Source organism: Rhineura floridana, chromosome 11 (genome assembly GCF_030035675.1).
Source record: "Rhineura floridana isolate rRhiFlo1 chromosome 11, rRhiFlo1.hap2, whole genome shotgun sequence".
Lineage (NCBI taxonomy): Eukaryota > Metazoa > Chordata > Lepidosauria > Squamata > Rhineuridae > Rhineura > Rhineura floridana.
In genome coordinates, this window is record NC_084490.1 from 9758195 (window position 1) to 9902373 (window position 144179).

General features: G+C 41.3%; 7 protein-coding genes and 1 pseudogene across 7 annotated transcripts; all 8 read right to left on the reverse strand.

Moving 5' to 3' along the window:
- Nucleotides 1–12309: 12309 nt before the first annotated feature.
- LOC133366987 (vomeronasal type-2 receptor 26-like) lies at nt 12310–22811 on the reverse strand. The gene is made up of 6 exons (XM_061590550.1): nt 22540–22811; nt 19738–20029; nt 18654–19514; nt 16724–16951; nt 13697–13823; nt 12310–13256 (listed from the first exon to the last, which is right to left on the reverse strand). Exons 1-6 carry the CDS (start codon nt 22809–22811, stop codon nt 12310–12312), a joined length of 2727 nt encoding a protein of 908 aa, XP_061446534.1.
- Nucleotides 22812–24614: 1803 nt separating this feature from the next.
- LOC133366988 (vomeronasal type-2 receptor 26-like) lies at nt 24615–33137 on the reverse strand. Its single transcript, XM_061590551.1, has 5 exons — nt 33012–33137; nt 30562–31407; nt 29654–29881; nt 26303–26429; nt 24615–25516 (listed from the first exon to the last, which is right to left on the reverse strand). The coding sequence occupies exons 1-5, from the start codon at nt 33135–33137 to the stop codon at nt 24615–24617; spliced, it is 2229 nt and encodes a 742-aa protein (XP_061446535.1).
- A 7205-nt stretch (nt 33138–40342) lies between these two features.
- Nucleotides 40343–57229, reverse strand: LOC133366989 (vomeronasal type-2 receptor 26-like). Its single transcript, XM_061590553.1, has 6 exons — nt 57087–57229; nt 55472–55763; nt 52134–52988; nt 43593–43817; nt 42635–42761; nt 40343–41244 (listed from the first exon to the last, which is right to left on the reverse strand). Exons 1-6 carry the CDS (start codon nt 57227–57229, stop codon nt 40343–40345), a joined length of 2544 nt encoding a protein of 847 aa, XP_061446537.1.
- A 9155-nt stretch (nt 57230–66384) lies between these two features.
- On the reverse strand, nt 66385–68536 carry LOC133367297 (vomeronasal type-2 receptor 26-like; annotated as a pseudogene).
- A 66-nt stretch (nt 68537–68602) lies between these two features.
- Nucleotides 68603–74527, reverse strand: LOC133367298 (vomeronasal type-2 receptor 26-like). Its single transcript, XM_061591398.1, has 5 exons — nt 74313–74527; nt 72327–72618; nt 69192–70046; nt 68861–69088; nt 68603–68671 (listed from the first exon to the last, which is right to left on the reverse strand). The coding sequence occupies exons 1-5, from the start codon at nt 74525–74527 to the stop codon at nt 68603–68605; spliced, it is 1659 nt and encodes a 552-aa protein (XP_061447382.1).
- A 9676-nt stretch (nt 74528–84203) lies between these two features.
- On the reverse strand, nt 84204–93367 carry LOC133367299 (vomeronasal type-2 receptor 26-like). The gene is made up of 4 exons (XM_061591399.1): nt 93080–93367; nt 90352–91206; nt 87936–88062; nt 84204–85105 (listed from the first exon to the last, which is right to left on the reverse strand). The coding sequence occupies exons 1-4, from the start codon at nt 93365–93367 to the stop codon at nt 84204–84206; spliced, it is 2172 nt and encodes a 723-aa protein (XP_061447383.1).
- A 4821-nt stretch (nt 93368–98188) lies between these two features.
- LOC133367300 (vomeronasal type-2 receptor 26-like) lies at nt 98189–112428 on the reverse strand. The gene is made up of 6 exons (XM_061591400.1): nt 112265–112428; nt 110352–110643; nt 108776–109630; nt 107618–107845; nt 102079–102205; nt 98189–99090 (listed from the first exon to the last, which is right to left on the reverse strand). Exons 1-6 carry the CDS (start codon nt 112426–112428, stop codon nt 98189–98191), a joined length of 2568 nt encoding a protein of 855 aa, XP_061447384.1.
- Nucleotides 112429–116908: 4480 nt separating this feature from the next.
- On the reverse strand, nt 116909–133809 carry LOC133367301 (vomeronasal type-2 receptor 26-like). The gene is made up of 6 exons (XM_061591401.1): nt 133682–133809; nt 130721–131012; nt 123998–124852; nt 120677–120904; nt 119669–119795; nt 116909–117810 (listed from the first exon to the last, which is right to left on the reverse strand). Coding segments are annotated over exons 1-6 (2406 nt in total). The 5' UTR covers nt 133684–133809.
- Between the last annotated feature and the right edge of the window lie 10370 nt (nt 133810–144179).

Sequence of the window (144179 nt, forward strand, 5' to 3'; positions counted from 1 at the left end):
CTGCTTTCCTAGGCCTGATTCATCTAGTGCTATTTTTCACATAGCCAATTAGCAAACATGGCCCTCCCAGGGAATTTTTAGGCCTTCCCACCATCACATATGTGGCTATGGGGCTGAAGAGGATCCATACACAAAGGGTACAACATACAATGTGGACAGTTTTTGAATCCTAGAGAACTGTATAGCATCTCTGAGATGTCTGAATATTGCTGCAGTTGTACATTCTAGGGTTGTGCACTAGATTCTGCCAAAGGCTTGAGCCAAATCAGGCACATCTGGACTTTTTCAGGCCTTGGCCAAATTGGGTTCTGAGAGCCAGATTGGATGTTGTATTGGGTGACCCAGAGCAACCTGGAGCTTTCATGGGGCATGGTATTGTTGGAAGGTATTTCCTGTGACAGAATAGCACCTCCCTGAGGGTTATTGTTCTTATGACTTAGCACCTCCATGTTTACAACGGATGTCCTGTATCCACCATCTCAGCAATCTAAGCCAGTCACGTACTCAGGGAGTGATCAGTGAATGACCGGAAGTATGCCAGGACTGCTGTATTGTTGCAAGCTGGATGTTAGCCAACCAGAGTGTGGAAACTGTAGTATTAACTTATATGGAGTTCTTCCTGTAACTTGTTTACCGAGGGGTATAAAAGGCAGCAGACAAAAGGCAGTCGTGGTCGACCGCGCCCACACTGCATGCTGTTCATGTGAGTGCCTTTTTAATAAACTGTTTTTAGCTTTATTTCTAAACTGCTGTCCTTCAACTTATTTGACCAGAGTGAGTCACAAACATATTTCTTATAACAATATGAAGCAGGGAGAAGAGGTGGCCATGGCTGTCCTTCCTGCCTGAGCACAGCCACCCCAAAGGATCACTGAAGGTGTTAGTTCGCATGGCACTTTACTTCAGAAAGCATCTTGCAAACCTCCATCATGCAGGTTTTCACCCTTAACTCATTGGCTGGTGAGCCCAGGGACCAATCCTGGGGAGGTGGTTTGCAAGCCTGCAGGTGTGATAAGAGCCAAAGTTACCCCATATTTCTGAGACCATGTGATCGACAAACATAGGCTCCAGGCGAGCAAGAGACATACACACAGTTAAATCTGCCCAGTGACTTCAGGAGAAACAAAGCACCACATCCTGTTCTTTCAGCTTATTTTATGTAGCATCCTAGGGTTGCCAGGTCTTCGGCTTTCTGCCGGAGTCTCTGGCAAAAGGGGGCCATCTCCGGCCTCTGGCAATACTTGTTTTAAAAAGGTGGATCTCCGGTTTTTCATTGGCCCCCTCAGCCACGCATGCGTGATTGATGCACGCATACGTTGGGCTGTGGAGGGCCGCCTTCCTGGCGTTCCCGCCCTTGTCAGTCAGACAGGTTGCCGCCGCAAGGACTGCATGAGGACTTCCGACTTGAGCAGCCGCCGCCCCAGGGATGCCCCCAGCAGCAGCCCCTGCCCGCTAGCGAGCGGTACACAGGCAGGCCAGCCGGAGCTGCAGCAACAGCCACACCGCCCACCAGCCAGTGCCCACACACAACTACAGGTGAGGGGTGCTGGACGTGGAGCCCCCGCCCACAGCCGCCTGGCTGAGCATCATGAGGGCAGCCTCCTGGCCCGTGTCTGCTGCTGCGTCCTGATGTGGGCTCCATCCAGCCGCTGCCCCTGGGACCCCCCCCAACAGCAGCCCCCGCGGGAGTCGGGAGTCTCGGGATGGAGCGGTTGCTAGAAGACGGCATCTGAGCCGGCCAGCCTGGCATCCCCTGAGCCGTGAAGAGGCGGTGGCAGTGAGGCTGGGCCGGCTCCTTCTTAGGTGCCTGGCCCCAGAGCCAGTTCCCCTGCTCCGGAAAGGGCGGCCGGCGTCTTCACCCCTCCTGCTGTGGTCGCCGCGGCAGGCCAGCAGCGGCCACGAATGGGGCCCCCAGCCTGAGCCCCATCATGGCTTCTGCCACCCAGTGGCACCCACAGCAGGAGGGGTGAAGACGCCGGCCACCCTTTCTGGAGCAGGGGAACCGGCTCCGGGCCTAAGAAGGAGCCGGCCCTGGCTGGCCTCCACTCCTGCTGAGGCTGGCAGGCGCATGCCATCTCCTAGCAACCGTGGCTGGCCCTGAGCAGGAGAGAGAGAGAGAAAGAGAGAGAGGCTGGAGAGAAAGAGAGAGAGGCTGGCTGGAGAGAGAGAGAAAGAGAGGCTGGACTCTGGAGGGAGAGAGAGAAAGAGAGAGGCTAGAGAGAGAGAGAGAGAGGGATGCTATACAGTGAAGAATTAAAAATTTAAAAATAAATTATTTTATAGACTGGCTGCATCTGTGGTGGTTAAGATTTTCAGGGTCCCACACAGAGCAGAGTGCAGAAGTTTCAGACTTTACAGAGAAGGAATCTGAGAGAACTTAATTTTCTTGAAAGTTAAAGAAAAAGCCGATTTTAACATCTACTATCAATGTGATAACTCAAGGAGTTTATTATGGAAGCAAAACCAAGAGTGTTTATTTTATTCATTCATTCATTCGATTTATTTACAGTTTTGTCTATAAACTGTCCTGAATTCATTCATGATGAAGTTTATACACAAAACCTTTCCTTGAAACAATAAAGCACAGCACAGCAAAGTGAAACCAAAACTGAAATCCAGGCCAAACTTATAGCAGAAGGCAGTACTCAATTACAAACAGGTGGCACTAGTCAACCATTCCCTTGGTGAAGACATGTATCTTCAGCTGACATTGACATCCATACAATGTAGGCACTGCTGTATTTCTAGTAGATGGGAGTTTCATAGCTGGAGTGTCACAACAGAAAAGGCCCAACCCTAAGTCACCATCTCATGTACCAGTCACTTGCAGGACCTCCAGAAGAGCCTTTCCTGCAGGTCACAGGGAGTGGGCAGACTGTTAAAGGCTTTACATGTCAAGAATACCTTGAATGGGGCTCGTTAACATACAATCAGTTCAGATCTCATTATAATTGTGTTATAAGGCTATAATAAAGTCATATTGCTCAGCATTCTGGCAGCTACATTCACTCTGGCAGACCTTCTTCAAGGGTAGCCCCACTACAACACATTACAATTGGGAGGCTACCAGTGCATGTGTTACTGTCTGTGACCAAGTTACTGAGGCCAGGAACAGCTATAGCTGAAACCCATGTGGCCCTCCAAATGTTGTTGGACTCTAACTCCCATCAGCCTCAGCCAGCATGATGGGAGCTGTAGTACAGCATTATATGGATGACCAAACATTAGTCACATTGCATCAGTATTATTACTTTATTGTCATGACTATTGATAATACACAAAGCAGTTCTTGCAAGTTTGATATGTGTTAAGGATTCTCAGAACACTTGCATCATTTGGGGAGATTTCAGCTGCAATAAGCCATAGTTGTTATTTGCAACTTACTGCTTGTTTTGTAAGCCTTCTAATGTGTATGTTAGAAATGTAACATTGGTTTTTGAAACAATAGGCTTTAAGTGTGTTGCATTAAGCCAGCTTCCACAACCTGATACTACAACTCCCATTATTGCTGACCATTGGCTATGCTGGCTGGAGCTGATGGAATTGCAGTCTAAAACATATGGAGGGCATCAAGCTGGGGAAGCCTGCACTAAGAACTGTGTCTGAAATTTTAGATCACAACAGCAATACTGCTCCAGAATTCAAGGTTCCTTCTGTTACACAGTACCGTCTCCACTTCCAAGGATTACGTAAGTGACTAAAATACCTTTATCTTGCAATAGAATAATAATAATAATTTAATTTTTGTGTCACCTATCTGGCCAAAGCCACTCTAGGCGACGTACACAATTAAATTCCAGTAAAATACAATTTAAAATACAATTTAAAATACATAGCAATACAATACAGTCGACAATAAAGGATTAAATTACAGCATAAAACAGTATGTAAACAATGGGCATTCAGTAATAGTGATAAGAGCTTAGCCCACCCCGGAGGTCCTGAAGGCCTGTCCAAAGAGCCAGGTTTTTAATGCTCGGCGAAATGCATCCAGGGAAGGGGCATGTCGAAGATCGAACGGGAGGGAGTTCCAGAGAGTGGGGCCGCCACTGAAAATGAGAATTGCTCCATCTATTGTGATCTTTATACCCAGTCTGGTGGTAAAGCAGAGGCTTTCTATAAATGATCACACAGGATTATTTTTTACAATTCTCACCATTAAGAGCAAAGCAAAGGTTGGGTGTTCCATGGATTCCCAACTTTTAACAGGGCTTTAGGTAACCGGGACGAGGTCCAGAACATCCAAGAGCCCGCTCCGGGGCTAAGAAGGAGCCGGCCCTGGCCGGCCTCCACTCCTGCTGAGGCTGGCAGGCTGCTCGGACGCCGTCTCCTAGCTACCGCTGCCGAGACGGGGCCCACGCGGCCTGGCAGCCTGAGCAGGAGCCTTGAAGAGGACGGTGGCAGTGGAGGCCAGGCTGGGCCGACTCCTTCTTAGCTCCTCCCCCCGCCTGCCCTCCTAAATGGTTTAAAAGTAAAATTTGTGTGAACCTTTCCATTGGAGTCTCTGGCTTTCCTTGCTTCCCTGCCAACTCACCTCCTGACTTGTCCACTTTTCTGTTTCCTATTATGTTCATTGAGTATGTTTCACTTGATCCTTTTGAGACCTCCCTCTGTGGCTCCTGTTATTCTGTTTGTGCCCTGGCTTGCTGTGTCAAGAAGTACATTTGCCAGATATCCTTTGTTTTAAGGAACATACATGTTTTAAGAAACATTGCCTTCCCCCCCCCTTCTCCTAGTAGCTACTATGATTTTTTTTCATAACAAACCAGTGGGGATATACTTTGATACAAGAAGCTCTTGAAGCCACAGACCCACGGTTTCCGTTACTTTAAGTCTGATCTTGCAAGCCTATTTGTGCTTATAACAGGGGTAGCCAACTTGATGCCTTCAGATGGTGGTGGACTACAGCTCTTGTCACCCCTGTCTTTTGACCATAATGGCTGAAGCTGATGGGAGTTGTAGTGCACCAGTAAGTTTCTGTGGGACCCATTAAAATGGATGAAGTATCCCTTGTTTCAGCATACCTAGTTTTGTGTTTTTTCCTTGCCACACAGATGCTGTTTGACAACTATTCAGTCTGATTAATGTGTACTCCAGATAATAGCTCTTTTGTGTCTGATTGATTCATTTTGCCAGTCTAATTCAGCGTTGCTATTGTGTAAATAATGAAAGAGTAATTTAATGAAAGCACCTCATCCCTTCTCCCCCTGCCTTCCAAATTTATTTGAAACTTTGCATCTTGATTTAAGTGAGCTTTTAATGAAGCTTAAGCACTTACCAAGTACATTACAGAAAATTTACTCAACAACCTACCGCTTCCATACATTCAGATTAAGTCATTATTTCAGCATGTTTTTAATTTTTCCTATGTGAATCTCCTAGAGAGAGGGCTGCATAACCAAAGAGGGGGGGCAGAGAGAGTGATGGGCTGCATAACCTCAGAGAGAGGGGGGGCGTCTGTGTGCTGAACAATTCTCAGCGCTGATGTGCCTGTCCCTCCACCTTTATCTTGCTGTAGATAGCCGGGACGAGGACCAGAACATCCAAGAAGCACGCACAGCAGGATCTTGGTAGGCATGCCTTTATGGAATCATATGGCTTCCTTTATGGAATCAATCCATGTCTTGTTTGGCCTTCCTCTTTTTCTACTCCCTTCTGTTTTTCCCAGCATTATTGCCTTTTCTAGTCAATCATGTCTTCTCATTATGTGTCCAAAGTATGATAACCTCAGTTTCATCATTTTAGCTTCTAGTGATAGTTCTGGTTTAATTTGTTCTGAGACCCAATTATTTGTCTGTTTTGCCTAGAATGCCCTCCCTTGTCCTTAACACGGCTGCAACCATATCTACTCAAAAGTAAGTCCTATTGAGTTCTATGGGGCTTAGTTCCTTAATAAGCATGTTTACAGTTACTGCCTTCAGGGGCATCCATCTGTGCTCCCATCTAACATCTCTGCAACAATAAGCTCCTTTCTTCCAATAATGGCCTGGCCTGAGGGCACGTAAACCCTTCTTGCCAGAAGCAAGTAAGCTAGATTAAATGTTCCCTAAAGGTGTTGAACTGTGACCTGGGAGACCAGGGTTTGAATCCCCACACAGCCATGAAGCTCCCTGGGTGACCTTGGGCCAGTCACTGCCTCTCAGACTCAGAGGAAGGCAATAGTAAACCACCTCTGTCTGAATACTGCTTACCATGAAGACCCTATCTGGGATCAACTTGAAGGCAGTCCATTTCCATTTTGCATCACCCTAAGCTTGTGAGAAAGAATGACCTTGTCACTTCAGATGGACCTGGAACACCCTATTTTAGGAAAGATTTCTATTTTAATCTCCAATCAGAGAATTTTTTTTGAATGGTATGCTCCAAGCAACTGTGGTTGATACAATGTATCATGTTTAATGACATCACTAGGGCCCGCCCCGTGACATCACTAGGGCCCACCCCGTGATGTCACTAGGGCCCGCCCCATGACATCACTAGGGCCCGCCCCCATTTTCTCAGGTTTTTGAATGGTTCCGACCTGGCAACCCTATAGCATCCTGTTATTAATCACAAACTTTGTTCCAGTAGCCTGCTTTGTCCTAGACAGAGTGCATCTGTGGTTATGCAGAGTATATTTGCCATGCTTGTTTGTACCATATAGCCTGTGTGGTTAGCAAAGTGCTAACTTCTTATCTATGTAAAAACTGTTTCCATGGATACCATGTAACATGTCTACGATGCAGAAACTGCTATGCAAATGTATAAAAGTAACTTGTACCCTTTGTTCGGGGCTTCAGTCTCTTTTGCGACTGGGGTCTTAGTTCTGAACTAATAAACTGCTGCTACTTTACTCCCTGTCAAATGGCTGTTATTTGTAGTACCTAGAAAGGATCCCAAAGGGAATATTTTCTCTTATGTCACAGGAAAGCTTCTTGCAAGCCTACATCACAAGGTTGGTTCCCATGGCTCATCAGCTGGTGACCAGAGGAAGTGATCCTGTGGGGGTGGTTGCAAGGTGATTTCAGGCAGGAGTCAAAAGATTGAACCTGTGCAGAATTGACCCTGCTCTCATTGGTGGTGAGGGAGGAAACAAAATGTCTCCCCCCCCTCAACATTGTATGTTTAATTGTTGTTGTTATGTGCCTTCAAGTTGATTATGACTTATGGCGACTCTATGAATCAGTGACCTCCAATAGCATCTGTTACAAACCACCCTGTTCAGATCTTGTAAGTTCAGGTCTGTGGCTTCCTGTATGGAATCAATCCATCTCTTGTTTGGCCTTCCTCTTTTTCTACTCCCTTCTGTTTTCCTCAGCATTATTGTCTTTTCTAGTGAATTATATGTTCTCATTATATATCCAGAATATGGTAACCTCTGTTTCATCATTTTAGCTTCTAATGATAGTTCTGGTTTAATTTGTTCTAACACCCAATTATTTGTCTTTTTCGCAGTCCATGGTATGTTCAAAGCTCTCCTCCAACACCACATTTCAAATGAGTTGATTTTTCTCTTACCCGCTTTTTTCACTGTCCAACTTTCATATCTATACATAGAGATCAGGAATACCATGCTCTGAATGATCCTGACTTTAGTGTTCATACATCTTTGCATTTGAGGACCTTTTCTAGTTCTCTCATAGCTGCACTCCCCAGTCCTAGCCTTCTTCTGATTTCTTAACTATTGTCTCCATTTTGGTTAATGATTGTGTTAAGATATTGATAATCCTTGAAAAGTTAAATTGTCAACTTTAAAGTTACATAAATCTTCTGTTGTCATTACTTGTCTTTTTGACTTTCGAGTGTAGTCCTGCTTTTGTGCTTTCCTCTTTAGCTTTTATCAGCATTCGTTTCAAATCATTGCTGGTTTCCGCCAAGCGTATGGTATCGTCTGCATATCTTAAATGATATTTCTCCCTCCAATTTTCACCCCTCCTTCATCTTGGTCCAATCCTGCTTTCCGTATGATATCTTCTGCATATAGATTAAACAAATAGGGTGATAAAATACACCCATCTCACACCCTTCCCAATTGGAAACAAATTGGTTTCTCCATATTCTGTCCTTACAGTAGCCTCCTGTCCAGAATATAGGTTGCACATCAGAACAAGCAGATGCTGTGGCACCCCCATTTCTTTTAAGGCATTCCATAATTTCCCATGAACTACACAATCAAAGGCTTTGCTGTAATCTATAAAGCATAGGGTGATTATCTTCTGAAATTCCTTGGTCCATTCCATTATCCAATGTATGTTTGCAATATGATCTCTGGTGCCTCTTCCCTTTCTAAATCCAGCTTGGATGTCTGGCATTTCTCACTCCATGTATGGTAAGAGTCTTTGTTGTAGAATCTTGGGCATTACTTTACTTGCATGGGATATTAAGGCAATGGTTCGATAATTACTGCATTCCCTGGGATCTCCTTTCTTTGGAATTGGGATGTATATGGAACGGTTCCAGTCTGCGGGCTATTGTTTAGTTTTCCATATTTCTTGACAGATTTTTGTCAAAATTTGGACAGATTCAGTCTCAGTAGCTTGTAGCAACTCTATTGGTATGCCATCTGTTCTTGGTAATTTGTTTCTTCCAAGTATTTTAAGAGCAGCTTTCACCTCACATTCTAAAATTTCTGTTTCTTCATCATACGGTTTCTCCATGAATGAATCTGTCATCCTGGCATCTCTTTTACAGAGTTCTTTGGTGTATTGTTTCCATCTTCCTTTTATTTCATTTTGGTCAGTCAGTGTGTTCTCCTGTTGATTATTCTACATCCCTACTTTTGGTTTAAGTTTCCCTTTCATTTCTCTAATCTTTTGGTATAGGGCTCTTGTTCTTCCCCTTTTGTTGTCCTCTCCTATTTCTATACATTAACTATTGTAATAGTTCTCTTTGTCCCTATGTACTAGTTGGTGTATTGTTGCATTTAGGGTTCTAACCATGTTTCTATCTACTTTTGCTTTCCTTCTGTCTGTAACCATTTAAAGAGTTTCTTCACTCATCCAATGAGGTCTTTCTCTGTTTTTAACTAGAGATATTGTCTTTTTTCATTCTTCCCTGATAACGTCTCTGACTTCACTCCATATTTCTTCTGGCTCTCTGTCAACTAAGTTTATAGCCTCAAATCTCTTCCTTATTTGATCTTCATATTCTTCTGGAATATTATTTAAATTATATTTTGGCATTATGATTGCTTTGTTCTTCTTTAGCTTTACTCTGATTTTCGATAGAACCAGTTCATGCTCTGTACTGCATTCTGCTCCTGGTCTTGTTTTTGCAGAAAGTATGGAACTTCTCACTCTTCTGCTACCAATTATATAATCAATTTGATTCCTATATTGACCATTTGGTGATGTCCATGTGTACAGTCGTCTTATAGGTTTCTCAAAAATGTGTTTGCAAGGAATAAATTATTGGCTTCACAGAATTTGATGTCTCCTGCTTCATTTCTATCCCCTAACCCCCATTTTCCCACAATTCCTAGTTCTTCTCTGTTCCCTACTTTTGCATTCCAGTCCCCCATGATTATGAAAACATCTTGTTTGGGTGTGTGATCAATTTCTTCCTGTACTTCTGCATAAAATCTCTCCAATTCCTCTTCTTCTGCATTTGCCATTGGAGCATAGACTTGGATGATGGTTAGGTTAATAAGTTTCCTGTTAAATCTCAGTGATATAACTCACTCAGACCTTGCATTATAGCTCTTAACTGTTTTTGCTACATCACTTCTCAGTATTAAAGCAGCCCTGTTTCTTCTTAAGTTCTCATTTCCTGCATAAAATATTTTGTAGTTGCCTGATTGAAAATCTCCCATTCCCAGTCCATAATGTATGATCTCTAGGGCTCACAAATATGGAAATTATAAAAAATAGGATTGTAAATAGAAAAGAAATCAATACAATTTGTATCAAAATCTGCTACTTCTGTAAAACCAAGGCTATGACACTGAGAAGTCCAGATTATTAAAAACAAACAAACACATTCTTTAAAAGGCATAGCTGAATGAAAAGGTAATTTACCTGGTGCTGGAAAACAAACAACAAAAAAGGATGGTGCCTAGTGAGATACTTTGGAGAGGCTGTTCCTGTACTTGGATGCCACCACCAAGAAAACCTCTCCCCCCCCACTACATGTGGTGATGGAACTTAGAACAGGCCTCCAACAAGGATCTTTGGGATCAGCTAGGGATATGCAGGGCAAGGAATCTTTTAAATAGCTTGGTTCCTAAATGTTATGTACTTTAAAGGTAAGTAGGAGAACGATAAAGTGCATCATGCAGTGAAGCTGTCCTGAAGTTCACCAAGCAAGATCTGGTGAGCTAGAGGCTTAATTGAATCTCTAGGATATCACAATATTCAATGGAATCTAAATTCATGAAGAATTATTACTTTTATTATTATTTATATTTATTAGTCTTTTTTTCCAGAAAGGTGAACTCAAAGAGACTTACAAAAACAAACATTAAAAACAACTGCAAAAACAAGAGTAAAAACAACCTAAAAGGCATCAGATATATATAAAAGAGCAAATTCGACTCAACCCCATCCACTAAAAAGATAAGCAGAAAATCAAGGTCCATAGGGCTGGGTGCATAAGAAGGTTTTTGCTTGGCATCTAAGAACAGAGAATAAAGGGACCAGTCATGCCTCCTGGGGGGGGGCATTCTATAAATGAGGAGCCATCATTGAGAAGGCCAGTTCTTGTGTCCTCACCCTCTGTATTTCCATCTGAGGGGGCACATGGAGAAGGGCCCCAGATTATGAATGCAGAGTCCAGGTTGGTTCATGTGGCATTATTGCAGTTCTGGGCCACTTAAGGAGTTATAGGTCAAAATCATCACTTTGAAGTGACCCACGATGATGTTATGCACTCAGACCATCATGCCCTGTTCAACAATCTGGCTAGTTGCAGTTTCAATGGCAGCCCCATATACAATGCATTGCAACAATGTAACCTTGAGCTTAACCGAGTGCAGACAACAGACATTAGGCTCCTTATCAAGATAGGGGTATAGCTAGGCCACTAGCCAAACTGATGGAAAGCACATGGTGCCACCGCTGCTTTTATTTTTTTTAAAAAAAATAGGTGCCAGTACTCATACTTTGATAAAGGTGCTGTAGGTACCAGCACAAAATGGCTGCTATGAGCAGCAGGGAGGGAAATCATTAATAGTAAGTAGGGCTGCGACTTGCTAGATTTAAGTTTGTAGTAATAATGATTCCTGCAAGCCATTCATATTTTTGAAATTTAATTTCTTTGAGTGTGAGCTTTAACACCCTTCAGGGATATCTCTCTCTCTCCGATATTTAGAGGATATCCAGGGAAAGGGAAACAGTTACATATGCCACAAGAGCCAAAGGTGGTATAGTGGTTAGTGTCAGTCTGGGTCCTGGGAGACCAGAGTTTGAATCCCCACTCAGCCATGAAACTCACTTGGTGACCTTGGGCCAGTCACTGTCTCTCAGTCTCACAGGGTGGAAGTGAGTATAAAATTGAGAGGGGGAGAACCAAGTGTGTCTACTACTTTAAGGTCCTTGGAGGAAAGGTGGGATATAAAAGTGACATATAAATAAGTAAGTAAATAAGGCTAAAATCACTGCGCTCTGCAGGTGAGCGCCTTCTGCAGATACCATCTTATCAGAAGGTCCATTCTGCACAACATAGGAAGTGGACCATTGGTACTGAGGCACCTCCCATTTGGAATTTCCTCCCCTGAAATATTAGACAGGCACCATCTCTATTATCTTTTCGGCGCCCATTGAAGACCTTCCTCTTTAAACAAGCCTTTTAAATTGAGACCTTATCCCAGGCTGCGTTTGTGTTGGAATTGCTTTTTACTATGTTTTTAAACCTTTTTTTAAATGTTTATAATATTTTTTAAAAGATGTCTTGAAAGCTTTTAAAAATGCTTTTAAAGATGTTTTGTTTTAATGTATTTTAAAGTCTATTTTTTTATAATGCTTCAAAGTATTTTTAGTGCTTTTGTGTGCTGCCCTGGGCTCCTGCTGGGAGGATGGGCAGGATATAAATAAAATAATAAATAAATAAATAAATAAAATGGGTCCATGATACATTTGTTCTAGTGACAGCCTTGGGAAAAGTGTAGCGAATAAAACTTCTTTACCACATGAAACTACTTAATAAGCAAAATAAATATATAGAATTAACTGAACAAACCCCCAATAGGAAAGGGTAGAAGTTGGTGGGGACTGGTGATGTATCCCTAAATATGCCCCCTCTGATTGAGGCTAAACGTCATGTCTCCATAATATCATGAGGTATAATTTGAAATGTTTTATCTGCACACCAAAATGGAAATAAAGCCAGTTACAGTCAGTTCTGCCTGTTTCCTAGCATTGTGGCTTCAGTCGTTAAATTTTTACTTATTTCTATTTTTTGCTGCTCTTTACTGTTCAGTTCAGGCCTCATGACAATTATATAGCATTTGGGGGAAAATATACAACCCAGTATCCCAGCACTGGAGGCCAAGATGGAGAAGATCTCCACAGCCACCATGTATTTCCCTTTGGTGCTCAGATAAGTTGGAACAAAAGACAGCCACACACTGCAAAACACCAACATGCTGAAAGTGATACATTTGGCTTCATTAAATGTGTCTGGCAGCTTCCGAGCAAAGAAAGCCACAATGAAGCTGACAAGAGCCAGCAATCCCATGTAACCAAGAATATAATAGAGCATGTTGGCTGATCCTTCATTGCATTCCACTACAATTTCTGTAGACAAAGAATTCATGTCTAAATACGGGAATGGAGGGTCAGTACACAGCCAAACAATGCAAATACCTGCTTGAATAAATGAGCAAGAGAGAATAAAAGAGTTTGAAAACTTTTTCCCTACCCATTTTCTCATCTTGGATCCTGGTTTGGTAGCCCTGAAAGCCAGAACCACAGTGAGGGTTTTTGCCAAGACCGAAGAAACAGCCACTGAGAAGATGATACCAAAAGCAGTTTGTCGCAAATGACAAGTCAGAAACTGGGGCCGGCCAATGAATAGCAAGGAGCAGAGGAAGCAGAGCAGGAGGGAGATGAGCAGAGCATAGCTGAGGTTCCGGTTGTTGGCTTTGACAATGGGAGTGTTCCGGTGCTTGATGAAGATTCCAAGAACTAAAGCTGTTGCTGCAGAAAGAGCCAGAGCCAAAACAGTCATACTGATTCCCAAAGGTTCATCATAAGACAGGAAATTTAGGTCTTTGGGAAGGCACTGGTTTCTCTTCTTGTTAGGATACTGATCTTTTGGGCATTTGATGCAATCATCCATATCTTTTAAAATAAAATAAAAATCAGTCTCTCAGAGATATACAACACTGCAGAGATATTTCTTTATTGGAGATGATCCACTTGCTTGCACATCATAATAACAGCATATAGTTCTAATGCATTTTTTGTTCCACTGTGGCTGGCATGAGCCTAAATGTAAGTTGCACACCCCATAATTTAATTTGTTTCACTCGTGTGTGAAATCTGTAGGTTCCCCCTCAAAATACAGACCACAAGCCAAGAATGTGCAGGAGCTCCACATGTTATTTCATAGAATGTTAATTCTTGTAGAAATAAAGCATTTCCTTCTTTCACACAACTTAACATTAATATTGACAAAATTCCAGGGACATACTATATCTATCTGTCTTAGTAAGGCAACGGTGGGTTAGCTCTGATGACATGATTGCTCTTGATGTGCTTTACAGTATGATGTTCCCTACCTCTCTCATTTGAAATCTTCCCTTCTGGACATGGAGCACAATTGTAGCAACAAAATAGTTCTCCTTCCTTCTTTTTTCTGCTGGAGCCTGGGTAGCAGGGGTCATTACACAAGGCAAGAGGCACAGCCTAGTCATAAAAAAGGAAGATATAACATTCATAAACTGTCTTGTAATCCAGAGGTCACTGAAGTCATCAAAGATCATCTTATGCCTCTGTGAGGATTTTGGATGCTGCTGAGACTAGAGCTGATTAGAAAGGAGGTGCTCAAAACTGGGATGCTGTTGCTTCCTTTTGTCAGTGTCTTTGGCGGGTGAATGGATAACTTGCCACAAAATAGGATTCGTTGTTTGTGTAATTCAGGAATCCTTGCCCTCACTCTGAATAGTCGACATCCCATTGACCCTTGAATCAAGTAGGGAGGAAGTTTATTTATTATTGAATTTATATCCCTCCTTTCCTCCCAGATGGAGCCCAGGGCAGCAAACAAAAATACTAAAATCACTTTAAACATCTTAAAAACAAAAGACTTTAAAACATATTAAAACAAAACATAATTACAACATATTAAAAATATCTTTAAACATATTTAAAATAATTCTAAAAATCTAAAAAAGCAATTCTAGCACAGATGCACACTGGGATAAGTTCTCTACTTAAAAGGCATGATAAAAGAGGAAGGTCTTCAGCAGGCAACAAAAAGAAAACACATATGGTGCCTTTCCAATATTTAAGAGGAGAGAGCTCCTAAGCCATAGCACTAAAGGTCTGCTTCCTATGTTGTGCGGAAAGAATGTCCTGATAAGATGGTATCTACAGAATGCCCTCAACTGCAGAGAGCAGTGATCGACTTGGTATATAAGAGGTAAAACAATCTTTCAGGTATTCTGGTCCCAAGCTGTATAGGGCTTTGTACACTAAAACCAGAACTTTGAACTTGGCCAGGTAACTAATGGGCACCCACAGTGTCTCTATCTTGCTAGGATTCAGACTCAGTTTTTGGCCCTCATCCAGCCCACCACCAAGCCCAGGCACAGGTCCAGGGCTTGCATGGCCTCTCCCAATTCAGATGTTCCAGAAAAATAGAGCTGGGTATCCATCAGCTTACTGATACCTCGCCTTAAATCTCCTGATCGCTGCTCTCAAGGACTTCATGTTAAACAGCATTGGGAACAAGATAGTATCCTGTGGCACACCATAGCACAATTGCCAGGAGGATGAAAGACAATCACTCAAAGCTTTTCTCTGAAAATGACCCTGGAGATAGAATCAGAACCACTGTAAAACAGTGCTGCCACTACCCAATTCACCAGGTCAGCTCATAACAGTACCATGGTCAATTGTATCAAATGCCATTGAGAGACCATGTAAGAATAACTAGGTGGCATTCCACCTGTCCTTCTGCCAATAAAGGTAATCCATCAGGGCCACCAAGGCCAATTCAGTCCCATAACCAGGCCTGAACTCAGACAGGAATGGGTCAAGATAATCTGTTTCATCCAAGAGTATTTCAAATTGCTGTGCCACAATTCTCTCAATCATCTTCCCTGAAAAGGGACTATTTGTAAAAGGATGGCAGTTGCCACAAATCAATAGGTCCAAGGTGGGCTTTTTCAGGAGCGATCAGATCACCGCCTCTTTCAGGGCAGCTGGGACCACTCCCTCTCTCAAAGAAGCATTGACCACACCCTGGATCCACTTGGTCATACCCCTTCAGCGAACTTTAGTAAGCCAAGAAGGGCAAGAGTTGAGAGGACACGTTGCTGACCACATCATCCCAAGCACCTTGTCCACATTATCAGGCTGCATCCACAGATACTGTTCCCAAGAAGTTGCATCAGATGTTGCACTGGACACCTCACTGGGGACTACAGTAGATATAGAAGGGGCATCAAGATTGCTATGGAGGTGAGCAGGTTTATCCTCGAAGTGCCTTGCAAACAATTCACAGTGGGCTTCTGAATGATCTAAAACTCAATTTCCTGGAGCTGGTATGAACAGACACCTGGCAATATGAAAAAGTTCCACCCGGCATAGCTATACCTACCTCTACCCATGATCACTGAAACTGGGGTGGCATCACTCATGTCCCTCCTTCCCAAGACTCCTCCTAATGATATAAACAACAATAACAGCCCACCAATAAAACCTGAACAGAAAAGCAGAACAGTTTTCCCAGTATACTTCTGAGAGAATAGGGAGTTGGTCCATCTCCAACACTGTTAGGGTTTAAAGTTATTGATTATTTAAAAGCAGCAAAGGGGTCACAGCTTCACAATCAAGCAACAACTCCCAACTCTGTAGGTGAGATAGGTAAATTTATATCCCACCCTTCCTCCTAGAAGGTTCAGCAAATACACCAGCTGGACCAACACAGAGACAGCCAAAGGCTGATTGAAGAAGTAGAAAGAAAGATTGATAAATACCTTCTCACACCCTTCTCACACAGCCTGAGTTTAGATACTCACAAGATTAAGAGTAGAAGATGACATTTTATTGCCCAGGAGGTGGGACCTCTTATCGGGATTCTGAAGATAAGACCCTGATTGTTATCCCTGCACCTAATTAAATATCCTGGTTTCACTTACCTTTTCTTTCCATAGCAAGTAATATGAAGAACACGAAAGTCCTTTTTTCTTGTGTCTGTACTCCACCATAGGGTTTGATGCATGTTCTTTGACCACAACATGTTGCAGCAGCTACTTGCTCCACCTGGGCATAACCTGCTGCACTTGTATGCAACCACAATTCTTTGAATCTTTGTAATGTTGGATCCATCGTAGATGGTATCTCCTGTACCCTCATGTCCTATCACATATGTCTGAAAACATTTATCTGTTTTTTCTCTTACAAACACTTAGCCAGTTCTACCCATAATCCTTTGAACAAATGAACACTTCAGTACCAAAAGCACAAAACTGAATTCCAAAATTCTCTAACAGCACACATGCTGCTGAGCAAAATTAACTCTTTAGGGTGTGATGACCCTTATTTAACTTTGTGTCCTAGAAGCACAGGACTGCTCCTACCTGTTTAAATTGGCTGCGCCATGTAATACTTGTCTTATTAACAGAGAACAGTCTGCTCAGCGGTGACTGAGGATCCATTCTTCCTACTTTCACTTTTAAAAATGATTTGTTTGGGAAAGTAACCCAGTTGAGAATATCAAATCCAGCTAACAATTCACCCTTCTCATCAAAAGAGATCTTGTCTCCAGCACTGTTGTTAAACGAGATGCTCCTCAGAAAAGAATGAAGCTAGAATTATAGAAGTTTAAGTTTTACATAAGGGATGGGGAAAATAATATTTGACTTCTGAACCATGTTATTATCTCTAGGAAAACCATATGCCTAGTCTCTTTGGACTTACTAAGTACAGTACATATACATCTTCACTGTGGGTCCTTACACTTATAATCTGAATAATATAAGGAAAGTGTAAGTTACTGAGTTGCCGTGTCTTAAAATATTTTAAGTATTTTAATAAACAACATTATTTCAAGGCAAGTTCTTGAATTTTACTATAATATTTAAACCATACTAAAGTTGCAGTCTTATACCCCATTTCTTTAGTGTAAGCCCTATTTTGTTCAATGCCCTTGTGTACACCCTAGATGCACTGTAGATTCTTGCTGCAAATTACCTCTGCATGAGAGGTGCTTTATGTAGAACTCAGCCATGTGCAGAGTACTGCTCACTTCCAAGTTCTGCTTGTTCCCCTTTTTTGCATTTTACATCAGCCCTACTGCAAGCCTATTCACAAGCTATATTTCGTGTCATGGAAGAGCTAGCACCTCTCTATCCCCCCCTCATTTCTACCTTCAGGTGTCTAAGCTTTCAAGATCATGCAGTTGGAAGAAGTTTATGGGTATAAATTTACCCAACAGCATTCATCAGAACACACTTAGAAACTCTCTTCAAACTTTCAAAATAAATGCATGAAAGTCTGAAGAGGAGCCCTTATCAACCCAGGTACCCTAGAGTTAGGCTTAGATGCATGCCTCTGTCCCCACCCATGGTTTAACCCTTCACTGTTCACTTGTGCATGTGCTTGGGGATATTGGGCCGGGGCTTCTCTTCATTGCTGTATGACCCTTTATAGGTTCAGTCTGTTGGGGAGTGTTGGCGGTGGTGTTTCCATATGTGTCCCTGCACCCACCATTTGCGGTTTTACTGTTTTATCAATTTATCTCAAAGGAATTTATTAACTAATTGCTTCTGTATTTGGAAGTGAACAGGATCTGAAAGGAGAGTTAAAGTGCGCAGGATCTACTAGATTTCATCCACATACCCTCTGTCGATGTTTTAAAGAAGAAGCTGTGATGTGGGTGGCAGGAAAAATGGAAGTACAGTACATATGGCTGGATATTATTTTAAATAAATAAGGCAAACAAGGAAAGTTTCCTTAGTATCTAGAGAACAAAGGAAAATGATGGGATTCCTGCTTGCTACATTCATGTCATGGCCAGCTCACATTACCAATGGCTGCACTAGATAAGGGAACCAGAGAAATGGTAGGCATTGATTTTCAAATACAACCTGTACCAATTAGGATTTGGTACAAGGATTCTGTGGATTTGTAACGGTAAGTGAGCCTAAATAAATATGACTAAAATATTCCCATATTCATCCCTGGTTTACTCATAACTCTGTTGACTCATAAGTTGAATGTTAGGTTGCAAGGCCCATGGGCATGGATAGGGAACATGTGGCCCTCTAGATGTTACTGGACTCCATTATTCTCAGACAGCAAAGCAAACGTTCAGGAATGATGAGAATTGAATGCAACAAATACTGGACAGCCACATGTTTCCTGTTCCAGTTACTGGGGGAGCCTGTGTTCTTCAACATTTTTAAGATCCATGTAGATTAATGGCAAAAGATACACACATAAATAAAACCAATTGCGATAGCCTCCTCTTCTTCTTCTTTTAAATATGCCTTCCATGTGAAAAATTACCTTAAACTGTTTTCCCTTAAAAATCTCCAGATGATCTCCACCCACCATTGTTCCATGTCTGTTTCTGGATAAATGCAGGGCATTCAATGAATATGCCACAGCATAGACAGCATTGTAGATGCTATAGCTTTGGCTAGTCATACCCATTTCAAAAAAAGCTCCAGGAAGGCTCTCAAGCTTCTCCTTCCTCGTGCAGGCCCCCTTGGTCTCGTTACCCATGTTGGTATCTGGAAATAATAAGCAGCTGAATGCTTGCTCCCAGAAGGCCCCAATAAAGCCATCTCCACCAGAAGTAGAAGGATTCCAGATCTGAAGGAAATCTTGGAACTCCTGTATCTCAACAAACTGAACTGCAAAGGACAAGGCACCATGGAAAACATTTATATCCAGTTTTTTGAAATATGGTTCCACTGAAAAATCCCAATGGGCTGTCATAATCCAAACCTTGTTTATTGGCATCATAACATCTGCTTCAATTAGATTGAGCACTACTTGCAAAACTAATGTCATTTGAGCATCAGCACTTGCAACACATACATTGACACTTGTCTTCCTTAGGGAAGCTATTATATCCATGTGAAGGTCATAAAAATTAATAATACCTAAAATATTTCTCTGTTTTGGCATTCTTTCAATGAAGGCAGTACAAATGTCATTGTGGGAAAACATGCATTCCATGGTCTGGACAAATTTCTCTCCTTTATCATCATCCATGGCCAGCATCCCGACCCACTTCCATTGAAAATGGAGAAGGAGCTTAACAATTCCAGTGTATTGATGTTGTTCATTGGGGACCATGCGGTATAAGGAAGAGCGCTGAGTTACATCACTCACCCCTGGTGCATATAAACAATAGGTGACCTATGCAAGAAAGAGAGAGAAAAACTCACTTGGGCAAACAATTGCATGATTATAATACTAATTCTGTATTTTCCCCATTTTAAGCTTAAACAAGCTTAACTCTTTCCCCATTTTAAGCTTAAACAAGCTTTGCTTGTGTGTATGTGTGTGTGTGTGTAGTTTTCACAAGAAGACCACAACTGCTCCTTATGAACAAGAATAGTTGCTGGATATGTTGTCTTACCTGTGGAATCTTGTAGAGGCTTAAGATAGTGGCTGTGTAGACAGAGGTTTCAGAGTCAAGGCCTCCAATAACAGCGACTAGATTTTTCTTCATGTCACAATTGTAGTTGGGGACAGTTCTCTGCTGACTAAAGAGAAGATTTAAAGTGTTCTGATAAGTTATCTGTGCATCAAAGTGACTGTCATAGACATGGAACCCCAGGGTGATGTTAGGTAAGATCTTGTGGTTCTCATTTATCTCTTTCACAGCAAATGCCAGTGACAAGACATGCTGGTATTTTTTCACCATTACACTGAAGAAGAAGAAGAAGAAGAAACAAAACAGAAAAGATTAACACTGAACCTTATGAAGTCCTTCTTATTCTTGAGTGCTCTTTCAGGATCAATTTATTTATAATCACATCATTTAACCATTTTGAATAATAAGACATCAGTGAATTTGACCACCTCAGTGCTTATCCCTAAATATTAGCTATTCATGAACAAGTTCAAAATCGCCTATACCAGTACAAGTCACTAGAGGACCCTACTTCTTACATAAGAAATGTTCATTATTCCTACTCTCTGCTTCCTATTTTTTTAACCAGTTACTGATGCATAAGAGCCCCATTATTTTATCCCTTGATGGCTTGGTAAACAAAAATTGGTAAACAAAAATGCTTGGTAAACAAAAATTAAAAATCTGAGTATGCAACACCTACTGGTCACTCTTATCCACATACTTAGTAATATTCTCAAAGGACTCTAAAAGGTTAGAGAGACAGGACTTAAATTTTCAGAACCCATATTGATTCTTCTTCAGCAACACATATTTTATACACCTGGTAATTTATTTGTATTTAAGAGCATATGATGAGCCTGCTGGATCAGACCAGTGGCCCATCTAGTCCAGCATCCTGTGGTCAACCAGATGACTATGGAAAGCTCAAAAACAGGAGCTGATCACATCAGGACTACCTGCTAGGATTCCCAGAGTGTGTCATTCAGTGGCATACTGGCCCTTTTCAAGCTATCCAAGTTGGTGGGCATTGCTACATCTGGCAGGAGTGTATTATATCGTTCAATAATGTGTTGTGTGAAGAAGTACATTCTTTTGTCTCTCCTGAATCTTCCAACATTCAGTTGCACTGGATGTCTATGAGTTCTACCATTATGAGAGAGGAAGAAAAACTTTATCTACATTCTTCATGCCAATTTTCTACTATGTTGCCTCTTACTCACCTTTTCTCTAAACTAAAAAGCCCCAAATGCTGCAGCCTTTCCTCATAGGGGAAGTTACTTCATTCCCTCGGTCATTTTGGTTGTCCTTTTCTGAACCTTTTCAATTTCACAATATCTTTCCTGAGATGAGGCGACCAGAACTGTACACTTTATTCCAAGTTTGGATGCTCCCTAGATTGGTAATGGTATAATGATGTTGGCAGTTTTATTTTCAGATCTTTTCCTGTTACTTACCTATAAAGCGTCAAACAACTTTGGACCAAGTTACCTGAAAGACTATTGTCCAGTAGGGACATTAAGTTCAACACATGGGGTCACTTAGTTTTGTCCCTTGGCTTGATTTTATCAGCTTGTGGAGATGGGCCTTTTCACTACTGGAACCAGTGTTCTGAAGTGCTCCCTCTGCTCAGGTATGAGAGGGCCCATCAGTCTTGGCATTCTACTGGCTCTTGAAGACTCATATGTTTAGATAAGCATTCTCCTGACCTGAAGCTCCTGTTTTAATTGGTTTTTGAACTGTTTTAATAGTTATGTTGTTTTAATGAATGTGTTTTATTTAAGTTTTAATTGTGGATGTTTATTTTAATGTTTTGATTAAATTGTTTTTATGTACTATGTATGTCTGTATTTTATAATTGGTTTATACATGTATACCACTTACAAGCCACTTTGGAAATTAAGCAGTGTATAAAATCATCATCATCATCATTTGAGTAAGGAGCTAGTTACAGTTCTCCCCAGTCCAAGCCTAACAATTTAATCCAGTGCATCTTTTTGAGTGATCAGATCCTATCTAACTAATAAGATAGACGTATATGTATGGGGATATAGAGAAATGATGATGAGATAGGAGAGTTGAGTTTAAACTCTAAAAGTATATGATATGATAGAAATGGTAGAAATAGTTCTACTAAGAAGAAAAATGCATGCACATTTCCCCTTGAAAATCTAAACATTATTCCATTTCCCCTTTAGAAATAAATGTGCTTTATTTTCTTAAAAAGGATTGTCTAAAGTAGGGATGTACACATATCACAGAATGTGGTTTGGACCATGAGTCAGCAGTTTTTAAAACAGCTTGATTCAGTCCAAAGTGATTTGAAGGCTGCTCAGCTTTTGAATCTGAATCCCAATTTGAGGGGGAAGGCAAAGCTTTGTGCCTCCCACATTCACTATGTTCCAACAATAGCTACAACAGCAATAATAAATGGTTAGAACACTGTTCACTTTTTGACACAAAATGATGAAATTGGCAAGCTTGGGAGAAAGTTTCACTTACAGCAAAGCAGCCTTTTGAAACATCTTACCATCTAAAGAAGAAAGCATTGTTTCAGTAGTTCCCACTTCAGTTTGGGACACTTTGGAGATACTCAATTTCCGCTCAGACAAGCCTCAATTTGAAACCCCCCACTTTGGACCAGCATTTGTATGAATCCAATGTGCACTCCTAGCCTGTACAATCTATTTAGACAATACATAGAGCAAAAGACTGTTAATGACTGCTAGTCTTGATGGCACCGTTTAGAGGCAGATTTTAAAATAGTCAAGTATATTCTATGGAGAAAATACATTATTTTCTTACAGTGGTTCAGTGTCAGACTTTGGTTTGGGGTATGTGTTGAAGTCTGCACCTTCATAAAAGGAGACAAGATGAGAAGTGATCCCGCCAATGATGAGGTCCCCTGGCTGATAATATTGATATTGCACCTGGAGGAGATCATTCATGGTACAAACAGCAGGATTCTTCTTGCAGTCAGTTTGAAGCAGTAGCAGCAACACCACGAGTCTCAAGGACAAAAAGTTCTCTGTCATCCAAAAGGCAAAGCCATCTTCTCTTGACACAGAATCACCCATTCCTCTCTTACCAATATCACCTAACATCAGCCTGATTACAACATCTTGGAGCCTTCCGTAATCTTATTTGAAGCTGCTCTCTAAACATAAATGGAAAAATACTTCTCTCCAAGAGTGACACATTACTTTGTGTACCCCCAACCCTTCTCTGAGTAGTTCAGGGACTATTTATATAAGCACTTCAAAACAATATGTGGTCTCTGGTAGTGAGGAGGGTGAATAATTGGGATATTAGATAATTATAAAGGGTGAGCAATCCTATTCCCCAAAGTATTGTGTGAGGTAAGGCACCAGGTGCAGCAAGACTGTAAAGAAAACATGGGCATGATCCAGCCAAAGGTAAGCACTTTCAATCCTTAATTTTTGGTGGTGCAAAATTACCTTCTCCATATTTCTTGCAAGACAATTGATTCACTGTGAAACTGGGGGTCAGTTGTTTGCTTTTAGGGGCTTGGAGAAATTGAAGGTAGATGAGGTGCAGGATGAAGACTGTCAGTTGAGATTCTGATTGATATCTTCCGGGTTGTAAAAATCCTTAGTTACTACCCTTTCACACATTTGTTCTGTACCTTTGATCTGTTACAGCTTTAGAACATTTTTATCTGAATAAAATAAATGTTAGCGTATAAAATAGTGAGTAATAATGCAGGCAGTGTTTCTGTTTCCAAGGACCTGAATTTTCTAGTTCAATTATGTCATAGTTAATTAGGGAGTAGGGCCCTCCTGGACATAGCTTAAGTTGCCTCCTCATGAACGTTATGGCAATGGGCCTGGAGAGAAACCATATCCTGTACACAGGGAAAGACAAGAAGTTGGAGAAGATTTGAATCCCCTGGAACATGATGTGGTTTGGCATTATAGAAGCTTTAGATTCCATGAGACCTAGTCCAAGGATCTCCTGGCAAGGATATGCTTGTCTAGAGCCAATCACTACCCCACTACTGAGCTCCCATATCAACTCCCATTCCAAGATCTCTCTCTCCCTCTCACCCACCAACAACCCTCCAAATCCCCTCCCAATGAACATCAAAACAAGCTCACAAAGGTTAATCTTAGAATTACTATTTTATGTTACTAGTTTTATCATTTTCTGACTTTACTTTTGTGTTGATTTTTAAGTGTTTTATAGTTTTATTCCTTCTGTACACTGTTGAGATAATGTACTGAAATATACTGTAAATAAATATATAATTTGAAAAGAATTCTCTTCGTTATATATGTTATGACCCTTCAAATGTGTGATGTCCCAGAGGACTCCACTCCCATGTATACGGTGGGACCAGGGACTTAGGACTATACCCACTGGCATTATGTTGCTTCCTGGAAGGGATTCACAAAAAATGTGTTCAAGTTTGATTAGTGTTATGATTTGCTAGATGCAACATTCTACTAAAATGATTTCTTTAATAAATTGATATTTATGAAATTTAATTTCACTGAATGTGAATGTGGGGGTGTTATTTATGATACAGGTCTAAAATAGATCCACTTTAAATTTGTTATAATGGCAGCCCTGTGTAGAGAAGAACCCTCCTTTAAAATTGGAAAATAAGCAGTTAACCAATCATTAAGTGTTTACTGAACAATTCAACAAGACATTAAGAAACTACTTTGTTTTTCATTTAAAGGAGTGTGTTGGTAGTGGAGATGTATCCCTAAATATGCCCCTTCTGATTCAAGGTAGACATCATCTCTCCAGAATATCATTGGAGAAAATTGTAATATTTGATCTTAAATGGGAGTAATGCTTATTAAAATTGGTTGTGTTTACTTGTGAATATAATGGTTTCTACTGTTAGATTTTCATTTATTTCTCTTTTTTAGCTGATTTTTACTGTTCAGTTCAGGCCTCAGGACAATTATATAACATTTAGGGAAGAATATGCAACCCAGTATCCCAGCACTGGAGGCCAAGATGGAGAAGATCTCCACAGCCACCATGTATTTCCCTTTGGTGCTCAGATAAGTTGGTACAAAAGACATCCACACACTGCAAAACACCAACATGCTGAAAGTGATAAATTTGGCTTCATTAAATGTGTCTGGCAATTTCCGAGCAAAGAAAGCCACAATGAAGCTGACAAGAGCCAAAAATCCCATGTAACCAAGAACATAGTAGAGCATATTGGCTGATCCTTCATTGCATTCCACTACGATTTCTTCAGGCAGAGAGTGCATGTCCAAATCTGGGAATGGAGGGTCTGTACATAACCAGACCATGCAAATGCTTGCTTGGATAAAAGAACAACAGAAGATTACAGAGTTTGAAACCCTTTTCCCCACCCATTTCCTCATCTTGGACCCTGGCTTAGTGGCTATGAAAGCCAGAACCACAGTGAGGGTTTTTGCCAAGACCGAAGAAACAGCCACTGAGAAGATGATACCAAAAGCAGTTTGTCGCAAATGACAAGTCAGAAACTGGGGCCGGCCAATGAATAGCAAGGAGCAGAGGAAGCAGAGCAGGAGGGAGATGAGCAGAGCATAGCTGAGGTTCCGGTTGTTGGCTTTGACAATGGGAGTGTTCCGGTGCTTGATGAAGATTCCAAGAACTAAAGCTGTTGCTGCAGAAAGAGCCAGAGCCAAAACAGTCATACTGATTCCCAAAGGTTCATCATAAGACAGGAAGTTTTGACCCTTCAGAAGGCACTGGTTTCTCTCCTTGTTGGCATACCCATCTTCTGGACAGTGGAAGCAATCATTCATATCTTTTTAAAATAAAATAAAATTATTTCAGTCTCTGAGATATACAGTCTACATTACTGCAGTCCACTGAGAGTTACTTCATTCTTTAAAGATTATGCATGTTCTTGCATATCACCATATTGTTCAACTATGCTTTTGTTCTACTGTGGTTAGCAATGTGGTTAGTATTGTTCATGTGTGCTTGTGTGTAATTTGTAGGTTCTTCCTTCAAAGAAACACATTCAGGGATATGGATGGAGTAGAATCATATAGGAATATCATGTGTAATCATCCTTATCTTTATAACAAATAAAAACACTGTAGTCTCTCAGAGATGGACAGTACTGTGATAGGTCTGAGATACAGCATTTTTAACATTTGGTATACATCTCACATGCTTGCACATGACTATACTGGAAATATTAATGATCCACATTCTTGCACATCAACATAGGACTTTACAGTTCTGTGGCTTTTGTTTCACTGTGGCTAGCATGAGTGCAAATGTAAGTTGCAAATGGCAAAAATTTGTTTCACATAACTGTTTATGTATGCTTATTTGTAATTTTGTAGGTTCTCTCTTGAAAAACAGGGATGTAAAAGGAATTCAGTCATGCATGAATTTCATGTGTTCTTTAGCATAATTTTAAATCTCGTATAAGTAAAGTGCTTTCTTCTTTCCCTCAGCTAATACTCAATACTGGGAAATTTCCTCGGACATATCTTCCTTAGTAAAACAACTGTATATTATCTCTGATGACAGTATACAGAATTGCTCTTAGTATGCTTTACAGTATGATGTTCCCTACCTCTCTCATTTGAAATCTTCCCTTCTGGACATGGAGCACAATCATAGCAACAAAATGGCTCCCCTTCCTTCCTTTTTCTGCTGGAGCCTGGGTAGCAGGGGTCATTACACAAGGCAAGAGGCACAGCCTAGTCATGAAAAAGGAAGATACAACTTTGTTACAATCTCTTGTCATCAAGAACTTATTGAAGTCAACAAAGATCATCTTACACCTAAGAGAAGATTTTTCACACTGGTAATACAAGACCTGATTTGAAGGGGGAGGGGTCGGCTTCATTTTGGTATTCTATCTTTTCTGGTAGGGATAGTGACGGATGAATTGCTACAGAATAGGGTTCATGGTTTCAGTCATTCAGGAATCTTTGCCCTTACTTTGAATTAGGGATGAGATCCATTGATTGGTGCTGCTTTGAAAGCATTCCGTCCATTTTGAATTATTATTATTATTATTATTATTATTATTATTATTATTATTATTATTATTATTATTATTATTATTATTATTATTATTATTATCCCGCCCTTTTTCCAAAACTGGGACTCAAGATGGCTTCCAGATAAGATAGATACATATAGTTACAAATGTACAAAACTACCTTAAAAATCAGACTATTTGCAATATTAAAACCATTTAAACATACAGTTAAAATGAATCATAGTTCAACAGTAAAAAACCAACACATGATCAATAAATGATCAATATTGTGAAATGAATTATCAATATTTTGAAAGGAAAGTAGCTTTGCCTCCTCCTCCTCTGCTATTATAAACTATTATAGGCTTGGCTTGCTTCCTCCCCACTTGGACCTTGGATTATTCGAGTAGAGGGGGGGGAGAGAGAGAGAGTTGTACTGCTGTGTGGTGCTGTGAGTAAAATCAACACAAGAACAATATATTTGAGGGAATATTTGAAGGGGAAATATCCAGTATCTAGGGAAAGCCATTGAAGTTCAGAGCAAATGGGATCACTCTGCAAAGATGGAGAATATGCAGACCATGCAGGGAAAAACAGTGCTAAATCTGAATTCAGGTGAATTCTCACTCACCTGTACTCCGAATAGGCTGTGTTTTCCCTCATTTACCCCTAATTCTTTCCTGCATTGAACAGGGGGTTGGACTCGATGGCCTTATAGGCCCCTTCCAACTCTACTATTCTACAATTCTAAGGTGTGCTTTTTTTGTCTTCAGTCATCTGAGCTTTGTAGTGTTGTAATGTCAGCTTGTGTACTGTTTAATCCTTGATGGGCTGGGATCACTTTTGGGAAGAGAAACTCGAATAACAAAAATGATACTCATGCAACAACAGAGAGAATGGTCAGGAATGTCTTGTTCTTTATTAAAAAATGAACATTTGAAAACATTTGAAATTACTCCCACCCATTAAAGTGCTACTTTTGGTTTTAAATTCAAAGTGGGTGAATATTCAAGAACTGCTGAAGGTTGCTGAGCTCCATCATGTTCCAAATGTCAAATGGTGCCACCTGCATAAAGGCCTTTATTTTTGTTGGGTATTTTGTGTGTGTGTATATATATATATATATATATACACACACACAAGAAACATCACCTGTCATGATTGTACCTATGCAGAATTAATTCCCAATGAAGTTTGTGTCCTCTGGCTGCCACCCTCCATCTCTTTCCTTTGTCTAGGGCAGGAAGGGTGGAACCTCAGACTTGTGCTGAATGCAGCCCTCCAGGCATTTCTATCAGGGCCTCAAGACTCTCCCCATACCATATCTCCTCCTCGGCTACCTCCACTATTCCCAGGCCACACCACAAATTACAATTTCCACCTTCCTTAAGTGTTTTTACCTGGATGGAATGTCTCCTTGAACTCTGATAGTACCTCATGGTTGCTTGGATTGAGGACAGAGAGGGGTATGCGAGTGTGAGAAGAAACTAGCATACTGTACAACACTTGAACCTGGCTGGGACATATGTTAGTTTGCTGCTCAATTTCAATGAATACAGTTTATTTTATTTTATTTATTTATCGTTTGATCTATATCCCGCCTTTCCTCCCAGTAGGGGCCCAGGGCGGCAGTTGTTTTTATGACTTCACTCCTGATCCCTAACTTAAATGGGAATACTGCAATAAGCTGTGTCTTCCCCACTAAAATAAAATAAAAATGTCAAAATCAAACGTTCTCTCCCAATTCAACTGAATATGGTATTTACACAATGGAAGTTCTTCATTTTGTTGCCCAGAAAACTGTGAATATGCAAAGATGGGCTGCCCTTTGGATGCCCCTACCCATCCCTCATGCCAGCTTTCCTCCTTAACCATCCATTGCAATGTTGGTTTCAGGAAATGTGTATGGTGAAACAGGGGGACAGCATCAGGAGACACTGGGCAACTAGGGGATCATCTGAATAGGGCCAGAAAGACCAAGTCCATTCCAAATCAGGTAGGGAGGGATTATGTCCATTCTTAACATACAACCATAAATATAATACTTAATGCTGCAGACTAGCATTAATTAGGCTGGGAGGACTGTGATGACCCTGTATTTATAATACTGTAAATATGGTAAGTGCGGGTTTATTAGAGTATATATGGTTAGTAGACTGAGTGAGAGGGGGGAGTACATGGGCTGGAATGCTGGAGAATGTTGTATTATGATTGGCTGAGTGTTTGAGTGTCTGAAGGTATAAATGAGAGGATGTCAGTTGTGGAGGGAGTTCTGTTGGTGGGAGTTCTGAGGGAGATTGGAGTTGGTTTTGTGGGTTGGATTGGATTAGGCTGGTAGTGAGGCAGGTTGTTGATGACTAGAAACAAAGAGAAATGCATCTGATGAAACCATACGCTTGTTAACTATACCTTTAAGTAATCTTGTTATTCCTGTGTATATAAATAAATATTCCTTGGTTTACCTAACGCCTGATCCTTGGCTGGGTTTACACAGACCAGAAGGGTGGACATATACCAAGGTGGGGAAACAGTATCAATGGTGGCAGCAGTGAAGAGATAGTGTAACATCATCAAGTATCCAGATCAACCCAGGGCTGTATTCTTTATAGGCACAAAGATACAGGGAGGTTGTGGCCTGCAAGTGCACCAAGACACAAAGTAGCAATAAGCCAGGAGGAGACTAAGGCACAGTCTCAAGGCAATATTGTTTTACAGGAAGGTCTGGTGGTGCTGCCTAGCCATGGGATCTTGAGAGATCTTTGCTAGAGCCAGTGAGAGAACTGTTTAAAGACCAGGACCCTGAAGTGGGACTGTGACAGGTGGAGACCACAGGTGGGATCCTAGCAGGTGGTGCCTGAGGTGGGATCCTGACAGGAAGGGTCCTGACAAGGACCACCCATTTAATTGTGTGTCCTAGGAGCACAATCCTGGTCCTACCTGTTTAAATTGGCTGTGCCATGAAATGGTTCCTTTATTAATGAAGAACTGTTTGCCCAGCGGCGACTGAGGGTCCATTCTCCCTACGTTCACTTTTAGGAAGGACTGGTTTGAGAAAGTTACCCAATTGATAATATCAAATCCAGCTAACAATCCACCCTTCTCATCAAAAGAGACCTTGTCTCCAGCACTGTTGTTAAATGAGACACTCCTCAAAAAAGGATAAAGCTGGAATGAAAGAAGTTTAAATTAGATTTTACAAAAGGGGTGGAAAGAGACAACAGTATGTGGCTTCTGAAGGCATTAGTTATTTCCTTCACTTCACCCTTAAGAGGCAACATCAGTTACAGGTACGAACCGGTTCTGCATGTATCACAAATTATGCTGCAAACCAAGGTGATTTGGGGAAGGTTCTCACATTTCTAAGTCAAACTGTGCTATTAACACAGCATCTCAAGTCAGATCAGGGACTCCCTAGCGAGTCACCACCAACCTCAGGACACGTGAATACTAATCAGAGTGCTTTAGCCATGATTGGGAATGGAGGAAGAACACCACAATAGTTCTGCTGGATCAGACTAAACAAATCTCCATTTCATTCTTCATCCTGCAGTTGTTAGTGTTCAGAACACAGATTTTGTGGAGCTATGTCCTGCTTGTGGGCTTCTTATAGGCATCTGTTTAGGCTAGTGTGAGAGTCAGATACTGAACAAGATGGAACTTTGATCTAATCATGCAAGGCTATTCCAATGTACTCATGTGGAATTTTACTGGGCAAGTCAGCCCAAGTTTATCCCACTGTAGGTATGAAACAAATAGGGAAGTAAACACAGAAAGGACAGCAGGGGCAAGCATACTGACTCCTCACCCTTCCCCAATGATTATATATTTTCAGTGTAGGAGATTACCTTGAAATGTTGTGACTTAGAAGCCTCCAGATGATCTCCACCCACCATTGTTCCATGTCTCTTTCTGGATGAATAAAGAGCATGCAAAGCGTGTGCCACAACATAGACAGTATTATAGATGCTGTAGCTTTGACTTGTCATACTCATTTCAAAGAAAGGTCCAGGAAGGCTCTCTAACTTCTCCTTTCCATTGCAACTTTCACTGGTCTCCTCACCGATATCAGCACCTGGAAATAAGCAGCTGAATGCTTGTTCCCAGAAGATCCTGATAAAGCCATCACTATCAGAGTCATGTCTCCGAAGGAAATTCTGGAACCCCTGCACCTCATTGGAGTGAACCTCAAAGGATAAGGTGCCATGGAAGACCTGAATGTCCAGTTTTTTAAGGAATGGGTGGACTGAAAAATCCCAGTGAGCTGTCATTATCCACACCTTGTTAATAGGCAACATGTTCTCAACACCCAGGTTCAGGACCACCTGTAAATCTAGTATCATATGAGTGTCAGCGCTTACGATGCATACATTGACACTTGTCTTGCTTAGCAATGTTGTCATATTTATAAACATGTCGTGGAAGTTAAGAACACCTAAAATGTTGCTCTGGATTGGCATTCTTTCAGTGAAGCCTGTACAGATACCATTCTGAGCAAACATGTGTTTCATCATCTGGACAAACTTTTCTCCTTTATCATCATCCATGGCCATGATCCCAACCCACTTCCACTGAAAATGAAGAAGCACCTTGACAATTCCAGTGTACTGATGTTCTTCATTGGGGACCATGCGATATAGGGGGAAATGATGAGTTACATCATTCACTGCTGGAGCATATATGCAGTAGGTAACCTAATCAAGAAAAAAAATGTTTTCCTGTGGAAAATATGTAATTCACTTTTGCTTAATTATAATATTGATTCTGTCCAAGGGTATATTAGTGGGCTTTCTCCCCATTTTCACTTTACAAGCATCCAGTGACCAAGAACAGACTGAGAGCAGAAGTTTGCTGAAGAAAACCCAGTGAGTTTCACGTCTGCAGTGAATCTGGATCTTTTGGTTTTTTCACCTTCAACACACTCATCACAATATCATATTGCACTGCATTCTGAAATACCGATAAAAGTAAAATCCAGACCGATAAATTTAGGAAGAGCAAACCTCATGTTTTATCATGGGAAGAATGTGAAGCAGTGACTAGGAGATGTTGCGGGGTATGATTTGGAGGGAAATTTGGTTCAGCTCACCCCTTAATTCACACTTCCTGAAATACAACTATCCTTTAAAATTAATACTTCTCAGAATTTTGGAATGCAATTCCCCTACCAAAATGTGTACCAAAAGCACGTATTAGGGAAAGTGTGCATGAAAATGCATATATTGGGTAAAACAACATACAAAAATGCAATATACTAGAGGGAATTGTTTGCAAAAATGTTAATATTAGGCAAAGTTATATACAGAAATATGTACGTTAGGAGGAATTTGCACTAAAATGGCTACACATTTTCACTATCACTGCATATGCAGTTTTGTACACTCTACTTGGCTAGAGAACTGCATTGCAAAATTTGAAGAAATGCAAATTTCAAAGGACGGCTGAACTTTAGTTAACATATTGTTAGGAAAGTGCAAATTTAGTAAGTTCACCTCTTGGATTTCTTCCCCATCTCTACTCATAAGGTTGAACTCTGCCCATTCCAGCTTACAGAATGCTGTATCCCACAATGGATCTGGCAAAACTTACTATCAAATGACAGAAGTTACTGAGGGATGGAAAGGCAGTGGGCACTATAACCATATATACATATATACATGAATCTACACTAGTCTGGAGATGTATACCCCTGCCATCATCATTAATCTGCTATCCCTTAGATAACTTACATTTAGGTTTCAAATATTTAAACATCTGGTGGGGAAATGGATGCTACTAATCACATTAACTCACATTAACATGTTGGAAGGCATCTCCATAGGAACATGGGAAGCTACCTTATACTGAGTTAGACCACTGGTCCATCTAGTTCAGTGTTGTCTACAGTGACTGGAAGTGGCCCAGGGTTTCAGGCAGGGGGCATTCCAAGTCCCACTTGGAGATACCAGAGATAGAAATGGAGACCTTCTACTTGTAAACAAATGTTCTACCACTGAGCTATGCCCCTTTCCCAAACTCCCCCATGTGCAAACTCCCCCTCACACAAACTAGGGATAAAATAAGGACAATACTTTTCCAAGGATAGAGACCATAATGTACTTATTGCTTCTGGTAAATAGAAAAAAAGTTGAAATACCTGTGGTATCTTGTAGAGGTCTAAGATAGTGGCTATGTGGAGGGACGTTTCCGAATCAAGGCCCCCAATGACAGCGACCAGATTCATTTGCATGTCACAATTGTAGTTAAGAACAGTCCTCTTCTGATTAAAGAGAAGATTTAAAGTGTTCTGATACGTTACCTGTGCATCAAAGTGACTGTCATAGACATGGAACCCCAAGGTGATGTTGGGTAAGATCTTGTGGTTCTCATTTATCTCTTTCACAGCAAATGCCAATGACAGGACATGCTGGTATTTTTTCACCATCACACTAAGGTAAAAGATACATAATGTGTAAGAAGTGATGGTCTACATCATGAACTCCTTTTCACTTTGTCCTGCTTCTGCAGGAAAGTCTTCTTCAGAGTCTCCTGTACTGTATATCATATCAAATGTCACAGCAATTCATATTAATTATGTTTGGGGATCATAAGGGAAAATGTGGTTATGGCATTTTGAGGTATTATTTGCCTGTAACATATAATGCCAACATCTTTCTTCTCTTAGAGCAGCCACAACAGAACAGATGTGTGGCCTTTATATTAAAGGTGTGAATACATGTTATGTATTATATGTGCATTTTGAGTACAGATGGGGAAAATTCGTTTGGTTCACATTTTAATGTGATTCAACCTAAATTACACTGCCTGAATGAACACAGAAACCAAAATGTGCCTATTCTTCAAAATTGTCACTTCTCCAAATGTTGTGGAGCAGTTCTCCAGCCAAAAATGTATATATAGGAAAATATATTAAGGGAAAGTGTGCACCAAAATGCTTGTATTGGTGAAAATAATGTACAAATAATAATGAAAATGGCTTACAAAACGTGTACATTAGAAGAAATGGACACAAAAGTGTGTATGAATTTTCAGGCAGTTGTTTTTTAAAAAAATATCACGATGCAGAAATGTGATGAACTTAATTTGTGGTTGGAATAATGAGAAATTAAGAGATAATAATACTGACAGATTCATCTGTCCCTTATAAGCTCTAGTTGTCCCAATTGTGCCATGTTTCTTTAGGATAGCCTAGTTGGATCAGAACTAGTTACATATAGCCTAGCATTCTTACTACCAAACATGCAGATGTGTCTGCTCTGTTACAATAAAGACACAGAGGTGATGGCCTTCTTGGCAGATTATCCCCAGTACACCTTGTGGAGCTGATTTGTACATGGATTCTGCTCAATTTAATTACCATAGTAAATCAATATTTTTGATTTTAGAAGCCATCTAACCCAGTAGCCACCAAGACATCTTGCAGCCTTGTACCAATGCTACCAAGAAGTTCTCCCCAGTACAAGTCTAAAAATCTAATTACTGCACCTTAAGAAGTCCTTATACCAAGTCAGACAATTGGTCCATCTAGCAAAGTATTAATAAAATTGACTAGCAGTGTCTCTCCAGGATTTTTGAAACAGTCTTTCCCAGACCTACCTGGAGATGTCAGACATTGAACCTGGAACCGTTTGCATGCAAAGCATGTGAATTTCCCTTACCCTAGTGAGTGCTCAGATCCTGTCTGATAGCACATATAAAAAAAGATAGAGATAAGATCGGGCAAGGTCATAGAGCAGAGAACTGAAGATGAAATTGCATGGTACTTTTAAATCCTGGAGGTACTGATAATGAGAGAAATTGTTGAAACAAAACTAACAAGCAAACTACAAGTGCATTTTCTCCAACAAGTGTGGACACCATTCTCTCCCATGGATAAATGTAAGTGGTATATTTTCTATATAAACCATTGTTTCTACAATATGTTCAAAGAATCTTTCCTTGGAGGGTAAAACAGTTACTGTATATAGCCTCCAGGATTAGAGATAGATTATTTAATAGCTAACTATATGGTGTAGAAAACAGTATATGATTTCCTTACAAAGGTGCGGTGTCATATTTTGGTATGGGGTGTGTGTTGAAGTCTGCACCTTCAGAAAAGGAAAAGATCTGAGAGGTGATCCCACCAATGATGAGGTCCCCTGGCTGATAATATTGATATTGCACCTGTAGGGGTTCATTCATGGTACACATAACAGAATTCATCTTACAATCAGTTTGAGGCAGTAGCAGTAACACCAAGAGTCTCAAAGACAAGAAGTACCCTCTCATCCAGGAGGCAAAATGATCTTTCCTAGACAAAGAATCCCTCATTCCTATCCATTCATTATCATCTAGCATCAATCTGTTTACCACATCCTCATCTTAATGGCTTTGGAGCCTGCTGCCCTCATCATAAAAAAGGGGTTAATGCCCCACTCAAAGGGTGACACAGCACTGTGTATACCTCATCCCTTTTGTGACTACTTCAGGGCTATTTTATATTAGCACTGCGAACTGTACTGTGACAGTAAGGAGACTGAATAATTGTGACCTTAGATAATTATACAGGGTGAGCAATCATAGTCCCCAAGGTATTGTGTCCAGTAAGGCATCAGGTGTAGCAAAGCTGTGAAGTTAATATGGGTATGATCCAGCCAAAGTTCAGCATGCTTACGCTCCAATTCTATTCTCATTTACCTGCAAGTAAGCCCATTGAACTCAATGGGACTTACTTCTGGGTAGACATGTGTATGATTATACTGTTCAATTAATCCATGATGATTTTAGAGTTGTGCCATTTGGGGGAGGGTAAGTTTTGATTATCAGTGTAAAATAAACCATTTGGGGTTTATTTTCATGCATTAGCTGGCAACCTAGTTTTATGACAGGCCACAGTATGGACCAAGTCTAATGCAAACAAAAAGATGCCAAGTGGGCCAGATTTAGGAGTCACGAGCTCCATTTGGACATATGTTGTTATTATCGTTGTTATTGTTGTTGCTGTTAGAATTAGAATTTATTACCCGCCCTTCACCCAGAGGTACCACGATGGGTTACAACAATTTTAAAACATATAATTAAAACAGTTAAAAACAATCTAAACAACATTCTTGCACCCGTGTTGGCAAACACTTGAGAGGAGAAATTAGCCACATCCATCTAATCTTTGAGCAAAGAGCATGTCTGATGGAGCCTTCGTGCATTCAGCTGTGTGAGCGAAGATCAAGAATCTGTATCCTCCTCATGGCCTAGTATTCTGACCATGCAGGGTTCTGGGTGGTGTGGAAGCCTTCAAAAAGGCTCTGTCACTACAGAAAGTTAGATCTCCACACAAAAGCTAGGGGCAGGGCTATGGATGAGCTGGAGGTTTTAGTCAATTAATTAGGGAAAATGGAACTAAGGCAGGTGATGTGTCCAAAGATGGGCTCAATCTCAGATTGCAAGACAAGGCAGGGCAAAGTTTTCACAGGAAGTAAGGAACTGGAAACTAGCTGCAAGAAGTCCTGGGTTGAGACACTCATTCCTACATTGCAGTCTGCAAAATCCCATACCTTCCACTCTTTCACATAATATTTTGATCAGTGTTTTTGATCTATTACTGCTTTAGAACCACTGTATGTGAATAAAAATAAGAACATAAGAACATAAGAAGAGCCTGCTGGATCAGGCCAGTGGCCCATCTAGTCCAGCATCCTGTTTTCACAGTGGCTAACCAGGTGCCTGGGGGAAGCCCGCAAGCAGGACCTGAGTGCAAGAACACTCTCCCCTCCTGAGGCTTCCGGCAACTGGTTTCCAGAAGCATGCTGCCTCTGACTAGGGTGGCACAGCACAGCCATTATGGCTAGTAGCCATTTATAGCCCTGTCCTCCATGAATTTGTCTAATCTTCTTTGAAAGGCATCCAAGCTGGTGGCCATTACTGCGTCTTGTGGGAGCAAATTCCATAGTTTAACTATGCACTGAGTAAAGAAGTACTTCCTTTTGTCTGTCCTGAATCTTCCAACATTCAGCTTCTTTGAATGTCCACGAGTTCTAGTATTATGAGAGAGGGAGAAAAACTTTTCTCTATCCACTTTCTCAATGCCATGCATAATTTTATACACTTCTATCATGTCTCCTCTGACCTGCCTTTTCTCTAAACTAAAAAGCCCCAAATGCTGCAACCTTTCCTCATAAGGGAGTCGCTCCATCCCCTTGATCATTCTGGTTGCCTGTGACGCCCTTCCCTGGCTCTCCCTGTCAGGTTCCTACCTGCTCGGGGCTACTGCCTTTCACTAGGCACCATCAGGGACTCCACCAGTCCGGACTGTCCTTTTTTATGGTTTCTCTCTCCGCTCTAGCACAGATCTCAATAGATCCCCCTGCTAGGCAGCACCACCAGTCACGTTGACATTTTCATCATGCTGTCCACTATAACCCCGAGGTGTCTCTCCTGGTCGGTCACTGCCAGTTCAGACTCCATGAGCATATATGTGAAATTAAGATTTTTTGCTCCAATATGCATAATTTTACACTTGTTTATATTGAATTACATTTGCCATGTTCCCGCCCATTCATTCAGTTTGAAGAGGTCTTTTTGGAGCTCTTCGCAATCCTTTTTTGTTTTAACTACCTTGAACAATTTAGTATCGTCAGCAAACTTGGCCACTTCACTGTTCACTCCTAATTCTAGGTCATTAATGAACAAGTTGAAAAGTACAGATCCCAATACCGATCCTTGAGGGACTCCACTTTCTACAGCCCTCCATTGGGAGAACTGCCCATTTATTCCTACTCTCTGCTTTCTGCTTCTTAACCAATTCCTTATCCACAAGAGGACCTCTCCTCTTATTCCATGACTGCTAAGCTTCCTCAGAAGTCTTTGGTGAGGTACCTTGTCAAACGCTTTTTGAAAGTCTAAGTACACTATATCCACTGGATCACCTCTATCTATATGCTTGTTGACACTCTCAAAGAATTCTAATGGGTTACTGAGACAGGACTTTTCCTTGCAGAAGCCATGCTGGCTCTGCTTCAGCAAGGCTTGTTCTTCTATGTGCTTAGGCAATCTAGCTTTAATAATACTTTCTACCAGTTTTCCAGGGACAGAAGTTAAACTAACTGGCCTGTAATTTCCGGGACCCCCTCTGGATCCCTTTTTGAAGATTGGCGCTACATTTGCCACTTTCCAGTCCTCAGGTATGGAGGAGGACCCGAGGGACAAGTTACATATTTTAGTTAGCAGATCAGCAATTTCACATTTGAGTTCTTTGAGAACTCTCGGGTGGATGCCATCCGGGCCTGGTGATTTGTCAGTTCTTATATTGTCTATTAAGCCTAGAACTTCCTCTCTCATTACCACTGTTTGTCTCAGTTCCTCAGAATCCCTTCCTGCAAATGTTAGTTCAGGTTCAGGGATCTGCCCTATATCTTCCACTGTGAAGAAAGATGCAAAAAAGTCATTTAGCTTCTCTGCAATCTCCTTATCATTCTTTAGTACACCTTTGACTCCCTTATCATCCAAGGGTCCAATCGCCTCCCTAGATGGTCTCCTGCTTTGAATGTATTTATAGAATTTTTTGTTGTTGGTTTTTATGTTCTTACCAATGTGCTCCTCAAATTCTTTTTTAGCATCCCTTATTGTCTTCTTGCATTTCTTTTGCCAGAGTTTGTGTTCCTTTTTATTTTCTTCATTTGGACAAGACTTCCATTTTCTGAAGGAAGACTTTTTGCCTCTGAGAGCTTCCTTGACTTTGCTTGTTAACCATGCTGGCATCCTCTTGGCCCTGGTGGTACCTTTTCTGATCTGTGGTATGCACTCCAGTTGAGCTTCTAATATAGTGTTTTTAAACAACTTCCAAGCATTTTCGAGTGATCTGACACTCTGGCCTTTGTTTTTCAGCTTTCTTTTTACCAATCCCCTCATTTTTGTGAAGTTTCCTCTTTTGAAGTCAAATGTGACCGTGTTGGATTTTCTTGGCAATTGGCCATTTGCATGTATGTTTAATTTAATAGCACTGTGGTCACTGCTCCCAATCGGTTCAACAACACTTACATCTCACACCAGGTCCCGGTCCCCACTGAGGATTAAGTCCAGGATTGCCATCCCTTTGGCATGACCAACTGGTCTAGGGAATAGTCATTTAGAATATCTAGAAATTTTGCTTCTTTGTCATGACTGGAACACATATACGGCCAGTCTATATCCGGGTAGTTGAAGTCACCCATTACTACCACATTTCCTATACATATTGGAATGCAGGGGAATAGTGGCATTGCTATATATTTTTACTTCCCAGGATCTGATTCATCTGATGCTATTTTCTCAGAGCCATTTAGGAAGTATGGCCCCCCAAGCTCACCAAGAATTGTGGGGCTAGAGGTCTGAAGAGGACATATGCAAACAGGGCAAGGCATTAAGTGTGGCGGAGGCTTGGTTGCCACAGAACATTAGTAGTACTTCTAAGGTGGCTGAGCATCATAAGAGTTGTACATTTCATGAAGCCCAGTCCACTATGGACCTTATGTCAAGACTGGAACTTTCTAGTCAAGATCTACTCTACCCTGAGCCCTCACATCCCCATTCAGCTAATTTTGAAACTCCCACCTTCCCTGATAGCAACCAAGAATCCCCCAAATCCCCCCTCCCGCTAGCCTCCATCCAACCCATTTCATTCTTCAGATTAATTATATGCCTTCAGGTTGTTGAGAAATAGTTAATGATTTTGTTAATTCAGTAAGAATTGTATTGCTGTTACTTCCTTATGTCCAGTGATGCCACAGGATGCCATAGATCTGCATCCCTTCTTGGGATGATTAGACCCAGACTAACACCTACTGAAATCATGTTACTCCCACTTTCATACTGATGACAATGTGCTCCAAATCCACAGATAACAGCTCCCCAAGGTTTCATATAGATGTTGAATAGCAAGGAGACAGAATTGAACATTGTGAGACCTCACAGATAAAAAGCCATGGAACTGATCAGCAGTCCCCTACTTTCTGGTAGTAACCTTGCAGGTAGAAGGAGAACCACCAAAACACAGTGCACCATAACACAACTCCCCCCCCCCCCGAGTTAGTCCAGAAAGATACCATGGCCAATGGAGAAGTTGCTGAGGTGTTAAGGAGAACAGGGCCACACTTTCCCATTTCTCTCCTGATAAAAGTCTCCAGTCTGGGTGACCAATGCTATTTTGGTGCACAAACCAAGCATGCTCAATGGGCATGACATGCTGGCTACTGAGGAAAAGATCTGAAAGCAAGCTGATGGCGGAATGGAGCATTCTGGAAAAGGGCATGGCTGCTGGAATTCTGATCAGAAACACTTAACAATGAAACACTATGCAGCATGACCCACTAAGAATTCCAATTGCTGGGGGAGTAATTTCAACCATTCATTCATGGCCATGCATAACTCAGAGCCTGGACACACTTTTTTTTTTTTAAAATAAAAGCAGTGCACATCCTTTGGGACCAGAAAGGTAATTTCGTGTTTAAGGCAGCTCAGGAGTCAAAAGTGGATTATTCAGAAGAGAATATTTTATCAAAAAAAGGGATCGTTGGTTCAAAAGGTCAAATTTAAAATACTTGCCCTCCATCCCAAATGAATTCAATTGGAAGCAAATTTGGCTTCTCCTGAGTGACAATGTTGCAGTTGTTCAGATTTTTAATTAGTTTTCAATTTTAGGTGCTTTTTACTGTTCAGTTCAGGCCTCAAGATAATTATATAACATTTGGGACAGAAGATAAAACCCAGTATTCCAGCACTGGAGGCCAAGATGGAGAAGATCTCCACAGCCACCATGTACTTCCCTTTGGTGCTCAGATAAGCTGGAACAAAAGACAGCCACACACTGCAAAACACCAACATGCTGAAAGTGATGAATTTGGCTTCATTAAAAGTGTCTGGCAGCTTCCGAGCAAAGAAGGCCACAATAAAGCAGATGAAAGCCAGAAATCCCATGTAACCCAAAAGATAGCAGAACATATTGGATGAACCTTCATTGCATTCTACTATAATTTCTTCAGCCAAAGAGTGCATGTCCAAATCTGGGAACGGAGGATCAGTACAAAGCCATACTAGGCAAATACCGGCTTGGATAGATGAGCAGGAGAGAATAACAGAGGTTGAAAATGTTTTCCCTACCCATTTCCTCATCTTTGACCCTGGCTTTGTGGCCATGAAAGCCAGAACCACAGTAAAGGTTTTTGCCAATACAGAAGAAACCACCACTGAGAATATGACGCCAAAAGCAGTTTGTCGCAAATGGCAGGTCAGTAACTGGGGGTGACCAATGAATAGTAAGGAGCAGAGGAAACAGAGCAGGAGGGAGATGAGTAGAGTGTAGGTGAGGTTCCGGTTATTGGCTTTGACAATAGGAGTATTCCGGTGTTTAATGAAGATTCCAAGCACCAAAGCTGTGGTTGCAGAAGGAGCCAGAGCCAAAAGAGCCAAGCTGATACCCAAAGATTCATCATAAGACAGGAAGGTGATATGCTTGGGAAGGCATTGATTTCTCTCCTTGTTAGGATACTGATCATCTGGGCATTTGAAGCAGTCATCCATACCTTTTAAAAAAGGGGTGGGAAGGGAGATAGTATTTCAGTCTTTCAGCTATGCAGACATTTTTTTGATAGGAGTGATCCAAAAGTCTGGATCATTGTAGTACATCATATGCTACTTCTGCTACTTATATGGTTCATGATGACTAAGAGGTTGACAAATGGAAGTTGTCATATCCCAAAGCTGAATTTGTTTATCAGTATGGGTGTCCATATTAGGGGAACTGGTATGAGGATTTACTCTCCACAGATGTGGAGGGAGAAGGGATATCACATATATATTCCCTGGGCCCAAGATGCATTTTGGACCTATGCATTTTAAAAAATCCATACATGCTTCTGAATTGTTCTGGTTTTTTTTTTCTGCTTTAGTTCTGCTTTTGCTCTGTGTAAAACAAAACTCACTGTAATGGGGAATTTAAAAACGGGTATAACTTTTCCCCCTCATTTTGACAATAGTGGTTGAAAGTGGGAGGCACAGAAACCCCTCCAGAGTGGATTAAGCCAGTAAAATTGCAAAGAAAAAAAGATCCAGGCTGTTTGTGGGGAAGGTAAGAGGAATCCCTCCCTAATCAATTTTACGAAAATACTTTTGATAGGTCAACTAAAACTCCCAAATGCACATTAGTTTCATATTTTCAAGGGCCAGAATGGGGCCTTACCTCTTGCTCTTTCTTAAAATAATCATAAGATGGCTGAATGATCTGTATTATTGGTTGCCATTTTTTTTAAAAAATTGCAGCTTCACACCAGCCTTTATGGTGCTTGGTTGTGTCCTTCAATAGGTGTTACAAGGCTCCAAAAGACCTAACAATGTGAGGTTGTCTTTCTGTCTCAGAAGTCTTGAAATTCTCTGTTTTTTTATTATTAAAATGCAGCAATGTAGGATTTTTAATAAATAAATAAATAAAATGATATATAGCTATACTTTAACAATGACAAAAATCTAGAGCTATTCCGTGCTCTGCAGGCAACAATTGGTCAGTGCCTGCAAAACACATGGTCCTAGACAAATGTGAAGGATATAAGGAAACATAGAGCTATAAGGTATAGAAAATTCAGGAAAAAAGAATGATAGAGTGATCCCAAGCTCAGTGTGGTCCCAAATCAACCTTGTGGGGGTACTGATGTTGTATTTCAATTCAGAAAGGGGGGAAGGTCCCCATATCATCTCGCTTTAACATTTTTTTGGGGGGGGTCCCCACACAGAATTGATGCACACTCCTACATTTAAAACTCTCCCTTCTTTAATAAAGGTCGTCCTTTATATTGGGAGAGATTCCTACTCACTCAAACTCTCACTCTCTCTGTGAAATAAACTCAGTCAGGTAAAATGTAATATCTGACTCATATGCATGCATATCAACTATATGATCTATGGTGTGATGTCTCCTACCATGTTGGCTTGAAATCTTCCCTTCTGGACACGGAACACAGTCAAAACAACAAAATGGCTGCCCCTCCTTCTTTCGTTTGCTGTAACCTGGGTAGCAGTGGTCATTACACAAGGCAAGGGGCACAACCTATCCATAAAAAGGAGAACACACATTACGTTTCTCAGTTTCTCTGCATTGTATTCAGTAGGATGTTATCCTGAAGTAAAAGGTCTATAGTCATTCTACAATGGGAGTGGACATAGCTCAGTTGAAACCATCTTCACTGTGAGTCAGCTGTGAAAGCTTCTACTACCTGAAGGTGCCAGAGACTATCATGATTGTGGGGAGTTGTTTAGGGGCTTTTGTTTGGGTCAAATTTAATTCTGGAGGTCAGCTATTTTTGCAGGGATCGAATCCCCACATAGCCATGAAGCTCTCTGGGTGACCTTGGGCCAGTCACTGCCTCTCAGCCTCATGAAAACCCTATTCACAGGGTCGCCATAAGTCGGAATCGACTTGACGGCAGTACATTTACATTTATTCTGTTGCTGGGCCTTATTATGAATTATAAGAGAATTGTTTCTATTTATTGTACATTTCTTAATGAGATGTTTTCTTTATGGTTTGACTATTTGAATTTTGTTTTGTAACTCAGTGAATTATGTAACTTTATTAATGCTATAAGCTGCCTTGAGCATGCCTTGCTATGGAAAAGTGACATAAAAATAAACCATGATGATGATGATGAGTAGAACAACTGCTTTGCCTGCAGAAAGTCCCAGGTTCAATCCCCAGCATCACCAGCTAAGGCTATGAAGGACTCCTATCTGAAACCCTTTCGAGTCACTGCCAGTCAGTGTCATCAAAACTGAGCTCAGCCAAATGGAGATGCCTGGTAGGCCAAGGTTGGCCCACAAACCAGAGATTCCTCATACCTGCATTGAGCTTTGTGTCATAAACACTCCAGTGAGGCCCTACCTGGTTAAATTTTCTCGGCCATGTAATGATTGTCTCATTAATGGAGAACTGTTGACCTGGTGGTACTTGGGCATCCATTTCCCCAACTTTAACTCTTAAGAATGATTTGTTTGGGAATGTGACCCAATTGATAATGTCAAATGCAGTTATCAGTTGACCCTTTTCATTAAGAAGCTTGTTGCCAGCACTTTGGTTAAATGAGATGCTCTTCAGAAAAGGATGAAGCTAGAATGAGAAAAAAAATGTTTAGACAGATTGCATGTGCACGCATGCATACACACACACACACATTTTTAAAGAAAAAGTTAATATAACATGTTTACTTATCTTTCACATTTAGATAGACTTGTTTTATTTTCATGCAATGACCCCACTTTCTGTAGCGGTGCTTTTGCCTCCATCTCTTCCTTGTAAAGAGGACTCGAGTGGTTCCTTTCAAAGGGAGTAGGGAGGAACATGTGGGCATGAGTGGCCAATCTGATATGGGGGGATGGGGTTTATAAGCCTGCTCCACCCTAACTCTCCCTCTTCACATTTTGTTCTGTGCCCCATCCACCCTCCCATCCTTTATGCAGTATGGGCCTTGCTAATTTCCATTTAGGGGTTGAGTAGGTATATTTGAGGTGGGGACTTTGCTGTTTTTGGTCCTTTCATTTTGCCTACTCCATACTGTTGGATTTGATTCCATTGGCATTTGAAGGCATGGTTGCTTGTCTTGTGGCATGAATTTGGCTAATTTGGATTATTGGCTCTGCAGGTTCTCCCAATTTTTGTTATATTCCAATAAATATAACATTTCTCCAGCTTTGTGTCATGAGTCATCTTTATGGGTGTGGGGGCAAAATAACAATATCAATGAGACATTTTCAAAATTGGACAGCATTGACTTATAGCTTAAGGGTCACACTAGAGTCGTCCTGCAGATGTTATTTGACTACAGCTCCCACCATTCCTGAACACTGACCTTGTTGGCTAAGCATGATGGGTGCTGGAATACAACATCTACAGAGCACCATGCTGCTATCCTTGTACCAAACAATTAGCAGATAGTGGTAAAGTAATGACAATAGGAGAAATGATAATAATTTAGAACACAATTAAAAATAATAATAAATGCCCCACTGGGGGAGGGGTAAGGGAATTTGCTGGGTCATCATGGATAGGAGTTTAAAGAGTGGTCTGTAGTCCATTTTTTTTATAGCAGGGGAATTTATTATTATTATTATTATTTTGTTCAATTTCTATACCGCCCACAGCCAATGGCTCTCTGGGCGGTGAACAGCATAAATTTAAAATACAATATAATAAAATCACATATCAATACCACACACACAACAAAATTCCAAAGACTAAAAACATATTACATAATTGTTCTAGTATACTAAGATGTAATAAATATACTAAGAATATTAAAATGCCTGGGAAAAGAGGTACATTTTAACCTGGCGCTGGAAAGAGAGCAAAGTTGGCACCAGGCGCACCTCATCAGAGAAACTATTCCATAGTTCGGGGGCCACCACTGAGAAGGCCCTAGATCTTGTCGTCATCCTCTGGGCCTCTTTATGAGTCAGTACCCGGAGGAGGGCCTTTGATGTTGCACGCAGTGTATGGGTAGTTTCATATCGGGAGAGGCGTTCCATCAGGTATTGCGGGCCCGCGCCGTGTAAGGCTTTATAGGTCAAAACCAACACTTTGAATCTGGCCCGGAAACATATAGGCTGCCAGTGCAAACGGGCCAGAACAGGTGTTATATGTTCGGATCGTTTGGTCCTAGTCAACAATCGGGCCGCAACGTTTTGCACGAGCTGCAGTTTCCGAACCGTCTTCAAAGGTAGCCCCACGTAAAGCGCATTGCATTAGTCCAATCTTGAGGTTACCAGAGCATGGATAACTGAAGCAAGGTCATCGCTGTCCAGATAGGGACGTAGCTGAGCTACCAACCGAAGTTGATAGAACACACTTCGTGCCGACTTCCCAGGAGGATCGGTCCGCCTGTGCTGCCTCTGGGACGGGCTCCCGTCTTGGTGGAAACTTTTTCAGTTTTAAAAACAGTCAGAAGGGCTTTTTGACTGGGGAAAATTTCTTCCGGATAAGGAAGAAACATAGAGATTTTCCACAGAGCTTTGTTGTGTTTGTTGGAAGCTGGAATTCTGTGAAAGAAGGTCTTCCAGCAGCTCGGACGGAGCTAGGATTTCCAACCAGCTCAACTGATTAAGTGAGCCGTTTTTTTTTTCTTCAAAGAAAAACGGATTAACAGGCAAGCATTCTCCTGTCTTTTCTCATTATTTTGTTATCAATACAGCTAAAGAGATTTGTCAAAGAACCAGCAATTAAGAAACCCTGGGTGAGTCATAGCTTTCTCTTTTATTCACGGAGCTAAGGGGAAGAAAATATAAATAGTTTATCTTTATTTTTATTGCAAAAAGCTGGCATGGAATTCAGCATTATAAAGATTACAAACGGCTGAGAGGTTTCTAATTTAAAGAGAAAATTTTTTTTGATTTATAAGACTTTTGAGTAATATATGTCTGGGACTATTTTTTCCGGTTTACTTTTTTTTTTTTTTTTACGAATCTGCTCATTCTTCCTGCTACTAATTATTTGGATGCTGTGAATTAAAGTTGTTTTGGCACTTTTGGACATACAAGAGATAAGGCAGTTCGTCTTGTCTAGAGGGTGACGTCAGCTGGCTTGAAAGATTAACTCCTTTGTAACTGGATAAAGAAATAAACTGTTCTTTGCTTGGGACATTGGAAATTGAAGGGATTGTGTTTTTTTTGGTTTTAAGAATGACAATCAAGAAGGTGGTTGAGATCATGGATGTACAAGAAGGGACTTTCTCTTTAGATATGTTTCAGAAAATAATGAATGAGATTAAGCTAACAAAACAAGAACTCAGACATAACAGACAAGTGATGATAAGTGAATTTGGTGAAATGAGACAGGAGCTGAAAGAAATTCAGGATTCTATGAGAAAGGAGAACAAAGATAAATTTGGAAAATTAAAAAAGGATGAAAAAAAAATTAAAGGGAAGGTTCAAGCCCTGGAGATTGGATTAAATATGGTCTTGGAAAAAGATTTGGATTTCCTGGCTGTGATGGATCCTCGAGACAAATATTACTGTTTGGAATTCAGCGCTGTCCCTGAAGGAATTGGTGAAGAGATTGGAGATAAAAATATCATCGGTTCAAAAAAATTCATGGACTGGAAGGATTTGATGGAACTTGAAATGGAGAAAGTTTACAGAATTCCTGTTTTGTGACAATGAAAAACCCTTCAAGAGATGTGCTAGTGCATTCTGTAAAAAAGAGGAACAGGGATGCGGTTCTGCAACAATACTTCAGTGATACGTTCGGAAATGATGGCAAGAAAATATTTGTGATGAAGGAAATCCCTATCAGACTCTTATTATATGACTATGACAGCAAGATTATTGGTTGCGTAAAGATGGAAGATGGAAGATGGAATCAACACAGATAAAGGAAGAAGAGCGATTTGAAATTACTGGATTTAATAGACTTGAAGAGTTGGATTAATTGACATGTCTATCTAGAAAAAAATTGATGGACATATATCTCAAGGATTGGAAACTTCTCTTTGACTTTTTGTAGAAGAATAAAATGATATGATGTTAATGAGATTTGATACCAGCTAAGATAACTGCTGGAGGAAGGTGATTTTATAATTTATCAAGAGACAGGTTTGTTATATATTATAGACCTATAGCTGAACTACGACAAATCGGAAGTCAATAGTTTTTTTTCTTTTTTTTCCTTTTTGTTGTATTAGTTTTAATTTGTGTTTTTCTTTTTGTATTGTCTTGATTTTGAAAATTTGAATAAAAAATAATTGAATGAGAACACACTTCATGCCACTGAGGCTACCTGGGCCTCAAGTGACAATGAAGGATCTAGAAGAACTCCCAGACTATGAACCTGCTCCTTCAGGGGGAGTGTAACCCCATCCAGAACAGGTTGAATATCCACCATCTGATCAGAGAAACCGCTCACTAACAGCGTCTCAGTCTTGTCTGGATTGAGCTTCAATTTATTAGCTCTCATCCAGTCCATTATTGCGGCCAGGCAACGGTTCAGTACATTGACAGCCTCACCTGAAGAAGATGAAAAGGAGAAGTAGAGCTGTGTGTCATCAGCATACTGATTACTACGCACTCCAAAACTCCTGATGACCGCCCCCAGCGGCTTCATATAGATATTAAAGAGCATGGGGGACAGGACTGACCCCTGCGGGACCCCATACTGGAGAACCCAGGGTGTTGAGCAATGTTCCCCAAGCACTACCTTCTGGAGCCGACCTACCAAGTAGGAGCGGAGCCACTGCCAAGCAGTACCTCCCACTCCCAACTCGATAAGTCGTTCCAGAAGGATACCATGGTCGATGGTATCAAAAGCAGCTGAGAGATCAAGGAGAATCAACAGAGTTACACTCCCCCCATCCCTCTCCCGACACAGGTCATCATACAGGGCTTTTAGGGTTTTTGCGGTTTTTGGACTTCTTAGTTTTGTTCCCCTGGGCTTTTTTGCCCCGTGATTCCAAGGGGCTGATCTTTTTGGGCGCTCCTGTGGTGGTAGAGCAGCAGACAGGCATTTCCCTCCTATATCCAGAGTTGGTAGGAGCAGTCGGCTGCTTAGGGGGCGCCCCTCTATTTACTCCAGTTTTTAATCCACTTTATTTTTATTTTTTATTTATTAAATTTATATACTTGCAGTTACCGGGGTGGTTAATAGGCTGTTTGTTTCCTCCAGGTAGGATTTGATACGGTCAACTTCTTCCAGCAACAAAAAGGTCCAGCCTGCCAGGGAGGCAATCCTTACTTGTGGGGGAGTGGTAGTATTCCCTCCCCTGAGCCTTGACTACTCCAGCATTTCCCTGTCCGATAGTGTCATTTGGTATTTCTGCCACGTCACTATAGGGGAGTTCTCCAGCTGGGGTGGCAGTATGGTGCTCGGCCATCTCTATTTCCTCCGCTAGATTAGTCAGGGAGGGGCTCTCCATTTGGCCCCAGTAAGGACTCTTGTAGTCCAAAAACCAATCCCATACGGGTTCTGACATCACGAATAGGTCCTGGGGTGGCTCTCCAGACTGAGTACTGCATTGTTTAGTTAGGAAAAATTGAGTAATTTTAGCTTGAGAGGATGAGGTAAGTGTTTCCTGCGTTACTTGGATTCCAGGGTCTAGCCCTAGGTCCTTATACCTCCTCCTTGTGAGCACCATTTTACTAGGGTGTACGGTCGATGAAATGGGTGTTCTGGAGGTCGTGTCTGGAGTCAGTAAAGGCTTTAATTGATACAGGATTTAAATCTGTGGCTGCAGCAAGTCTTTATCAGAGGAGAGATGGTAAACTTTTGTTGCTCCCCCTGAGCATAAATCAAAATGTGCAAACGTGCTGGGCGGCTCAGCAGTGTAGAAAGTAAGCGCTGGAAGCGTTTAGATTGTTTTCCCATGTAGTCTGTCCTTATCACTGGGGAGGTTTTAGTGATTTTAGAGGTCGATAAAGTGCAAATCACTAAAACCTAAGGTAGTTAATCAAAGGCGTTTGGTCAAGGGAGGAGAGAGGGAGTATAAATGTTACTTGCCATGCTCGTGACCGGAACCAGAACCCCCCTCCTGTAATGTTAGTGTGCCAAGCATTTAATTATTTTTGTTATAAATTTGTTGTACATTTGATATATACATTTGAGAAGCAAACCTGGCACAAATGAGATTCTGGAAGAGAATCCTCCAAATGGAGGAATGCTCTTTGGTCCGACTATGTTGGCAGGAACAGATTTGATTAGAGAGCCGAGCGCAATGGTGCCAAGCCCTACTGTCTTCATATGAGCTTAACTGGAAGAATCTACTATCCCTCCCTCCCAATGCGCTCTGAAATAGAGTCTTTGACTTTGATGCAAACCAAAACAGTTGCCTCTCCCTTTTCCCCATGGTTCTCGAAACTTAAACCCAACCACGCCACTTCTCAATATTTCGAAACACTTACACGTGCTCCCCTCCGGAAAGCCTTTACAGAACTCCGTTTTCAAACAATGCCATCTGCTTTCTTGGAGGGGAGATATTCCCAGACACCTTATTCCCAGAGACTGTGCATTTGAGGTTGCGGGGTGGTCGAAGATGTAACCCATTATTTGTTAACTTGCCCTTTATATGATGACCCAAGGAGGAAATTTTTAGCCCCAATCACAAACTCCTACAGGGACTTGTTTCCAGAGGAGCAAATGCTTCTTCTCCTGGTGGATTTAGATAGATCTACCACGCAGGCAGCAGCCAACTTCGTTTTGGCTGCGAGGAAATTGAGAGCTACATATCTCAAGGCCCTTAAGAGATAAGTCAGGGGAAATTTTTATTATACTGAGCTATTTTACGTATTTTAACTACTTTATGCATGTTTGTATGTTTTTGTATGCTTTGCAATGGCTTATGGCCAAAATGCAATAAACTGAACTAGTACATTACAGGTTGACTCAAAATATAGCATCTCTCCCTTTCTCTGGATTATAAGAATTAGGAGAATACTAAACTGTTTTACACTTTATTAGACCATTGTTCTATCTAGCCCAGTACAATGACTGATGGCAGCTCTCCAGGACATCAGTTAGAGGGCTCTGCTAGATCCACCTGGGTATGCCATTGGATTGAAACTTTGCCATGCAAAGCATGTGCTCTTCCACTGAGCCATGCCCCCTGCCCCTTCATTTCTACTATTTATCCTGTTGCATTCCTAATTATCTGTTACAACGTGCATCTAGAACCCATTCATTTATATTCCCCATCACTTAGCATCAATTTATATTAAACTTCACTTGCCATTCTGGCCTTGAAAGATACATATGGGTCTATTAGAGGAGCACATTTAAGAAACTGTGAAGCAAAACCACTTCACAAATAACTTGCATCTATTAGAGAGCAATTCACCTTTTGTGCCATCTGTAACATATCTGACAATGAAGGTAGCTGATAGTCAGGAGTTGGGAATGTGTAAAGGGAGAGGGACACAATGATCTCTTGTGGATTTAGTGCTATTGGCATAAACCTTAGTACAGGAATACTAAGGGTCTGTTCTTGCGAAGTGAGCATACATAAACAGGGGAATGGTGCTACTGTAAATATGTCTGTACTCACGAGTGTCCATAAAGTGAAGGTCCGTATAGCAGGGTATTCTTGTATCATGATCTCACCCATGGATTCCATAGTGTAATGGTTATCATATCTGCTTTACACACAGAAGGTCCTGGGTTCAAACTCCAGTGTAACTCGTATTGCACCTTTGAAAGGGCATAGATCAGTGGTAGAACAGTCTCTGGCATCTCCATGTAGCAGGAACACAAAAGAGAAAAAGCACCAAACGAAGATCAAAAAGAGGAGAGACAAGCTCTGGTGCTAGTTCTAGATTTATTATGTTGCTAAGAATTTTCAGAATTTTATTCTTGCGGTCATAGACCAGTACACAATATCAAACATCATTCATAATGTTGCTCAAAATAATAAATCTATAACTAGCACCAGAGCTTGTCTCTCCTCTCTTTGTTCTCCGTGTAGATCTGAGAGAGACCCCTGTCTCAAACCATGAAGATGTGTTGCCAGTCCTTGTAGACTGCACTGAGCTAGGTGGACCCACGGTCTGATATAAGGCAAGCAAGTTCCTATCTTCCTATGTTCCCTTCTCAGTACCATGACCTCACCTGGCAGTCCCTCCTCAGTATGCAATAGATGGGGAGGGCAGGAAAGGGCTTTTCCAATGGTGGCTCCTCACATGCAGAACTCCCTCCCTATTGGTATGTATCTGGTTCCATCTGGTCCGGAAGCTGCAACTGGTACAGAATGCGGCGGCTCGTCTGATTAAAGGCAGCCACCGGCAAGATCACATCACTCCAGTGCTGAAGGAGTTGCACTGGCTACTGGTTGTTTACCAAGCCCAATTCAAGGTGTTGGTTTTGACCTTTAAAACCCTACACGGTTTTAGCCCAGTCTATCTGAAGGAGCGCCTCCAGCATCGTCAGGGATGCCGCTCAACAAGATCAGCCTCAGAAGACCTTCTCTCGATCCCACCGGTTAAAACAGCTAGACTGGTGAGGACTAGAGAGAGGGCTTTTTCAATAGTGGCCCCCACCCTGTGGAACTCTCTCCCAAATGATCTCCGCCATGCCCCTTCTATGATGAGCTTCCGCCGGGCCTTGAAGACCTGGCTCTTCAGGCAGGCTTTTGAGGTGGGTTAGGTTTTTACTGTTATGGTTTTAAATTTTAACATTTTAATGTATTGTTTTTTATCTTGTACGTCGTCCAGAGTGGCTGGACAACCAGCCAGATGGGCGACTAATAAATTTAATAAATAAATAAATATAGTTTTAGGCATTTAAGACACATCTTTTTCAGTGGGCATTTGGAGGAGGAGAGACCTGATCACTTCCGCTGCTATTAGTTATTCAGTTACCAGGTTTATGTGTTGTACATTTTCAAAGGTGTGCATTATGTTTATGGATTTTTTAAAAACTGTTTGCCTTGTGATGCATACCATCAGAAGTTACCTGAAAGTTTTGAGGCTTAAATGGCTTCAGACGGTTTCCTCTTATCATTGCTCCATGTTTACTTTTGAGTAAGTACATGGCATGTAATGCATATGCCACAGCATAGACAGCACTATAGATGCTGTAGCTTTGGCTTATCATGCTCATTTCAAAAAAAGGTGCAGGGAGACTCTCCAGCTTCTCCTTCCCGGTACATATTTCCTTGGTCTCTTTACTCATATTAGCATCTGGAAATACACACTTGAATGCCTGTTCCCAGAAGACCCTGATAAAGCCATCACCATCAGAGTAGGGATTTAGAATCTGAAGGAAATTTGTGAACCCTTGTACATCACTGGAATGAATCGCAAAGGATAAGGCACCATGGAAGGTTTGTATGTTCATAGCTGTAAAATATGGCTCCAATGAAAAATCCCAGTGAACTGTCATAACCCACACCATGTTTATAGGCATTGCACCATTTGATTCGGCCACATTCAGCAGTGTTTGAAAACTCAACATCATATGAGTTTCAGCATTTATGACACATACATTGACACTTGCATTGGCTAGGAAACTCGCTACAGTCAAAAAGGTGTCAAACAAAATAAGCATGTTGTGCATGTCACTCTGCATTGGCATTCTTTTGATGAAAGCTGTACAGATGCCATTCTGGGAAAACATGAGTTCCAAAGTCTGCACAAATGTTTCTCCTTTATCATCACCCTTGACAATGATCCCAACCCACTTCCATTGAAAATGAAGAAGCAACTTGACAATTCCTGTGTACTGATGCTCTTCATCAGGGACCATGCAGTATAATGTGGAGCGCTGAATTCTATCATTCACCACTGGTGCATATACGCAACAGGTGACCTAAAAAGAAAGATTTCCCCAACAATACATGGGCTGTTAAAAAAAATGAACTGCCTTCAAGTCGATTCCGATTTATGGGCACCCTATGAATAGGGTTTTCATGGTAAGCAGTATTCAGAGGTGGTTTACCATTGCTTTCCTCTGAGGCTAAGAGGTAGTGACTGGCCCAAGGTCATCCAGTGAGCTTCATGGCTGTGTGTGGTTTGAACCCTGGTCTCCCAGGTCATAGTCCAACACTCTAACCACTACACCACACTGGCTCTCTACATGGGTTGCTAATAATAATGTACTGCCTTCAAGTCGATCCCGACTTATGGTGACCCTATATTCATAGGGTATTCATGGTAAGAGGTATTCAGAGGGGGTTTACCATTGCCTTCCTCTGAGGCTGAGAGTCAGTGACTGGCCCAGGGTCACCCAGTGAACTTTATGGCTGTGTGGGGATTTGAACCCTGGTCTCCCAGGTTGTAATCCAACACTCTAACCACCACACCACACTGGCTTTCACATGGGTTGCTATACTTGCTTAATTCTAATATTAATTCTTCATTTCATATTTGTAAACAAAATTATCTGAGAGTAGTTGGGTGTATTCTCTCCTATTTATCTTCACAAAAGCCCATTAAGGAAACATAGACATGTTAAGCTCATCCAGTAAACTATGTATCAGACTTCAATTTGGCTCTCGGTTCAATCTCCAACAAGCTATCCTGTATGTCATACCAGTCCTTATTCTGAAATATCATCTAAAGTGAAATTCGTACATATATTCAGTGGAAGTACAACATTTCTATTATCGGAAGAATGACTAGGAAATGTGGAGGGGCACGAGTTTCAACAAGCGATGGGGGAGAAATTGGATTCAGTTTACATTTAAAGGCAAACTTACTTAATTCACACATTCTGAAATGATAGATGCAGTAAGTTCCAAAACAAAAAGCAGCATTACTCCAAAATTCACACTCCTACAAAGTTCTCCAACAAAGTAATCTTTATTTTTTTAAAAAATGCATGTACGTAAAGTGTGCATAAAAATGTATATAATGTTAAAATGCATTGCATTAGGGAAAATTGTTTTGCAACCATGTGTTTATGAGGCAAAATTGCATACAAACTGAGATAATCTGAAACTGACATATTCACTCATCCCTAGTTCCGACTACATAAAACTCACCATCATTTCTTTATTTGCATCATTGTTTTTGTTCTGTTCAGATGCAACATTTGTCTTTTTAGGAAACTCTCTCAGTAACAGGTGATAACTTCTCTATTATAAAATTACCTTTTGGAATGATGTGAAATGATTATTTTGCCACTTTTAAATTTGTGTTTACAGGTAAACCAAAGTGCAATATTTCACAAATGACAATAGGGACAATTGTGAATTTTAAATAAATATCTGCACATCAAACACCACTCCACCAATTTCCCTTCTACTAACTTCTCTGCCTCTTGTGTGATGTATTGGATTGTCCTAGGGATGGGCAGAGCAATCCAATTGCCAGGGAGCTGGTGCAAGAGGGACCGGAGGAGGAGGAGCTGGCAGAAACTTTGGTGGGATCCTTCTCCTGCTCAGGAGCTGCTGGCCAGACTGAATGGCGGCTCCGTTGGGAAACTATGGGAGCACCAGCTCTGGCCAACAGACCTCCCGAGGAGTTAGTGGTCTCCATAGGCCACAATTGGCATTTTTAACAGGCCGGCAGAGTTTAAAGGGAGATTGGGACCCAGGGTCTGGATGCAAGGAAGATCTCACTTAAGTCCCCCCTGAGGCTCTTCCCCTGCCACACCTCTGGAATGCTCCATTTTCAGGCCTTCTGCTGGCTTCCACTGGGCCTCTGTCTGCTCGGCTGGCTGTCCCTGGCGGACCCCCAGTGATGTTGGCAGGCTCCTGGCAGAGCCACATCTCTGCCACAGTTGAGGGCTGCTAATGGCAGCCTCCCAGTGCAGCTGGCACTCCAAAGCATCCAGCTCACCCTAGCCTGGTAGAAGGGTGAATTGGATTGCACCCTGTGAATAAAAATGCACTATATCATTTTTTCTTTGAATTTTAGTCTTCATATAGTGCCTTATTCCACAATAGATTTGGTTCAGAAATGCCTACATCTCAGTTTCAGCAATACTTACTATCTAAGTATCATAAAGTATGGGAATCAGTGCCCTGATATTTTGTATCCACGTTTGTGATTATACGCATATGCACCAGTATGAAGATGAAACACTCACCTCCATATAATTCATAACTAAATTTCCAGGAGTGGTGGACTATTTATTTATTTGTTAATCAGTTTTTATGATACATTCCAAAGCAAAATGTAATGTAATATAATATACATAAAAACAGTGAACTTGCAACACATAGCAACTTTTATTATGACATACCCAACACACACATCCCAGGCACAACAGAGGTATAAGTACCAAGGAGAGGTATCACCAGAAAATATGGATTATTTCTTATAAATAGAAATCTTATGTCATCTTACCTGTGGTATTTTGTAAACACCCAAGATACTGGCAACGTGGAAAGAGACTTCAGAATCAAGTCCCCCAATGATGGCTACTGGATTATTCCAGAAATTGCAGATGTAGTTGAGAACAGTTCTATTCTGACTAAACAGAAGATTCAAGGTGTGTTCATAAATTATCTTTGCATCAAAGTGGCTGTCATAGATATGTAACCCCAAAGTGAAGTTGGGCAAAATCTTGGGGTTTTCGTTGATCTCCTTCACAGCAAATGCAAAGGACAGGACATGCTGATAATTCTTTAGGATTATACTAAAAAAAACCAAAAAAGAAAGATTATGAATAAGATGGCTCTTCTGCCCTTCACGAACTTCTCCCCAGCGATTATTATTCCTGTAGCATCATCTGCTTTAAGACCATTTGTATTTTGCAAATTGAATCGATTGCCATACCACAACTTATCTCTGGTTTGGATGTGTTAAAAGTGTAAAAAAAAACAATAGAGTGAAAATGTGAACGTGTCATTTTAAACTATTGTAAATTAATTAATTAAATTTATACCCCACCCTTCCTCCAAAAGAGCCTGGGGCAGCATCAAAAGGAGCCCAGGGCAACAATGATTATCCTGCACATAATATAGAAATGTTTTTAGTAGACTTTTGAAGACTATCTCCTTTTAAATCTGTGAAGAATATCGACTTCCTTAATAGATTGTCAAGAAAAGTCCAGACTTAAATCATTTATCTTAAAAAAAAAAAAGTGGCTTTTGCATTGCAGATCTGAATAACTGCTGTAACTCATATATGCATTTTATTTTCAGCCGTCTTAATTGTGTGCCATCTTCCTCTAATGGACTGCCTTTCTGAGTTAAACCAAATTACACTTTTCCAGAATTCTAACAGCAACCATTAAAAAGATAAGTACTTCTGGATACTCACAGGCAGGGAATAGATATGATGGTCTTCCCTCTCTTCCTTCCCACTCCATTTTTAGTTCCTTAGCACATGGAGGTCCCATTTAGTTGCCATAATTAATAGCCAATGATAGACCAATACATCTAGTTTTTCTAATTCTCTTAAACAGTCTTCCACCTAGTGGACACCATTGCATCATGTGGCATCATACTAAGCCAGGGGTAGCAAAAGTAATGTTTTTAGATGCTGTTAAACCATAATTTCCATCATACATGATTATTGGACATGATGGCTGAGGTTGATAGAAGCTGGAGTCCAAAACCTGTTAGAGGGAATACTTGGCTTTCTTTGTTCTAAGCAAATGCAATACTAAGCAAGGGTATGGATGCAGAACACTCTGGTCTAAAAGACTAACCCAGTACACCACACTGGCTGTTTGGATGTATTTAGTATGAAATATAAAATTCAGTTATGTAAAGTTCAGTTATGTAGTGTAAGATAAATTGGTGGAATAGACTTAATAAGGAGAGCCTCCAGAAGGAAGCAGCCTATGCATTGCCACCCACCCCAAAGTTCAAATACATCCTGTAACCCCATTTTTCTCCAATATAGAAAGGATGGGTTTTTTTTCCAGACGACATCATTGCTTATAACCTCTATTTGGACCAGCCACTTTTAAAATGGTCTAGTATAGGAAAAAAATAATACGTGGCTTTCTTACAATGAATCAAGATCAAGGTTTCTGTTGGGATGTTCCTGGAAAGATACACTGTCTGAAAGGGAGATGATCTGAGAAGTAATCCCACCAATGATGAAGTATCCAGGCTGATAATATTGGATTTGCATCCGGAGGGGATCATTCATGGTGCACTTAGTAGGATTCATCTTGCAATCAGCCTGATGTAGCAGTATTGAGTCAATGAGCTGTAGCAGTAAAAATGATCCTGTTATCCAGATGGAATAGCCTTCTTCCCATGACACAGAATGCCCCATTCCTTTACTGATTGCTATTACACAACCCAGCTTTGTTATAAACTACTCCCTTCAATGTCTCAGAAGCCAGCAGTTACCCAGGGCTAACTCTGGTTTCTGATAGAAATTTCAGGAGACCACATATTTCAGCCAAATGTTAGAAGAAACTTCCTAATGGTTAGAACTGTTGGATAATGCAACAAACTGCCATAGGAGGTGATGTATCCTCTTTTACTGGAAATATTTAAGCAGAGGCTGGGATGGCTATATTTTAGGAATGTTGCAGCTGCACGCCACTTTGCAGAGCCAGCACTGAGCAGGTGTTTGGACTAGATAATTTCCAAAGTCCCTTCCATTCTTCTATGCAAAACTACAAGAGCAGTCTGACCTACACTGCATGCTTACAGTTCCTCATCCGCGCTGAGCAGTTTGGGCATGTATTAGCTCAGTATGCGTGTATTTTTATCTTTAAAAATAAAATAAAATGAAATATTTTGCATGGGCTTTGGCAGCCAGGAGGCTAAATCACCATAATCTGAAATAATTGCAGCATTCATTATCACATCCCCAAAGTATTGCATTCTTTATGGTATTAGGTGCGGCAAAAACTTTGAAGAAAACATGGATATGATCTAGACAAAAATATTATTCATTTTAGAGGTGCACTGAATGTTCATAATGTTCAATTATTCCTGTAAAAGTTTGCATTTAGGGGACAGAGGATTTTTTTTTTGCCAAATTCCCTAGCTTTGACATTTCTGCGCATGATTTTCATGCCAGTCCACAACACTGATTGTCTTGATCTGTTGCTGCTGCAGATATAGTTCTTGTTATCATAATAATTGCTTACATTTATTAATCATTTTTTCACAAAAAGTGACTCAAAGCAACTGCTTTAGTAGCATTTTTATGGATTGGAATCTAACTTAATTGTGACTTGGGGAGAAATCTAAACCCAAGATTTAGCAGGATGAGTGAATTAGGATCTGGTGGATCTCTGGCTCAGCCAGGAATACGCAGGAGTAAGACTCCAACCCCAGCAAAAAGGGTGATATAAGTCAAAGTCTATTTTAAAGGCTTGTTTTCCCACTGCCAGGCTTGGTTTGGATCAGCAGGTAGTAGCCTTAATGCTAAATGGGGTTGGGTCTGGTATATTTTATAACATTTTAACTGTATATAACATTTATAACGTATGCTGGCTTTCCATAGTTAGGATTGCTCCCTAAGTTAAATCTTGTTGGTTTCAATGGGTCTACTCTGAGGATGACTAAGTGTGGATCCTTTCCTATTAAAAAAATAGTGTTGCATCCAAACTAAATTAGTTTAATTTTCAGCCATTACTACCAGCTGAAACATCTTCCTATTTTGTATTTCCTTCTGTGAAAAAAGGTAAAGTCTGCATAAAATAAAGCTCACTGAAAACAGAACGATTAAATTCTGTTGAACTATGGTTACAAATGGGCTGAGAGTCTACTTTTTCTTGTTAGGGTTTCCTTAGTGTTTAATGCAAGCCTCAGGATAGTTATATAACGTTTGTGGGGGGAAATACACACCAGTAGCCCAGCACTGGAGGCCAAGATGGAGAAAATCTCCACAGTCACCATGTACTTCCCTTTGGTGCTTAGATAGGTTAGAACAAATGACATCCAAACACTGCAAAATGCCAGCACGCTAAAGGTAATAAATTTGGCTTCATTAAAAGTGTCTGGAATTTCCGAGCAAAGAAAGCCACAACGAAGCTGACAAGAGCCAGAAATCCCATGCAGCAAGGATACAGTAGAACATGTTGGCTGAGCCTTCATTGCATCCCACTATGATTTCTTCAGGCAGAGAGTGCATGTCCAAATCTGGGAATGGAGGGTCAGTGTATAGCCAGACTATGCAAACACTTGCTTGGATAAATGAGCAGCAGAGAACAATAGAGTTTACTATTTGCTTCCCCACCCATTTCCTCATCTTGGATCCTGGCTTGGTGGCCATGAAAGCCAGACACACAGTGAGCGTTTTTGCCAAGACGGAAGAAACAGCCACTGAGAAGATGATGCCAAAAGCAGGTTGTCGTAGATGACAGGTCAGTAACTGGGAGTGGCCAATGCATAGCAAGGAGCAGAGGAAGCAGAGTAAGAGGGAGATGAGTAGAGTGTAGGTGAGGTTCTGATTGTTGGCTTTGACAAGGGGAGTGTCCCGCTGCTTGATGAAGATTTCAAGGACCAATGATGTGGCCCCAGAAGGAGCCAGAGCCAAAACAGTCAGACTGATGCCCAAAGGTTCATTGTAAGACAGAAAGTTTAGGTCTTTAGGAAAGCATTGGTTTCTCTTCTTGATAGGATACTAATCTTCTGGGCATTTGATGCAATCAGCCATATCTTAAAAATATAAGTTATTGTTTTTCTTTAGGATGATCCCAATTGCCATCGCCACTCAAAAATTAAGAAGTTGGCAAAATTTGTTATTAAGGTTCATTCATCAAGGGAAAGGCCTAGACTTAGTTTATCTGTTTTATATAAGAGGACAGAGCAGTGTATGTGTGGAGGAATACCAAATTTGAAACTGCATAATGATGCTGCTCACATGAAAACTTTGTTGCCAGTAATTCAGAAAGATATGAATTGTTCATGGTTGTCTATGGAATATCCGGCTTGCTAGGAATCAAAAACAGATCTTTATCTTTAATGGCATACAGGGAAAAAGACCCTCACTTTTCAGATAACCCCTTCTTATTACCAGACTTGTTTGTCTGGAGGTTGTGGAGAAAGTGTTTGATATCTCAGCCAACTCCTTTTATTCCATTTCTTTATCATCCACTATTTTATTATCAGAATAAGCTCTCAGACTTTGCATGTTGGGAGGCAAAGGGGTTTTATGTGACTTATTCATGAACGGAGTTTCACTTACTCTAAAACAAATTTAGGATAAACTATACCAACATCAATGTACTTGGCATCAGATACTTCAGGTTCAGCACTTCATAATAATACCTTCTGTGGATGACTTTGAGGACATTGACTTTGAGAAGTATTTGGTGGAAACATTGTTCACTGATAAGGGGTCTCTATCATCTTTATATAAAATATTATTAGATCTAACTACTGGGAATCTAGATAATCTACGACAACAATGGAATGAGGGTGGTGGTATGGAGAATGATTCTGTAAAATGGGAAAATATATGGGATAAATTCCCATTTCTTTCAATATCAGCAAAACTGCATGCAAATTCATATAAGATTATTCATAGGTGTTATCTAAATTCATTCGTTTTTCATAGAATCAACAATACTGCTACACTGATGTGTTGGAGGGGGTGTAGAGTGATTGGAAATTATTTTCTTACATGGTGGACATATATTGCTGTCAGGCATTTTAGGGGGAAATAGTGTTTCATGAGACTGGGCTGATCACAGGACAGAACATTATGTCTGATCTTCTTATGGCTCTTTTGTCTATTTTCCAAGCAGATAATTTATCACTGCACTCTCAGGATTTAATAGTTACTTTACTTGTGGCAGCAAGAATTGCAATTGCTCATCACTGGAAAAAGATTGACTGAAGTTTAATAGATTAATGGTATTCTCAGGTATGGAAGGAACAAAGTTTTGATGGAAAAGTTAAGACAACAAAGGGAAGATCCAAATAAAAAAGACAATTTCATATTAAATGGTTTATGTTTATAAGCTATGTAACAGTGGGTGAGCATAATTTCTGTCAGCCATCAACTCATGCCTCTTTATGGAGGGATGTCTTTGGGTAGTCTCTGGAGTTTATTGTGGCTAAATATGTCTGTTGTTGTTATGTGCCTCCAAGTCGACTACGACTTATGGCAACCCTATGAATCAGCAACCTCCAAGAGCATCTGTCATGAACCACCCTGTTCAGATCTTGTAAGTTCAGGTTTGTGGCTTCCTTTATGGAATCAATCCATCTCTTGTTCAGCCTTCCTCTTTTTCTACCCCCTTCTGTTTTTCCCAGCATTACTATCTTTTCTAATGAATCATATCTTCTCATGATGTGTCCAAAGTATGATAACCTCAGTTTCATCATTTTAGCTTCTAGTGATAGTTCTGGTTTAATTTGTTCTAACACCCAACTATTTGTCTTTTTTTGCAGTTCATGGTATCCGCAAAGCTCTCCTCCAACACCACAATTCAAATGAGTTGATGTTTCTCTTATCCGCTTTTTTCACTGTCCAACTTTCACACCCATACATAGAGATTGGGAATATCATGGTATGAATGATCCTGACTTTAGTGTTCAGTGATACATCTTTGCATTTGAGGACCTTTTCTAGTTCTCTCATAGCTGCCCTCCCCAGTCCTAGCCTTCTTCTGATTTCTTGACTATTGTCTCCATTTTGGTTAATGACTGTGCGAAGGTATTGATAATCCTTGACAAGTTCGATATCCTCATTGTCAACTGTAAAGTTACATAAATCTTCTGTTGCTATTACTTTAGTCTTTTTGACATTCAGCTGTAGTCTTGCTTTTGTGCTTTCCTCTTTCACTTTCATCAGCATTCGTTTCAAATCATCACTGGTTTCTGCTAGTAGTATGGTATCATCTGCATATCTTAAATTATTGATATTTCTCCCTCCAATTTTCACACCTCCATCTTGGTCCAATCCTGCTTTCTGTATGATATGTTCTGCATATAGATTAAATAAATAGGGTGATAAAATGCACCCCTGTGCATTTTTATGCTTGAAGCATTGCCCTGCTGTGCATTGACAGCAGTGTTATGTATCCAGAGTTCTTGTGTCTGAGAGACAGCCAGTTCTGGATGAGGTTGCACTCCCATGGAAAGAGCAGGCTCACAACTTGGGAGTACTCCTGGATCCAAAATTGTCACTGGAGGCTCAGGTGGCCTCAGTGGCTAGGAGTGTCTTTTTCTATATCTGGTTTTGGCCCCTTTTGGACAGAGGTGACTTGTTCATAGTACTCCATGCTCTGGTAATTTCCAGACTGGATTATTGCAATTCACTCTTCATGGGGTTGCCCTTGAAGACGACTGGGCAACTTCAACTGGTCCAAAGTGCAGCAGCCCAATTACTGGCTGGGATTCTCTTTAGAGCTCATATAACCCCAGTTTTAAAACAGCTGCATTGGTTGCCCGTTTGTTTCCGATCCCAATTTAATGTCCTCACACTAGTGTTTAAAACCCTAAAAGGTCCCAAATATCTGAATGACCATTGCCTTCCCTACAGACCTTCTGGAGTGTTGAGATCAGCAGAAGGGGCCCTTTGAGTTGTTCTGCCACCCTCAGAAGCTTGCAGAAGGGAGGTGGTCCAGGAGAGGGCGTTGTCTGTGGCAGCCCCTAAGTTGTGGAACTCCCTCCCCACTGAAGTTCTTCTGGTAACTTCATTGTATAGTTTTAAGTAAATGCTGAAGATGCACCTCTTTGACACCTTTTAGCACCCACCCTCTCTTGTTATTTAAGTTTGGTTTTAATTATTTGCAATGTTGCATCTCAAAAATTATTCAACTGAGACGTCCGGGTGAAGGGCAGGTAATAAATATTACTGAATACTTCCCAGAAATGCTCTGTTTGCCATCAGTGTACAAAGTCTGCATGGCATATTTTGATTACTTAGACAGAACAGATAAGTGGCTTTCCAAAAGTATATCAATATAATTAAAATGACATAGTAAAGAATGGTGCATCTTTGAACTTTTTATGGCAGGAGGATAATTGTTTTTTAGCCCGAGGGTCACATTTGCCAGTCATGGGCAGGCTAAGAAGCAAAAGTGGGTTGAGCAAGATATGCTAATTCAATCATACATCCCTGTCTATGCTCCACATTCTAACCAGACAAAAATACAAAGTAGGGTTGTGAGGGGTGTTGCCTTGTGAGAATCTCAAGGACAAGATAGAGAGGCCTGGAGGGCCACATTTGAACTTTAGGCCTGAGGTTCCTCATCCCTGGCTTAGAATGTGGAGGGTGTGGCAGCAAGCATGCAAGTCCTATCTTGCATATCCACATCCTCGTATTAATATTCCAGCTGAAATGAGCTTCCTCATCTGGCACCACTGAAAGAGAAACTCTCAGAAATATCCTAACACATTCACAGATGCCAATCACAAATTATATAAAAAGACACAAGTATACAAATTTAAACCATACCAAATTAAAACCCATAAAACTGATAGGCAAGCTAAAACACATGTTATTCAAATGCTGTTAAAATGCCTGGGAGAAGAGGAAAGTCTTGACCTGGCACCAAAAAGATAACAGTGTTGGTGCCAGGTGCACCTCGTCAGGGAGATCATTCCATAATTTGGGGGCCACCACTGAGAAGGCCCTCTCCCTTATTGCCAGACTCCCAGCTTCCCTCAGAGTAGGCACCCGGAGGAGGACCTTCAATGTTGAGTGTAGTGTATGGGTGGGTTCATGTTGGGAGAGGCATTCTATCAGGTATTGTGGTCTTAAGCCATGTAAGGCTTTATAGGTTAAAACCAGCACCTTGAATCCGGCTCGGAAACATGCAGGCAGCCAATACAAGCAGGCCAGAATTGGTTTTATATGTTCGAAATGTATGGTCCCTGTTACCAATCTGGCCGCTACATTTTGCACAAGCTGCAGTTTCCGAACTGTCTTCAAAGGCAGCCCCACATAGAGCACATTGCAGTAATCTCTTGGAGATTCCCAGAGCATGGACAGAGTTATCCCTGTCCAGATAGGGGCATAGCTGGGCCACCAACTGGAGTTGGTAGAAGGCACTCCGTGCCACCGAGGCTACCTGAGCCTCAAGCGACAGAGATGGTTCCAGGAGAACCCCCAAGCTATGAACCTGTTCCTTCAAGGTGAGTGCAACCCCATCTATGACAAGTTGGACATCCACCATCCGGTCAGAAGAATCACCCACTAACAGCATCTCAGTCTTGTCTGGATTGAGCCTCAGTTTATTATCCCTCATCCAGTACATTCTCACAGCCAGGCACCAGTACAGCACATTGACAGCCTCACCTGAAGAGGATAAGGAGAAATAGAGCTGCGTGTCATCAGCATACTGATGGGAATGCACACCAAAACTCCGAATGACCTCACCCAACGGTAATAACCCAACGGTAATAATAATAATAATAATAATAATAATACATCTGGAATGGAATTAGAGAGAAGTGAATTTAAGATTGGGTAAATGAGAAAAAGAGAGGAACTAAAACTGATAATTTACCCATTCCTATTTTTATGTATAGTTCATTAGTGATTTAATATTATTACAATAAAACAGTACAATCCCTTGTTCCCACCCCCACCACCTCTTGGCACTCATATCCTTTTCTTTTCCTTTACATAAATACCAAAAGCTTATTGGTCAACATCAACCTATCCCAAGTTAACACCCAACTGTTAAAGACAGTTTAGTTTCAGTCATCTTTTTTCAATGCATTTTAATCAGAGGATATGTTTACTGAATGGATGAAAATGATGTGCATTACAAAAGCCCAGAGTCTGGATGGGGTCATTGTGGGGAAGGGTAATTTTCCTGATGATCTCCATGGAAACCACATGGTAGGAACATAATGGGAGTTGCAATTAGCATGTGACTGAAGCTCTAGTGGTGTCATCCATTCATTCAGCAAGGCAAAAACCAACCCACAAGACTAGCTAGATTGAACAAATGAGTTTGGCCAGTGTTTTATGTGATTTCTGTGAACAAATCAGGGAATATTATATTTTTAATATTAACACAAATGCAAAAACTGTATTAACAGTATTAACTGTATTAACAGACTCTAGCAGTGTCATCTTTCTGTTTGTATTTCCTATGTCACTCTTTCACTGCTTCTGGATTTTCACCACCAAGCATTCAAAGATGTTTGTAGACAACCTGGTCAAACCAGCAGTCCTCAAATCTCTAAAGGGATTCTCATCTCTGTCTTGTGAGCACAAAATTCTGAGACACTTGTGTATTTGCCCTCCAAATGACACCGTAAGATGTTCACATTGTGCTTTTAGTGTTCTTGTGTATCACACCTTGACATGAATGACCATTTATTGGGTTGATACCTAGGAATGCCCATTCTAAAGGGACATCTTTATCATCTGCCAGACTCAAGTACACCTCGAGCTCCTGTTTCATTTGTCTGGAGGGAAGACCCTGGAATCTAGACTGAGAGTAGTATTCAATACAAGTCTGACTCAGAGTAGGCACATTGAAGTTAATAGACATGATTAACTTTGGTTCATTAATTTCAGTAGGTCTACACAGAGTAGTACTTTTAACCCAGAGTCATTTAATACGGAAGCAAACTTGGTCACATTGAAGGGTGACTTTTGTCTAGAGAGATAAAGAAAATACAATATTGTTGATACCCCCCTGAATTCTCAACAGTATTAGATACCATCAGCCATTGTATCTTGCTGAATCACATCTATTGGAAAACTGTTGGAAGAGGCATAGTGATATGGCTGTACCACTCCTACCTGTTGGGTGAGTTTCAGAAAGGCAGCATGGGGTGAATAGTTATTCTTAACCCCACAGTACTATTAATATGGAGAACCACAGCACTGTCTTGTCTACCATGCTTTTCAACATCTAAATAAAGGAACAGCCACTCCTTGCTAATCCTCTGCAGGCCACAAGCCAATGGTGAACATGGTCAAAAGTGTCTGCGTGCAAAGAGGACATACAAGCCTCTCCACTCAACCTAGCATTTTCTTTACTTTATTTTAATTTTTTTTTTTAAAAAAATAGCCAATACATTTAGTAAGAGTCTGGAGGGTGGGAGGGGCAGAAAAATGGTTTGGAGCTCCAATCAGATGCCCAGGCCAGGAGTGTATGCAAAATGATGGCATTATAAGCATTCTTCTTCATATTCAGCATTATCAAAACATGATAATTGACCATTGTTGTCACTTTTATCATTACAAAAATACTTATTGGCAAGTATCTGCTTGTCCTTGTTTTTCTAAACTTTGCTGCCTCAGAATATTTACTTCATAATCTCTAATGATTAGTTCCAGACCTGCAGAAGGAGAAATTCTAAGAAGAAATGTAACAAGTGCTTTCAAGCAGAAGAAATATGGAAAGATAAAGGAAATGTTGTTCAGTGTATTCTCTTTATTATCAACTCCTTTGTGTTCAGATGAGGTCTCAACACGATAACAAAGCATTTGGGGGAAAATATGCAACCCAGTAAACCAGCACTGGAGGCCAAGATGGAGAAGATCTCCACAGCCACCATGGATTTGCCTTTGGTGCTAAGGTAAGTTGGAACAAAAGACAACCAAACACTGCAAAACAACAACATGCTGAAGGTGATTAATTTCGCTTCCTGGAAGGTGCCTGGCAATTTCCTGGCTAGGAAAGCCACAGTAAAACTGAATGTAGCCAAGAAACCCATAAAGCCCAAGACACAATAAAACATTGCATCAAACCCTTCATTACATTGTACAATGGCTTCGCTAATATCGGAATGCCTATCAACATCTGGAAATGGTGGAGATATTGCCAGCCAGACAGTTCAAAGAGTGACTTGAATAAGTGAGCAGGAAATAACAATGGAGGCAGCCAACTTTTCCCCCATCCATGTCCTCATATTGGATCCTGGCTTGGTGGCCATGAAAGCGAGAATCACGGTGATGGTTTTAGCCAACATACAAGAAACAGCCACTGAAAAGATGATGCCGAAAGCAGTTTGTCGAAGGAGACATGTCACGGTATTGGGTCGGCCAATGAATAGGAAAACACAAAGGAAGGAGAGAAGGAGGGATACAAGAAGAGTGTAGGAAAGGATCTGGTTATTGGCTTTGACAATGGGTGTGTTGTGGTGCTTCATGAAGATTCCTAGCACTCCAGCTGTAAGGAAAGAAAGGGAAAGAGCAGCAATGGCCAAACCTATTCCCAGTGGTTCTTCATAAGACAAGAAGGTTACTGCTTTGAGGAGGCATAAATCCCTGTCAATGTTTGGATAATGACCCTCTGGACACGGAAAGCAGCCATCCATGTCTAGAAAAAAATAAACATGAAAATCCTGAAAAAAAATAGACTTGGATGCCCAATATGTACCGGCATATCAGTAAGCATGGCTCAGCTGCCTATAGTTTGGAACTGAAAGGCCAAACTCTGTAGGACAATGTTTTCTGATTCTCATTAAATGATGTAAGGTGATGTTTCAAGATCTGGTCATGTGTTAGAACACTAGTAACTCTATTTGTAACTATGTCAACCCTACCCAATATCACTATGAATGAATGAATTATCATTGCCTCCATTTTGCTGGATATAATAATAATAATAATAATAATAATAATAATAATAATAATAATAATAATAATAATACATCATGGGTTTTTTCTTGCCTTTGGGGACCCCCCAAGCAACATCTCTTACTGCCCCTGCTTATCGCCCCCTTTTTCTTTTAAACTGAGCTGGAATGTTTCTTTGTATTTTCACATTGTCTCTTACTTTCCCCAATGAGGATGTGCAAATGTGTAGAAACATAGTTTTTAAAAGAACTGAGCTGGAATGTTTGTTTGAGTTCTCATCATGTCTCTTACTTTCCCCTATGAGGATAGAAAGGGATGTGTGAATATGTAGAAACTAGGCTACCGTACAAATGTGAAATTTACATTAATTCCACCACCCACTTTTGTCTCTGGTTTTGCCCACCATCGGCATATTTCTCAAAAGGGAATCAGGACCTCAGGCTTAGAAAGGGTTCCAGCTCCTTCTCTACAGAATAACCCCCACACAACCCTTTTAATAATATGTGAAGCCTTTCAGCAATCACCACAGCCATGAATGACTTTTGAAATTTAGGGAAACTTCCAAGTGTCTATACAGCCTGACATCTAAATGATGGATTTTATCTAGATGCAACATCTCTTACCTGTCTGGTTTGAAATCTTTCCCTCTGGACATGGATGGCAATCATAACAGCAAAATGGTTTCCCTTCCTTCCTTGTCTTGTAATAACCTGGATGACAGTTGTCATTGCACAAAGAAAGAGGGTGTGTCTGTCAACAACAACAACAAAATTAGGGAACGTTTTAACTTACAGAAAGCATGTTATACTCTGGGAATACAGATAATCTTTTTACCTTTCGTTATCTGAATAGTGAAACACTTTTCAGTCTTTCAACTGATCTGTAACTGGTTACCTTTTTGTTTCTCTTCATTATGGTCTTATGCTTTTCTACAGCCTTCACCAACCTGCTGGCCTGCAGATGTTTGTTCTGCAACTGCTGCATGGTCATGCTGGCTGGGCTGATAGGAATTGTAGTCCACAACATCTGGAGGGAACTAGTTGGTGAAGGCTGCTTTCAAATTTTGCATTTCTTAATTGGCCTTTGGTTTTGATGGTTGTTAATCCTACACATTGAGATGATATTCTTTTGAAGAAAGACAACTTAAAGACCAGATCAAATTATATTCCCCTTCCCTCCAAAAGAAGCCCAGATTTAACAGAAAGTGGGCAGAACCATACAGCGAAGAGAAATACTGTATTTCAGGGTCTGAAATTTGAATCACTTCTGAATATAATATATGTAAATATGTATGTAAATGCACACAGGTCTTACCTGGTTAAATCTGCTGGGCCATTTTATGGCATTGTCAGAAATGGTGAGCAGTTTATCAGGAGGTACTAGTGGGTCTATCCTTCCAACTTTAGCTCTAAGAAAAGTCTGGTTTGGGAATGTGATCCAATTGATAATATCAAATCCAGCTAATAATTCTCCATTTCGATCAAAGGAAACTCCTTCCCCAGCACTGATGTTAAAGGAAACACTTTTCAGAAAATGTGGGAGCTAAAATGAAAGGAAAGAGATAAAAACACCTTTCGATGGTACATGTTCATTTGATGAATCAGGCTACAGGTCCCCATTTCACCTCTTGAGGGAATACGATTACCTGCCATGGTTGTTGATTCAGGTGTTTCCATCTTTCTCCATTCACAATTGTTCTGTGGTTTGATATGGTTGAATGCATGGCATCCAAAGCATGTGCCACCAAATTGACGGCATTGTAGATGCTGTAGCTGTGGGCAGTCATGCTCATTTCAAAAACAGAGCCAGGAAGGGTCTCCAGTTTCTCTTTCCCAGTGCAGATATTGACATCCATGTTGTCTACACCAGAGCTGGGGAGCAAGCAATCAAATACCTGTTGCCAAAATTCCCCCAGAAAACCATCCTTTTTCTCCAGTGTTGGGTTCCTCATCTGAAGAAATTCCTGGAATCCTGACACGTCCTTTGATGAGACTGCAAAGGATATAGAGCCATGGATGAAATCAATGTCCCAGCTTTTTTGAAAGGGAATTGATGTGAAATCAACTTCCGCTGTCATAATCCAGACTTTTGTCTTCACTGATAAATCTTCAAATTGTGCAAACTTGAGCATAAATCTTAAATTTATCATGGACTGATATCCACCATGAAATAACACTGAATTAGCTGTGCTTTCAATGGCAACATTTATTATCCTGAATCCTTTTTCTGTTATTTCAGACTGTTGGTTAGAAAAACCTTTATCTGGTAAGGTTTTGATGAAGTCAAAGCAAATGCCATTTTGACTAAGCATGGGAAGCACATCCTGTACAAATGTCTTTGACCTGTCAATGTCAAGGTAAATCACCCCAATCCACGTCCACCTGAAATGCAACAATAACTGGAGGATCCCGCTATACTGATGAGCCCCATTTGGAAACATCCAGTGGAAGAAAACATCTTCGGGTTTGTTATTTGTCTCTGGAGCAGAGGCATATGTGAGCTATGGAAAACAAAGCAAGTCAGGTGAGGCTGTTCAGTTGTATTTAGGAACATAGGAAGCTGCCCTATATCAGATCATTGATCCATATAGCTCAATATTATGTAAATTGACTGACAGCAGCGCTCCTGGGTTTCAGGCAGAGGTCTCGCCCAGTCCTACCAGGAGATACTGGGGCATTGAACCTGGCACCTTCTGCATGCAAGGCAGATACTCTACCACTGAGCCATGGCCCTTTTGTGTGTGTGTATCTCTCTGTGTGTCTATGTCAAATTCTGATCCTTATTCTAAATCTTCAAATCAGATCCAATCCTGATTTCAATGTCTATCTTCACTGAGCATATGAGAAATAGAAGGATTCTTAAGCCATCTTCAAGCATCCAGTCAGGATGTTAGGATAAAAGTATAGAGGGAAAGAAGGGAAGGCTGGAGACAAGCAGGTGCTTTCAGTCAAGTAAGGTTGTGTCAGGGCAGGAACTGGGAACCAAGAATTGTCAACATACCTTAGAAGAATGTGACAGAATAATGATGGAAAGGTTCTATTTATTCAAATGTAACAATAAAATATCTGTGAAACAATGATCTACAAATAGGCCGGTGGGTTTGAATGAATGTATACCAGGGTAGTATCCCTCCACACCCCTGGGTATGTAAACTTCCACATTCTGTGGGGTCCCCAGCCAAGGATTGGGAGAAAATTCTTCCTCCCTTCTAAGTGAGACTTGAGTATGAGGACCCAATATCTGCACCTGGGCCCTGCTGTCTACCATTCACAAAGGTATACTTGCAAGGATATTCCACCCCAAGATGAAGGCTGTGGAAGGTGACTACAGAGTCCTCTTCACCCAATGATGTCTCAGAGTGCCTGTCAATTAAGTTCTTAACTTCCCTTCTGTGCGCTCGCTGAACACCAAACAGACCAAATTGCATCAAGAGCAAATTGATGAACTCTACAGTGTGAAGTACAACAACAAAGATGAATTATAAGGACCAATCACCCTGCATACACACCATTTGGTCTCCAGAAAAGGCAACTCATACAAACCCAAAAAGTAGAGGGGGGAGGGAATTCTACCAATGAGAAAAAAGAAATGGAGGGGACAGAAGAGGGTTTAATAGCAGCCTGATTGTCCCCTTTCTATTGGGCACTCTAGCCCATGGAATCCCCAAGGCCCTCTCCTCATGAGGAATACCAAGTGAGGCCTTCTCCCTAGAAGGAACGTGTGACAAATTTGCCTCCACCAAGGCATTGAGTGTGGGTGGCATTGTACTAGAGCATCAAAGTGGAGGGATGAAGCCAGAACTAGAGAACAAGTAAGGGTTGCAGGGCAAACCAAGAGGCAGGATCAAAGAGCATGCAAAAGATACAGGAACACATGGAAGCTCAGGAAGATTATTTTGTTCAGGCAAAACTTCAATGGCCACAGATAGGTTCAATGGACAGTGTAAGTGGGCTGAGTTATTCCCTGACCTGAGAATACTCACTGACAAAGTAGATGCTGCATCCCTCATTTCTGTGGGTTCCCATGTGTTGCACCTGCTCACAAATCCAAAAGGTCATAGCAATTCATGACAGATAGTTTTTCTTTCTCTCTCTTTCCCTCTCTCGTCCTTGTGCTGTTATTACTAGTTTTAATATTCTTATTTATTTATGTAGGTACTTATTGTAAATACTTGTAAGCAGTTACATTTTACTCAAAGTGGAGCCTTTAGAATTAATAGGCATATCCATATGCATTGGTTTCAGTGGGTCTATTCTGAGTAAAATAGTTGGATACAACTAACCAAGGGAATTGCATTACTGTAATAAAATTATATATCAATTTACAAACCATGATGAAAGACTCTTCCCTTGATCCCACTTGAGAACCATGCACTTTAGCAAAACTTTCAGAATGGTTTATGTGCATTTTCTGCCTTCTGCCTTCTTTTGTAATATTGAAAACCATTAATCTGAAAATAAAAATAGGCCCTCCTATGGCCCTCTACATATTTTTAGACTCCATGAGTGTCAGCAGCTGGTCAATGGTCAAGGAACAAAAGACCTAGTTGGCCTCAGCAAAGCAATAACGAGACCTGGAAAAACCATTTCACATCAGAGACTACATATGTGAGAAAGAAATCACACCCAAATTGATATTCCTCACTCAGGATTTGACCTTTAAGCAGCATGCATATCATTTCTCTTCATTTCAGTCACATCACTTTCTACTTCCAAACTCAAAAACTGCATCTTCAATGCAAGCAAAGTGATTTTTTAACAATTGCATGCATACACCTTACTTGTGGAATCTTGTAGATGCCCAATATAGTTGCTATGTTTTCAACAATGTTAGAATTTGGTCCCCCGATGACTGTTACCAGATTGTTCTGGGCATCACATTTGTAGTTAGGGACAAATTTGTCATGTGTTGAAAGAATCTTCAGTGAGGCCTGGTAGGTGAATTGTGGACTAAAATAGTCATTATAGATGTCAAAGCCCAGAGTGATATTAGGTAAGATTTGAGCGTTGTCATTGATCTCCTTCAGTGCAAATACCAAGGCAAGGATGTGCTGGTAGTTCTGAGTCATGAAGCTGCAATGAGAATCATATGCAGCATCAGAGTGCAGCAGCTTCAGAAAATATTTGCAGCTACATACCTGTTCAGTATGTGTTTGATAACTATATTGTATTAAGATAAATTGCATGGCCCCAGTCCACAGGAAGTAGCGTTGGCCCAGACAGCGGGCCATTTGATTTCTAGAAATACCAGCTCAATGCAGCAACTGGTTTGGAAGTTAACAGAATATGAATAAGCATGCTCAGTGTTCCAAACAATTACTAATTCACATGGTTGCTGACATTGTAAGGGATTTTACAAATGATATAGATGGGTCTGTTTTGGTACACATGCAATTGTCTGTTGGAGAAGCAAAAAGAGGGGATCTTTTAAATATAACCCACAAAACTTGTGGTAAATTCATCTTCCGCTCCTCAGGCAGGATGCATAAGCCTCACTGAAATCTTCACCCATTCTAGTGTTTGAGGAAGACAGAACATCAACATTAAAACACTCCATCCCAACTCCATAGAATCATAGAAGGGCTCTATAAGGCCATTGAGTCCAACCCAATGCTCAATGCAGGAATCCAAATAAATGCATACCTGACAGGTGGCTGTCCAGCTGCCTTTTGAATGCCTCCAGTATTGGAGACCCCACCACCTCCCTAGGTAATTGGTTCCTGATGTTCAGTTGAAATCTGGCTTCCTGCAGCTACCTGCAATAATGCCCCTTCATCATGCCACAACAAGTTATCCTTGTTTGTTGTGGGAGCAGACCTCCTTTCCAAAGGAAACTTACGACATAGGCTTTTCTTTGTGAAGAGAGACTATTCCAGCAATGAACAAGCAAAATCACTTTCAAGGATGCAGTGTTTGGCTTTTGATGTCCTATTTCCTACTCAGACATTAGGATGTATCTAGCTTAGTACTGTCTGCACTGACTAGCAGCAGCTCTTCAGGATCTCAGGGAAGAGACATTCCTAGCTCTACCTGGAAATGCCAAGCATTATTATTATCTTTGCTGTTATTATGTTTATAATCTACACTTTCATAAAAATCAACCAAGGTGGTATACAACATATAAAAATAAAATCAGCAAAAGGCAAAACATAATTAAAACGTAAGTAAATACAGTTTGATTAAAAATAGAAAAAATCAAATTGCAAAGGCCTGTCTAAACAGTATAGTTTTCAAAATACATTATAATGAAGAGAGGAATGGATCCTATGAAATTTCTACTGCTAGGGAGTTCCACGGGGCAGAGGCTGCATGTTAAAGGGCTCAGTCCTTGGAGGATGCCAACCGAACCTCAGGGGCATGGGGAATCAGCAGAAGTGCCCCATCAGAAGATCTGTGATGGAGCAAAAGGAATCAGACGGCCCTCAAGGTACTTTGGACCCTAGATATTTAGGGCATTGTGAATTCATTTATGCTGTTGTTAATTCACAAGAACCTTGAACCTGGCACAGTAGCTTGAACCAGGGACCTTCTCCATGCAAGGCAGATGTTCTACCACTGAGCTATGGCCCTTCCTCTGATTGCATATGGCTTTGGCAGTGGTTGGGTGCCTTTTATCTGTTTATGACTGATAATTATCTTATACTATCTTCTGTGTGCTGCTTATTATATATTAGTTTAAAAAAAATAAAATCCCTCCTGCAAATGCCTATCCACCTTGCCTGAGAAGATTGCTTGTACATGGTATGGTTAATTTATCATTTCCGTACATGAACTCTTCAAACACTTCCTGATAGGGATGTCTTCTGAATGTTATCAGGTCAGAAAGAATGGCGGTCTGAGACATTATGCCAGCAATGATTATTTCTCCTGATTGATAATACTTGTGAAAAATAGGAACAAGCTCACTGACTGCACATTTAGCTGTAGGAATCCTGGTCGTTGTCTGAGGCAGGAACAATAATCCCAATGCCATAAATAACATCTTGTACAACAACAGTCCTTCTTGAAACCTTCACCTGTTACCACATTGTCATTTAAGTGTCCCCAAGTACAAGGCACTCTAACTTAAATGACTACACATTCAGTGTATTATTTCATGTTTTGAGGTCAGGAATAAATATTAGTGACTAGAATAATGGAGTCCCAGCTCTGAATAGATCAGGCAGTATTAATGGTGTATTTCAGTCTTGTTTCTCAGTTTTGCTTTTGGGTACTAGAACTCCTTTGGGACATGAATAAGTAGTAGAATTGATCATGGTTAATTTGGAATAATTACAGGAGAGATAATTGAATGCTCAGAGTTAGTAATTGAGTTGTATGGAACGTTGCAGAGGAAAATGTGTTTATCATAGGCCTGCAGAAAGTTTCACTGATTCTTTGCAGCAGGATAGCAAGAGGCAGAAAACATTTGCCATGACCCTTAGCAAGACCCAGATCCAGGAGGAAAAAAGAGCACAAAAGAAGGCGCAGTTTCGAAGGTCAATATTTGTGAATGTGGCATAATCTTTTGCGGAAGGTACAAACTATGGCAGTTTTTCAAAAATGGGATTTTTTCAAAAGTCGAATGAATATTTTATATAGCAAGGAGCAATCATTCCCCTTCAATTTTTTATTTCTAAATTGAGAAGTTTGCCATCTTTTCTAAACTCAACTCCACATGTACACACATACACACACAAAATTTCAATCTCAAGAGTTGGGAACAATGGGATAGGAAATAAACAAGACACAATTATTATTATTATTATTATTATTATTATTATTATTATTATTACTCTTTATTTTTACCCCGCCCTTTTTCCAAAACTGGAACTCAGGGCGGCTTACAAATAAAAACTACACATAGGTAAAAAACATACAAAAATATACAATTAAAATAGAATTAAACTATTCGTAACATTAAAACCATGAAACATACACTTAAAATACTAAGACAATTTAAAACATTAAGAATAGGACCATAGAACAATACAACAGACCTTATGAGGTCCTATCTTAAATGTCTTCTAGTCCAAAAGCCTGTTGGAATAAAAAAGTCTTTGCCTACCGATGGAAGGATAGCAAGGAAGGGGCCATTCGTGCTTCCCTAGGAAGAGAGTTCCAGAACCTGGGGGCAGCCACCGAGAAGAGCCTATCTCACGTCCCCACCAATCGCTCTTGAGAAGGTGTTGAGACTGAGAGAAGGGCCTCTCCTGAGGATCTCAACGCCCAGGCAGGCTCATATGGGGAGATACGGTCTGACAAATAGCCTGGACCTAGGCCGTATAGAGCTTTATAGGTCAAAACCAGCACTTTGAATTGTGACCGGAAACAAACTGGCAGCCAGTGTAGCTGTCACAACAAGGGGGTTGTATGGTCTCTGTAACCAGCTCCAGTTAGCACTCTGGCTGCAGCTCTTTGTACCAGTTTAAGTTTCCAAACAGTCTTCAAAGGCAGCCCTACATAGTGTGCATTACAGTAATCTAAATGGGATGTAACTAAGACATGCATCACTGTAGTCAAATCAGGCATCTCCAGGAATGGGCGCAGCTGGCGCACCAGTCTTAGCTGGGCGAAAGCACTCCTGGCCACTGCAGAGATCTGGGCCTCCAAGTTCAAAGCTGAGTCCAGGAGCACACCCAAACTGCGAACCTGTGTCTTCAGGGGGAGTGTAACCCCATCCAGCACAGGCTGAATCCCTATTCCCTGATTTGCCTTTCGACTAACCAGGAGCACCTCTGTCTTGTCTGGATTTAATTTCAATTTGTTCGCCCTCATCCAGTCCATCACTGATGCCAGGCACTGGTTCAGGACCAGGACACCTTCCTTGGCTTTAGGTGGAAAGGAAAAATAGAGTTGGGTGTCATCCGCATACTGATGACACCGAACCCCAAACCCCCGGACAACCTCACCCAGTGATTTCATGTAGATGTTAAATAACATGGGGGACAAAACTGAGCCCTGAGGGACCCCATATGTCAACGCCCAAGGAGTCGAACAGGAATCCCCCAGCACCACCTTCTGGGTTCGTCCCTCCAGGAAGGAGCCAAGCCACCGCAACACGGTGCCCCCAAGTCCCATCCTGGCAAGGCGGCCCAGAAGTATACCATGGGCGATGGTATCAAAAGCCGCTGAGAGGTCCAGTAGAACCAACATGGACACACTCCCCCTGTCCAGCTCTCTGCATAGGTCATCCACCAAGGTGACCAAAGCCGTCTCTGTCCTGTAGCCGGGCCTGAAACCAGACTGAAATGGGTCAAGATAATCCGTTTCATCCAAGAATCTCTGGAGCTGGGCAGCCACCACATGCTCTATTACCTTACCCAGAAATGGAATGTTGGAGACTGGCCAATAGTTACCCATTATAGAGGGATCCAGGCAGGGCTTTTTCAACAGAGGTCTTACAACTGCCTCTTTTAGGCACATTGGAATTCTGCCTTGTTGTAAAGAGGCATTTACCACTCCCCTCACCCAGTTGGCCAGTCCCCCTCTGTCACTCTTAATGAGCCAGGAAGGGCAAGGGTCTAGCAAACATGTGGTGGCTCTCGCCTCTCCGAGGATCTTGTCCACATCCTCAGGCTGTACAAATGGAAAAGAATCATTGTTATTGGACAAGCAGGAGCCAAAGTTACATCCCTTGAGACTGTATCAATTTTAGCGTCCAAGTCAGAGCGAATCTGAGCAACTTTATCTGCAAAGTGCTGTGCAAATTCTTGACAGCGGGCTGTTGAGTGGTCTATATTACCCTCTCGGGGGCCTGAATGTAAAAGACCCCTGACCACTCGAAACAGCTCCGCTGGATGGCTCCCTGCAGATGCAATGGTGGCAGAAAAGAAAAGTTTCTTCTTTACCCGCACTGCCATGGAGTAGGCCTTCAAATAGGCTCTAGACCGTGTTCGGTCAGACTCATTCTGAGTCTTCCGCCAACATCACTCTAGTCCCCGTCTTATTTGTTTCATCGCCGCCAGCTCCCTGGTAAACCAAGGAGCTAGTCTGCCTCCACTTCGTGAGAGGGGATGCTCCAGGGCGATCGTGTCCACCGCCCTGGCCATTTCCCCATTCCAGAGGTCAACCAGGGCTTTGACAGAATCGCCTGCCGAGGTGACAGGAAAATCCCCAAGAGCCATCAGGAAACCATCCGGATCCATCAGTCTCCTGGGGCGGACCATCCTAATTGGTCCCCCACCCCTGCAGAGGTTCTGAGTCCCAGTGAGTCTAAACCCAAGTGATCTGTCCATGACAACGGTACTACAGAGAGTTCCTCCACACCAAGATCACCATCATCCCAACCCACACAGAAAACAAGGTCCAAAGTGTGGCCAGCAGCATGAGTGGGGCCAGATAATACTTGGGACAGACCCATGGTTGTCATGGAGGCCATGAAGTTCTGAGGCACTCCCGACAGAGTGGTCTCAGCATGGATGTTGAAGTCACCCAATACCACAAGCCGTGGGGACTCCAACACCAACCCCGAGACCACCCCGGCTAGCTCAGGAAGGGAGACTGTTGAGCAGCGGGGTGGACGGTACACCAACAGAATCCCTATTCTGTCCCGGCCACCCAACTTCAAATATACACATTTGAAACCTGAAGACTGTGGGAGAGGGCACCTGGTCAGGGAGATGGTATCACGATAGATCACAGCAACTCCACCTCCCGGTCCCCCAGGTCTCGCCTGCTGTTGCATGGAGAAACCTGGTGGGCAAAGCTTGGAGAGATTAACCCCCCAAGCTTCATCCAACCAGGTCTCCGTGATACAAGCCAGGTCAGCAAGCTCATCCAGGATCAAATCTTTAATGGCCGTTGTTTTACCATTCACCGACCTGGCATTCACAAGCAGCATTTTCAACCCAGGGGAACTGTCACCACAGCTGTCCAGACTATTTGAATGGGGAGACAGTTTGGGGGCAACCAACACCCTATTGCGCTTACATCTCCCCCAATGACATAACTGTCTCCCCACTCCGTATCTCCCTCTGCCCTCCAAAACATGAATGGCAGCCCCCTGCTTCCCCTCCCCTACCCACTTATATTGAAAACACATCCTTCCTTAACAGCAGGCAAGACTATACTCTTAAAACCAACACCCTACAACTGACAGGCAAGTATCAAACAAATTTTAAAAACCCTCAAAATTAAATGGCTGGATAGCAAGTAAGCAAAACAGCTAATTCGGGTCACGATCCTAATTCTGCAAAAAAGCAGGGAAACCCGATGGAAAAGCCAAGTCCAGGCAGCAGCAACAGAGCACCCCAACCTCTTCTTCTTCCTCCTGCAGCCTCCAACAAAGCGTCTATAGTCCTCCTTTTCTACTGGTATTGATCCATACCTTGCAGGGATCATAAGGCACTGGGGGGGGTAATCGTGGAGTGGGTAATTGTGGGGTGGGGTGGAATACAGTCTTCTTCACGCTTGTGGTGGGTCTCACTATGTCAGAACCAACAGTTTTCCTTTGTGTCCTGGTGATAACTTGACTCCTTCCTTTTAAAGGACTTCCTCTTCTATAACAGCATTACTGTTAGAGTACTGATGTTATTCTCGTTGATATTACTGTTGTTTCTGAACGCTCAGCGGCGTCTCTTCCGACTGTGGCGTTCTGGAGAGATGTTTAACTTTCCTCTGTCCAGCACACTCTCAAACAGAGCTTGTTACTGTTGTTACTGGACACTTATTGCCGTTATTACTAGTCACTCAAAGGCATCTCCTTCTCTCCCCCTCTGTTAACGCCCTTTTGCATACACGCCACTGCTTTTAGCATAGCTCTGCATAGCTCTGCTATGCCTCTGCCCAGTTTACTCTTAGGCAGAGCTCTTCCCACTACAGCGTTCTAAAACATTCTAAAAGATGTTAGCTCTCCACCAGCTGTTTTTATCTTACTTAGCTTACTTAGCTATTACTACTGCTGTTACTGGTGCTGTTGCCAGTGTCCTCGTCTCCCTTATAGTGTTCAGGCCTCTGAGTGAGCATATGTGAGCATATCCCCTCCCCTGGTTTTGGGTTATGTGAAGGGATGGGAAGGTGTTATGTCTCTTACATACAAGTCGTTTCTGGGTTCACCCCAAGCCCCAAATATGACCTCTTTGGTGCTCCTACTGGGAGGAAGGGCAGGATATAAATTAAATCATCACCACCATCATCACTATCATCTCAGTGCTCCTTTATCCCTAGGTTTAAGGCTCTGGATGTTGCCACAGTCATGTGAGGAGTCGGGGCTGGTTCTAAGGGGTGGCCAGGTTGGGCACTGGCCCGAAGGCCCCTGGAGCTACAGGGGGCCCTCCGCTTTCCTTCCGCAATCAGCAGAAACATCCGTGGACTGCCATCCCCCCTCTATCCCCCCGCTTTACCTACCTTTCCATTGTTTTTTGCAGTGTGCAGATTTACCATCAATCAAGATGGCGACCAAGGTTTCCTTAAGGAGCTGAAGCCTCTGCCGCTATCTTGGCTGATTTCAGTTGGTCTACAATGAGGATTGCTAGTTAATTTAAACCCAGAGTCATTTGACACAGAAACAAACTTGGTCACATTGATGGAGGACTTCTATCAAGAGACATAAAAAGAATACAGTCTTGTTGAGACACCCTCCCCAGTTCTCAATAGTGTTTGATACTATCAGCCATTGTATCTTCCTGAATCAAATCTGTTGGAAGGGTGTGTGTTGCACAGTGATATGGCTGTACCACTCCTACCTGCTGGGTGAGTTTCAGAAAGGCGGTATGGATGGAATAGTTTTGCTTAACCCCGTAGTACTATTAATATGGAGAAACACAGCACTCTGTCTTGTCTCCCATGCTTTTCAACATCTAAATAAAGCAACAGCCACTCTTTGAAGTGAACATGGACATGAGTGCCTGCATGCACAGAGGACACAGAAGCCTCTCCACTCAACCCAGCATTTTCTTTATTTTAATTCTTTTTTTTTTTACAACAGCCAATACATTTAGTAGGTGTCTGGAGGGTGGGATGGGGGTCAGAAAATGCTTTGGAGCCCTGATCAGATGCCCAACCAGAGGTCTATGTATACTGATGGCACTATATACATTAATAATAATAATAATAATAATAATAATAATAATAATAATAATAATAATAATAATAATAATAATAATAATAATTTAATTTTTGTGTCACCTATCTGGCCAAGGCCACTCTAGGCGACGTACACAATTAAATTCCAGTAAAATACAATTTAAAATACGATTTAAAATACATAGCAATACAATACAGTCGACAATAAAGGATTAAATTACAGCATAAAACAGTATGTAAACAATGGGCATTCAGTAATAGTGATAAAAGCTTAGCCCACCCCGGACGTCCCGAAGGCCTGTCCAAAGAGCCAGGTTTTTAATGCTCGGCGAAATGCATCCAGGGAAGGGGCATGTCGAAGATCGAACGGGAGGGAGTTCCAGAGAGTGGGGGCCACCACTGAAAATGCCCTCTCCCTAGTTCCCACCAACCTAGCTGTTTTCATTGGTGGTACTGAGAGAAGGCCCTGCGTGGCTGATCTAGTCAGGCGGCTAAGTTGGTGGTACTGGAGGTGCTCCTTCAGGTAAACTGGGCCGAGACCATATAGGGCTTTAAAGGTTAATACCAACACCTTGAATTGGGCCCGGAAAGCAACTGGAAGCCAGCGTAGATGAACTAACACCGGCGTAATGTGATCACGGTGGCGGCTATTTGTAAGTAAACAGGCCGCCGCATTTTGTACCAGCTGTAGTTTCCGGGTTGTTTTCAAGGGTAGCCCCACATAGAGCGCATTGCAGTAGTCCAGTCGAGAGGTGACCAGTGCATGCACTACCAGTGGGAGCTGATGAGCAGGGAGGTAGGGTTGCAGCCTCCGTATCAGGTGTAACTGATACCAAGCTGCCCGGCTCACTGCCGAAATCTGAGCCTCCATGGGCAGCTTGGAGTCAAGAATAACCCCGAGGCTGCGGACCTGATCCTTCAGGGGCAATCTTACCCCATTGAGTTCCAGGTCAACAATACACAACTTTCCCCTGTCACCCACAAGCAGTACCTCGGTTTTATCAGGATTGAGCTTCAGCCTGTTTCTTCCCATCCATCCACTCACGGATTCCAGGCACTTGGATAAGGTCTCTACAGCCAACTCCGGTGAAGATTTAAACGAGAGATAGAGCTGCGTGTCATCAGCATATTGGTGACACCGCAGCCCAAATATCCTGATGATACCACCCAGCGGTTTTAAATAGATGTTAAATAGCATGGGAGAGAGAATAGAACCCTGTGGCACTCCACAAGTGAGAGGCCAAGGGTCTGAAATCTCATTCCCCAATGCTACCTGTTGATGCCTGTCAGAGAGAAAGGAACGGAACCACTGTAAAACAGTGCCTCCTATTCCCAACCCTCCCAGGCGATCTAACAGGATACCGTGGTCAACGGTATCAAAAGCCGCTGAGAGATCCAGGAGGACAAGGAAGGTGAATTCTCCCCTATCCATAGCCCTCCTCATATCATCAACCAAAGCGACCAAGGCTGTTTCAGTACCATGTCCAGTCCTGAAACCCGATTGGTATGGATCCAAATAATCCGTTTCCTCCAAGTGTGCTGACAGCTGATTTGCCACCACTCGCTCAATGATCTTGCCCAAGAATGGTAAATTCGAAATAGGGCGAAAGTTGTTCAAAACTTGGGGATCCAAGGAGGACTTTTTCAAGATAGGTCTTACAATTGCCTCCTTGAGGGCCGGTGGCATTACACCCTCCTTCAAGGATGCATTTACCACCGCCCTAATCCCTTCGCCCAATCTTTCTTTACAGTTCACAAGGAACCATGATGGGCCAGGATCAGTCAGACAGGTGGTAGGCTTTACAGTTGAAAGTACCTTGTCCACATCCTCAGAAGGAAGAGGCCGAAACAGATCCCATGAAACCGGATTGCAGCTGGCCAACTCAGGATCATCTACCGCATCCATGGCGTACGGAATCGAGTTCTTTAGATGTTCGACTTTATCCGCAAAGTGCTTTGCCAATTTGTCACAGGAAGCCTTAGAATGTTCCAGGGGTTCCTGAGCGACTGGACCGACCAGGCTACGGACCACCTGGAACAGCTTCCTGGGACAGCACTCTGTGGATGCAATAGAGGCAGCAAAGAAATCCTTCTTTGTTGCCTTTATTGCCACCTGGTAGGCAGCTATTGCTGCTCTAACCTGTGTTCGGACATCTTCAGAACGGGATTTCCGCCACCGGCGTTCTAGTCGTCTCACCTCCTGTCTCAGACTACGCAACCGGGGTGTGTACCACGGTGCTGTCTGAGTTCTATTCAGGGGGAGAGGACGTTTCGGAGCCACCTGTTCTAATGCACTGGTGATTCCCTCATTCCATTCCATCACCAGTGTTTCGACCAGGCGACCTTCAGCAGGTTCCCATTCCCCAAGGGCAGTCAGGAATCCATCAGGATCCATCAGGCGCCTGGGGCGGACCATTTTAATAGGTCCTTTGCCCCTGCGGAGGGTGTGTGGCATTGAGAGAACAAAGTTCACCAGATAGTAGTCTGACCATGACATGGGGGTCGAAGAAATAGCCCCCAACTTCAGACCACTCCCCTCCACTCCCAGGACAAATACAAGGTCGAGAGCATGACCGGCTACATGTGTGGGTTCAGTATTACTAAGGCACAGTTCCCAAGAAGCCATGGTTTCTAGGAAATCCCGAGGGGCTCCAATGAGAGTGGTCTCGGCATGCACGTTGAAGTCTCCCAATGCTAACAATTCTGGGGACAGCGTTCGTACATCCGAGACCACCTCAAGCACCTCGGTCAGGGAGTCTGCCGTGCAGCGGGGCGGGCGGTACACAAGCAGGATCCCTAAACTGCCCTTTGGGCCCAACCTCCAGTACATGCAGTCAACAAACTTGGTCCTTGGGAGCGGAGGCCTGGTGAAAACCAGAGACTCCCGGTAGATGACTGCCACACCCCCTCCCCGCCTTCCGACCCTCGGTTGCTGCGCATAATGGAAACCTGGTGGACACATGGCCCCAAGAATGGGTGCTGAGGCCTCGTCCAGCCAGGTTTCCGTGATACACACCAGGTCTGCACACTCATCCAGAATCATATCATGGATGATAGATGTTTTTTGCGTTACAGACCTGGCATTACACAGCAGCAGTCGAAGGTCGGTAGGAATCCTGCGTCTCCCAGTTGACTTCTGGGTTTGGGCAGACCCGGAACAGGGGATGGATATTACGCATCTATCCCTTGTTCCTCTAACCTGACGTGGTCTGCCCCTAGCATCAATCCAGTGCCTGCCGCCCAACCTTGGTATGACTTGGTCCCCATCCTTCTCTGACACCTCCCCCCTTGGTTTACACATGCCCCTATCCCTGTTGCCTGGAGGACAGGCCTACCCTACTAATAACAAAAATCAAAATCCACCCCAAACCCCCGGAGACTGCTCGCTGCTCTATTAAGAATGCAGCACTTCTTCATTCTTCTTCATATTCAGCATCATCAAACCACGATAACTGACAGTTGTCACTTTTATCATTACAAAAATACTTATTGGCAAGTATCTGCTTTCCATTGTTTTTCTAAACTTTGCTACCTCAGAAGATCTACATAATCTCTAATGATTAGTTCCAGACCTGCAGAAGGAGAAATTCTAAGAAGAAATGTAACAAGTGCTTTCAAGCACAAGAAATACGGAAAGATACAGGAAATATTGTTCAAAATATTCTCTTTATTAGCAGCTCCTTTTTGTTCAGAGCAGGTCTCAGCATGATAACGAAGCATTTGGGGGAAAAGATGCAACCCAGTAACCCAGTACCGGAAGCCAAGATGGAGAAGATCTCCACAGCTACCATGTATTTGCCTTTGGTGCTAAGGTAAGTTGGAACAAAGGATAACCAAACACTGCAAAACACCAACATGCTGAAGGTGATTGACTTGGTTTCCTGGAAACTGCTTGGTAACTTCCTGGCTAGGAAGGCTACAATAAAACTAACCGTAGCCAAGAAGCCCATAAAGGCCAAGATGCTATAAAACATTGCGTCGGACCCTTCATTGCATTGTACAATGATTTCCATAATTTCTGAATTCATATCAACATCTGGGAATGGTGGAGAGGTTGCCACCCAGACAATACAAAGAGTGACTTGAATAAGGGAGCATGGAATAACAATGGAGGCAGCCAGCTTATTCCCCATCCATTTCCTCATATTTGATCCTGGCTTGGTGGCCATGAAAGCGAGAATCACGGTGATGGTTTTAGCCAACATACAAGAAACAGCCACTGAGAAGATGATGGCAAAAGCAGTTTGTCGAAGGAGACATGTCACCGTATTGGGTTGGCCAATGAATAGGAAAACACAAAGGAAGGAGAGCAGGAGGGAGACAAGGAGAGTATAGGAAAGGCTCCGGTTATTGGCTCTGACAATGGGTGTGTTGTGGTTCATTGTGAAGATTCCTATCACCAAAGCTGTAAGGAAAGAAAGGGAAAGAGCAGCAATGCTCAAGCCTACTCCCAACATTTCTTCATAAGACAAGAAGGTTATAATTTTCGGAAGGCATACATCCTTGTTGTTTTTCGGATAATGACCCTCTGGACACTGAAAGCAGCCATCCATGTCTAGAAAAAATGTGAAATTCCTGAAAAAATATACTTGGATGTCCTCTATTGATAGTATCTCAATAACCAAGGCTCAAAAGTATATAGTTAAAAATTTAGGATGGTAGGCTAAACTCTGAAAGGCAATGTTGCTTTATTCTCTGGCAGATATGTTTTGAAGATGATGGTCCAAGTTTCAGCCATTTGTTAGGACATTAACGACTCCACAGTGACCATGTCAACTCTACTCGAATATCACAAGGTAGGAGTTATCATTGCCCTCTTTTGTTTGGACATGCTGCCTTATTTGCTTTTTCATTCCTGTTCAGTAGCATAACTGAGATGTGGATAGCCTCAGGACTGGGAGCCAAATGTGGCAATCTCTGGTCTCTGTCTCAACCATAGGCTCTCCACAAGCTGGACTCCCTCCGCAGTTACACCCCTATCTGCAAGCTACACTTTTCACTAGTCCTGCTTCTCACTCTTTTTGATTTTTCCCCCTAGCTGGAATGTGCCCTTTTTCTCTTTGTCAGTCACTTTGAGCATGATTCGTATCTGTGTAAAGGTGACATACAAATGAAGTGGTGGCGGTGCTGCTGCTGCTAATGATGATCACCTGCTACAACCCCCACACACTACAAACCTGCTACAAAGGTGGAGAAGGCTAGAAACACCTGACTGTTTTCATACTCATTGGTTGACAGTCTTATAAAAGGCATGCCATTCTGCAATCTTGGAGGGAATGAGTCCCTCCATTATGTGTTTCCAATGTGGCCTATTTTTGAGAACCCAGGTGCAATGGGCAACAGCCATCTTAGTGAGGATTTAGATGAGTCGTTCCTGCTTACACACTTGAACAAGTTGGAAGCAGTAAATTGTGGTATGAATATAGGATGAATGCGGTTGGATGGAGGAGGTGGGGGGCATCGACATTCTTTTACAAGTTATCTCTGGGATGGGAACATATGGTATGGTGAATGGTAGGAATCAGAAAAAATAATGAAGACAATGACTTCAGCCCATTCCCCCTATTGATCTAGTCTTGAACCTAACTGGTGACTTGGCTACTTAGAGTCCTAGACTGGTGGTGCAGTTATTCAATGCCAGGTCAGTACATAATAAGACCACACTCATCTCTGATTTTATTATGGTTGAGCAAGCTGACCTGCTTGTACAAGCAAAACTTGTGTGGGCAAACTGGGTGGTGTCGGTTTGACTCAGCACCAGCCAAGGTTGGATGGCCAGGGTAGGGCAAGGGAGGGTCACTGTTTTCCATAAGACTTTCATCCTGCTTGCCAGAAAACACTTTCACACTGGAGTGGGCTTTGATAGCCAGTGCCTATTGTTGGATTGATGAGACAGACTCAGTGTGATGTTGGCCCACCCTGTTGCCCAATGGCCTCTCTGACTGGGCTGTTGGAAGTAGTCTTGAGTGTGGCATTGGAGAACCCCAAGTTATTGTTCTGGGTGACTTCAATATTCATGCTGAGGTTGCTTTTTCTGGTACAGCTCAGAATTTGATGGCTTTCTTGAAAGCAATATTCCTGTTGCAAGTTGTTAATGGAGCAACACAAAGGGAAGGGAATACACTAAATTTAGTCTTCAGTTTAGGGTGAGTGAAGAGTGGTTTGGATATAGGAAATACGGAATCAATCCCTTTGTCATGCTTTGACCAATACATGATAGATTCCTGAATGTTCTGGGAGATTATCAAGTAGCTAACTTTGGTGATTCTGTTGAGGTCCTTACTTTATTGTGGATTGACAAAATGAGGAAGGCTATTGACACAGTAACTCTGGAGTGCCAAATACAACACTATAGAGCTCATTATGTGCCTGGGTTTTCCTCACAACTATCAACAATGAAGCAGGCCAAATGATGATTAGAGCAAAAGTGGGCAAGACCAATGTAAAGCTGAAGAAACAGTGGTTAGAGAGCATCACAACACATATTGTACCATACAGCAATGGTATCAGCAAAAAAAGAAGTCAGTATTGCTGCCTCCATTGTATCCTCATGTAGCCACCCAAAAGAGGTCTTTCATGTGGTTAAAAAGTTGCTACTATCTGCTCTCATTAATGGGACATTGAAGACATCAAAGGCCTGCTGTGATAAGTTTGCTAGGTACTTTGAAGACAAAATTGCCTTCACACTGACTTTGATGCCACTATTAATACAGTCTATTGTAAGGTGTCCAAAGGGTGCTATGTTATTCATTCCTGTGGGATCTTTTGCAATTATGGACACCTGAGGATGTGGACAAGGATCTTCTGGCTGTCCATTCCATTACTTCTTCGCTAAACTCCTGCCCATCCTGGTTTGTATAAGCAAATCTGGATAGGACTAGGATTTGTTTAATATATTCTTCTATGATGGGGCGATAACCAGCACAATGAAGAAAGCAGTGGTGTGTGTCCTCCTGGGGGGGGGAAGCCCTCTTTGGACACTGACCACTAATACCTGCTTTTTAGGCAAGGTGCTCAAGGGGGTGGTGAGGGTTCAAGCTGGAGGACCTTTTGGAAGAAAGTGATTATATCAACCCATTCCAGTCTTGATTCAGGCTTGATTTTGGCACACAGTGAGCTCTGGTTGTCCTGACAGATTACTTTATTCAGAGGAGAGACATGAGGATTACGACCCTGTTGCTCTTCTTGAATCTCTTTTAATTAGTTTTGATACCATTGACCATGTCATCCTACAGGATCATCTCTGTGGATTGGGGGTTGAGACGCTGTTTTAAAAAGATTCTGCTCCTACCTATCTAGAACCATAAAGAATGTGGAAACTTTACGGAAACTTCAGAGTATCTATACAGCCTGGCATCTAAATGCTGGATGTCAATATCTCTTACCTGTCTGGTTTGAAATCTTCCCCTCTGGACATGGGTGGCAATCATAACAGCAAAATGGTTTCCCTTCCTTCTTTGTCTTGTGATAACCTGGACTGCAGTTGTCATTGCACACAGAAAGAGGGCGTGTCTTTCCATAAATGAAAGAAGAGGATGTGAATATAGGTGTTACTCTGGAGATAAAGGGAGCTTCTGGTGGAGCTGCTTTTTGAGCAGTCATCCTGATTTTTTTACCACGGAGATAACATGATTTTTGGTATTTAATGAGCATTTTTTCTGATTTTTTTGGGGGGGGGAATACATGATGCTGCATTAAGACAAGTATTATCAAACAATTGAGGCTAATGGGAGCTGTAGTCTCAAACATCCGAAGGGCATCAGTTGATGAAAATTCCATTACAATTTTGTTTTCTGATTTGGACTTTCCGTTTAGTGGTAGCATATATTCTTACATATGTTATTCCTGTGAAGATAGCTTTTTGTTAACTTAAATTGCTATTGACAAATATCACTTCACAGTTTTCCCAGTTAGAAATTGGGGTTTGAAAACTGGGGTTAGGTTGGTTTTATCATTGGGTTGTTTCTTGCTAAACACATGCCCTTGCAGATTGTATTGCTGTGAAGAAATTCAGATTAAATTACTATAGAAAAATGTCAGTTTATAGTTTTGCCAGGTAAAATCTACAGTTGGAAATTGTAGTTTAATACAATGCAGGCCAAGCTATAAGATAGCATACAGAATTAAATCAGTGTGTAAGACTTATTGACTTTGAGCGCTGAAGAAGCAGTTACATACATTTTGAAATACACATGGGTATTACCTGGTTAAACCTGCTGGGCCATATGATGGCATCCTCAAAGATTGTGAATACGTTATCTGACGGTGCCTGTGGGTCTATTCTTCCAACCTTCGCTCTAAGAAAGGACTGGTTTGGGAATGTGACCCAGTTGATAATGTCAAATCCAGCTACTAATTCACCATTTTGGTCAAAGGAAAGCTCTTCCCCAGCACTGTTGTTAAATGAGGAACTTCTCAGAAAGCGTGGGAGCTAAAAAAGAAAAAAAAAGGTGAGTCATAACATTTACAAAAAGATTCAAACTTAAGTCTTTGTCTGATCCTTGTTCATACTTCAGATCCATGTTGTGAAACAAGTAGCACATGGATGTTTAATCTGGTAATTGCAGGCAAGTTTAAATCTCAAATTCCTATATCTCAATGAGAAGACTTCCATCAAAAAAGAATGCTATTCTCACTGTCACCAGCAAGGAATAACTAAAAGTGATGGCCTTGCAAATTTAACCTCCCTACAATTTGTATTAAGAAATGGTATATATAAATAAGAGTACTACAGGGGAAAAAAGAGCAATACAAGGTCATATATGCCTCCTCCCTATATCATTCCCTATATCATTAGAAAAGGCAATAATTCTGGGGAAAACAGAAGAGAGAAGAAAAAGAGGAAGGCCAAACAAGAGATGGATTGATTCCATAAAGGAAGCAATAGACCTGAACTTACAAGATCTGAACAGGGTGGTTCATGACAGATGCTCTTGGAGGTCACTGATTCATAGGGTCGCCTTAAGTCGTAATCGACTTGAAGGCACATAACAACAACCCTATATCAACCTGTTCATCTGTTCTCATATCAGACACCTACCCCAGAATGCATTTTTAACTAAAATGCAAAAAATGGAATGAGTAATAGAGTTGTGTCAGGTATGACCAAACTAACCGATTCCACTATGATCATGGTGTGAACAGGGGTATCAGTCATCTGTAACATGGAAGCTGTGAGGATAGAGATCTTAGTATGCTATATTTGCCCCAGGGTATCCAATCACAGATATGGTGAACTCAGAAATGTCTGCCACCATATCATCCTGTTCATGTGTTCTAATTTGTGTTGGACACTTGCTTCAGGATTTCCTCCCAACATGAGACATCAAGCAGGCGGCAACTAGAGACAGACCTTCTCTGTGGTTCTGCCTCATCTATGGCACTCTCTCTTCACAGTTTGATTTTGTCAGTTTGAGGGGCAGAAACACAACATCCAAAAGAAGATGAGCAAAAAGGCTTATACATTTTGACTCAATGATTAAAAATGGTATTAGGGACAGAGTACTAATGAGTTCTACATGTCAGGCACAATCAAAATAACTATGTCCACTGTATCATAATGTTAACAGGGGTATAAGTCAGCTTTAACATGTAAGTTAGGAGGATAGATATATTTCTGTGCAGTCTTAGTCCTGGGGTGTCCAATCACATATACTGCATGGTGAGCTCACTTGCATTAGATTCCTTAGCTTACCTGCCATAGCCATTGGTTCTGCTGCTCCCATTTTGTTATGTGTTTTGATATGGAAATTCCATACCAATTGAAATCTAAAGTAGCTAGATCTCAGGGAGTAGGGTTACCTGCCATGGCTGCTGATTGAGGTGCTTCCATCTTTCTCCATTCATCATTGTTCTGAGTTCTGATATGGATGAATGCATAGCATGCAACGCATGTGCCATGGCATAGACAGCATTGTAGATGCTGTAGCTGTGGGCAGTCATGCTCATTTCAAAAACAGACCCAGGAAGGGACTCCAGTTTCTCTTCCCCAGTGCAGATATTGACATCCATCTTGCCTACACCAGAGCTGGGGAGCAAGCAATCAAATACTTGTTGCCAGAACTCCCTCAGAAAACCATCTTCTTTTTCCAATGTAGGGTTCCTCATCTGAAGAAATCCCTGGAATCCTGACACCTCCTTTGAGGAGACTGCAAAGGATATAGAGCCATGGATGAAACTAATGTCCCAGTTTCTTTGAAGGGGTACTGATGCAAAATCCACATCTGCTGTCATAATCCAGATTTTTGTCTTCACTGGTACACCCTCAAATTGCGAGAGTGGAAGTAAATTTCTCAGACTTAACATGGACTGAAATTCACCATGGAAGATCACTGTATTTGCTGTACTTTCCATGGCAACACTCATTGTCTCCAATGCCTTTTCCAACATTTCAGTGAGTTGATTAAAAAAGCCTGTAACTGGTAATGTTTTGATGAAGTCAAAGCAGATACCTTTCTGAGTAAACATGGGAAGCCCATTCTGTATAAATGCCTTTAAACTTTTAGTGTCAAGGTATAACATCCCGATCCATGTCCACTTGAAATGTAACAGTAGCCAAAGGATCCCCTTATACTGATGGGCCCCATTTGGGAACATCCAGTGGAAGAAAATGTCTTCGGGTTTGTTATTTGTCTCTGGAGCAGAAGCATATGTAAGCTAAATCAAATGAAGCAATACAGGAGAGGGTAGGAGATAATGTGGCATTGTGTGAATGTTTGAAATTCTGAAGTTTATTCCAAAACATCAAATCAGATCCAAGCCAAACATCAATATATCTCTTGTGAGCATTTGTGAATTACGAGGGTTCATAAGCCACCTTCAGGCATCCATACTGGACATATGAGGGGCAAAGGAGGTGCATTGGAACTACCCACAACTTCACGAAATATGGCCTATTTACTCCTGATATGGAAAGTTCTGAAGGAGTCTTATATGAGTTTTTCCTCTAAGCAAAACAATAGCGGGTTGAAGATAAAATAATTGTGTGTGTCTGTGTGCCAAAATCTGGTGCTTTTTGCAAAAGATCCAACCCAGTATGTCTTCTATGAGTATTATACCTTTGGCTGTTCTTAGACAGGTATTGTCTGGCCATGGTGACCTTAAGTCTTGATTATTGCAAAGAATTATATGTAGGGCTACCCTTTGGCTTGAATTGGAGGCTCCAGCAGGTATAAAATGCTGTGACAAGACTGTTGATGGGGTCAAAATAGTGCCAGCACACAAATCCAGCTCTTAGAAGCTTGCATTGGTTGTTCATACACTACCGTGCCAGGTTCAAGGTCCTTGTATTAATTTACAAGGCTCTTAACAACTTGGGTCCAGGATATAGAACACCTCAAGGACTACCTGATCTCTTATATTCCTGTCCAATCACTGAGGTCTTCTGAGGAGTCACTGTTAAAGGTCCCTGTTGCTCAGATGTGCAGCTCGTATCCACCAGCAGTTGAACTCCCAGCACCTTCTTGAAGACTTTTTTTTTATATCAGCAGGTATACTACCTGATTTCTGATTGTATAGTTTTAACCAATTTTTATTTCATTATATTGTATTTCTTGTGCACCGCTTAGAGACTTGTGATTAAATTGTATATAACTTGTCTAAATAAGTAAAAAATTAATAAATTACTTTTCATAAGCTCTCTTCAGGCATCCCGTTGCACTGTGTGTAGTTGTGTTGCTTAATTTCATTTAAAAGCAGCACCACAGCAGCAGAGAGTAACAGCAGATGTTGAAATGCGAGTGTGCCAGCGTGTGAGTGCATTTGCATAAGAAAGCAGGCTTTTACCTTGCATCAGCACCACTGAGACTGCAGACTTAGTAAACTAAGAAAAGCTACTTTATTTACAGAAATACATAGTAGATAGAAAAAGGCATACCTAGTTCTAACTAACTAGCTAAGTTGGAGGCATAACGCCCAGGTGCGGGAGTTAGAACCATTGCTAGGAGAGAGAGAGAGAAAGGGATGTCTCCTCTCTCCTGGTCAGCCAGAGAACAAAAGAAGTGGAAAGGGCAGGAGGAGGAAGGGCAGGTAAGCTTCCTTAAAGAGGTCACAGTCTAGCGACAGAAGGAAGTCAGTCAGAGCTTCACAGGTAAAAGGTAAACAAAGCCTATCCATCTGGTGGACCCTAGCTCTATCTTCCTTCTGGAGCTTAAACAAAAGAACAAAACAGGAGTTGCTCTTGCCCCACTTCCAACACATCCATCCTGGACATATGAGGGGACATCCCCAAGTTGGCAACCTCCACTCCCAACATGTGAAGGTCTGAAGTAGTTTTGCAAGCAATGCTTACCTGAATTCACTTACATTTTTGTCCTCTGCATCAAGAATCCTACCTTTTCTGGGTCTCTGATTATGATGAAACAGCTTGTAAGCACATTCAGGCAATTACAGTTAAAAAAACCCTTCAGACCATCACTATTTGATCCCAAATTTCCAACACATCACTTGCTACCTTCTAACTTTTTAAAAAAAATCTGAAAAGCAAGGGAACTTGAGAATGGTTTTTAAAATCCTCATGCATGCAGCTTACTTGTGGAATCTTGTAGATACCCACTATGGTTCCTGTGTGTTCAACAATATTAGAATTTGGTCCTCCGATGACTGCTATCAGATTGTCCTGGACATCACATTTGTAGTTAGGGATGAATCTGTCACGTGTTGAAAGAACCTTCAATGAGGCCTGGTATGTGAATTGTGGACTAAAATAGTTACTATATATTTTAAAACTCAGAGTGATGTTGGGTAAGATTTTGGGGTTGTCATTGATCTCCTTTACTGCAAATACCAAGGCCATGATGTGCTGGTAGTTTTGAGTCATTAACCTGCAATGAGAGTCACACGAGGAGTCGGCTTCAGGAGATAGCAGCTACATTTCTGTTCAATATGTGTTTGCTAAATATAATGCTTTCAGACAGATTGTATAGCCCCAGTCCAGAGGAATGAAGACTGGCCCAGACTGGCCTTTTGACTTCTAGGAACACCAACTCCATGGAATAGCAGTTTTAGAATCTAACAGCACATGGACACAGATGCTCAGTGTTCAAAGAATTCCTACTCACTGATTCACATGGTTATGAATAATGAGGAAGTTTTTCTATAGGATATAGAAAGCTCTATTTTGGTGTATGTGTAGCTGATTTTTTGAAAAGTGAAAAATGGAGATTTTTAAAAAAAACTAACATACAGGCAGGGATGCATAAGCCAATCTGAAATCTACACATACTTTTTGAGCATGGAATCAAATATCCACAGCCCAGCACTGCAGCCCAAAGCCAGTGTGGTGTAGTGGTTAAGGTGTTGGACTATGACCTGGGAGACCAGGGTTCGAATCCCCACATAGCCATGAAGCTCACTGGGTGACCTTGGGCCAGTCACTGCCTCTCAGCCTCAGAGGGAGGCAATGGTAAACCCCCTCTGAATACTGCTTACCATGAAAATCCTATTCATAGGGTTGCCATAAATCGGGATCGACTTGAAGGCAGTCCATTTCTTTTATTTTATGTATTGGAACAGTCCTCCTTCTCAAAAGAAATGCACAAGATGGTATTTTCCTTATGAAGATGGACTATTCCAGTAATCAGGAAAAAAAAAACTTTCAGGTGTGCAGTATTTAGCTGTGAATATTCTATTTCCTGATCGTACAGGAACATATGTGAAGCGTCCAGGTAGTAATAAGAACAATAACAACAACGATGATGATGATGATGATGATGATAAAGTGCTGCAGTTAAAATAATAGCAAGAGGAATCACTCATGGTATAGTCATAGATTATGTGCCTTTTTGAACACAGAAGGATGCATTGGTAGGAACATAATTTTTTACAAGTTGGTTCCTCATTAATGAGGTGACAACACCATGCTTTGGAACTCATTGCCTTTATACATTAGGAAGGTACCTAGATTATGCTGCTTTAGATGTTTTCTATATACTTTTTTATTCCAGCAGAGCTACCCGGACAATACAATTTAGTTGTGTATACTATTTTCTGTGCATTGTTTAGAATTTTTTTAAAACTATGCTATAAATAATTAAATCTCCCACCCTACTGAAACAAAAGTCAGCCCACTCTGCCTAAGAATATTAGTTGCAGACAAGTATGGTATGGCTAACATACTCAGTTCCTTACATGAATTCATCAATCATCTCCTGATACGGATGCCTGTTGAATGATATCTGGTCATAAATGAAGAAGATTTGAGACATTATACCAGCAATGGTGAGCTCTCCTTGCTCATAATACTTGTGGAGAATAGGAAAAGGCTCACTGATTACACACTTAACAGTAGGAATGTTGCCCACTGTCTGAGGCAGGAGCAGTAATCTTAACACCATGAATACCAACATTTTCCACAATGATATTCCTTCTTGAAACCTTCACCTGTTCCCAGATCCTCATTCAAGTATCCCTGAATATAGAACATCCTAAGTTGAATGACCACAAATTCAGTGAATTATTTTATGGTTTGAAGTCAGGATTAAGTATCAGTTTTCAGATGAATGGAGTTCTCTTTGTAGCAAGTTCCAACTCTGAGTAGACCAAAGAATAATAGCAACATCCTTCAATCTTGGTTCATAGTTTTGCTTTTGGCTACCAAGACACTTCTGGGATATGGAGAAGTAGTCAAATCAAACCTGTTTAATTTTGAATAATTACAGAGGAGATAATTGCATGCTCAGAATTAGTGGTTGTACAGAACATTGTAGGGAAAAATGTTTCTCATATGCAGGGCCGGCTCCAGTCCTGTTTAATTTTGAATAATTACAGGGGAAATAATTGGATGCTCAGAATTAGTGGTTATACAGAACATTGTAGGGAAAAATGTTTCTCATATGCAGGGCGGCACCCCCCCAACCCCCACCTACCTGTCTCCTGTCTTTTACCATTGGCCTTAATGAAGATGGCGGCCACGGTTTCCCTAAGGGAATGACGCCTCCGCTGCCATCTTTGTTGATGGCACGTGTTTGTGTGCTATGCATGCACATCTCTGCCATCAACTAAGATGGTGGCAGGGGCTTCAGTACCTTAGGGAAACCATGGCCACCATCTTCGTTAAGGGCAATGGTAAAAGACAGCAGACAGGTAGGTGGAGGGGTGTGGGGGTGTGGGGGGCACAGATTGTGGAAGGGGAGCTGAGGGGCAGCTGAGGGCCCCCCTGTAGCTCCGGGGCCATCGGGCCAGTGCCCAACCTGGCCGCCCTTTAGAACCAGTCCTGCTCATATATCTGCAGAAAGTTTCACTAGTTCTCTGCAGCAAGACAGCAAGAAACACAAATGTTTGGATTGACCCAGATAAAAGATAAAGAAGGAGCCGTTTGGAGGCCTATATTTGTCAAATGTTTTGCAGATGGTGCAAGCTGAGGAAGGACCCCCTGAACATACCTCAAATGTTGAATATTTCAAAATTCAAATTTAATATTTCAAGTGTCATGGAGCCATCACCCCCACCCTCCAGTTTTTATTGCCAAATTCAGATGTTCACAATCTTCTTTCAGTCAACTCAAGTCCACTATGCAAAACAATCCCCATACAATCTTAAAACTTGGGAAAAATGAGAAATAAATCAGACACATTTATGCAAGTTCCATGTCAAGGATTGAGAAAACATTGCATCTCTTGCATCTGTATCCTTTCTTAGTTCTCCCCAAACCCACAACATGACCTCTTTTTAGTCCTACTTATGTCAGAGTCCCATCCTTAGTAGGGCCAAGGGTACAAAAGTTGCCACAGTGGTGCAAATGGTCTCCATTTCTGTGATCTGGTGTACCCTATGGCCTCTGGCACCAGCCTCAGTTGCAATCTATTGGTCCTGAAAAGGGGAGACTCTTGAAATAAATAGTAGATGAATAAACTAAAGTAATTCAGCCAACCCTCCCATGCATTTCATTACATAGCTATTACAAAGCCACATAAGATAACCTTAGGGGCCAGGGCTGACCTAAGATATTTTGCTTAAAAAGGGGAAACATTGCTGTGTCTTCCCTTATGGCTTATTGCATTCTGACCTGCGTAATAATAGCACTCTAAGTGAACAAGTACAGACCCTCCATGGCGCAGGGTGGTAAGCGGTGGTAACGCAGCCGAAGCTCTGCTCACGGCCGGAGTTCGATTCCAACGGAAGGAGGAAGTCGAATCTCCGGTAAAAGGGGTCGAGGTCCACTCAGCCTTCCATCCATCCGTGGTCAGTAAAATGAGCACCCGGCATACGCTGGGGGGTAAAGAAAGGCCGGGGACGGAACTGGCAATCCCACCCCATATATACGGTCTGCCTAGTAAACGTCGCAAGACGTCACCCTACGAGTCGGAAACGACTCGCACTACAAGTGCGGGGACACCTTTACTTTTTTTTAAGTGAACAAGTATAGTCTGGTTTTCTGCTTTTCTCATTTTCATTCTTCATTTCACACAGCAATGCTCAATATTACCTATGCTTGATAGCATATTACTAATTTTTTCTATCAAAAAATACAGGGGGAACATCTCTCTGAAGGAAACGTATATAGGAGAGAAAGGCAGGCTTACACTTTTGGTTCTCCCCGGGGGTAGACAATACATGGATGTTTCCTTCTATTTCTAATATTCCAGTGAATGACATTGCTTATGCATCCAAAATGGCACCACATAAGGGGGGGGGGGAGGTATCAGCAGACTTACCAAAGTACCAGAATGTATGTAGGAGGTCAGACACTGAGAAGTAGTCATGTTCAGTGAACATGGGGTGCTGTCTAACTGACAGTTGGGGAGGACTGGAAGACTGATCAAGGAGAGAAGGAATTCTGAATAGCAGCACCCCACACTGCAACATTTTGGTGCACTTATATTCCATTGTAACAGGTTGATATGCCAATCTTCTTCCTTTGAACATTTAGATGGAAAGGACAGTCTGGTTCTGAGCATCCTTTTCAACACATTTAACCAGGTGAGGGATTAACTGAATGGGTGCAAAACTTCTGTCAGCCTTTCATATCTCCAGTGGCTGGATAGGGTCAGGGTGGGGGAGGACAGTTTTCCTGCTGATATCAGTTGAAGTCATGCAATAGGAAATTAATAGGAATGATGTAACATTATTCATTTATTTTCAACTTCATTTAAGCTAAACCGAACATAGAAGATCAACCAGGCTGACAAAGTGTGGTTTGGCCATCCTTTAAAATGTTTTTTTTAATCAACAGATCAGGGAATAATGAAGGTAAACATATATATTTGTTAATACATATACCTAAAGTTTATTGACAGATTGTGGGATGCAAAGCAAAAATGCAGAGTTTGAAACTCCTTCCCCTCCGCATTCCCATTCCAGGGATGAAACTTCGAGGATGGGGCATTAAAAATTCATCAGTGATCTCCCTAGCTCCAGTGCCTCCATGTTGCCATGTTCCCACCCAGAGAGACCCCAAGAATGATCAAGAATGATCAAGAATGATCAATGACCACAGTCTCAATCACCTTCCACACAGCCAAAATATCCTCTTTCATAGATCATTATCTGGCCTTCAAGGTACACCTGGAACCTTCTACTAGGAAAATCTTCTTTAAAATCCCTAATAGTTAGTACCAGCCCTGTAGAAAGATAAAGTCTAAGGAAAATTGTAGTAAGTGCTTTCAATAATAAGTCTAACCTGAAGACAAAGAAACTTTGTTCAAGTTATTCTCTTTATTAGTTGCTCCTTTTTGTTCAGATCAGGCCTCCACATGATAATGTAGCATTTGGGGAAAAAGATGCAACCCAGTAGCCCAGCACTGGAGGCCAAGATGGAGAAGATCTCCATAGCCACCATGTATTTTCCTTTAGTGCTAAGGTAAGTTGGAACAAAAGACAACCAAACACTGCAAAACAACAACATGCTGAAGGTAATTGACTTGGTTTCCTGGAAACTGCTTGGTAACTTTCTGGCTAGGAAACCCACAATAAAACTGACTGCAGCCAAGAAACCCATAAAGCCCAAGACACAATAAAACATTGCATCAGACCCTTCATTACATTGTACAATTATTTCACTGATTTCTGAATGCATATCAACATCTGGGAATGGTGGAGATGTTGCCAGCCAGCAGGTACAAAGAGTAGTTTGAATAAGGGAGCACGGAATAACAATGGAGGCAGCCAGCTTTGTCCCCATCCATTTTCTCATTTGGGATCCTGGCTTGGTGGCCATGAAAGCTAGAATCACGGTGATGGTTTTAGCCAACATACAGGAAACAGCCACTGAGAAGATGATGCCAAAAGCAGTTTGTCGAAGAAGACATGTTACCATATTGGGCTGGCCAATGAATAGGAAAATGCAAAGGAACGAGAGGAGGAGGGAGAGGAGGAGAATGTAGGAAAGATTCCTGTTATTGGCTCTGACAATGGGTGTGTTGTGGTGTTTCATGAAGGTTCCTATCATCAAAGCTGTAAGGAAAGAAAGGGAAAGAGCAGCAATGGCCAAACCTATTCCCAGTGATTCTTCATAAGACAAGAAGGTTACATCTTTGAGGAGGCATATATCCCTGTCAATGTTTGGATAATGACCCTCTGGACACGGAAAGCAGCCATCCATGTCTAGAAAAAAATAAATGTGAATTTTTTGAAAAAAATATACTTGGATGTCCTCTCTTTATAGCATCATCTCAGTATTCAAGGTTCTATAATATATACTTTGGAATTTGGGATGCTAGGCCAAACTTTGAAAGAAAATGTTGCATTATTCTCCTGCACATATATTTGTAAGATAAGATCTAGCCATGTCTCAAGCCTGTGATGGCATGCTGACTTTGTCAACTCTACTTGGAAATCTATTGATTGATTGATTGAAATACTGAAACACTGATTGATTGATTGATTGAACTATGATAAATATACAGCAAAAATATACAGAATATGGTATACAAAATTACAACAATGCAACTAAAATCATTAATAAAAGCACCAGTAAAAGCACCTTCCCCAGGATAGAGGTATTTGAGACAGGGCAATACTAGTGGCTACAATCTATTGAGTCCAGGACTGGTTGTTTTAACAATGGCTACACTATCATCTCTTCTATGATGGTCAACATGGCACCCTAACACAAAAACGCATTCATCCCACCCAGTCAACCCCCCCCACACACACAGAGGACAAGTAATTGGGTATATACATTCAAGCATCCTGTCCACGTTATCAGGCCACATAAACTGAAACTGATCCCACGGAGCTGGAAAAGACACCTCATTAGACATCTCAGCTGCATGTAGCATCAAATGCAAAGGGCATTCAAATTGCCATGTCACATCAAAATTGAGCAACACTATTCTCAAAATGATGTGCTAAATTTTCACAGCAGGCCTTCATTGCATCCAGGGGCCCATCTCCATCAGCAGGTGAGACCAGGTTCCAGATAATCCAGAAAAAACCCTGCTGGATGTTTACCTGAGGATGCAATAGAGGTAGCAAACTATGACTTCTTCACTGCCCTTACTGACACATGGTAGGTGTCAGCTCTAATCTGTATGCTCTAATCAGTCAGACTCAGAGTGAGAGGTAGAACACAGGCACTCTAGCCATCAGCCACCCTATTTCATCACCCACACCTCCCTAGAATACCAGGGAACATACTGGGTTATGCCACAAGGAAAATCCTCAGAAGTAATCATGTCAATTGTATCTCGCCATTCCACAATAAGACAAGAGGCTTGACAGGATTGCCTGCTTTGTGTACTGGAAACTCCCCCCAGGTAATTCAGGATTCCATCAGGATCCACAAGTCTCGGGGGGGGAATCTTAATCAGTCCCTCACCCCTGCAGAGAGGAAAAGCTGCCATGAATACAAATTCCACCACAAAATGGAGTCACTACTGGTTTCTACTAGTACTATGGTATTGAGACAACCCCAGGATGGTTGTTCTAGGTGACTTCAGCATTCATGATGAGGATGCTTTGTATGGTCCAGCTCAGAATGTCATGGCCTTCTTAAGAATTATGGGCCTGCCCCAATTTATCCATGGACAAAGACACAGGTCAGGGTATGCAGTAGATCTAGTTTTCACCTCAGTGCAAGTGGGGAGCGGGAGGATGGAATTTATCTCTTTGACATGGTCAGACCACTATTTGGTGAAGTCTGGGCTTACAGTGTCAGTACCCCCATGTAGAGGTGGGGGACCAGTTTGGATGGCTCACCCATGGAGGTCTATGGAATCTGATAGATTTCTGAATGTTATGGGGGATTTTCCAGTAGCCAAAGGCAGCAGTCCTGTTGAGGTCCTTACTCCAATGTGGAATACTAACATGAGGAGAGCTATTAACACAGCACCCTGGAGTGGATCTGATACTGCAGAGCTTGCTGTGCTCCTTGGTTTTACTCAGAACTACAAGCAATGAAGCAAGGCCAGATGACAGCCACAATGAAAGTGGATCAAGACTGAGCATGAAACAACCCAAACAGTAGTTAGAGACCATAACAACATTTACAATATATCACCGATAGCAGCAAAAAAGCCTTATATCATTGCATCCTCAAATAGCCATCCAGCAGAGCTCTTTTGTATGGTAAAGAGGATGGTACTACCAGCCCAAATTAATGGAGCATTGGAATCAAAGGCCAGCTGTGACAAATTTGCTAGGCATTTTGAAGGCATAATTGCTCACCTTCATTCTGATTTTGATACCACTAATAGAGTCTCTGGTGAGGTATCCAATATGCTATCTTATTCAGTTCTGTTGGATCAGTTACAGTAATTGAGACCTGAGGTGCTTCTGGCTATCTATCTCACAACTTGCCTTCTCCATCGCTGCCCATCATGACTTGTTCATGCAAGACAGGGGTGGAGGCTGGCTTGGAGGGTCAGGAGATGGTAAACCAATAGATACTCTTTACAAGAGAGTGGCCCCCAATCCCTTGAAGGAGGTAGTGGTGCACCACCTCCTGAAAAATAATCTTTCCCGGGATCTTGAGGAACTTGACAACTACCTTACAGTCTTTAATAGCCCTTTTAATGCAACATGCTCAAAAAGGTAGTGTGGTTCAACTGCAGGCACTTTTAGAAGAAACCGATTATCTGGGCCCACTCCAGTCAGGATTCAGGCCTGGTTTCACACAGAAGCAGCTGAGGTTGGCCTGACAGATAACCTCCTCAGACAGGAAGAATGTGACCCTGTGTTTCCTGTTGGATCTCTTTTATTTAGATTTGATACCATTGGGCATGGTATCCTCTTGCTTCATCCTCATAGGCTGGGTGTTGGAAGCACTGTTGTACAACGGTTCTCCTACCTGCATGGGCCGGTCTCAGATAATAGCAGTGGGAGACTATGTGTCTACAAAGTAACAATAAAAAAAGATAAATAAATAAGTAAATGACAAAGTGGCTACTTAGTTTTGGTGCTGTTTTGTCCCCAATGCTATTTAACTTCTTAAATTTTAATGTTATATTGCAAATTAGGGGTTTTTTTGTATTGTAATTATGCCTTTTTAATTTTTGTAATTGATTTTGTATGTGTAAACCACATAGAAGCCACTTTGGCAATTAAGTAATATCTAAATGCTGGATGTCATCTATACACAACATCTCTTACCTGTCTGGTTTGAAATCTTCCCCTCTGGACATGGGTGGCAATCATAACAGCAAAATGGTTTCCCTTCTTTCTTTGTCTTGTGATAACCTGGACTGCAGTTGTCATTGCACACAGAAAGAGGGTGTGTCTTTCCACAAATGAAAGAAAGGGATGTGAATATATGTGTTACTCTGGAGATAAAGTGAGCTTCTGGTGGAGCTGCTTTTTGAGCAGTCATTCTGACTTCTTTGCAGGGACATTATATAATGTTGTTAAAGCAAATCTTACCCCATACTTTCCAGACCATTTTCTCGTCCTTATCCTAAAACGTCCAATCAATTTGCAGGATTTTTCCACAAGAGTTCCCATCGACAATAATTGTGCAAACTAAATTTGTGGGTATGTGATTGAGTCCCACCCTCAGATAGCAACAATCTGGAAGTGCCCGCACTTTTTTTTTTTACTATTTGTACAGTGAATCAATTTTGTATGTTTCAATGCTTTTGTAATTGGCACACATTTCTCTTGCTCTTCATTATAGTCAGGACGTTTTTTGTGGCGGAACTAGGTGGAACTGAGTTCCAGCACCTCTTTTTTTTTTTTTTTTTGCTGCTGCACTTCCACTCAGGCAGGGGAGTGGAAGGAACAGCACAGATATAAATTATATAAGGGCAGAATGCACTCAGTTTTCATGTACTCTAAAACAACAACAACAACTGTGCAAGTCATAGGCTTGGACTGAGTCAGAACTAGACCATCTAGAAACCCTCTGAAAAAGCTGCATTGCTTGCTAACAATATGATTCTATAGACAATATAAAACATTCTGGTAGAGGGAACTAAGCAGACCATCCTGCTGATTGCAGAGTACACACGGAACACAACTGCCAATCTGACCCCGGCTCTGTTTTGCCTCTACAGTAGGGCCCCGCTTTATGGCGTTCCGCTTTACGGCATTCTGCTGATGCGACGGCTTTCAATCAGGGGAAATTCCCCATTTTAAAGCCACTTTTGATGTTTTGCGACGCTTTTGTGTCATTTTTGTGCAACGCGGCCCATTATAGTCCATGGGGTTCCGCTTACGGCGATTTCCGCTTTACCGGGGGGGGGCTGGTCCCTAACCCGCCGTATTAGCGGGGCCTTACTGTACTGAGTTGCCTGGCTGAAGCAGCAACTTCTGCAGAGTTGATTGCTGATATGTTGTGCAATACTTTTTACAAAAATCATGTAAGGCCAAATATAAGTAGATTTCTCTCATTTAAATATTTTTTTCCAGACAATCAGTAGATCAGCATATATTTCAGCAGATCTGTTGAGATTTAAGTAGATCTGGAAATACTGGAATAGGTTCAGGGCACAAACATAGCTCGCTGTCTCTCGGCTTGTCTGGAGGCCTTGTGTGCTGCCTTGGCCTACCAAGTTCAGTCTGTTGGGCCTAATCACTGTCAGTCTGGGAGTCGCTCTGAGCTTGTGCAGCTGCAATAAACTGAGAGAAGAAGGGTTTGAGAAGGCCCTGAAGAAAGAGTTGGGGCCTGTCCTGTGATATCCTTCTAAACTGAGAGAACTAACAGCGAATCATCACTGGAAGCACAACCAGGACTGAGTTCTGTTGAAAGGCTAAGGAAGACCTTCAAGGGCAGAGGAGAACTGTAGCTGCTAGAGACAGTTTTTGGAGGTCCTTGCTGCCTAGGACAAGCACAAGCCAAGATCTGCATCTGACTCTGTACAGCAGTGGTTCTCAAACTTTTTTGGTTCGCGGCGCACTGTAAAACATATAAAAAATTTCTGGCGCACTTTGTGTACAAAATTAAAAATATATTAATATATTTTAAACTATGAATAAAAATAAACTATAGAAAACTATTACTTACCCTATACAAATGAGTTTCTTCTCATTTTTAAAATATACTCCCATAATATTTGAGGCACACCTAGCCACCTCTTAGGGCGCACCAGTGTGCCTGGGTGCACCATTTGAGAATCACTGCTGTACAGGAATGTTTTTAGTCAAGAACGGAGTGAGGGGGGAGTGCTTATCCTGATTCATTGTGCTTTTTTACCCATATGTATGCCCCTCACCCATGAACCCACAAATACCCAAACAATAATACTTTATGATGTCAGGAGTTAACCTGTTTCTTCTGTGAACTGTCTACTGAAAGTCTGTACTGCAGGCCCTATTGCATGCAGTGTAAAATGGACTAGTTTTAAGCTACCAGCTGAGTTGTGCTTATCAGGCAATCTTGGTGAAAACGGATAAGCCCAGTGTTTAAGAGGTACCAGTTTCGGCAGCACAGGTTTGATGAGGCAGCAGGAATAGATAGATAAACCACAGAGTTGGGCTTTACATTGGTGCAAGAGCCACTGGATTATCCTGTTAGTTGGTGGAACTAAGGCAGATTCATAAATGAATCATGGAATGGATAGGAACTACTGATTGCTATGAAGAAACTGATGCAGGGTAAGCAAGAAGCAAAGCATGCTGTGTGTTTATTTGGCTTTTTTATAGATTGGCTATTGGTCTGATCTAGTAGGCTCTTATGTTCTTATATTCAGTGCTAAGTCAGTCAGTCAGTCAGTAATTTATTATTGCGGCCCACTGGCCATAAATAGACATATAAAACAATACAAACAATACAATGTAAAACATATATTACAGTAAAACCACATCTAAAAAAGATACATTGTTCCAAATGGGATATATAAAATACTATTCCTCAAAGTCTTAGTTGGGTGCAATATCAGAGCTTACAGATATAAAATTTACTTATAGTTATTATCAAATTTATGTATATTTTAAAGAGTTATTTATAATATCAGACCTGGTAACTATAGCCGCTGCAGAAAATTTTGCTATTGCTAATGAGATTTTTGGAGAGCGGTCTTCCAAAAGTTATTCTTCCAAAGCTATCCATGGTTTGTGTTGTATATTTTTCAAAAGAGGTAATGTAAATTGTTGTCTAGAAACATTATAAAATGGGTAGTGAAGTAAAACATGACTATTGTTTTCAACCATTTCTTGTCCACAGGGGCAGTGCCGATCTGCGTAAGGGACCTTCGCAAAACGCCCTTCAAGAAGAGCCGATGGAAGAACATTTAGTCTGATCAAAGTAAATGCCTTATGATACTTAGGAATATTTAAATTAGACAAATATGGCATTGAGATAAAACATCTAGGGTTATACCTTTTTTTTTTTAATTAGCAGTAATTGATGTTGAAAGTCAATATCTTTCAGACGTTGGCGTATTTTTGTTGAGGCATTCTGAAAACCAAGTTGTTGAACACTGTACAACGAGAAGCCTAGTTTTGCAAGTTTATCATGTATCAATTTTGCCCATGGCAATTGAAAATTGTCTATTAAAATATCAGGGGCTAAACCTACTGGGTTAAAAAAGAGTTTTAGCCATGAATTAATCCTCTGTATCCAATTTTAGACTCAATAGTTTGAACTCCTGCCTCTATTCAAAGTAAACAATTAGGTATACGTTTAGGTACAGCCATTATTGTTCTTAAGAATGTATTTTGGACTACCTCAAAGTCATTAAATTTTACAGTCATGTTTGCTTGAGCGCCATATATCATTTGAGGAATAATTTTGGTATTAAAAATTTTAAGAGCTGGGAAAAAAGCTTGCCCTCCTTTAGTGTAATAAAATGTTAGGAGTGCTTTCATAGTTCGTCGGGCGTTAAGAGTCATTGTTTTGGTATGAAGTTGGTGTGAACCAGAGGATTGAAATACAAGGCCAAGATATTTGTAAGATTGAACTTGGTCAATTGGCTGACCATCGATTTGCCATCGGTGTTTAGATCTTTTCTTAGTGAAAGCTACAATTTTAGTTTTCTGATGGTTAATTGTGAGATATTATGTAGAGCAATATCTTGCTAAGTTCCTTAACAGCCGTTTTAGATCTACTGGTGTCCTAGATAACAGTGCCACGTCATCTGCATATACTAATGTTTCTTGGCTTTTTAGCTAGAATTGGGGGATTCAGTGCTAAGTCAATCCCAATGCAAAACTATCCACCTCCCATCCATCTCCAGGCAGAGGAACAATGTGGATATTGTGGAATTATCTTATTAAATGAAAATAAGAGATTGCTCATTGATGAGGCAGATACACTTTGTATATGTTCTTCCCATTTATTTCTGAGGCTGATAATTCCTAATAATACCTGCACATTTTCCTTCACAGTAAACCAATTCCTTCACAGTAAACCATGTGGGAAAAACCACAAGGTGGAATTCTCTCTCCCCCCTGCACAACTTTTAAAGATACAAAAGACCTCTTGGAGGCTTGGCCTGGCAACCAAAAGGTCTTTTGTATCTTTAAAAGTTGTGCAGGGGGAAGGGAAAATTCTACCTTGTGGTTTTTCTTATTACAGGGTTGCCAGAACACCTGCACTTGGCTGACTTTCTCTGTTCCTAAAGATACAGGATCAGTCTCAGGGATTGAACCTGGCAACCCTACACTACAGAGGGGTGTATTTTATCACCCTGTTTGTTTAATCTATACGTAGAACATATAGGGAAAGTAGGATTGGATCAAGATGAAGGAAGTGTGAAAATTGGAGGGAGAAATATCAATAATTTAAGATACGCAGACAATACCATACTACTAGTAGAACCAGTAGTGATTTGAAACAAATGCTAATGAAAGTTAAAAGAGGAAAGCACAAAAGCAGGGTTACAGCTGAACATGAAGAAGACTAAAGTAATCACAACAGAAGAGTTATGTAACTTTAAAGTTGACAATGATGACATTGAAGTTCTCAAGGATTATCAGTACCTTGGCACAGTCATTAACCAAAATGGAGACAATAGTCAAGAAATCAGAAGAAGGCCAGGACTGGGGAGGGCAGGTGTGAGAGAACTAGAAAAGGTCCTCAAATGCAAAGATGTATCACTGAACACTAAAGTCAGGATCATTCAGACCATGGTATTCCCATTTCTATGTATGGATGTGAGAGTTGGACAGTGAAAAAAGCAGATAAGAGAAAAATCAACTCATTTGAAATATGGTGTTGGAGGAGAACTTTGCGGATACCATGGACTACGAAAAAGACAAATAATTAGGTGTTAGAACAAACTAAACCAGAACTGTCACTAGAAGCTAAAATGATGTAACTGAGGTTATTATATTTTGGAGACATAATGAGAAGACATGATTCACAAGAAAAGACAATAATGCTGGGAAAAACAGAAGGGAGTAGAAAAAGAGGAAGGCCAATCAAGAGATGGATTGATTCCATAAAGGAAGCCACAGACCTGAACTTACAAGATCTGAACAGGGTGGTTCACGACAGATGCTCTTGGAGGTCACTGATTCATAGGGTCGCCATAAGTCGTAATTGACTTGAAGGGATATAACAAGAACAATAGAAAAAAATCAGTTCTTAGTTTTGCCAGTTTAAAATCTGGGGTTGGAAAATGTGATTTAATACAACGCAGCCAGAGTTATATGATAGGAAATAGAGCTATATACTGTAAGTGTCTGAAGATTGAACCACTTCAGACACTGAAGAAAGAATTTTAAAAAAATTGGAAATGAAATGCAAACTAACCTGGTTAAACCTGCTGGGCCATATGATGGCATCCTCAGAGATAGTGAATACTCTATCTGGGAGTGCCTGTGGGTCTATTCTTCCAACCTTCGCTCTAAGAAAGGACTGGTTTGGGAATGTGACCCAGTTGATAATGTCAAATCCAGCTACTAATTCACCATTTTGGTCAAAGGAAAGCTCTTCCCCAGCACTGTTGTTAAATGATAAACTTCTCAGAAAGTGTGGGAGCTAGAAAAAAAAAAGGTGAGTCACAACATTTACAAAAAGATTCAAACTTAAGTCTTTGTCTGATCCTTGTTCATACTTCAGATCTATGTTGTGAAACAAGTAGCACAGAGATGTTTTATCTGGTAATTGCAGGCAAGTTTAAATCTCAAGTTCCTATATCTCAATTAGAAGATTTCATCAAGAAAGAATGATATTCTCACTGTCACCAGCAAGGAATAACTAAACCGAATAGTTTGGCTGAATGTCCTTGCATATTTAGTCTCCCTACAATCGGCCGGGGGGGGGTAGGATCAAGAAGAAGTAATTAAAAAAACCTCATAAATGGAGGCTGGTCTGTTCAGAAAAAAATGAGGCACTGCTCCTCAACTTCAGTCTGCCCTCTGCCCTCTTCCTCTACCTGGATGTAGGAGTTGTGGTTGCTTACTGTACATGACCCACAGTGATCATCAGAAATGCCAGCCATGATATCAACCTGTTCATATGTTAGACACCTGCTTCAGGATCCCACATGAGGCCAGGCAGTTGGCAACTAAAGAGTGGACATTCTCTGTGGTGCTCTCCTAGGTATGGCATTCCCTCTTGATAGCTTGATGTTGTCTCCTTAAATCCCTCCTCTACACCAAACAATGTAAAACAACTTGTTAACTAACCAGTGACAATTTGAGGGGCAGAAACACAAAATCCAAAAGAATAGGTGTATACATTTTTCACTAGATACATAAAAATGGTATAATGGAAAGAGTAACACTGAGTTCTAAGTATCAGGAGCGACCATAACAACCAAGTCCACTGTGTTAATGATGTCAACAGAGGTATCAGTCATCTGTAACTTGAAAGCTAGGAGGATACAGAACTCTGAATACAGTCTTTGCCCCAGGGTGTCCAATCACATATAAGGCGAGCTTGCTTGCATTAGATTGCTGAAATTACCTTCCATGGCTGCTGATTTAGCTGCTTCCGTCTCTCTCCATTTACTGTTGTTTTGTCTTTTGATATGAATGAATGCATGCTATGCAAAGCATGTGCCATGGCATAGACAGCATTGTAGATGCTGTAACTGTGGGTAGTCATGCTCATTTCAAAAACAGACCCAGGAAGGGACTCCAGTTTCTCTTCCCCAGTGCAGATATTGACATCCATTTTGCCTACACCAGAGCTGGGGAGCAAGCAGTCAAATACTTGTTGCCAGAACTCCCCTAGAAAACCATCTTCTTTTTCCAATGTAGGGTTCCTCATTTTAAGGAATTCCTGGAATCCTGACACCTCCTTTGAGGAGACTGCAAAGGATATAGAGCCATGGATGAAACTAATGTCCCAGTTTCTTTGAAGGGGTACTGATGCAAAGTCCATGTCTGCAGTCATAATCCAGATTTTTGTCTTCACTGGTACATCCTCAATTTGTGAAAGTGTGAACAAATTTCTCACAGTTATCATAGACTGAAATTCACCATGGAAGATCACTGTATTAGCTGTACTTTCCATGGCAATACTTATTGCCTCCAATGACTTCTTCATTATCTCAGAGATCTGATTAGAAAAATCTGTACCTGGTAATGTTTTGATGAAGTCAAAGCAGATTCCATTGTAGATAAACATGGGAAGCACATGCTGTACAAATGTCTTTGCACTGTCAACATCAAGGTACATCACCCCAATCCACGTCCACCTGAAATGCAACAATAACTGGAGGATCCCCCTATACTGATGGACTCCATTTGGAAACATCCAGTGGAAGAAAATATCTTCGGGTTTGTTATTTGTCTCTGGAGCAGAGGCGTAAGTGAGCTATGGAAAATAAAGCAAGTCAGAAGAGGTGAGACTGTTCAGTTGTATCTAGGAACATAGGAAGCTGACTTATACTGAGTCCGATCATTGATCCATCTAGCTCAACATTGTCTACACTGACTGGCAGTAGCTCTTTAGAGTTTCAGGCAGAGGTCTCTCCCTTCCCTACCTGAAGATGCTGGGGAACTGAATCTGGTACCTTCTGCAAGTGGTTCAGTTATATTGCCTCTGGAGCAGAGGTACATATAAGCAAAAGCAAATAAAGGAAAACAGGATAGAATAGGAGATAAGGTGGCATTCTGTGAGTGTGTGTGTTCAAAATTCTGATGTTTATTCTAAAACATCAAATCAAATCCAAGCCAGCTGACAATGTATGTCAATGTATGTCTTCAGTGAGTATTTATGCAAGATGGATAACCCATGATGGTTTATGAACCCTCCTAATGCAGGACAAGCACTTTGGGGCCACACTTGACTTCACCAAGCTTTCCCCTCCATTCCTGAAATCTGAAGAATGTGTTTACACAAATTCACCTTCAAGCCTCTTCTCAATCAAGAGCCCTGTCTTATCAGTATTCCTGTTGGTGAGGCGGTGGCTTGTCAGCACTTTCAGGCAAATTAGATGCCCATCTCCAAACAAACAAACAACAACAACAACAAAACTGCATCTGCAAGACAAGCATTTTTTTTTAAAAAAAAAATTCACATGCACACAGCTTACTTGTGAAATCTTATAGTTGCCCAGTATGGTTCCTATGTGTCCAACAATGTCAGAATTTGGTCCCCCAATGACTGTTACCAGATTGTTCTGGACATCACATTTGTAGTTAGGGATAAATTTGTCATGCATGGAGAGAGCTTTCAGTGAGGCCCGGTATGTGAATTGTGGGTGAAAATAATTATTATAGATGCCAAATCCAACAGTGACATTGGGTAAGATGTGTTGGTAGTTGTTGATCTCCTTCACTGCAAATACCAAGGCCAGGATGTGTTGGTAGTTCTGTGTCAGTAGCCTGCAATGAGAGTCATTACAGCAGCTTCAAAACAGAATAGCGTTTCTCTTATCATGTGTTTGCTAACTATATTGAATGAATACAGATTATAAGGAAGAAACAATGGCCCAGCATGCCAAAAGCTCTGTAAACACCAGTCCAATGGAGCAACTGTTTTGGAAGCTAATAGCACATTGACACACTCAATCTTCAAAACTTTCCATGTCACTGAAAGCTGCATTTTGGTGCACATACAGCTGCTCTTTGGAAGAGTGAAAAATGGGGCTCTTTTCACAGCTGGACTTATCATTTTGTGCATGTGAAGAGGAATTATTCCAGTAATGATCAAGCAAGACTACTTCCAGGGACTCAGTGTCTGGCTGTGAATATTTTTGTAGATGCCATGTTTTATTTATTTATTTATTAGATATATATTCTGCCCTTCTTCCCCAGTTGGAGCCCAGGGCAGTAAACAAAAGCTTTAAAGGCATATTAAAAAGTAATTCCAGCACACATGCAGACTGGGATAAGGTCTTTGAAAGACTTACTGAAAAAGGAAGGTCTTCATTAGGTGCTGAAAGGTGACAGAGATGGCACCTGTCTAATATTTAGGGGTAGGGAATTCCAAAGGCTCGGTGCCACAACACTAAAGGTCCACTTCCTATGTTGTGCAGAACGGACCTCCTGATACGATGGCATCTACAGGAGACCCTCACCTGCAGAGCGTACTGATTGACTGGTATATAAGGGTTAAGATGGTCTTTCAGGTATAAATATAAATATCTGCGGACTGCAAAGTGAACTCCCCTCCCCCAGTAATGGTGCAGGAACTATAACATCTATCAAAATAAAAATAACAACAACCACATGTGGGATAGCTAGAGTTTGGGTGCCTTCTTGAACAGAGGAGGATTAATTGATAGGAACTTGCCCTATTACAAATGCCATATAACATGTGTTCCGCATTTGTGAGGAGGAGTCAATCTTTTAGGGTGGCAGCACCTGTGCCTTAGAACTCACTGCCTTTTAACGTTAGGCGTGTATCCTATATTGTTTTGGATGTCTGCTAAAAACTCTGTTTCATCAAGCCTAGCCAGACAATGACCGAATTCACACCAGACCTTTATTCCACTTTTATTCCACTTTAAACAGCCATGGCTTTCCCCAAAGAATTCTGGAAAGTGTAGTTTGTGAAGGGGGCTGAGATTTGTTAGGAAATAAATCCTCTCAGAGCTACAATTCCCTTTGTTATCTGGGATGAGGAACTGATTGTTAAACTACTCAGGGAATTATTCCTCTGTGAGAAAAAGAGGAGTCTCAGAGCAACTCTCAGCACTTTTCACAAACTACACTTCCCAGGATTTAAAGGGGAATAATAGTGGAATAAAGGTCTGGTGTGGATGTGTCCAATATAATTGACTAATGTATACTCATTTAAACTTTTTGCTCATTTTAATCTGTGTATTATTTTATGTATATTGCTTAGAGATTTTTTAAAAAATGGTTCCTCTCCCCACCACCCTAGTAGATTTACATAAAAATAAGTAAATCTCCCACCTTCCTGAAGCAAATGCCTATCCACCCTACCCAAGAATATTAGCTGGTCAGTAGTATGGTATGGTGAGCATACTCAGATTCTTACATGAACTCATCAATCAGCTCCTGATTGGGATGTCTTCTGAATGTTATCAGGTCATAAAGCATGTAGATCTGAGACATTATGCCAGCAATGGTGAGCTCTCCTGACTGATAATACTTGTGAAGAATAGGAATAGGCTCACTGTTTGTACATTTAATTCTAGGCATCCTGGTGACAGCCTGCGGCAGGAGCACTAATCCCAACACAATGAATACCAACATCTTGCACAATAATAGTACTTGAATCCTTCACCTGTTCCTATATTGTCATTCAAGTATCCAAGTACAGCACACCCTAACTTGAACGAACAACCACTCAGTGTATTATTTCATGGTTTGAAATCAGGATTAAGTGATTAGAATACTAGTGTCCTGTTTATATCAAGTCCCGTATGTGGATAGACCAGGGACTGTTGAGGGCACCCTTCAATCTTGGTTCATAGCTTTAATGTTGGCTACCAGGACTCCTTTGGGACATGAAGAAGACAAATCAATCAAGGTTAATTTGCAATAATTACAGGGAAAATAATTGCATGCTGAACACTAGAAGTTGTATGGAATATTGCAGAACAAAACTTGTTTCTCACATGTCTGTAGACAGTTTTCCCAGTTCTTTGTACTGGAACAGCAAGAGACACAAAAGCTTGCAATAACCCATAACAAGAGCCAGAAAAAAAGATGCAAGATAAAGGATCAGAAAAGATGAGGCAAATTTGACATGGGATTATGTTGAAAAGACGTATGCTTGCATAAGGTACAAACTGAGTTGGTTTTTCAAAAGTGGAATATTTCAAAATGAAAATGAATATTTAAATGATAAGAAGCCAGCACCACTCCATTTTGTATCCTCAGATTCAGAAGTTCACAATTTTACTTTGTTCAGCTTCACCACATTACTATAATCAATTACTATACAATCCTTTTCAATTGTTCTTTATTGCAAATCTGTTAGGAAAAAAAAACCATTCAGCCCATATTAACAACAAAGATCAGTACATCTACCTTAATGTACACATGCAGATCACTATTTGCCATCCAAATGTCCAAATAAGTATCCAAACAAATTGGATTCTAGGAGCAGAGATAAATGATCTGACAATGTCTTTTGTTTTCTATGTGAACTTGAAACAATTCCCAGCAGTCTCTCTCACACAGAGTGTGTCTTATCTCAAGCGAAGTATGGGCTGGGTGCCAGTGATTGTTCCCCTTCATTCATCATAGACACAGGGGGGTCATGGGCACTGTTAGATTCACCAGACTCAGAGCTGCCAGAGATTTATGGAAACATTTATCTAATGATTTCCCCAGCTCCCTCCGTGATATTTGTAACCCCCTTCTCCCAATCTTTCCAAAGGTTCTTTGAGGGGCCCATGACAGTTCCAGAGCTGGTTTCCATTTCTCCTGGGTTTTGGGACATGTCAAAAGCTGGGAAGGGAATGGAGCTATCATATACAAGTCTTTTATGGGTCCTCCCCAAGGCCTGTCACCCCCAGGGTGAGACTTGCTCTATGAGCACTGAAAGTGTGCAGCAGCAAGGTGCCCCATGCATTAGCCAGTGACATGTTGGCAATGCCCTGCCCCAGTGGGCAGCTGTGCCTCCTTATTTGGCACCAGCTGCAGCTTCTTGACCAACCTCAATGGGCAGCCCCACATAGAGTGCATTACAGTAATCCAGCCTGGAGTTTACCAATGCATGAACAACAATGGCTGGGCTATCCCAGTCCAGAAACAGACACAGCTGTCTTACCAGCGAAAGCTCGTAAAAGGCAGTTCTAGCCACTGAGGTCACCTGGGCCTCTAGCAACAAAGATAAATCCAAGAGCACCCCCAGACTACAAACCTGCTCTTTCAGAGGGAGTGCAATCCTTTCCAAAGCAGACAACTGACCAATGATCCAAACTCGGAAACCACCAACCAACCCACAGCATCTCCGTCTTGCAAGGATTCAGACTCAGTTTATTGGCCCTCATCCAGCCCACCACCGAGTCCAGGCAGAGGTCCAGAGTTTGCATGACTTCTCCTAATTCAGATGTTATGGAGAAGTAGAGCTGGGTATCATCAGTGTACTGCTGAATTCTTGTCCCAAATCTCCTGATTACCACTGCAAGGGCTTCATATAGATGTAAAACTGCATTGGGGACAAGATGGTATCTTACAGCACCCCACAGCACAACCATGCCTCATTTATGGACCCCGTGAAGTCCATCCATGGACCACAGGTCCAAACCCCCTGGTATATAGCAAAGGTAAGCAGACCTAGATGTTTGTTTCCCCCTTTGCTGTAAATAGCAATGCTTATATAACCAAAAGCACCATCCAAAGAAGGAGGTATCAACAGTCATCAGTAAGCGTCAGATTTTGCTGAATTACCATATATGTTCAGGGGGTAAGAGCCAGGTAGAACAGCAAAGTAAAAACAGGTCAATGAAGATTTGGCATGTTCAGTGACTATGGGATGCTGACTTAGTTATGCATTATTTTATTTATTTATTTGATTTCTTACATTCGCTTACCTGGGTGGATTTACAACAAAGAAATATGCAATTTTAAAACAAAACAAACTGCAGCTATAAATTCATTTTTACAAATTGAAATGAGTAAAAACAATTCCATATCTAAAAACCTTACAAAAGATCTGTATATTAAGACAATAGAAACATTTAAAAACTTATGAAGACTTATGGGGCACTATTTGGTCCCTGTTGCACTTTTCATTGTGTAATTTACACATATGTAGACCTGAAAGAATATCCTTCTAGGACATTGTCACAAATTTTAATCTTTACAGTGCCCCCAGATTTCAGCCGGTTACCACTTTCCTTCTGGAAACAAACAAAAAACCACCAGGCCCCAAAAAACACTCCAGCAAAAAACACTGGGGGCAAATTTCTGCCTTTTATTGCGTAACTTACAAATGGAGACTTTAAAAGGCTTTTTGGAAGAGGAAGGTCTTCAGTAGCTCCAAAAAGACGACAGAGGCATCATCTGTCTGATATTCATCAGAAGGGAATTCCAAGTGTAGATGCCACCACACTAAAGGTCCACTTCCTAATTTGTGTGGGGCAGATCTCATGATCTATTGGGTATGTAAGGGGTGAGACAATCGTTTATGTATCCTAGTCACAAGCTGGTTCACAGGCGTTTTTCAAAGGGTCTAAAACTGAATTCCCTAGATTAAACACGTCCTTGACAATACATTTGATGGCTGGACAGCTACCTGAGGTCAGTGGAAGCTGAGAAATGAGCCTTACTAATTGTTGGGACAAAATAGAAATTTGTGGATGGAGAGAGAGAATTATGAACAGCAGCATCCCATACTGCAACATTCTGTTGCACTTATAAAAGGTTGTTAAGCCAATATTCTCCCTATAGTATTTATACATAAAAGACAGTTGGTTTCTTAATATCTTTTCCAACATACTATAACCAGGGGAGAGAATTTAATTTGTTCCTTTCATCTCAAGGGCAGAGCCCCAAATTTAAACTACGCCATTTGATACTGAAACCACCTTGACCACCACTGTCAGGAGAGAGATAAAGAAATTGCAACCCTGTTGATTCTCCCTGAACATTCAGCAATGCTTGGATCAACTGTTAGATGGGTGTAGGGAGCACAGTGATATGTTAGTTCCACTCCTACCTGCTGGGCCAGTTCCAGCAGGTGACATTGGGGAAGGTACCTCTTCTTGAGCTCACAGCATCATTGCTTTCAATACCACAATGCTAAATCCCTCATGCTTTTCAACAGCTATATAAAGTAGAAATGGTTAAGGTGTTGGACTATGACCTGGGAGACCAGGGTTCGAATCCCCACACAGCCATGAAGCTCACTGGGTGACCTTGGGCCAGTCACTGCCTCTCAGCCTCAGAGGAAGGCAATGGTAACTCCCCTCTGAATGCCGCTTACCATGAAAAGCCTATTCATAGGGTCGCCCATAAGTCAGAATCGACCTGAAGGCAGTCCATTTCCATTTCCATTGGCCTTCCAGATGTTGTTACTCCCCAGCTTCCATCAGAACTTGTCAGTATGGCCAATGGTCAAGAAGGAGCATCTGAAGAACCACAGGTTCCCCACTGCTGAGATAAATGCACAATCATCTCTCTGTGGAACACATGCCATTGAAGGATGCAGCCAACACTGCTGCACACACACTTTTGCCTGAATGTACATAAGAAACACTGACATGCCTTTCAATACACCCTAGCACTGTCTATTTTTTTTTTTTTTTGGTAGCAACCACAATATTCAGTGGGATCTTGCTTCGGGAGGAGATTTTGCTTGGGAGCTCAGATCAGAACATCAGTTAGCCATCCCTGTGCTAAACTACCAAACACACTGATGGAGCTTTATAAAGGAATTGTCGTCATCATTCAAATATATCTGCCCTCCATTGTACCCCAAAATGGTGCTACTTGTGCAGATCCAATTCACAATCCTTTACATTAGTGTAAGACATGTAGAAAGAGAATCCTGAGGAGAATTGTAGCAAGTGCTTTCAAGTGCTGAGATTTTATTGTGTGAATGTATTTGTATGCTTTTTTGTGTACGTCGCTCAGAGTGACTGAACAACCAGCCAGATGGGCAACTAACAAATCTAATAAATAAATAAATAAACAAAAGCCACACCAGAAGACACAGAAACTTTGTTCAAAATATTCTCTTTACTAGTTGCTCCTTTTTGTTCAGATCAGGTCTCAACATGATAATGTAGCATTTAGGGGAAAAGATGCAACCCAGTAGCCCTGCACCAGATGACAAGATGGAGAAGATCTCCACAGCGACCATGTATTTTCCTTTGGTGCTAAGGTAAGTTGGAACAAAGGACAACCAGACACTGCAAAACAACAGCATGCTGAACGTAATAAATTTGGCTTCATTAAAAGTATCTGGTAACTTCCTGGCTAGGAAAGCCACACTGAAACTGACAGTAGCCAAGAAGCCCATAAAGCCCAAGACACAATAAAACATTACATTGGACCCTTCATTACATTGTACGATTATTTGATTTATTTCTGAATGCATATCAACATCTGGAAATGGTGGAGAGGTTGCCAGCCAACCAATACAAAGAGTAGTTTGCACAAGAAAGGATGAAATAACAATAGAGGCAGCCAGTTTTTCCCCCAACCATTTCCTCATTTTGGAACCTGGTTTGGTGGCCATGAAAGCTAGAATCACTGTGATGGTTTTGGCCAACATACAAGAAACAGCCACAGAGAAGATGATGCCAAAAGCAGTTTGTCGAAGAAGACATGTCACCATATTGGGCTGGCCAATGAATAGGAAAACACAAAGGAAGCAGAGCAGGAGGGACAGGAGGAGAGTGTATGAAAGTCTCCTGTTGTTGGCTTTGACAATAGGTGTGTCATGGTGCTTCATGAAAGTTCCTATCACCATAACTGTGATGGAAGAAAAGGAAAGAGCCAATGTGGCCAAACTGACCCCCAAAGGTTCTTCATAGGATAGGAAATGCGTAAACTTTGGAACGCAGAAGTCCTGGTCATTGTTTGGGTAATGATCTTCTGGGCACAAAAAGCAGTCATCCATGTCTGGAAAAGAAAATGTGCATATCCACATAAGATATACCAGCTCAGGATTGCAGAGCCCCTCGCATGATGGGTGCCAGGCTTAACTTTTGAGTAAAAAGCATGCAGTCTGTTTTTGCATGTATACAGTATTTGTAGCATACTAGGATATATCCTTGACTTTGAAAGATAATATAGAAGAAATATTATTGGGTTCTATGCCTCTTTAACACCCCGCCAAGTTCAGACAGAAGAAACAATAGTTTGAGACAACTAAATTAAAATGCAACAATACCTTAAACTAAGGATGAGAGTCATGTTGCCAAAACATTTTATGGTCAGAAACACTGAAGTTACTATCCTCATATTTTAATGTGTTGGAAAAGCAATCCTCATTCTGTGACACCTTTATATGCCTGTTGAGGTTTTGTGCCTGGCCCAATAATGGTTTTTAACATTTCTCATCATCATCATAAAATAAAATATTATGAAAACAAAGCACTAATTAATACAGAAGATTGTTAAGGCTCCAAGCCTCCATGTTAAGCCCAACAAAATTAATAAGAACATAAAAAGATAAGCAGACAAAAGGCCCATTCTGTTCTCACAGTGGCCACCCAGATGCCTTTGAGAAGCCTATCAACAGGATATGAAGAACATTCTATTTCTTGTGATCCCCATTCATTGGCATTTTGAGGCATAATGCCTCTTTTACTGGAGGTAATACTAACAGCCATGAGTTTGTCAATTCCCTTGTTATAACTCTCCAAGTTGGTGATCATCACTTCATCTTGTGGCAGCAAACTCCAGATCTTAGTTCTCAGCCTTGTGTGTGTTTTCAGCCCCAGAAATTATCTGGGAAAAGCTCTTGGAATGTAAATTAATAAAGCAAGTAGCTAATAAAAGAAGCAAAGGCTCTTAAAGACTCTGACTGCTATTCCCATTTTTATGACCTTTTTAACTTTCAATATGAATGAATGAATTTTATTATTATGGTCGCAGACCAGATATTAAAAAAAAAAGACATGAAAAGGCAAACAAACAGGATGGAGGATTTGTATATTTAGGATACAGAGCTACAATACTTCCAAGAGCCCGATTCTTTAAAGAGCAGGATGACAACAACTTTTTCCTAATTTGCATTGAAATAAGGAGAAACTTTGCAACTTTAGCAGTGATATAAGATGACACATCACCAAGACAGGTCGACACCAGATAGGCGGAATTGCCCTTAGGCAAAGCTGTTACCAAAGGGGAAATTAGTCTGCTCCTGTATTCTTTATATAGCCCATAGGATAGAAGAACGTGTTCTACAGACTCCACTGCACCATCTCCACAGAGACATAACCGTTCACTAACTGGAATCTTGTTGAAACGGCCCTCCAACAGTGCCAAAGGGAGCACGTTAAACCGAGTAAATGCTCTCCTATATTTTGGAATGGTCAGTGAGAACATATAGGGGGCTACAGTGATTCCATAATTGCCAAAGTTCCTATAGATTAGTGGGGAGCAGAGTTTGTTAGCTGCATTTCTTAAGTACTGCAAATCTATATCAATTAATCTTTGAATGACCAAAAACTGAGTCTTCTCGAGCCCATAATTCCGCAGCACTTCAAGGGAAAACCCCAAGGTGTTTATTTTCTTCGCCACTGCATGCATCCAGCGGCTCTCGAAGGTATCTGAGAGCAATAGGGAAAGATAGCTGCCAGGAACTTCCAATATTAGAGAGATTGAAGGAGAGAGACACTCTCACATGCCTCAGGGATCAATGAAAATGTTGTCCCCTAAACTGTGACAACGTCTTAACATTTAAACGATAAGTGATGTCCAAATACTATATCACAGCCAACACATTTGTTAAACTTTATCCACAGCACCTTACCTTTTTTGTCGGAAATCTTCCCTTCTGGACATGGAAGGCAATCATAGCAGCAAAATGGTTTCCCTTCCTGCTTGGTCTTACTATAACCAGGTTGACACTTGTCATTACACAATGAAACAGGACACACCTGTCCATGTATGAAAGGGAAACATGTTTTAATCAAAAAAATAAGTTTTCGCCAGGTTGTATCTGTAAAGCTGTAAGGCAGAAACTTTTTCAGCTGAAGAGCCACTTTCCTTTGGGGGCAACTTTCTGGAGGCCACTTGTGAATAGTGAGCAGGGGCCTAGGGAAGAGGAGATCCAAGCAGATACTGTGAAGGGTGTGCCTATGGAAAGGGTGTGTGGCTGAGTAGGTGGTGTAGCATGTGGAGAGTCCCGGAGACCAAATATGGAGTGCTATGTTTGGTCCCTGGGCTGGACATTTCCTATTCCCATCCTAAATCTCCAGCTCTTCTCCCTTTTCCTTGACTCATGGGAGACAGGGCACAATAAGAAGTGATTAGGCAGGAGTGGTGTTGGAAGCAAATCACTTCAGTGAAGTGAGGTGAAGAGCTCCCATGGCTTAGTGAGGATGTGGATGGAGTGTTACATATTTCCACCTAAAGGTTCTACTATAGTTAGTAAATCGTTAATATTGTGAAGGAACTAGGGAAGGAAGTATCTGTCAGTTTCGGTTCTCTCAGTTTCTCATTTTTTCTTCAATCTTAAATTCTCCACAGTTCTGCATACAATTGTGAGTTATTGTTTTTTTAAAAAATCATCATGATTTGTTTCTGCGTTTTAGTGTGAATTTCTCTTCATAAATACATTTTTGTGTACAGTGTTGACTAAAGTATACATTTTTGCAAACAATTTATCCTATCATAATGCAATTTTGCATGTTATTTTCACTAACATATTCATTCTTATGCACACTTTCCCCTACTATGCATTCTTGTAAACTTTGTTTCATTAGAGAACTGCATCACAAAATGTGGAGAAGTGTGAATTTTGAAGGATGGATCCTACCTGGTTAAACCTGCTGGGCCATAAGATGGCATCCTCCGAAATGGTGAACAGTTTGTCTGGGGGCGCCTGAGGATCTATCCTTCCAACCTTGACTCTAAGAAAGGACTGGTTTGGGAATGTGACCCAGTTGATAATATCAAATCCAGAAACCAATTCCCCATTTTGATCAAAGGAAACCTTTTCTCCAGCACTGTTGTTGAATGAGACACTTCTCAGAAAGTGGTGAAGCTAGATGGGGGGGGGGAATAAGGTTGTAAAAAGAGATGGAAACATACTTTTGATCTATAGTTAATTATTTCTTTAAAAGTTCACATATTCCATCCCCTGTTAGTTTTGTTGCTCAATCAGAGGTTCATTCTGTCTTGTTTTGTGATAATTTTTTGAAAGACAAAAATTTCTCAGTGTTTTTTTCTCCAATGCATTTCCTCATTTCATTGGAAAAATAGAAAAAGTGTTTTTTTTCTGTTTAAAATGCTCTTCTTGTGTACCTAAAACTATACACGTTTTGATTCCTTAAAATGCTATAGCCGTAGGCTGTCATACTTAGGGTTGCCATATTGCCTGGATTCTTTGCATGCCACCTGGTGCCTGTTTAGCCGCTTAGGTGGCCCAGATTCTCAGCTTTAATTTAAAAAAAAAAGTTTCTAGGTGGTCCGGTTCTCGAGATATACATAAAAATGTCAGCCACCCCCAACTGTTAAATCTTTCTTTAAACAGTACTGTACAGTACAGCACTTCATAGCTTTAACCCCACCCTTTCAGGATTGCAGCCAATCAGTGAAGCCAGGGTTGTGTTTCAGTTTCATTGACCTGATGCAGTGTCTAGAAAACCTCATTGCAATGCCAGAAAATGGTGGTTTCCTCTCTGTTTATCTGAAAATCTCATTAATTGGGTAAGTATATACATTTCAGTTTTTTTCCCTCTTATGTGCAGGAGTCAGATCCTGGGCAGTGTTTTGAAAACCTTCCCAATACTTGCTTTTGTAAAAGCAATTCTAATCCCATATACCCAGAGTAAATTCCATTGAATTCAATAGGACTTACTTTTGAGTAAACATGGTTATGAATGTGCGGAAAATCAATGGGACTTTGGAGTGAATGTAAAAAAGAATTGTGTTTGTGTTCTAACTCTTTCTGTCTTCCCCCTCTCCAGTCCTATTTTAAAGCAAGTAGGCAGGGCTTACTTAGGTATTACAGTTTTTATTCTGTAGAAAACTAATACTGATTTCTTTAAAACTAATACTGATTTTTCTGCAATGACCAACTGGTTTGACAATAAACTGTTATATGGGCTGTATGTATTTATACATCTGCAGTGTGTGCGTGTATGGAGTCTTATGATTCGGAATTTTGGGTTTTGTGAATGAAGTTGCTTATCACTTGAGGTTGCATTTCTGTCCCTGTTTGAGTAAGCCCCACTGAATACACTGGGACTTGCTTCTGAATAAATAAACCTAGGATTGCACTATAAATATCTTTACAGTTTGTGTAAATAATAAATATATTTGATAGTCATGCTTATATAAATATTTCTTCATTTATCATATTTTTGGTTTTTGGTTAGGAATCCTGACTGGTTGTGGGATGCTGAGTTTTCTGCCTTACTCATAGGAATCTTGTTGTGGTTGGTATGGTGTTGCATTTAGGAAAGTGTTACTGCCTTTCGTGTTGTTGTTTTCCTGTTTGCATTTCACTTATCTTTAACCTCACTCCATTACAACCATAGAAGCAACAGCAGCATATACAAGATAATTAACTCCCATTAGTGATAAGAGCAAGAATTTATAATTGTTATTTTAATTAAAACAAGAGGCTTATCACTACTTTGAAGAGGACCAGATATTTATTTTCTTTCTGAGCCCAGGACTGGGTCTTTCATGATGCCCGGTGGGTGGGTGGGGGGAGCAGGAGAGTAGTCGATAAGACAGACATCCTGGCATTGGTAATCTAATTAGCAAGGTATGTGTGGGGTTGTTGCACACTGCCAGGCCCAGTTTCATTCTGAGTATGGAGGTGGAACCTGTGTAGATGTGGTTGATCAAAGGGAGAAGAAATTTTGAGTTAAGCAAAGTTCTGCTTTTATAAAACCTAAGAAACATACAGATATTTTGAATGTCTGAGTGCCTGCACCAGTGGAATACTGGAGGAACTTGTAAAACTTGCTGCAATAGTATTTAGAACTGAGAAGGTGGTGTGAAAGTCTCCTTTTCCTAACATTTTGTCATCTTGTTTTTCTCCACCCACCACATCTCTGAAATATATCGTATATGTAATGGTTCACCATACTGCTGCCCTGACTTACTTTGTTTGGTGCTATTTTGTGTTTTTATTATGTTTTTATATTGATTGTGCATTTTTATTGTTTTATTATATTTGTAAGCTGTGCTTAGCTCTGCTTTTAACAGCAGAAGTGCAGGATATAAATCCTCTTAATCAATCAATAAATATTCCATAGTGTTGGAAACTAGAGTCTAGGCATTTAAGGCTGAAAATGTTGCTTTTAAAAAAAGTTTTCTCACATCTTTCCCCAGTTTTTGGTGGTAATTCCTAGGCACAAAAACAAAACAACTGGACAATCCAAATATTAATATACAAATAATATGCATAATATGCAAATAATATGCAAATATATTGCATACTATGCATAATATGCAAATTAGCCTGCCCAGATATGTGGAACTGGAATATGGCAACCCTAGTCATACAAGTCCACACAAACGTCATTCATTCTAGTCTAATTATAGGCAATAAAGAATGGAAGTTGAATGGTTGCTGTGTGCACAGTCCCCTCTGCTCCCAATCCAACAGTCGGGGTGGCACAAGCAGAAAGCTTTTTTCAAAAATGAAAAAAAATGAAAATCTTTCTGAACAGCTGAAAAGGGATAAAGTGAGGCAGGATTTAGACCCTCTCCTCCCCATGCTGCACAAATGACACAATGACAGTCTAAATCAAAGAGAAACACCATAGCATGTTATTCAATGCTAGTTCTACTCAGAGTAGACCTATTGAAGTTAATAGACATGTCTAACTTAGGCCACAATGGGTCTATTCTGAGTAGGCCTCAGTTGAATACAATCCACAATAGCAAAGCAAGAAGATCAAACAAACTGTTTCTGATATTCCAAGACAGAAAACAAGAAAGAAGAAATATGTTTATAGTCATCAGGCATAACCAAGTCCACTTATTCACCTAGCTCTAGGACTTAGAAGACAAAATTCCAGCCTTTGTACAGAGAAAACTTTCCATATGGTTTAGAACCTGTATTGTTGCATCAACAGATATGATGAGTTCTTCTGCATTAGTTCACTCAGGAGATTACCTGCCATGGCTGCTGATCCAGAAGCTCCCATCTTTCTCCTTTCACCATTATTCTATGTTTTGATATGGATGAATGCATTGCATGCAAAGCATGTGCTACAGCATAGACTGCATTGTAGATGCTGTAGCTGTGGGCCGTCATGCTCGTTTCAAAGACAGACCCAGGAAGAATCTCCAGTTTCTCTTCCCCAGTGCAGATATTGCCACTTATCTTGCCTATACCAGAGCTGGGCAACAAACAGTTAAATGCCTGTTGCCAGAAGTCCCCCAGAAAACCATCTTCTGTTTCCAGTATTGGGTTCCTCATCTGAACAAATTTCTGGAATGATGATACCTCCTTTGAATGAATTGTTATAGACATAGCGCCATGGATGGAATCTAGGTCCCAGCTCCTCTGAAGAGGAAGTGAGGTGAAATCCACTTCAGCTGTCATAACCCAGACCTTTGACTTCACTGGTATATACTCAATTTCTGACATTTTAAGCAAATTTCTCAGAGTTATCATGGTCTGAAATTCTCCATGAAAGATCACTGTATTGGCTGTGCTTTTCATGGTGACCTGTATTATTTCAAGTGCCTCCTCCACCACTCTAGCAATGTTACTGGAAAATACATCTGGCAGTTTTACTATGAAGTCAAAGCAGATACCACTCTGAGTAAACATGGGGAATACATTCTGTAGCAATGTCTCTGCTGCACTGCCAGTATCAAGGTAAATCACCCCAATCCACGTCCATCTGAAATGAAGCATTATCTGGAGAATCCCCCTATACTGATGGTCCCCATTTGGAAACATCCAGTGGAAAAAAACAGCTTGATTTTTGGTATTGATCCCTGGAGCAGAGCCATATATGAGCTAATGAAGGAAAGAAAGAAAGAAGATGGGAAAACAGACTTCTGGAATAAAACAATATGGGTTTTTGTTTGAGGTGACGTACTTGCTATATTATAGATCCTCCGTGGCGCAGAGTTGTAAGCAGCTGTAATGCAGCCGAAGCTCTGCTCATGGCCAGAGTTCGATTCCAATGGAAGGAGGAAGTCGAATCTCCGGTAAAAGGGGTCGAAGTCCACTCAGCCTTCCATCCATCTGTGGTCAGTAAAATAAGTACCCGGCATATGCTGGGGAGTAAAGAAAGGCCGGGGAAGGAACTGGCAATCCCACCCCATATATACAGTCTGCCTAGTAAACGTCGCAAGACATCACCCTAAGAGTCGGAAACGACTTGCACTACAAGTGTGGGGACACCTCTACCTTTACCTTTATTTGCTATATTGTGATGCCTGTCTGTTAACATCAAATAGGGTCCCATCTATTTTATTTCTATTTATTTTATTTTATTCAGCTTATATCCCGCCTGACTAGCAAACAGCTCTCTGGGCAGCAAACATAGAAATATATACAATAATAAAATTACAAGATCAATATAACAAATATAAAAGTACATCATCTAAAATACCAATTACAACATTTACATAAATAACTTAGATTAAAATGCCTCAGAGAAGAGAAAGGTTTTAACCTGGAGCCGAAAAGATAATAGTGTCGGCGCCAGGCGTACCTCCTCGGGGAGACTATTCCACAATTCGGGGGCCACCACTGAGAAGGCCCTAGATCTTGTTACTACCCTCCGGGCCTCCCTATGGGTCGGGACCCAGAGGAGGGCCTTCGTAGTAGACCGTAGTGTATGAGCCGGTTCATAACGGGAGAGGCATTCCTGCAGGTATCGTGGTCCCGCGCCGTATAAGGCTTTATAGGTTAATACCAACACTTTGAATCTGGCCCGGTAGCATATTGGAAGCCAGTGCAGGCGAGCCAGAACAGGTGTTATATGCTCAGACCGCTTAGTTCTTGTTAGCAGTCTGGCCGCCGTATTTTGCACTAGCTGTAGCTTCCGAACCGTCTTCAGAGGTAGCCCTACGTAGAGCGCATTGCAGTAGTCCAAACGTGAGGTTACCAGAGCATGAACCACTGATGTAAGGTCCTCCTTACTCAGATAGGGACGTAGCTGGGCTACCAACCGAAGTTGGTAAAACGCATTCCATGCCACCGAGGCTACATGGGCCTCGAGTGATATGGAAGAGTCTAAAACGACTCCCAAACTATGAACCCGATCCTTTAGGGGGAGTGTAACCCCGTCCAGGACAGGGTATGTATCCACCATCTGACCAGAGAAACCATCCACCAGCAGCATCTCAGTCTTATCCGGATTGAGTCTCAGTTTGTTAGTTCTCATCCAGTCTATTGTCGCGTCCAGACAACGGTTCAGCACATCGATCGCCTCACCTGAAGAAGATGAAAAGGAGAAGAGCTGCGTGTCATCAGCGTACTGATGACAACGCACTCCAAAACTCCGGATGACTGCACCCAACGGCTTCATATAGATATTAAAGAGCATGGGAGACAAGACTGAACCCTGCGGGACCCCATATTGGAGAACCCACGGGGTCGAGCAATGTTCCCCAAGTATTATCTTCTGGAGACGGCCCGCCAAGTAGGAGCGGAACCACTGCCAAGCAGTGCCTCCAACACCCAACTCCGCAAGTCTCTCCAGAAGGATACCATGGTCGATGGTATCAAAAGCCGCTGAGAGATCAAGGAGAATCAACAGAGTTACACTCCCTCTGTCTCTCTCCCAATATAGGTCATCACACAGGGCGACCAAGGCCGTCTCAGTGCCAAAACCAGGTCTGAAACCCGACTGAAATGTATCTAGATAATCGGTTTCATCCAATAGCACCTGGAGCTGGTCAGCAACCACTCGTTCCAAGACCTTGCCCAAGAATGGAACATTTGCCACTGGTCTATAGTTGTTAAAGTCCTCTGGGTCCAAGGAAGGTTTTTTCAGGAGTGGTCTCACCGCCGCTTCTTTCAGACAGCCAGGGACCACTCCCTCTCGTAAAGATATCAATTAGTTTTTAAACTGAGCTTTCAATGAATATTTTTGAACAAAGATTCACAGTGAACTGGCTGCCAATATGCTAGTGCCTAGATTTAAGGTCTTGCCAGTGGAGGCTGGTGCATTACAGCAAATGAGGCACTGCCACATTAACCTCATCCTGCCCTCAAACAGTCTCCATCTGCCTCATTTCTTATTTACAGCCTGTCTAGGGCAGTGGCTGGTGACTTCCTCCTCCTTAGTGTCGGTGTTCCTATTGTAGAAATCAGCAGGGAAAAGAATTTATCAGCTCTACTGTTATTGGCTCTGCCTCCATCTACTCCACCTATATGTGGGCTCCATGGATTCTGCCCCACCAGTCACAATGTGCACCACCTACCTCTGGGTCTTGCTGATCATCTATAAAACATATTTAAGAGGCCATCTTATATGTACATGCCCAGTCACAGCAGCCTTTGGAAGAGACACTTTTGACAGTGCAACATGTCCCTGAGGTATACTTCATGACCACCTGGAAGCAGAGCTTTGAGCATTGTGGCACGTATTCTGTGGAATTCCTTCCCTTTGGATATTGGGCACACATCTATAATGCTATGTTTTCCCCAGTAGTGTGAGCCAGCTATGTTGACCATACTGTTGAAGACACTTTACTGCTCTTCTTGCGTTTTTTTTTTTTGTATATACTTTCAAGTCTTAAAATCTATACCTCCCTGGTATGATGAGCAAAATGTATATCCAGTTCAGGCCATAAAATGGCATTACAAAGACACAGACTACACCCCAGTCTTCTCCAAATCTCTTTTTTTGGGCTGGGTCTTTTGGGAGTTGGATCCTAACAACATCCAAAGGGCACCAGGTTGGGGAATTATGCCATAGGTACGTGTGTATATATATTTGTATGTTAGCAGCTGATGAAGGCAGAAGCCGAAATGTTTTGGTAATACAATAAAAACCTCTGTTTTGTTAATCACAATTATGTGTATATATTTTTAGGTGATTAATGGAATCCTTATAGGGATTCAGAGCAAGCTTGGGTGAAGTTCTGTTTGGTGCTTTCAAAACTGTCTTTCTCTCTCTCTCTCTCTCTCTCTCTCTCTCTCTATAGGCTAGGGCAGCAAACAAAACATTAAAAGCACTCTAACTCATCATAAAAACAGACTTTAAAATATATTAAAATGAAACATCTTTAAAAATATCATTTTTTAAAAAAAAGCTTTCCAAACATCTTAAAAAGCAATTCCAACACACAAGCAGACTGGAATAAGGTCTCTAGTTAAAAGGCTTGTTGAAAGAGGAAGGTCTTCAGTAGCACCAAAAAGATAACAGAGATTATGCCCGTCTAATATTTAAGAGGAGCACATTCCATAGGGGGCAGGTACCTCTACACTAATTTTCTGCTTCCTATGTTGTGCCAAATGGATGTCCTAATAAAGCCCTCACCTGCAGAGCTCAGTGATTGACTGGGTATACAAGGGGTAAGATGATCTGTCAAGTATCTTGGTTCCAAGCTGTATAGGGCTTTATACACCAAAACTAGAACCTTGAACTCACCCTGACTGATAATGGGTAGCCAGTGCAATTCTTTCAGCAGCGGGTGACATGTTGGCGATACCCTGCCCCAGTGAGCAGTCACGCTGCCACATTTTGCACTAGCTGCAGCATCTGGACCAACCTCAAGGGCAACCCCACATAGAGTGCATTACAGTAATCCAATCTGGAAGTTACCAGTGGATGGACAACAGTGGTAAGGCTATCCCAGTCCAGAAACAGCCATACCTGTTTTACCAGCTGAAGCTAGTAAAAGGTACTCCTGGCTACTGAGGTTACCTGGGCCTCTAGCAACAAAGATGGATCCAGGAGTACCCCCAGACTACAAACCTGCCCTTTCAGAGGGAGTACGACCCCATCCAAAGCAGGCAACTGACCAACTATGCAAACTCAGGAGCCACCAATCCACAGCACCTCTATCTTGGTAGGATTCAGTTTATTGGTCCTCATCCAGCCCACCACCGAGGGCTTGCACAGCCTCTCTTGATTCAGATGTTACAGAGAAATAGAACTGGGTGTCATCAGCATACTGCTGACATCCCAAATCTCCTGGTGATTGCTGCCAAGGGCTTCATATAGATGTTAAATAACATTGGGGACAAAATGGTACTCCTGAGTACCAGCACAACTGCCAGGGGGCTGAAAGACAATCACCCAATGCTATTCCCTGAAAATGACCCTGGAGGTAGGATCAGAAGCACTGTAAAACAGTGCCTCCGATACCCATCTCACCAAGTTGGTTCAGAAGGATACCATGATCAATAGTATCAAAAGCGGCTGAGAGATCTAGTAAGAATAGCAGGGACACACTCCCTCTCTCCTTCTCCCAATAAAGGTCATCCATCAGGGTGACCAAGGCTGATTCAGTCCCAAACCAGGCCTTAACCCAGATTGAAACCCAGATGTTTCATCAAAGAGTAAGTGCTATTGCTGTGCCACAACTCTTCCCTAAAAAGGGAGTATTTGTGACCCAGAGGTAGTTGTCAAAAAACCAATGGGTTCAGGGTTGGCTTTTTCAGGAGTGGTTAGATCACCACTTTTTTCAGGGCACCTGGAACCATTCTCTCCCACGAAATATGGACCACACCCTGGATCAAGTCAGTCAACCCCCTCGGCAAGCTTTAATAAGCCAAGTGGGGCAAGGGTCATAAGGACACATTGCTGGCCACTTCATTGCAAGCACCTTGTCCACATCATCAAGCCTCATCAATTGAAACCGATCCCAAAAGGTTGCAGCAAACATTGCACTGGACACCTCACTCTGGACTACATTAAGTATTAACTGGGCATCAAGTTTGCTACAAGGTGAACAACTTTACCCTCAAAGGACCTTAGAAACAATTCACAGGGGACTCCCAAGGGTCTAAAACTCCATTTCCTGGAGTTGATGTCAACAGACCCCTGACAATACAGAAAAGCTCCACTGGATAGCTGCTCAAGGATGCAATGGTGGCAGAGAAGTGGACTTCTTCACCCCCCTCACCACCACACAGTAGGCATGATTATGATGTTTTCCTCGTGCCTGATCAGCCTCATAGCATGTCTTTCTCTACTTGCTCTCTAGCGATCATTCAGCCTGTTTCATTGCCTTTAGTTCACTGGTATATCAAGGTGAAAAACTGGGCTCCACAATGTCGAAGACGGTGCTCAGGGCAACCGTATCAAGAGCCCAATGCGCCTCTCTGTTCTACAGAGTGACAAGGGCTTCAAAGGTGTCACCTGTTCTATCTACTGGGAACTCCTCCAGGGCACTCAGGAATCCATTAGTCATCGGGGGTTAACCATTGTAATCTCCACCAGCCCTTCAGGGGCAATCGAAGCCGTAAGTCTAAAGTTCACCAATAAGTGGTCTGACCATCCACTCTCCCATCTCCAGACCACCCCTTCCTCCATCTGGAACAAAAACCAAGTGAAGAGTGTGCCCTGCCCTATGTGTCAGGCATAAAGTCTCCTTTATGCAGAGTGCTTGGCTGAATCATTCCCCCTGATATGGACATAAGCAGGCAGCACAAAATGGTGCAGTACATGTAAAGTTTTATAACTTGATCTTACTATCAGGACTCTGAAACTTTACAGCATAAGAGATTGTTCTCTCTTCTCACAGCAGAAACTAAATGATTATGATTAATACCACAAGGTCTAATGAAGCATGATTCTTGACCAGGATCCTTTACTTTTCTGCATTTGAATTTCTGTCTCCATCCATCAACAGTATGTCTAAAAGGCAAGGGAAGCTATGCTCACTTTTGAAACTCCCCTCCAGGGTGCACAAAACTTACCTGTGGGATCTTGTAGATGCCCAGGATGGTTGTCATGTGGAGAAATATGTCAGAATTAGGTCCCCCAATTACTGCTACCAGGTTATTATTCAGATCAGATTTATAATTAGGGATGAATTTGCCGGGTGTGGAGAGAAGCTCCATTGAGGCGAGATAGGTAGGCCGTGGACTAAAATAATTATTATAGATGTTGAAACCAAGGGTGATGTTGGGTAAAATCTGGGAATTTTCAGTAATCTCCTTTACAGCAAATATCAATGCCAGGACGTGTTGATAGTTCTGAGTCAGCAACCTGCAATGACAAATTTATACAGTTCGGGATGGGCTGAACAGCTAATCTCATCCTGTTCCAGGCCCCATCTGCACTGTGCATCTAAAGCAGTATCATACCACTTTAAAATGACATCATTTTCTCCAAAGAATTATGGACACTGTAGTCTCTTAAGGGTGCTCAGAGTTGTTAGTAGACCCCTTTTGCCCTCACAGAACTTCAATCTGCAGACTGGTTTAACAATTAAATCCTCTTCCCAGTGACCTCCTGGTACATGCATCTTTTCCATAAAGTAGGCATGTTTTGCACACTTTGGGGCACCAAACATGCATTTCAAAATCCAGATATGTGCATAATCCAGGTAGGAGTTGTGTTCCAATTGGCAAGCAAACTTGTTCTCAAGCATCAGATTGGGTTGTTCCACTGTGAAAATCATAATCCCCATCACTACATGCGGTGCAACTACTTCAGAAGCTGGCATTAACTACATTAAAGTTCAATACAGGTTTGATAACACTGTAGTGACAAATGAGCAACAGCCATAGACCAGCAGAAAAGCATCTGCTTTGCATGCAGAATGTCCCAGGTTGAATCCCTGGCATCTCCAGATAGGTCTGGGAGAGAGTCCCTGCCTGAAATCCTAGAGAGTTGTTGCCAGTCAGTGTAGACTGCACTGAACTAGATAGAATAGTAGAATTGACATGGGCCTTTAAGGCTGGTGAGTCCAACCCTCTGCTCAGTGCAGGAATCAGACTTAAAGCATGCCTGACAGGTGGCTGTCCAGCTGCATCTTGAATGTCTCCAGAGTTGGAGAAACAATCATCTCCCTGAGTAGTTGTTTCCATTGTCGTACCACTCTAAAAGTTAGGAACTTTTTCCTGATGTTCCTTCAAATTCTGGCTTCCTAAAACTTGAGCCCCTTTTTCTGTGTCCTGCACTCTGGGACAACCAAGAAGAGATCCTGGCCCTCCTCTGTGTGACAACCTTCCAAGAACTTGAGAAGTGCTATCATCTCTCCCCTCAGTCTTCTCATCTAAAAGCTAAACATGTCCAGTTCTTTCAGTCTCTTCTTATAGGGCTTTGTTTCCAGTCCCCTGATCATCCTTTTTTCCTTCCTTGAACCTGCTCCTGTGGAAAAGAGTGGAACTAGTACTTCACACAATTTGGAAACTATACTTCTGTTAATACAGCCCAAAATAGCATTTGCCTTTTTTGCAACCATATCACCCTGTTGGCTCATATTCAGCTTGTGATCAACAACAATTCCAAGATCCTTCTTGCATGTAGTATTGCTGAGCTAAGTATCCCCTATCTTTTAAGTGTGCACTCAGTTTCTCTTTCTTAGGTGTATAATTTTGTACTTATCCCCGTTAAATTTCTTTCTGTAGTTTTCAGCCCAATGCTTCAGCCTCTCAAGATCACTTTGAATTTTGTTTCTGTCCTCCAGGGTATTAGCTATCCCTCCCAATTTTGTATCATCTGCAAATTTGATAAGAGTTCCCTCCACCTCCTCATACCAGTCATCAATAATAATAATGTTGAAGAGCACTGGGCCCAGGACCAAGCCCTGCTGTACCCCACTCATTACCTCCCCCCACTTTGAGAAGGAACCATTGACAAGCACTCTTTGATTATGATTATGCAGTCAGTTGTGGATCCGCCTGATAGATGTTCCATCCAGACCACATTTAGCTAATCAGAATATCATGGGGCACTTTGTCAAAAGCTTTGATGAAGCTGAGATACAGTATGTTATGTCTACAGAATTTCCACAGTCTCTCAGGGAGGTTACCCATTCAAAAAAAAATGAGATGAATCTGGCAGGATTTGTTCTTGACAAATCCATGTTGGCTTCTAGTAGTCATTGTATTGTTTTCAAGGTGCTTGCAGATTGACTACTTTACAATTTGCTACAGAATTTTCCCAGGGATTGATGTCAGACTGACTGTTCTATCATACCCAGGTTCCTCCATTTTGCCCTTTTCAATGATAGGGACCTTAGTCCTCCTCCAGTCATCTGGCACTTCACTCATCCTCCATGATTTCACAAAGATAATAGACAGTGGTTCCGAGAGTTCTTCAGCCAGTTCCTTCAACACTTTAGGATGCAGTTCATTGGGCCCTGCAAATTTGAACTCATTCAAAGAGATTAGTTACTCCTTGACCATTTGTCTATCAGTCTCAATGGTCAACATGGACCAATGGTCTGACTCAGTATAAGGAAGCTTCCTATGTTTCTTCCTAATAAGTGGCCAAGTCCAGATAATTGTGAAGAAACTTTGGCACACACGGTGGGCCTTTGACTTCAAAACAGCAGCACAATGTAGCCATTAATACTTACGCCTCAATGCATTTGTATTCATGTGATAACTATTCCTAATTAACCACACAGTCCTAACCATATCTAGTCGGAAGTAACTCCTATTGAATGACTCCCAGGGAAGTGGAGTTAGGATTGGAGCCTTAGGTAACATCACATGAATGTACATTCGAACTGTTCAAAACAAGCAAGTATGGATCACACAAGTGTCCAAAGTGATGGGATACTTCCCGCTGACATAGAATGCTGCAATTTTGCTGTAATTTGTATGCATATAGGTGCTTTTCCAGAAAAACAACAACAACACAAAAGGGAATTTTTTTTACATCTAAAATCCAGGACATGGCATGGCATTTATTATCCAACTTACATGAGGTCATCAATTAGCTCCTGATATGGATGTTTTGTGAAAGATACAGGATCAGAAATTACATAGATCTGAGAAATTATGCCAGCAACGGTGAGGACTCCTGACTGATAATATTTATGAACTATAGGTATAGGCTCAGTGATGATGCATTTAACAGTAGGAATCTTGCAAACACTCCCAGGAAGCAACACCAATATCAACAGTTCAAGTATAACCATCTTATACACAAATCTTCCTGCAAGAAAGCGGTTTCCCAGTTCACTCATCATCATCAGAGCATCCCAGGTTTGCACAGCTTCATTTCAATGGCTGCTCAAGTGGCAGGTTTTAACTAGGGCAGTAAAGAGTGGAGTGTTTGATACAAGACTGATGGTGGTGCCTCCCTGTAGCCCTACCCCTGAAAGATGCAGCAGATATTTAACACATCTTCTCGTCTTAATACCTAGAATTGCTAATGGCCACCTGAAGTCTCCAGGGAGGTAAGAGATGTGGTAAAATTGATAATTACAGGGAAGATAATCACCTACACACAGGTTCTCTCCACTGCAGAAGAAAACATATTTTTCATATGTCTGTAGATTTCCCCCCTTGTTAGCCCAGTGGGGTGATAGGATTCTCAAAGGATAATAGTGACCCATCTGTTAGTAAGAAAAGAAAAAATGAGCACAGAAAAGGAAATAGTTTCCAAATTATATGTTTCTAGAAGTGGCTCAAAATATTTCACAAGTTGCAAATTTACAATCCAAAGGGAAGCTTCAGTTGCCAGAGGCATCCCCCACACCTTTTTTATTGCTAAGTGCAAACACTGATAAACCTCTTTAAGGAATTTTGCTGATGGAAGGAATTTTTCATGTTCCTTTTGTTGTGTTTTATCATATCCTGAGCTGCGTAGCTATAGCACATTAGCCTCTTCAGTCATTTTCCTATCACATGGCTGTTTGGGACAAAGAGGAATCTATTTTAAAAGGAGTTATATATGATATTTGACAATTTCAACCTGAATGAATTTTGTTCCCATTGAATCTCTTGTACTGAATGCCTGCTTATGTCCAAGCTGCTCCAAATGAGAAAATGAGTTCAAGATGGGTGAGAGTTTCTAAAACAGGAATTTGTAAAGGCAAAATGGCAAACAATTCCAACCAGAAAAAAAGGTGGAAGACAGCAGAAGAAGTCAATGTGTCTTCACAAAAAGCTTACAGATGACCTGAAAACAAAAAAGGACACATATAGGCAGTGGAAGGAAGGTGAGGCCACAAAGGAAGAATACAGTTAGCACAGAGTTGCAGGGGTGGCGTACAAAATCTATACAGGTGATCTCAACATAAAGATCTTGAAGAAATTCTATCCCTACTTACTGATCCTACCATCTGTGCATTGAGGTTGTACAATCAGGGTTCAAAACCTCAAGGATACTGAGCATGTAGATCCAGACTTTCTCTTGTGACCCAACATGGGGATGACAGAAGGTGGAACGTTACATGTGTACATTGTAATCCCTGCATGAGCGTCTATAGTCACTGGAAATTCAACCACCACTTCTGCAAAGACAGAGGAATCTTTTGCTGGAATTATACCTGCACATCACTCTTATGCATGTATAACTTTGCTCTTAACCCCAATGAACAGCACAGAAAGTAAAATAAAAATTGGTTTATTTGAAGAAGAAACAGAAAAAACATTGCATTTTACAATTTACCGTACATATGGGCAGAGTTCTAACTTCAACCCAATCATTCATCCCTAATGCTTTAAACAGAACAAAACAGAGAACCTAACCCTACATACATTCATTGTTAACGTCAAATCACACAGAGAAAAACTAGGAAAGAAAGGAGCTCCAGAGCTTAGGGTGAATATACTGTACATTTCCTGAAGAATGCAGAGAGAGTCTAAGGTCAGAATGGAACTTTCATGTTCAGCCCTGAGCCAAAACCTTACTGTAGCCTTTGCTAGACTGGAAAGATTTCACCTTGCCTTATTTTTCACGGTTCTATGGTGCTCCGATCTTGGTTTCTAGGGTGCGCTGTGTAGAGGAAGGCAACAGTTGAGCCCCCAAGGGAGAGGTGCTACCCATTCTCAAATTTGACAGGTTTAAGTATAGGTTGGGTCTCCACCGGGTTGTATGTAAATCAGGAGGGGGCGTGCAACTGTGGCATGTGAGGACAATGGAAACATTTGGAATGATCAGCAGAAATTCTGGCTTTAACAGATGTGTTTCTCCACGACTCTCCTGTCTCCTGAGAAATGTTGTCTGTAACTTCCTGGTCTTGGGTGATTGATCCCTTATCATCTAGAGGTTCAAGGATATCGTGACTAGATGGGCTCATTGTTTCTTGGAAGTGCCTGGTTTCTACAGAAATGAAAACTCATAAATTTTGGATTCTTCCCATGAGAGTCAGGATGCTTGTGCCCTCTAGCTTCTGACATATACAGATAGCTCACATCTCCACAGAGGGTCTGTTTCCCAGGATTCCTTGTATGTCTTAAACTTCCAAACTTTTATTCTCTGCGATGAATCAAAGAATGAAAAAATCCCCAATATTATTATAGGTAATCCTTTACAGGGCAGATGATGGCAGAGGTGGGACCAGTTTCTTCCATCATAGAAGCCAATGTGGTATATTATTTATTTCTTTAGAAGGTTTTGTGTAAGATTTTTATTTCTTATCTACCCTTCACCATAACATCCGGGTAGGGGGGTAGATTATAACAATAGAATACATAAAAGTTACAATTATAAGAACAAGTAGAATTGTTCCAGCAAGGATAGAACAATATAAATATAGCCAAAGAGGTGGATCCCACAAAATGAAAAGCCTTATCTGTGAAAAGCCAGGGTAATGGGCCGCATCTTCAGAATACAGCAACAGCCATACATGAAGATGCAAGACACATCTCTGTGAGGATGGTGTTCCACAATATAGGGACTGACACAGAGAAGGCCATCCGCCAGACTGCCATTCCTGGAACTACTGAGGTGGGTGGAAATAGCAAACAACCCACTTTGCTGATTTTAACACCTGAGAGGGTTGGAAGGGATGGAAATGTCCATTCAGATATTTGAGGCCCAACTTGTATATTTGGTTACTAAATAGTCTCTTTGACCTGATACAGATGTGCTTAGCTTCAGAAAGTTGGTGGTCTCATATGCCTCATATCCTGGAGTTAATTCCAATTGCTTTACTGTCAACGGAAACAGGAATACAAAAAGTTCTAGAAATAATACTTTGGCTGCTAAAGTTTAAAGTAACTACTAGTAGCTTGAGACAAAGATTCTAGCTCTTAATCATCATCATCACTATGCAACAGTTTTCAAGCTTAAACATTTTTCATTTTCTTCTCTTTATGAGCTGCTCCTTTCTGTTCAGATCAGGCCTCAGCACAATAATGTAGCATTTGGGGAAAAAGACACAACCCAGTAAGCCTGCACTGGAAGCCAAGATGGAGAAGATCTCCACAGCCACCATGGATTTCCCCTTGGTGCTCAAGTAGGCTGGAACAAAGGACAACCAAACACAGCAAAACAACAACATGCTGAAGGTGATTGACTTGGTCTCCTGGAAACTGTCTGGCAACTTCCTGGATAGGAAGGCCACAATGAAGCTCACAATGGCCAGGAAACCCATAAAGCTAAGGACACAATAAAACATTGTGTCTGAACCTTCATTACATTCCAATACAATTTTGTCAGTCATTAAGTGCATGTTGAAACCTGGGAAAGGGGGAGAAGTTGCCAGCCACACAGTACAAATAATGGTTTGGAAAAGGAAGCATGATAGAACAATGAATGTTGCCAGCTTTTTCCCCATCCACTTCCTCCCTTTGGATTCTGGCCTGGTAGCAATGAAAGCTAGAACCACGGTGATGGTTTTGGCCAACATGCAAGAAACGGCCACTGAGAAAATGATGCCAAAAGCAGGTTGTCGAAGGGGACACACCAACTTCCCTGGCCGGCCAATGAATAGCAAAGCACAAAGGAAGGAGAACAGGAGGGAGACTAGAAGAGTGTAGGAGATGCTGCGGTTGTTGGCTTTGACAATAGGTGTGTTATGATGTTTCATGAAGGTTCCTAGCACCGAAGTTGTGATGGAAGAAAAAGAAAGAGCAGATATGGCCAAACCTATCCCCAATGGTTCTTCATAGGATAGGAAGGTTACATCTTTTGGAATACATAAATTCTGGTCATTGTTTGGATAATAATCTTGGGAGCATTGAAAACAGTCATCCATATCTGGAAAAGAAAATTTGCATGTCCAGACAATATACTCTTAATAAATAGAAATGGACAGATGAGAGGACGTTTTTGTGTGCTTTTTGAGCCAGTGCCAATGTTTCACATTGCCTTAGAGTGCCCCAGAAATCATGGGGTGATTTCTTACCTATTCTTGTTCTTTGAGATAATATACAGAAGTTTATTTTTATATTTCAAGAGTAAGAAAAAAAGTAAAAAATAGGATGCATTTTCTATAACCAACTGTACAGGGACTTCTTGGTCAGACAGGCATGACTGGTTATATGTATAAGCAGTGTGCAATATTATTCTATGTTATAAATCTTTTGGATTTTTCCTTCTTTTTCTTTCCAACGATACATAAAGTCTGATTTCTTTACAAAATTTAACCTTTTTAATTGTAATAGTTTGCAGTTTTCCACTCACACTACCACTTCACCAATAAGCTTGGGGGCACCTATTAATTTAGCAGCTCACTCATAAGCGGGTGGTGCATGAGTCATTCTAGCTCCTTGGAGGGCTGCATGATGGGAATAATACCAAATTTCTGCTCGCACATTGGTTTTGATCATCCACACCAAGGGAATATCAAACCTAGCTCTGAAGGAGTGTTCCCTGTCTGAATAGTGCAAGATAGGCATTCACTCCCCTCTTGTTTTATGAGGTGCTATACAAAAGTTGACACACATATAGGCCATAGCTTCTGTACTCTTATCAGCAACCATCACTATCACTAAATTGCAGACAACTTTAAGGAAGTGTGTCACACCTTGGTGGATCAAAGCCAGCAGACCCACTTAAACTCATGGACCTGAGTTAGTTAAGTCCATCAATTTCAGTGAGTCAATGGTGTGCACGACTAACATTGCATTAGGGATAGGGGTAGAAATTTGATTCACTTTGCACTTAAAGCCAAATGTATGAAATCTGCATTTTCCAAAGCAATATGGGACTGAATCATAGCCATTCTTAAGAATTCACACTTATCCAAATGTTGCAATACAGTTCACCACAAAATGTTTACAAAAATGCACAAGAATTTGTGCATTAGTCAAATAAAATGTGTTTTATTCACATTCACACTAAAATAATGATGCATTTTCATCAGGATTTTCTTTTTTTTAAAAAAATCACAAATTGCTGCAGAATTGTGGAGAATTGAATTTAAGATTGGAAAACTGAGAAAGTAAGAGAACCGAAACGGACAGATCCTTCCATCGCTAAATTGTATACAATACAATATCTTTGATAAATTCTGTTCTTGACATTTCTTACCCTTCTCATTTGAAATCTTCCCTTCTGGACATGGATGGCAATCATAGCAGCAAAATGGCTCCCCTTCCTTTTTTCTCTTTCTAGATCCTGAATAGCAATTGTCATTACACAGAGAATGTGGTTGGGCCTATCATGAATGAAACAAGGAATGATGTAATATTTGAGGGGGGAGTTATATTTCACAATTTACTTCTGTTTCTTGCTCTGGCCTTTTCGTTGGATAGATTTACAAAGCTGATGACTGAAACACCAAATCACTACGAAGAAAGAATTTTATTTTCAAAATTCTGCCAGGTGAAAATCTGAAGTTGAAAATCGTGGTTTGCATGAGTGTCAAATAATTGATGGGGGCAGGGAGAGGAGAAAGTAAGAGAGGTATTTAGTGTCCAGTGGACATTTGTATGGACCTTACCTGGTTAAATCTCCTGGACCACACAATGGCATCCTCATGAATGGTAAACAGTTTCTCTATAGGAGCTTGTGGGTTGATCTTTCCAACTTTAACTCTAAGAAAGGACCGGTTTGGAAATGTGACCCAGTTTATAATATCATATCCACCAACAAACTCTCCATTTTGGTTAAAGGAAACTTTTCCCCCAGCACTGTTGTTAAATGAGAAACTTCTCAGAAAGCGTGGAAGCTAAATGGAAAACACACACAAACAGGTAAGGATATAATCTCCTTTAGTGTACTTTTCTTGTATCTAAGTCCTTCTGAACACCAGTATATTTGTGGAAAATGTGATGTATAAAAATTGGCTATGACTGTGACTGTGTAGAAAGCAAACATATTCTCTGGGTGATAATCTTTCAAACCTGAAGTTGCTAGGAGACAACCTGTTCCCCTCATAGAGGTTCAGTCAGACCGACTGACTGTTAAACCACTCTGGCCACTGGCACTCTGTCAGGGGAATAGGAGTCTCCTCTCAGCACCCTTCACAAACTACACTTCCCAGGATTCTTTGGGGGAAGCCACGACTGTCTCAAGTGTAATAAAATTCTGGTGTGGGTATGGCCCCCTGATTAGGCAAGCCAAGCAGCTGTGAATCTGGATTTTAAAACACTGACAGTTCTTACTGAGCATGCCCAACATAATCATTGAATTCAATGTAAAAATTCTTAAGTTAATTAAAAATCAGGCAGGCTTTTTTAAAAAAAATTTAAACTGCAGAAGGTGAAGGTCAGAGTATGGGGCAAGGTCAGTAACAGGATTACATGTAACCAGTGAACACAGCTGATTTTTAATTAATTTCAACAAATTATGAGAACTCTGACAGAAAAAAGTCCAAAAGGGATCTGTGGTTTTTTCTCCCTCTCTTTTTAGACTTTGAACTCTCATTTCCCTCTGACTGTTTTGTGTATCACCATGAAAATTTACAGGTCTGTTAAGCAAGCTTTTCTGAGTTCAGGACAAGTTTTGTAAGGTTTTGTTTTGAAATGAGCTTATGGAAAGCATCAGAATGGTATGGGGGGTATTTTCAATTTAACATTGCGGAATGCGAAAAATCCATACTGGCTATAGTATACAGCCATATTCAGGTTTGACTAATGTAAATACCTTACAAGCAATTTCCCTAATACAATGTATTTTTCTATGTCACTTTCACTATCATATTCATTTTAATGCATACATTTCCCCAGTATAATGCATCTTTGTAAACACTGACTATAAGACTGCATGATAAAAGTTCAAAGAGGTGCATATTTTGAAGGATGGCCATGTTTCGGTTAGAATTAGATAAGTTCACCTTTAAATGTAAACTGAATCAAATTTTTCTCCCATCTCTATGTGAGGGTGATAGGTACTTCTTGAGACTTGCCACTCAGATGTCCAGATTTGTGGGGATCCAGACGTGGGGAACTCTAGAAGATTCCGCCTGCCACCTTCATGGGTTGACCACAGGGAAAGGAACAGGGAAGACAGATGCCTCCCCCTCCCAAGGCCTGATACAGGTAAGACTATACAAAACTGCATTAACTTTCCACACTCTTACCAACATCTGCCGACTTTCTTCTTTTATTTCATTTTTTTTGTTAAATCAATGTGTCCTTGGTTCTATCCCATTCACCTGTGTTTTGCCTCTTTGTTTCCACCTCTGGTAGCTAATATGATACTGCAAAACTGGTAACACTTATTGTCTTTGGACTTGATCATAATAATTAATAATGGAATTCCACAATAAGTTATTAATCTGGGTAGGGAGGATTTAAAATGGAAATTATTATAGACCTAAGTGCTAGGTATGTCTCAGACTTATGGTCTGAAGACATATGAGGCCACCACCTTGCTGAAGCTAAGCAAGTTTGGGTCTGGTCAGTGCCTGGATGGCAAATTGCCTAGGAACATGTATGCCTCCTTGGGTTCCATGGAGAAAGAAAGGCAGGATATACATGTAATAAATAAATAAATAAATAAATAAACAAACAAATAAATAAATAAATAATATATCCTCTATAATGAGTTTGTCAACTAATTTAAATCCAGGTGTGTTTTCAATTACTTTGTGCTGCCTCTGCACAAAGACATTTCTGTTATTTTATTTTATTTTATTTATTGCTTATTTTAAATATTATACAGCCACAAGAGTGGCTGTATACTATAGCCAGCATGGATTTTTCACATTCCGCAATGTTAAATTGAAAATACCCCCATGCCATTATGATGCTTCCCATAAGCTCATTTCAAAACAAAACCTTACAAAACACATAGTCCTGAACTCAGAAGCACTTGCTTAACAACCCTGTCAATTTTCATGGCGATACACAAAACAGTCAGAGAGAATCAAGAGTTCAAAGTCTAAAAAGAGAGGAAAAAACCTCAGAGCCCTTTTGGACTTTTTTCTCTGAGAGTTCTCATAATCTATTGAAATTCATTAAAAATTAGCCATGCTCACAGAGTACCTGTAATCCTAATACTGACCTTGCCCCATAGTCTGACCTTCATCTTCTGCAGTTTAAAAGTTAAAAAAATACCTGGCTGATTTTTAATTAATTTAAGAACTTTTGGCTGGAAGCCTATGATAACGCGGGGCATACTCAGTAAGAAGCAACTGTCAGTGTTCTAAAAGCCTCACAGCTGCTTGGCTTGCCTAATCATGGGGCAACACCCACACCAGACTTTGATTTCACATGAGACAGTCATGGCTTCCCTCAGAGAATCCTGGGAAGTGCAGTTTGTGTAGTTTGAGGAGACTCCCATTCCCCTGACAGAGTTCCAGTGGCTAGAGTGGTTTAATTGTCATCCACTCTGATTGAAGGTCTGTGAGGGGAACAGGGCGTCTCCTAGCAACTCTCAGCACCCTTCACTAACTACACTTCCCAGGATTCTTTGAGAGAAGCCATGACTGTCCAAAGTGAAATAAAGGCCTGGTGTAGATGTGGCCAGGGACAGCTTTGGTTTAAATTTGGGTGGGGGGCTACATGTGCCTGCTGTAGAATAAAAAGGTGGGGGAAACCCTGCAAAGCAATGATAATGTTCACAATGTTTTCCTTTTGCTCTCTGCTATCTTTCTGGCACCTTTTGAAGACTTTTCCTCTTTTCTTATCATTAATTTTTATTCAAATTTTCAAAAACAAAAAACAAAACAAAACAAAAACAATTAAACAACAAAATAAAATGTTGACTTCCGATTTGTCGCAGATCAGTTATAGGTCTACAATATATAACAATCTTGTCTCTTAGATTATATTATAAAATCACTTTCCTCCAGTAGTTATCTTAATTAATCATCTTATCTCATAAACATTACTTATTCTTTCCACAAAAAGTCAAAGAGAGGTTTCAATTCCTTGAGAGATATATCTTTCAATTTTTCTCCAAATAAACATGTCGATTAATCCATCTCATTCAAATCTGTTAGGTCCAATAATTTCAATAGCCATTCTTCCATTATCAATGTTAATTCCATCTTCCATCTTCAATAATCCTGTTAAGTCCAGTAATTTCAGTAGCCATTCTTCCATTATCAGTATCCCATAATAATCTTGTTGTCATAGCCATAGTCCAAATAAACATATTGATTAATCCATCTCATCAAACCTGTTAGATCCAATAATTTCAATAGCCATTCTTCCATTATCAATATTAATTCCATCTTCCATCTTCAATAGTCCTGTTCAGTCCAGTAGTTTCAGTATCCATTCTTCCATTATCAGTATCCCATATTAATCTTGCTGTCATAGCCATAGTCATATAATAAGAGTCTAATGGGAATTTCCTCCATCACAAATATTTCCTTGCCATCAATTCTGAATATGTTGCTGAAGTATTGTTGTAAAGTCATATCTCTGTTCTTCTTTTTTACAAAATGCACTGGCTCATCTCTTGAGAATTTTTCCATTGTCACATATCTGTAGTTAATTCCATAGATTTTTTCTATGTCAAGCTCCATCACATCATTCCAGTCCAGAAAATTATCCAAGACATTGATAACTTTATCTCTAATATCTTCATTAATTTCTTCAGAGACAACGTTGAATTCCAAACAATAAACTTTGTTTCTAATATCCATAAACTCCAGGTCTTTTTCCAATTCCACATTTGTTCCAGTCTCCAGGGCTTGTATCTTCCCTTTAATTTTTCTTTTCTCATCTCTAATCTGATCAATCTCCTCTCTCACAAGATCCCCTATTTCTTTAAGCTCCTGCGTCATTTTACCTAATTCAGTTTTCATCTCCTGTCTACCCTGTCTCAGGGTTTGTTTTGTTATTTCAATCTCATCCATTATTTTCTGAAACATAATTTCTTCCATGGTCTCAGCCACTTTCCTGATTGCCATTCTTAAAACCACGAAAACAAAAATTATTTCAGCCACAATTGGGTTAATATTCCAGGCTTGATGACATCACATAGACAATGCAGCCTGCCTTATCTCTTGTTTATTCAGGAATACAAAACAAATTTAGTTCCCAGCTTCGAAACAGTAAGTGGCATCGTGAACAAGTAGATTCGTCAAAATGAAATAGACCAAAAAGAAAATAGTCCCAGACATAT

Coding starts and splice junctions, on each gene's coding strand:
- LOC133366987 (XM_061590550.1), bottom strand. CDS start 22,811: ATGGGTGATTCTGTGTCAAGAGAAGATGGCTTTGCCTTTTGGATGACA. Junction 20,030..22,539: donor AAGTCTGACACTGAACCACT/GTAAGAAAATAA, acceptor CTTCTTCTTCAG/TGTAATGGTGAAAAAATACC. Junction 16,952..18,653: donor TTAAGGGAAAACAGTTTAAG/GTAATTTTTCAC, acceptor CTATAATTCTAG/CTTCATTCTTTTCTGAGGAG.
- LOC133366988 (XM_061590551.1), bottom strand. CDS start 33,137: ATGGTGAAAAAATACCAGCATGTCCTGTCATTGGCATTTGCTGTGAAA. Junction 26,430..29,653: donor GGCACAGCCAATTTAAACAG/GTAGGACCAGGA, acceptor TTTCATGACTAG/GCTGTGCCTCTTGCCTTGTG. Junction 25,517..26,302: donor GAAGATTTCAAATGAGAGAG/GTAGGGAACATC, acceptor TATTTTAAAAAG/ATATGAATGATTGCTTCCAC.
- LOC133366989 (XM_061590553.1), bottom strand. CDS start 57,229: ATGAATGATCCCCTCCGGATGCAAATCCAATATTATCAGCCTGGATAC. Junction 52,989..55,471: donor GTGTTTACAAAATACCACAG/GTAAGATGACAT, acceptor CTTTCTTTTTAG/GTCACCTGTTGCGTATATGC. Junction 43,818..52,133: donor TTAAGCCTCAAAACTTTCAG/GTAACTTCTGAT, acceptor TTCTCATTCTAG/CTTCATCCTTTTCTGAAGAG.
- LOC133367298 (XM_061591398.1), bottom strand. CDS start 74,527: ATGTTATTTATGGCATTGGGATTATTGTTCCTGCCTCAGACAACGACC. Junction 72,619..74,312: donor GAAGTGTTTGAAGAGTTCAT/GTACGGAAATGA, acceptor TTCTCATTGCAG/CTTCATGACTCAGAACTACC. Junction 68,672..68,860: donor GGCCCAGCAGATTTAACCAG/GTAAGACCTGTG, acceptor TTTCTTCAAAAG/AATATCATCTCAATGTGTAG.
- LOC133367299 (XM_061591399.1), bottom strand. CDS start 93,367: ATGACTCAAAACTACCAGCACATCATGGCCTTGGTATTTGCAGTAAAG. Junction 91,207..93,079: donor GTATCTACAAGATTCCACAA/GTAAGCTGCATG, acceptor CATTTGATTTAG/CTTACATATGCTTCTGCTCC. Junction 88,063..90,351: donor TCAATCAGCAGCCATGGCAG/GTAACCCTACTC, acceptor ATTTATGGAAAG/ACACGCCCTCTTTCTGTGTG.
- LOC133367300 (XM_061591400.1), bottom strand. CDS start 112,428: ATGCCTAGAATTAAATGTACAAACAGTGAGCCTATTCCTATTCTTCAC. Junction 109,631..110,351: donor GCAACTATAAGATTTCACAA/GTAAGCTGTGTG, acceptor TATTTTCCATAG/CTCACTTACGCCTCTGCTCC. Junction 99,091..102,078: donor GAAGATTTCAAACCAGACAG/GTAAGAGATGTT, acceptor ATTTTTTTCTAG/ACATGGATGGCTGCTTTCCG.
- LOC133367301 (XM_061591401.1), bottom strand. Junction 120,905..123,997: donor TGGATCAGCAGCCATGGCAG/GTAATCTCCTGA, acceptor CCCCCCATCTAG/CTTCACCACTTTCTGAGAAG. Junction 117,811..119,668: donor GAAGATTTCCGACAAAAAAG/GTAAGGTGCTGT, acceptor TTTCTTTTCCAG/ACATGGATGACTGCTTTTTG.